The 136,154-nt window shown below is 33.9% G+C and overlaps 2 protein-coding genes, 6 long non-coding RNA genes and 4 pseudogenes across 21 annotated transcripts; 2 read left to right on the plus strand and 10 right to left on the minus strand.

Moving 5' to 3' along the window:
• Positions 1-5,328: 5,328 nt before the first annotated feature.
• Positions 5,329-11,404, minus strand: LOC146921583 (uncharacterized). 12 transcript variants are annotated; one of them, XR_015012183.1, is made up of 9 exons: positions 10,908-11,404; positions 9,311-9,653; positions 9,167-9,229; positions 8,571-8,653; positions 7,946-8,023; positions 7,713-7,808; positions 7,564-7,605; positions 6,929-7,096; positions 5,329-5,970 (listed from the first exon to the last, which is right to left on the minus strand). XR_015012183.1 is itself a non-coding variant. In XM_085714951.1 (8 exons), exons 5-8 carry the CDS (start codon positions 7,952-7,954, stop codon positions 5,749-5,751), a joined length of 441 nt encoding a protein of 146 aa, XP_085571077.1. In that variant the 5' UTR covers positions 7,955-8,023; positions 8,571-8,653; positions 9,167-9,229; positions 9,311-9,653; positions 10,908-11,404; the 3' UTR covers positions 5,329-5,748. The 12 variants fall into 12 exon arrangements, 3 of the variants coding, with proteins under 3 accessions (XP_085571077.1, XP_085571078.1, XP_085571079.1); XR_015012184.1 differs by lacking the exon at positions 8,571-8,653 and having other exon boundaries at positions 7,713-7,838; XR_015012179.1 differs by having other exon boundaries at positions 7,564-7,808.
• Positions 11,405-22,681: 11,277 nt separating this feature from the next.
• On the minus strand, positions 22,682-26,329 carry LOC146921584 (uncharacterized; annotated as a pseudogene).
• A 460-nt stretch (positions 26,330-26,789) lies between these two features.
• On the plus strand, positions 26,790-27,548 carry LOC146921585 (uncharacterized; annotated as a pseudogene).
• Positions 27,549-30,778: 3,230 nt separating this feature from the next.
• On the minus strand, positions 30,779-47,039 carry LOC146921586 (uncharacterized). 2 transcript variants are annotated; one of them, XR_015010781.1, is made up of 6 exons: positions 46,465-47,039; positions 46,224-46,284; positions 44,496-44,581; positions 44,231-44,291; positions 43,936-44,007; positions 30,779-30,955 (listed from the first exon to the last, which is right to left on the minus strand). It is a non-coding gene; the product is annotated as an uncharacterized LOC146921586 (long non-coding RNA). The 2 variants fall into 2 exon arrangements; XR_015010780.1 differs by lacking the exon at positions 44,496-44,581 and having other exon boundaries at positions 46,465-46,920.
• On the plus strand, positions 35,882-37,876 carry LOC146921587 (uncharacterized). Its single transcript, XR_015010779.1, has 2 exons — positions 35,882-36,060; positions 37,422-37,876. It is a non-coding gene; the product is annotated as an uncharacterized LOC146921587 (long non-coding RNA).
• Positions 47,040-60,150: 13,111 nt separating the features above from the next.
• On the minus strand, positions 60,151-74,946 carry LOC146921588 (uncharacterized). 2 transcript variants are annotated; one of them, XR_015010783.1, is made up of 6 exons: positions 74,511-74,946; positions 74,299-74,319; positions 73,948-74,042; positions 60,908-61,011; positions 60,569-60,823; positions 60,151-60,351 (listed from the first exon to the last, which is right to left on the minus strand). It is a non-coding gene; the product is annotated as an uncharacterized LOC146921588 (long non-coding RNA). The 2 variants fall into 2 exon arrangements; XR_015010782.1 differs by having other exon boundaries at positions 60,564-60,823.
• A 19,117-nt stretch (positions 74,947-94,063) lies between these two features.
• On the minus strand, positions 94,064-95,276 carry LOC146921589 (uncharacterized). Its single transcript, XR_015010784.1, has 3 exons — positions 94,841-95,276; positions 94,629-94,649; positions 94,064-94,351 (listed from the first exon to the last, which is right to left on the minus strand). It is a non-coding gene; the product is annotated as an uncharacterized LOC146921589 (long non-coding RNA).
• Positions 95,277-98,526: 3,250 nt separating this feature from the next.
• LOC146921590 (uncharacterized) lies at positions 98,527-101,091 on the minus strand (annotated as a pseudogene).
• A 4,991-nt stretch (positions 101,092-106,082) lies between these two features.
• LOC146921591 (uncharacterized) lies at positions 106,083-114,415 on the minus strand (annotated as a pseudogene).
• On the minus strand, positions 109,410-110,138 carry LOC146921592 (uncharacterized). The gene is made up of 2 exons (XR_015012187.1): positions 109,916-110,138; positions 109,410-109,613 (listed from the first exon to the last, which is right to left on the minus strand). It is a non-coding gene; the product is annotated as an uncharacterized LOC146921592 (long non-coding RNA).
• Positions 111,523-114,101, minus strand: LOC146921593 (uncharacterized). The gene is made up of 3 exons (XM_085710508.1): positions 114,012-114,101; positions 112,989-113,054; positions 111,523-112,397 (listed from the first exon to the last, which is right to left on the minus strand). Exons 1-3 carry the CDS (start codon positions 114,099-114,101, stop codon positions 111,897-111,899), a joined length of 657 nt encoding a protein of 218 aa, XP_085566634.1. The 3' UTR covers positions 111,523-111,896.
• Positions 114,416-122,219: 7,804 nt separating the features above from the next.
• LOC146921594 (uncharacterized) lies at positions 122,220-123,336 on the minus strand. Its single transcript, XR_015010785.1, has 3 exons — positions 122,842-123,336; positions 122,630-122,650; positions 122,220-122,352 (listed from the first exon to the last, which is right to left on the minus strand). It is a non-coding gene; the product is annotated as an uncharacterized LOC146921594 (long non-coding RNA).
• Between the last annotated feature and the right edge of the window lie 12,818 nt (positions 123,337-136,154).

A 136,154-nucleotide genomic window follows, 5' to 3' on the forward strand; every position in this document is an offset into this window, starting at 1 on the left:
AATAAATTGTTTAACCATGGCAAGACAGTACGAACTTAAGGAATCGACGACTTCGAGGTGGAAAAGACGGAGGGGAAAAAGGACGACGTCAAGATAAAGGATATGGAGATGAGAATTTGGGGATTATGGGGGAGAGTGGAAGCGTGAATTGAGAATGGCACGTGATTCATTTAATGTTGGATTTTAATCTCAACCACACATTTTAATCTAATGGATCATATTCATTCCTATCATTCTCACATAAATTAATCATTCTATATGCCCCCTATTTAACTAATAGTAATAACTTCTCAAGTATTTAAATTTTAGCAAACTTTGTCTACCATTTTGTCAAGCTCCAAAGATCCCATTACAGCCATAAAAGAGTAGACATATACTCCATCATTATGTTACTTCATAACAAAAAAAATTAAATCAAACCAATTTAACACGATTAAAAAATATAATTTTTTTAATTTAATTCTAACTAGTTTTCAAGAATGTGAAAGCTTTGCAACAACTTAATCAATCATCCAAAGATAAGGGATTGAATAGACGACGACTACAACAACAACAACAAGACAGATTCTCAGATCATAAATACATGGAAGAATTCTTTCAAGTAAATGCTTGTTTAATCCCAACACATCAGATGAATATGATGACTAATAAAGCCTACAACACTAATGGCTGATATCTGATAATTGTAAAAAGTTTATATACTCAAAATTGTAGATTTGTGCACTCAAAAATTTGTAATTAGATTTTCTGGTGAAGTTCTTAAGCAACTAATTACATTAGAAAATTATTGCTGCTAGGAGCCATAGAATGGTCATATGGCTATTTCAGATTCGTAACAACTACCTCAGCAATATAATTTGGGCAGATTGATGTTTCTTCAGAGGTAGCAAGAAATAACATTATGGGGAGGGTGGGAGGATCTTCCTACTTGTGTTTTAAAGTACTTTAATTTCCATAAATGATTTTTGCATCACCATTTGACTACTAACTAGACACATAACTGAAAATTGCTCCAATATTTCAAACAAAAGGAAGCTAAGACAAATAAAGAGAGTGTATTATTTTATGGAAGCAAAAGAGAGTACTTCAACATAAAACACATGGTTTCGTGCATGAAAACATGTAGAAGAAGAGCTCAGAAATAGTCCTAGTAAGGGTTAGAATGAAAGCTTTTGATTGTAATTTCGCTTCTGATTACAGATAATTTCTACAGTGATAGGAACAACACTTGTGGGGACTCTTTGCTCGTCCTAACAGTAGAATAGATAACAAAATGCATGAAATCAAGATTTGAGAGTTAAAAAACAAGAAGAATAACCTGCACCTAAATTAATAAGACCTTGTTTGCGTTTACGGTGGAACACCCACCCACCGTACAATTAGCCTACTAATTTTCATGCTTTGTTTGTATTGGGACACAAAAAGCATGTGCCAATGCCAAACAAAACATAGCCTAAACAATTTTAGTCTTTCGTGTATATGCATTACATTATTGATAGTTAAATTTCGTCTGATAAATCCTTGTCCGCAGTGAGTGCCCTAATAGATAATTAATTTGTCGGCTGTATTATTAAGACACACTCAAGCACACGAAGTGATTAAGTGGCTCCCTCTTGGACAAAACACTACAAAAACAACTGCTAAAACAGTTCCAACCCTCCTTCTAATGCACCCTACCCAATACAGGAGACTTCCCCCTACCCTTAGAAAGTCACTAGAACCCAGAGAAAGCACAGCAGTGAAGGAACACCAAAGAAAAAACAAGGATATATTAGAAAATCAGTAGAGCAGAAAAAACCACACCATAGCCAACACAAGAAAACCTGTCTGTTGAATCCGCAGCAGAACAGAAACAACAGTGCACATACCTCCGAAAGAAACCACTCGCAAAGCAGAATTACAATGATAGACACGACAAACCCATCAACATTGTTATATCTAGTTTAGTAACTCTCAGAATAATAACTTGCCGTGGTGACGTCCAACATATATTATACCCCCAACATATTTTCATTGATTGTTTTCAATTTCTTATTGTGTAGATTTGAAGCAATGGCCGGGTGGATCGACGTTCATGCATAATTCAACGGCGGAGAACCTCAGAGGTTGAAGGTTCGGTGCCTTGATGTAACGTTAAGAGGTCTCAAGGATCAACTGAATGAATTCAACCAAGGAGTCAATCCCAGAGACACAAGGAGGGTGGAATACGTCCGGTATAAACGTCCAACGCTCAACGAGGGGAGGGTATCATTCACTTGGGTGGAGTTAAAGAACGACGAAAACGTGACGAGCATGTTTTGGGAGCACAACATGTTCCAGTGGATCGATATGCGGTTGACGTTGCTGAGATCAACTGAAGATATCATCAAGAGTCTGATTCAGCCAGAAGATCGTCATTAGTTAGGGTAAGGTGCATTCCAACTACAACAATTGTCTTACCTCTGAAATAGGGTAGTTCAAACTTGCCAAACGGCGAGGACTCAAGCATTTCGCTCGGCATTCATGTTTTTACTTTGAAAAGATTAAATTTTTGTTAGGCTGGTTTAGATGAAGGTATTAAGTGTCAAGGAATGGACCTCATTTCGTTGGCACTTGAATACCATCATCTAAAGCAAGCCTAACAAAAATTTATTCTTTTCAAAGGAAAACATGAATGCCGGGTGAAATTTTTGAGTCCTGTTGTCTGGCGAGTTTGAATTTACCCCATTTCAGAGGTAAGACAATTGTTGTAGTTGGAATGCACATTCCAACTACAACAATTATCTTACTCTGGATGGGGCAATTCAAACTCGTCATTATATTACACCACTGGAATACAATAGAGTTTCAAAATGAAGTATCGAATTGCATTTCATTAATTAGTATTTAGTTATATTAATAAAATAACAAAATTCAATAGTTAAAAAATGGAAGAACTTGCTATAAAATAATTGAGACATTTTGATCCCTTAACTCAATTAGTAGTCCTCTTAGAGTCCACTTCTTCCCCATACTACAAGGGAAAGGGAAAATGTAAAAACTACCATTAAACCAGCCCAAGCAAGACTTACTATATCCATGTAAATTCTGTCTCCTATCTCTATCAATATGAAGAAATTTTTTTATTATTGTTTACTACTTTTTCTTGTATTATTTTCGTTTTTATTTTTCACTAAATTTTTTATAATATCTTATAATAATAGTGGAATCGCTGCCAGAAGATCGTCATTAGTTAGGGTAAGGTGCATTCCATCTACAACAATTGTCTTACCTCTGAAATGGGGTAATTCAAACTTGTCAAACGGCGAGGACTCAGGCATTCCGATCGACATTCATGTTTTTCCTTTGAAAAGATTAAATTTTTGTTAGGCTGGTTTAGATGAAGGTATTAAGTGTCAAGGAATGGACCTCATTTCGTTGGCACTTGAATACCATCATCTAAAGCAAGCCTAACAAAAATTTATTCTTTTCAAAGGAAAACTGAAGGTGAGAAAAACACAAGAAGGGGTGTTGAATTGTGTTTTGAAAAATTCTTCGTTTCTCCTAAAAACTGAACACACTGATCAGAAGCTAGGTGAGACAGCTTCTGAAGTGATAATCAGAATCTAAATGCAGCGGAATAAAACAGAGAGAGAAGAAGAACGACACAAAGCAATTATACTGGTTCCTTCCACAATCCGGAAGTAGTCCAGTCCCCCTTGCACTTCCAAGGAGATTTCACTATGAGTAATATCTGATTACAAATGCTCAAGCACACAAGCAAGAGACTTCCAATGCTCAAGCACACAAGCAAGAGACTTCCTTTGCTCAAGAACAGAATCAAGAGACTTCCTGCTCAAGCACAACTGCAAGAGACTTCCTAACTAAACAAAATTACACAGAAAATTGTTTAAGGTTGAACACTTGATATACAATCAGAGGTGCTCACAATACAAATCAGATACAGACTCAATGGACTTAAGAATTTCTAAGATATGACTTTGAGACACAGAAATTCTAAGTGAATGCAGAACAATTTCAGCAGAGGTTTGGTACTTGTGAAAATCTTGTGAGTCTTTCGTTCAGCGTTCTTGCATTACCAAATCTCTAGGTCTTCACTCCTTTATATAGAGGTGTGAAAGAGACGTTGTGAAATTGCCAGCACACCAAAGAGTCGTTAGTTGAAGCTTGATCTTTCACCAATGATCTTTTGCCTGATTTGGTTGTTGTCCTATGAAGAACCAATTTGAAATCCATTCCTTATCCAAAGGAACATATATGCAGGCGAGACCGTATTCTGGAGCTGTTTTCTTGTCTTGAAGCGTGGACACAAAACAGAGTAGTGGAGAACGTGGTTGTACAATTCGTACATAGTACAATGTCAACGCTTTCGTCCAAAATGCAAGCACAAGCCTTCAAACACCTTTGAAATGACCGTTGCAAAATTCCACTAATCCTTTGTTTGTGTTTTCGAATCCAATGGACAGCTTTTGCATTGATAATTCTTCAATTCTTGAATCTTTTGCAAATCCAGTTGAGATTCAGCTTCTGGTGAAATAGCTTCTGATGAGGCAGCTTCTGATGATGCAGCTTCTGATGATATGACTTCTGCAGCTTCTGATGACGCAGCTTCTGATGATGTGGCTTCTGGACCTCTTGTCTTCAGAAGCACTATTCTTCAGGAGCAGCTTACTTCAGGAGCGGTATTTCTTCAGGAGCAGCTTGACTTCAGGAGCGCTTTGCCTTCAGAATCATCTAAGCTTCATTTTCTTTTGCTCTTTATTTGCTCATTCAGAACCAATGATGATGTAACTTTATAATTATGGTCCTGTACACTTGAACAAATATTAGCTAGTCCAATTTACAATTTTTAATACCTTGTTATCATCAAAACTCTTTAAGGTTCATTGTTAAACACACACTACAAGAAAAACTGCATTTTGCGACGTTTAAAAACGCTGATTGCGACTGTTAGAAGGGTCGCAAATGTACATTTGCGACTGTTCCCCAACAGTCACATTTGTTGGGGTCGCAACAGTCATTTGCGACCCTTCCTAGAACAGCCACTCCAACTGCCGCAACAGGTGCTGCGACAGTTGCCAACCGTCGCAAAGGAGTGCTTTAATTTAATTTAAAAGGGCTTGCGACCCTTCAAAACAGTCGCAGATGTTAAGTTTTTTTTAAAAAAAAAAAATAAAGGCTTGCGACCCTTCAAAACAGTCGCAGATGTTAAGTTTTTTTAAAAAAAAAATAAAGGCTTGCGACCCTTCAAAACAGTCGCAAATGTTAAGATTTTTTAAAAAAAAATAAAAAATGAATGGGGCAGTTTTTGTTGCCAATTTAAATAAATATATTAATAAATACATAAAATACAAAAATATATAACTAAAAATAGCAAGACCATCACATAAAATGTGCCTTAACTAACATCCTTAATAATTGTTTTCCCATTCAACTAAATAAAAGTTTAAGTTTTAACACAAGGTAGGCTGAGCCTCTACATCATCCATGCTTCAATCCCAGAAGGCACTTGGGTGAGGAGAAGTGTTAGATTTAACAACTTAAGCTATAGAAATATTGGTTGATATTTGAATGCAGCAAACAGAAATCAATGTAACACTATTTTTATCAAGTTTTTATACCTTGATTTGACAAATTCACAGCACTCAGCCTATGTAAAACTAGGGAACCAATAAATAACCAAAATCCTTATGTCATTACCTGCCTCTTGAGAAGAAAGCTATCTATTTGGTCATCACAATCTTCTTGACCAATGACATTATTCACAGCTTAAGCATTAGATAGCAGCCACACACACACACTCACATGCAAACCTAACCTAGTGCCATCTGAATGTGACATGCCTCCTAAACGACTTTTAGATGTAGATCTTCTGACGCGACTTGAGCTGCTCGGATAAGGTGATGTTCTGCTACACTCATGTGACAAAGACCTATCTTTTCTCTCCTTAGGCATTTTAAATGTTCTGAACTGAATTGAGTGAAGTAGAAGCTGCATACAGATAGCATCAACATCAGAAATTTAGCGAAACTGAATTTGCTTTAAAACTGATGTTTCACACATCAAACATCAATGCCAAAACAAATCCTGTAATTAGACATCAAATGCAGACAAATGTATCTATCAATAAACAAATGTATCTATCAATAAACTATCCTTAAGATAACTCCATGATTCCTTAGTTTCTAAAAAATATTACAAACAAATGTTCTATCAATAAACAATACTCCCAAAAGCTGAAGCTTTTAATCTGAAGAACAATGAACGGTTTCATAGAACTGGTTAATTGCACGAGTTTATTAATAAAGGTTAACTTATTCCATTGAAGAACATAATTCAGCTCAACAGATTTTTGCATTACTATACACTATATAATATGCAAAGTATTGACAACTAATATTAAGTAAACCACAGAAAGTTCATTATGATCAGGCCAAATCAAGGATGAATTGTGTAAGTGCAGATTTGACGACTGACACATTTATGCATATAATGCGCATTTATACATAAGCATAGAAGGAGCATTTATGTTATAAACACCTGTTTAGCCAAACAGGGCCCAAAGCAAACAACATCAAAATTCAATTTTCATTATGCTCACCTCAAAACAGAGACTCAAATCAAAATCTGAAGAAAAAAAAATGATAGGAGTAAAAGATTTAATCCATTTTCATCAAACAATCCAAGAGATTCAATAGGTAATAGGCATTGAACTTCAAAAAGAATCCAGTAACATAATTCGCTGCACTAGGAAGATAACCACAACCCAATTCGCGGGTACCAAATTCAAGTGCTTTGGCATCTTAGTAAGAACATAAACTAAAGAGTTGAAAAAAAAAAGTGAAATAGCAAAAAATTAACCAAAATCAGAAAGTGGAGAAATTACACAAATGTCTTGTATAATGATGCAACTAATCAGATGCCAAAGTTATAGAGGCAATGTTTTTACCCTATGTAGAAGAATTAATGGCATCTGATGATGGTTCACTAACTGCATTATTTTCATCTGTAGATGGCTTACTGGCAGCTTGTCCGTCATCATCGGCAAACATATCAAAATCATCCGTGTTCCCAGATATTCCTTCTTCTCTTGCCCTGACCAATTTCTCATATCCATCTGAAAGAGAGAGATTGTTAAACGCATAAGCATTAGTAATTGGTGCTCCTACAAAAACATGTAGCATTCCTTGCTTTTCAGTCCTTGTAAATCTATACGTTGATATCATTATTCATGGAAGATGAGACAAGAAAAATATTGAGATTAACTAATGCCCAGGACCAACTTCCCTTAAGTTTAAAGCTTAATGTGATGGTCCAAAAAATAACTTTCTTATTATAACACTGATGGTACGGCAAAATATTTCATTTCACATCCCGACCATAATACCAACACAAGTGGAATAGAATTATGTCATTAAAATACATGGCTAAGTTATAAATTAACCAGCATATTCCATCGTGTTAATAAAGTAACTCATATCACAATGTTTTGTGAGTCACAAAACATAAAAGTAAAGGTGTGAATACTTATACAACAATTAAACATAATAAAAATAAAGCAAAGGCATGATGTAATACACTGACCTGCTTCACGCTCAAAAACCTCTTTATGTTCATGATAAACATCTGCGATAAACACAAACAGACAAACAGAAAGAAGCCAATATTAAGCATCATGTGGTAAAAACAAATTTAGAAGCACATCAAGCTGGACAACCCAAAGACAAAGGTACCATCAGGCTGTCATTCTTTAAAATCAATCTCTAAACCTGCAGAGACATGCATCGAACCGAGGAGGCAAGGAAATGGATCGTGCATTCGAAAGACATCTATTGGACAAAGCAGAGAAGCAGGTATCTCTTATGACAGCGGAAGAAAGAGTTCAGACTGGTTTTCCCATTATGTGATGAAAAGAAGAGGTAAGAAGTCTGAGAGCAAGAGAAAGAAGTGGAGTAAAAGTAGTTACCTTATGCATGCATGTTTTTTATTGTTAGGCGCAAGAAATTCGAAACTTTGTGATGCCATCCATATTTACCCCTATGATCTGCAACTATGTAGACAGACTTAAATATGTATTTGAATGTCATCAACTGTTCTCAACATTTTTGGCTAGGTTTGTTCATGGTTCAGTTCATAGTATAAACTGAACTGCAAAAAATTGAAAAATATTTTAGAAAAACCAAACTGAACTGAACTTTGTTAATTCCAAATTGAACCGAACTGCTTCAGCGCATTCATATTTCAACTTCTAAACCAAACATCTTTTGTAACCAAACTGATGCTTTGTTCCGAATTAGCTCAAGAGCTTTTTATTTTGTAAATTGAGATCAAATTTGGATTGCACAATTGGAAAATATGAGTGTTTCACAACAGTTTTTAACATACACTCAGAGTGCTTCTATTACATGCATGATTCCTAGACAGCACCTTTGTTAAGTCCCTCTACCATAATGAAACTTTGAGTGTTTCTACATCCATGATTTCGCTAAAAAGTTTGATCCCAAACAGAGAATAAAAAATATAGTAATCTCATAATAGATATAATTTTTTACCATAGTTTACTATGAAACACTATAGAAAAGAGTCCCTACCCTACAGCACAGCCTTGTATACAAAATAGAGATTATACATGGGATGAAAACAAATGGATAGGTGGATGTACCAACTAAGCACCCTGCACCAAAGACTAGTTAAGCTACTATCTAGGAAATGCCAAATTCTACTAAGCAGCTAAACTAAAACAAATAAAAGTTACATAATATATGAATTGACATTGATATGATGCAGCTATCTATCACTATAGCACATGTCAACAAATAATAAAACATTAACTAAAACTCATCAATCATTAAAACTTCGTTATTAATGAGTTCACGGCATTCCAGACAAATAATTAAGTACAATTAAATCAATCAAAATCATATACTGTACATCTCAGTTGGCTATAAAAAGATTCATTCAAGCTATTCAAAACATTGATAATCAAGATATCATTGGCCACTCACTCAATCTGTGACCCTGAGAACAACCAATTTATCGATATCCCATGCCCGTTTCACACATCATATATTCATTTCATTCACAGATAGGAAAAAAAAACTCATGTTTTGAAAGAAAAAAGGGGCAAATTCAAAGAGGAATATATTATATAACTAAACAAAAAGTAATTTTGTGTGAGTTGGCATACCTGATTATCATTACTACCAGAAGCAAGTTATCTGTCATCACAAGACCATTCCTATCCACATACCTATCAAGTTGAAGGATAAAAATTGCCATCAAACAGGAATTAGTGCTAGTTTAATGTGTATTCAGAAAATTATTTTTTTACCTCAAACTTATGGCTAACAGGCTTGCCAATAGGGTGACTTGAAACTCTCATGTCATGTTGAAGTATGTTCCTATCCATACTTCCTGAAGCCAAATATGCGAGAGTTCCATGTGCCATCTCTATTCACAATCACCAGAGTATATTTGTTCAGCAATCAGAATTGTTAATCCACATTCCAAATTAGCAGTTAGAACAATAGCAAGGATGTGTAACAAAGGGGTTCCATTCAAATGCATGCGAGGTATGTTAACTCTCAAGGGGAGATGCAGCAGGGGCTGGCTTAAGTGCAGAAGCATTTCGCACGATAGCTAGTGCTCTTCACTCCCTTATCAGATTCCTCAACCTATTTAGTAACATCCAATCACAAACTCTTCAATCTAACAACTCGGATATAACTATAAAATTAAATTACTACACCAACATAAAACAACAAAAATAAAACACATTCAATGGAGAGCCATATTGGGGTACTACATCAACACAAGACACACAAGCTAAAAACAGCACTAATAGGTAATGATAGACATATCATAGCAAAATTAAACACATTCATTAGAGGACCTTAAGGATTCTGTTCCATTTTCAATATTACCAATCTTCACCCTTGAGGTTTTCCAACAAGAGAGCAAACCTTTTAGAAAGAAAGAGTGTACATGGCTGAACGATTAGCAAGAAACTTAACATGCTTGTTATCTTCGTATGTTTAGGCCCATGCATTCATCACATAAGGATCATTCACTACAAAAGTTTAACTAATCCAATCTCATGAAACTACTCATCTAGCTTACATAATTAACCCGAGTGATCGTAGTGCATTTCATTTTCATTTCATTTCATTTCATGCTTCTATGGTTTTCGTCATAAATCAACAATTTAACCATTTCATTTTCTTCTTTTATAAACTAAAATGTGTGTGTTTCTTTAATTCATAACAAAATCCTTAGTGGGATATGGCAAAGCTAAAACTAAAATAATAAATAATTTAAGATTGTTATTGAAATAGGTTAATAGCAGGAAAAAAAGAAGTTGAAATAGTGAATGCAATATGACATTCATCGCCATTTCAACTTTTCATAACAACAAAATATATAAAAACACACAAACATTAATGCTGAAAATTAGGTTTTACAATTACTTGTTCATAGTTTGAGATTATTTTTTATGGATAAAAAAATAATAACATAAAAAGTGCAGTTAAGTTTTGTGTTTATACCCACAAGTTATTTACTAGACACACCCTAATAAGATAGCTAAATACGGAAGCGTAGTTTATTTTCCATTTCCATTAAACACTAAACTAGTTATATCAAGACCAACCTCAAATTTCAATTGAATTCAGGCCACTTTACTCCACCATGTTTCACACCAAAAACAAGTAGCAATGGTAGTAAAGTCTCTACTCACCCTTCAAATACAACCTGATTTCGACCAACAAAAGTTCCCTTGTTTGTTTCAACCCAATTGGAATTGAAAAACGATAAACATGTTTAGAGGTTCTTAATCGTAGCATAAAGGTGAAATGAACCTTATCAGCAAGTGTGGACGAGAGAGAGAGAGAGAGAGAGAGAGAGAGAGAGAGAGAGAGAGAGAGATGAACCTGAGTAGAAGATCCTCGATGCCGGAGGAGAGGAAGTGAGGGGTTCGTTGAAAGTTCAGATCCGTGATGGAGGAGACGTCAGAGGAGTAAAGCGGTGGAGATCGATGGAGTAGAATGACGGCGGAAACTGAACTCGGCGGAGACAGAAGCGATTGAGATGACGGCGGAGACGGACTCAATTGCGATTGAGAGGATTGAGTGTGAGAAGAAAAATTTAGGGTTAGGTTTAGACTGATTGGAGAAATTTTGAGTGTGAGATGAAAAAATTTAGGGGAGAAAGCGGGAGATGAGAGTTGTAAAATGAAAAATTTGGGAAAGTAGGAGAGAGAAAGCGGGAATTGAATAACCTACAATGCGCCTTAAAATAAATTTTACAAAGAAAACCTGCGACTGTTGACCAAACTGTCGCAACAACTGTTGCAAAGTTGCACTTTGAGGCAGTTAGAAGGCAAGGGTCGCAGTTGAGGTGTTGCAAAATGCTAATTTTCTTGTAGTGACATTTTGTTCCAACAATCTCCCCCTTTTTGATGATGACAAACAAAAGTATTTAAAATTGATCAATTGTTGTTAAACTAATTAACAAGTTGACTTTGGGGTTCTGAGGTTTGTAAGCTCAGAATCTGAGGTTTGTAAGCTCAAACTCCCCCTGAGTCTGATAGTCTTTAAGGTGAGGTTTGTAAGCTCCCCCTAAGTTCTATCCAGGTTAATTAAATTCATTTTTCGCACAAAAAAAATATCAGAGCTTAAAAACAAAATTGAATCATTGAAAGAATTAACTTATAGATAAGAAGAATGGTTCAATTAATTTTACTTGAATTTTGATACTCCTTCGTTCGTTCATAGCTTATACCAATAAGGTAAAAAAAATGATAGAAGTTTTTCAAAAAATTTCAAATGCCATTAATGGGGCTCAGAGCCTTTAAATACTTGTCACATATACTCCCCCTTTTGTCATTATCAAAAAAGATAAAAAAAATAAGCATAAAAGACAAAAAGATTTGAGAAAAACTCAAACAAAAGAGAGTATACAAGAAATTAATCAGATCAAAGATATATAAACATGAATATCTAAAATATCAGAAGCAGCTAAACAGTCAGAATCAGTAAGCATTCAGAAGCAAAGAGAATTAAAACAGAATGGTTTCAGAAGCAAGGACTAGGAATTTAAAACAAACAACAAACAAAAAGAAAAACACAAGGGTGTGCAACTAAGTGTTGGTTTGATGTTGTTTCTTCATCTCCTCCATTTCTTCAATCTTCTTCTGCAACAGTTCTTCAAGCTGTTGTTGCCTTTGGAGAAGAGCCTGTTCCCTTTCCTTAGCTTCTTGCTGCTGCTGTGCCATCTGTTTCTTCAGAAGCTTACACAACCTGGCTTCTCTGGTCAAGTAGTCCGTTTCTGAGAAGAAAGGCTGGTTTGCCAGGAGCAGTGTAGAACTTCTTACTTTGAGACTCTTATTCAGATGCTCCATTAATTTCCTGACAGAAGCTTCCTTGCTTCTGATGCACTTAGCCCTTATGCTTTCAATTAGCTCAGTTGCCCGGTTCTGAAGAGATGCCCAGGAGTCTTCATATGCACTTGTGAGATCAATTGTCCTTCGTTGATCCACAAGATTATGCAACTGACTCAGGATTGAGAGAAGCTCAGAATTAATATATCCAGATTCCAGGATGTTTGAGGGTGGTTGTTCAAGGATTTCAAGATCAGAATCACTGATTTCCAAATCTTGAACAGGGTTAGGAACTGGGATGGTAAAGTGTGTTTGTGTGTTTGAAGATGAAGGCTGGTCAGAGGCAATGTGTGTGGTAGAGGTTGAAACTTGAACATTGACTAGAGAGATGTCAACATCCATGGGAGTTGGTTCTGGGGAGTGTTCAGGTAAAGGTTGAAAGTCAGTTTCTGTTGATGGTTGTTGTGGTGAAGTTGATGTTTGAGTGTTGAGTTGGGGGTCAATGGTAGCTGTTGGTGATTGTGGGGGTGTTGTGGGTTTATGTGGTTCAGGTGTTTGTTGATGGGGGTTTTCTGAAACAACATTTTCAGAAGCAGCTGCTTCTGGAGTTGCTTCAGAGGCCTTTTCTGAAGTAGATTTGTCATTTTCTGGAGGAATCATGTTGAGAGGTTGAATGTTAAGGGGTTGAGGGTTAAGGCGAAAGATAGTCTCAATGACTTTTTCTCTCTGCACAGCCATTTCAGCCAACTTCTCATTAATTATGTGACCAACTGGCTCATAAGTAGTTGACTGAGAGGGCTTTTTGTTGGTTTTGGTTGATTTTGACTTGCTTTTTACTGGTTTTTGAAAGAGTTGGGCTAAGGGTATATCATCATCAGAATCATCAGAATCTGATAATGGTGTGGATGCGGAATCTGATGATATATTAATTACCTTTTCTGGTTCAGGATCAAAATCCTCTTTAACAGACTCACTGGTCATCAGCAACAGTTGCTTGGCTTCTGAAACTACAGACTCTTGTAGCTCAGCAGCAATCTCCATAGCTTTTCCAATAGCTTCTGACAAAATAGTAGCAGCTTCAGTCTTTTTAGAAACATGAGGGAAGTTCTTGGTCCTCCTTACTGCTTGCTTCCTTTTCTTCTTTGGTATTGCAGGTTGATCAAGAGTAATGCCAACATCCATGATCATCCTGGAATCCATGTCTTCAATGGCTTCTTCAATAGAAGGTACTGATGAACTACCAATTTTGAGCTTGTCAGTAGCAACTTTTGCCTTTTTAGCAGATTGTTCAACCTCTAGATATTGCTCTGCAGACATCTTCCTTTTTGACTTTCTGCCTCTGGCTCGTGGCAGAGCACCACCATACATTTCCTCTGGAATATCTTCCAATCTGATTCTCTCATTGGTTGCCTCAAAATGTTCCTTTATATAGTACATCTGCACTTCAATGGGATCCTTCTTGCAGATGGGTGGAAAGTCCTTCATAAGATCAGACTTAACAAGTGATTCACTCAAATCTGTATGAAGCTTGGTGACAGCAGGGATCAACTTCATATTCTTGAGGGTTTGTGCATTAATGAACTTTCCAGTTTTAGTATCAAGCAACTCATCTGTGAAGGCTTCAGCACTGCTTAGCTTGTCCAAGACTCCTCCTTGATAGAATATTTCTGACAAGAGTCTTCCATAAGGTACCCAGGTTCTATTCTGCAACTGACTCTGTTTCAGACACTCTATCAAGTATTTGAACATATATTTTGGCACGTTCACTTTCTCCTTCTTAATGAAGTGTTGAAGAAAGACTTTTTGTGCCAAATTGGGTTTCTCACTACCACCACATGGAAGTAAGTCCTCATTCTGAATCTTCAGAAGCAGCTTCTTATCCATGCTTAGATCAGCATACTTTCCTGCTTGCGTTGAGTTGTACAGTGCCAAGTTTGCTTTTTCCTTCCAGAGGCGTTCTTCAGCTGTATTTGAGAGATCAATTCCAGAGTATTTTCCAGAGGCCTCTCTACAGAGTACAACTTCTATCTGCCATTCCGCAATTCTCACTGGAATACCACAAATACTTGACCTGATTTCAATACCTGTAAATGGCTCAAGTCCCATTTCTTCTCTGGTCTTCCCTTCCAGTTCGGGATAAATCAACACCATTTGACTTTCTTCAGTTATAGACGCAGCTTTGTCATAAACCTTAGCCCTTACCCAGAAGTGTCTTACCAATGCTTCGTATGTTGGTCCATTCAACATCTTGAAGTAATGCATAAGTTCCTGCTCTTCATAGTAGCTTCTGATCCAACACTCATGGAAGGCGAGTGATTCAAAATCCACCGGATTTTCTATTTGAACCTGTAGTTCCCATTCTTCCAATTTCATGCTTCTTCCTTTGTAGTCAAATTCAGGGACCATCCGTGAAGTAGATTCTGAAACTTTTGAGCTTGATGATGCCATTTGATGATTGACGAAGATTTGAAGAAGATGAAGATTTTAGGGTTCTAAGGTTTGAGAGAATGCGCTTACTTCGCAAGAGGTTTGAGAGCAAATGTGTTTGTTGTGAGTGAGTAGTGTGTGAATTGTCAAAGTGTTAAAAGTAAAACGATTGCAATTCAAAAGAGACAAACAAACATAACATTAATGACAAAATTGGGGGCGCGTGAAAAGTACTTTCAAAGCTATTAAATCATCATTGCCCTTTTAGTTATACACCAACACATACAGGCCACGTAAGAAGTTCACAGAGTAACTACCAAATTAGTGGGCCAGAAGTTACTTTAAAAAGTAACTCCCAACGTTTCCACTAATTCAACTATTCAGAAGCAATAAATCCAGCTTCTGGACTTCAGATGCTGACGTCATCAGAAGCGAGTTTTCCTCAGAACCTCAATAAAGAGCTTCTGATGGACTACTGCTTCTGAACTAACTTCAGAACCTAAAATCCTATTCAGGAGCAAGCAAACATCTAATCAGACACGTAATGCATGTTCAAATTTTTCTTTATGAAATCAAATCTTTCAACAGTTAAAGGCTTAGTAAATATATCAGCCCATTGATTTTCAGTATCAATGAATTGTATATCTAAAATTCCTTTTTGAACATAATCTCTGATAAAATGGTGTTTGATTTCAATGTGCTTAGCTCTTGAATGCAAAATTGGATTTTTAGACAAACAAATAGCAGCAGTATTATCACAATAAATGGGAATACTGTTAGTAGTTATCTGATAATCTTCCAACTGATGTTTCATCCAAAGTAGTTGTGTACAACAACTTGCAACTGAAATGTATTCTGCTTCTGCTGTAGACATAGCAATAGTTGTTTGTCTTTTGCTAGCCCAGGATATAAGATTATCACCCAGAAATTGACAATTGCCACTGGTTGACTTTCTTTCAATCCTATCACCAGCATAATCAGCATCACAGAATCCAATTAGCTTATAATCTAAGGATTTCCTATAAAGGAGTCCAAGATTAGTTGTTCCTTTCAAATACCTGAAGATTCTCTTGACAGCAGTCATATGAGATTCTCTAGGATCTGATTGGAATCTTGCACACAAGCATACACTGAATAAAATATCTGGCCTAGATGCAGTGAGGTATAACAAAGAACCAATCATACCTCTATACAGCTTCTGATCTACTTTAGCTCCTTCATCTTCTTTGCTTAAGGTGCACGTAGGGTGCATTGGAGTGTTCATCACTTTACAATCTTCAAGTTTGAACTTCTTCAGAAGCTCCTTTGTGTACTTTGATTGATGAACATAGACTCCATCTTTGCATTGATTGATTTGAATGCCCAGGAAGAACTTCAGCTCTCCCATCATGCTCATTTCAAATTCATCCTGCATTAACTCAGAAAATTCCTTGCAAAGAGATGCATTAGTAGAACCAAATATTATATCATCAACATATATTTGCACAACAAGAATATCTTTCTCAAGGGTCCTTCTGAAGAGTGTAGTATCAACCTGTCCTCTTTTAAAATCATTTTTGATTAAGAAATTACTTAGTCTATCATACCAAGCTCTGGGAGCTTGTTTCAAGCCATATAGTGATTTCTTCAGTTTAAAAACATGGTCAGGATATTTAATATCCTCAAATCCAGGAGGTTGCTTGACATACACTTCTTCTTCTATGACACCATTTAGAAATGCACTCTTGACATCCATTTGATATAATATTATGCCATGATTAACTGCATAGGAAAGAAGTAACCTGATTGCTTCCAATCTTGCAACTGGAGCAAACGTTTCAGTGTAATCAATGCCTTCTTGTTGACTATACCCTTGTGTAACAAGCCTGGCTTTGTTTCTTGTTACTTCACCTTGCTCATTCAGCTTGTTTCTGAATACCCATTTTGTTCCAATAATGTTCTTGTGCTGAGGTTTGGGTACCAGATCCCACACATCATTTCTTTGAAATTGATTCAACTCTTCTTGCATAGCTAGGATCCATCCATCATCTGAAAGTGCTTCATCAACTGTTGTAGGTTCAGTCATTGAGATTAGTCCAATCATTGACTCTTCTTGTCTGAAATGTGATCTTGTTCTTCTTGGACTTTCTTTGTTTCCAATGATTAGCTCCTCAGGATGTGAAGACTTGTGTTTGAATGTGTTTCTGGGAGGATCTGCTTGATGTGAGCCATCTTGTGCTTCATCAGAAGCAGCTTCATCTTGTGCTTCTGATGTGGGTTCAGCTTCTGGACTATCTTCAGATTCAGCTATCTGATCAGGTTCTAGAGTAGCTTCAGGAACCTGTATCTCTGCAGAACTTTCACCTTGCTTTGAAGTTTTATCTTCAAGCTCCTTGTCATCAAATTTAACGTGCATAGATTCTTCAACACAAAGTGTTTCTGAATTATACACTCTGTATGCCTTTGACCTTTCAGAGTAACCTAAAAAGATTCCTCTTTGGGCCTTGGCATCAAATTTCTTTAGGTAGAGCTTGTTGTTCAGAATGTAACATGTACATCCAAATTGATGAAAGTAAGAGATATTGGGTTTTCTTCCTTTAAAGAGTTCATATGCTGTTTTCTCCAAAATAGGTCTAATATAGATCCTGTTTTGAACATAGCATGCTGTATTCACTGCTTCTGCCCAAAAATGTTTTGGTAAATTATTTTCATGAATCATGGTTCTGGCCATTTCTTGTAAAGTTCTATTCTTTCTCTCTACAACCCCATTTTGTTGTGGTGTTCTAGGAGAAGAGAACTCATGGAAAATTCCATGTTTTTCACAAAAAGCTTCAAATGGCTCATTTTCAAATTCTCCACCATGATCACTTCTGACTTTCAAAATTTTTGATTCTTTTTCAGATTGAATTTGAGTGCAAAAGCTACTGAATACATCACACGCAACATCTTTACTCTTTATGAATTTCACCCAAGTCCATCTGCTGTAATCATCAACAATGACTAATCCATATCTACTTCCATATAGGGATGCAGTACTCACTGGTCCAAATAAATCAATATGGAGTAATTCTAAAGGTCTTGAGGTTGAAACAATGTCTTTGGTTTTAAAAGAAGATTTCACAATTTTCCCTCTCTGACATGCACCACAGAGTGCATCTGAATGATAGTCAATGTCTGGTAGCCCTTTCACAAGTTGTAACTTACTAAGCTTAGAGATTAACCTCCAGTTAGCATGTCCCAACCTTCTGTGCCACATCCATTTCTTATCATTCACTGATAGTAGGCAAACCACCTTCTGATCAGCCAGTTCAGAAAAATTGATTTTATAGACATTGTCAACTCTCTTTCCCTTGAACACAATGGATTTGTCTTTCTTGTTGATTACTGTACAGTTGGGTTTTTCAAAAAGCACATCATAACCATTATCACAAAATTGACTAATGCTCAAAAGGTTATGTTCAAGACCATCTACCAACCATACATTATTAATTGAGGTAGAGGAATTACCAATAGTTCCTGTACCTATGATCTTGCCTGACTGGTTGCCTCCAAATTTCACATTTCCTCCCTCTTTCATTGTTAGGCTGAGGAACATGGACTTGTCTCCTGTCATGTGTCTTGAGCAACCGCTGTCTAGGTACCATGATCTTTGCTTTGGCACTGCTCTTAGACATACCTGCATCATTGACATTTTTAGATTTAGGTACCCATTGTTCTATGGGTCCTGGAAGGTTAGTACTTAAGGCTTTACTCTTCACTTCTTGTACCTTGTGCTGTGAGTTGGGTTGCTTCTGATTAACCATCACCTTAGGTTTTGGTACTTCAGAAGCAGTAACTATCTTCTTCTGAAACTTAGACTTCAGAACCCCAGATTTTGGTTTCACCAGACTCTGAGGAATAGGTTCTGATCTTTTCAGGATCCTGACCTTTGAAGTCTTGGAATCAGATTTGATCATAGCCTTTGACTTAGAGTTCTTTGGCTTTGAAGTAATTTTAGCCTTAGAACTAGAAGCTTCAGGTTCTGATTGAACAACAGTTTCCAACTCAGCCCCTTCTGGTACAAAGAATGTTTTCAGACCTTCCTTGATGCATTCACAACAAGATTTTAGATTGGTTTTCTCAAGTTTCACTTCTGGAAAACCAATTCCTCTACCGTTGTTCTTGTAAATGCTATAAATCATAGAAGCCACTCTGCTTCTGTCAATGCCAGATATAATAAAATCTTCAAGAGCAATTTCATGGTTACTTAAAGGTTTTTCATTACACTTTTCTTGTAGCTTCTGACATAAGAACCTGAGCTGATCTTCATATGTTTTACACATGAAGTCAAAGCCCCTCAACCCTTGTTCAGAAGCTTTCAGATCCAATAGAGTTGATTTTTGCTGTTGTACCAAATCAGCATATTTTTCTTTTAAATCCTTCAACTCATTGGTTCTTACTTCAAAATGTGTAAGAAGTTCTTTAAGTGACTCAACAAGTTCATCTCTGGGAATTTTGGAATATACCTCATTTTCATCTTCTGAGTCTGAATCTGATCCAGCTTCTGAAGTTGCTGTTGCTACCAACCCAACAGCTACCTTTGCATCTTCATCAGCTTCCTCTTTATCAGATCCAGATTCACTACCCAAATCATCCCAGGTTGCCATTAAACTCTGCTTAATCTGCTTCTTGAGTTTGCTTGGTTTGAATGTAGACCTCTTTAACTTGTCCTTTGACTTTTCTCTTTGAAGATCAGGGCATTCAGCAATGAAGTGTCCAGGCTTCTTACAGTTGAAGCATCCCTTCTGATCTTCTTTCTTTGAGCTTCTGGAGTTACCCCTTCTGGAGAGAAACTTTCTGTTCTTCTTGGCCAGATATTGAAGTCTGTTTGAGAGCATGGCCATTTCAGCAGCATCTGGTTCAGAATCTGAACTTGACTGTTCTTCCTCTTCAGATTCAACCACTTTGAGAGCTTTTGATGACTTGCCTTTGGATGGAAGAGCTATTGATTTACTCTTCTTAGTAGACTCATGTTCATTAAGACTTAACTCATGAACTTTGAGAGAACTAACAAGATCTTCGACACTTAAAGTGTTTAAATCTTTAGTTTCCTCAATGGCAGTCACTTTTGGTCTCCATCTGGCAGGTAAGCTTCTGAGTATCTTGCTTACATGATCAGAAACAACATAGCTCTTCTTTAGAATCTGTAGCCCAGAAACTAAGGTTTGAAACCTTGAGTACATCTCCTCAATAGTTTCATCATCCTTCATCTTGAATAACTCATACTGATGTACAAGCAGGAGAGCCTTTGCTTCTTTGACCTTCTTGCTCCCTTCATAATTTGAACAGAGAGAAGCAAACATAGCTTTAGCAGTGGATTTGTCACTCATCTTCATATACTCTGCTTTGGGTATGGCAGTGACAAGGGCTCCTCTGATAATATGATGCTTCTTGTAAAGTTTCCTCAGTTCTGGAGTATGTTTCTTTCTATCCACAACAGCTCCTTCTTCATCAAGGACTAAATCACCAACACCATCTTCCAGAATATCCCATAATTCTTCATCCAGGCTCATGATGTAACTGTAAAAGTTGGTCTTCCACCAAGAGAACTCTTCAGCATCTCCATTGAACTTTGGAACTTTTCCAACACTGGTTTTCTTACTATCACTATAATCATGTGAGACATGTTTATAGCTAGTATCACTAGGACCAGTAGGAGGAGGAGTAGACATGTTTTTCTCAGATCTTTGACTGTTGCACGGTTAAGTGATACACAACAGACCAAGGCTCTAGATACCAATTGAAGGTGAGAAAAACACAAGAAGGGGGGTTGAATTGTGTTTTGAAAAATTCTTCGTTTCTCCTAAAAACTGAACACACTGATCAGAAGCTAGGTGAGACAGCTTCTGAAGTGATAATCAGAATCTAAATGCAGCGGAATAAAACAGAGAGAGAAGAAGAACGACACAAAGCAATTATACTGGTTCCTTCCACAATCCGGAAGTAGTCCAGTCCCCCTTGCACTTCCAAGGAGATTTCACTATGAGTAATATCTGATTACAAATGCTCAAGCACACAAGCAAGAGACTTCCAATGCTCAAGCACACAAGCAAGAGACTTCCTTTGCTCAAGAACAGAATCAAGAGACTTCCTGCTCAAGCACAACTACAAGAGACTTCCTAACTAAACAAAATTACACAGAAAATTGTTTAAGGTTGAACACTTGATATACAATCAGAGGTGCTCACAATACAAATCAGATACAGACTCAATGGACTTAAGAATTTCTAAGATATGACTTTGAGACACAGAAATTCTAAGTGAATGCAGAACAATTTCAGCAGAGGTTTGGTACTTGTGAAAATCTTGTGAGTCTTTCGTTCAGCGTTCTTGCATTACCAAATCTCTAGGTCTTCACTCCTTTATATAGAGGTGTGAAAGAGACGTTGTGAAATTGCCAGCACACCAAAGAGTCGTTAGTTGAAGCTTGATCTTTCACCAATGATCTTTTGCCTGATTTGGTTGTTGTCCTATGAAGAACCAATTTGAAATCCATTCCTTATCCAAAGGAACATATATGCAGGCGAGACCGTATTCTGGAGCTGTTTTCTTGTCTTGAAGCGTGGACACAAAACAGAGTAGTGGAGAACGTGGTTGTACAATTCGTACATAGTACAATGTCAACGCTTTCGTCCAAAATGCAAGCACAAGCCTTCAAACACCTTTGAAATGACCGTTGCAAAATTCCACTAATCCTTTGTTTGTGTTTTCGAATCCAATGGACAGCTTTTGCATTGATAATTCTTCAATTCTTGAATCTTTTGCAAATCCAGTTGAGATTCAGCTTCTGGTGAAATAGCTTCTGATGAGGCAGCTTCTGATGATGCAGCTTCTGATGATATGACTTCTGCAGCTTCTGATGACGCAGCTTCTGATGATGTGGCTTCTGGACCTCTTGTCTTCAGAAGCACTATTCTTCAGGAGCAGCTTACTTCAGGAGCGGTATTTCTTCAGGAGCAGCTTGACTTCAGGAGCGCTTTGCCTTCAGAATCATCTAAGCTTCATTTTCTTTTGCTCTTTATTTGCTCATTCAGAACCAATGATGATGTAACTTTATAATTATGGTCCTGTACACTTGAACAAATATTAGCTAGTCCAATTTACAATTTTTAATACCTTGTTATCATCAAAACTCTTTAAGGTTCATTGTTAAACACATTTTGTTCCAACAAAAACATGAATGCCGGGTGAATTGTTTGAGTCCTGTTGTTTGGCTAGTTTGAATTTATCCCATTTCAGAGGTAAGACAATTGTTGTAGTTGGAATGCACATTCCAACTACAACAATTGTCTTACTCTGGATGGGGCAATTCAAACTTGTTAATCGGCATGACTCCAACATACGATAAGCCTCTTGAATGCTGATATTCAAGTGTCAAGGAATGGACCTCATTCTTTTGGCACTTGGATACCATCATTCAAGATGTTGATCGTATGCTGGAGTCCTGCTGCTTAGCAAGTTTGAATTTTCCCCATTCAAGGTAAGATAATTGTTGCAGTTGAAAGGTACATTCCGGAATGTAATGTGATAATTATTTTATTTATTCACTTTTCGAATTTATTTATTCATTACGCAATTTTAATTATTTGAATTCACGTTAGATTTAATTAGTTTTTATTCTAATACGCAATTATTCAAAACGCGACTTTAATCAAAATTATTCAAAACACGATTTTTATCCAAAGCACCACGAAAATGTAGTCTAATGTACCAAAATGAGCACGACATATAAAAAAACATAAAAAAAAAACCCAACACAAGTAGGCATTACAAGCCACTACACATCTTCCTCGTCACACAAGTTAATCGGGTTGCCCGCTACAGTCCCTGGGGCACCTTCTTTTGGTTGAGGACTTAAATAGCATGTCCTCCCGCTCCTCCTCAACCTCGAGTGATTGTACACCGGCACCTTCGAACCCTTCTTTTTTGGGAACCATCACAAACAATTCTGTGCCATGCCATAGGCGATTTTTCTTTGTTCTTCTCATCACCCTGAACATTACCCTGATTCTGATTCTGAGACATATCTACATTAAAAAAAATGGAGATCAAAACCTAAACTAAACAACAATGCCATAAAATCGTAAAATCAAAAACTAAACCTAAACCTAAACTATCATCAAAACCTACACCTAAACCTAAACAATTCTAACAATTCTACAACAATTCATCAAAACCTAAACCTAACAATTCTAACAATTCTAACTTAAACAGTCCTAAAATCATAAACCTAACAATTCTAACAATTTTAACAATTCTACAACAAATATTCAAAACAATAAAACCTAAACATAAATCTAACATATCATAAAATCATAAAATCAATAAAACCTATATAATCGAAATTGAACAAAAGAAAACAAACAATTCATCAACAAAACATCAATGCAATAAGATTTAAACAACATACTTGTTTTTGTGATTGAAATTGGCTTGCAATGGCTGAAAATCGCACCTTGGAGAATCAAAAACGTAACAATGGAGGTTTGGAAACTCCTATGCTAGTTCTGTTCTTATAACAAAACTTCGGTAGTTAACTACCGAGGTTTTCCTCGGCAGTTAATTGCAGTCGGATCCAGTAAACTTCAACAGTTAACTGCTGAGGGGCATTTGGGTAAATTACTCGTGTTTCTCTACCAAACCAAATGTGTCAACAATTTTCCTGGTATTTTTGCGGTACCTTTTGTTGTTGTGGTTATGCACTCTATAAATGAGGTTTGTTGGGTGTAGTCAAGTTTCCATATTAAGGTTTTATCCCTTTCATATTGCTTATGTAGCTTTAATCTACTTTTAAAAGGGGACTGCACAACAACTATTCGATGAAAGGCCACTCAAAACATGTTTGAGTTTGGAAAGATTATCTTTGCACTTAACCAAGATGATGACAATTCTTTTGTAACCAGACACCATTACAACCCTCAAAACACCAAAGTGATTCATGCTTTAATGCTTTCAAACTGATATGCTTATATGAATGCCTGATTTGATCTAAGGGTTAGCATAATTGTCGGATGTGAATTCAAGTCCACATATGTTCTTCATTTTCATAATTTACTTATAAAGAAGTGTGTTAGGTGATTCAATATTAACTTGTTATTCACTTGGAATGTGTGAAATCAAATTTGTGTTTTGGACATAGTTCACATTCATGGTTTTATTCCAGATTAGTGGTAAACATAAGACTTGCCCCGTACAATTCACTATTTAACATTGCATTATCAATCTTCTATTTCAAAAATGATTGATTCACTATAAACCTTCTGAGTCCATTCTCGCATTCAATCAATTTTTAAAGGGTGAAAATATCTTTTTGAGGACAAACAAAGCTCTAAGTTGGGGAGAGTTGATAAGTGTGGAATTATTGTTATTTCCCATAGCACTTATCGACTTGTTTAACAAGTAAATACCCCCCAATTATATATAAATATCATTTATATATAAAATATGTCAGGAAGCTATTACGTCCGTTTCCAAAACCTTTTTGTAGGTTTTGGTCGTGACTACATCAATATAGAATAAAGTGAGGTAAACACATGCACATGAGGTCAAGCCAGAGCATTACAAAGACATCTTGGGATAAGCCCAATTTTCTAGGAGAGCTTAGCGACGTGAAAGCGAGCCAAAACATAGAGTTCCATAAGGGGAAGAATGCATAATGGCCTTGAAGATGCCTGAAGTAAGCATATTGGACAGTAGAATCCATAATTAATAAAATCCCCAACCTGAGTCAGAAATAACAAACCAATTTCCGTGAACAAATTTTAAATATAGGAAGAGATCTTTCAAAAAAAATTCTAAGGAAAATATAAAGAACAAAATAAATTTCAGAAATAGAAAAAGATAAGAGATTGAAATTATATATACTCGGTGATGGAGTATGGCTGATAAGCAGTGATAGCGGCAGGAAAGACGCTTGGATCGACGAATAGAGAAAGAGGTGAAGTTTTGAGAAATATACAGGGAGGGTTTGTGAGTGTGTGAGTGAAGAGGTTGAGGGTTTGTTCAGATCAAGGGTTGGTCTGTGTGTGTGTGTGTGGGGGGGGGGGGGGGGGTAAATTGCAAATTTTGAGGGTTTGTGAAAAATTTAGGAAAAAATATACAAGTTAAGGACTAAATTGGTCTATTAAATTTCAGTCCATGTGTCCTTTATAGAAGATTACGTTTTGACTCTAAAAGCATCAGTTGGGCTCAATACACTAGTTGATGGAGTAAAAATTAGTAAAGGGAAACATTTCTATGAGATTTCCAAGTCCACAATAATGAAATGAAAGACTGCATGGTTTGAGATTTCTAAGGCCCAAACATACTAATATTTTTTTGGTAACCTGTAACCATGGTGCCAGAGATATTAAAACACAGCATATATAAATATATATATATATATATATATATATATATATATATATATATATATATATATATATATATATATATATATATATATATATATATATTGAAAGATAGTAGCACGAAATCAAAATAAGCCAATAAAAACATAAAGTGATTAATTTCATTATCGTTGTATTTCCTTTTTGGATTCGAGAAAAAGAAGTGAAGGAATGAAGGTTGTTAGACACATTTGTCTCATCAGCAAATCTACATTGTCCAATCCTTGATAAACTCATCCGAGAACATAGGAGTCTGCTCAGAACAAGGTGGTAATAGCTCATTGAAATAAGAATTTAATATATGTGAGAAATCTGAGTTCAAAAATTCAGATAAGTAGACATCATGATCCCCCATGTTAATATCAAATAACAAATTAGTGAATAGTTCCCTTTCAGCATCCGAAAATGACAAAAATTCATTAACATGCTCTATTTTGTTGTTACTCAAGGAATCATTATACCCACCATTAACATGCATTGTTGGTTTTGCTTTTGTCTTTGTCTCAACTCTGTTTTGCAAATTATGCCTTATTCATGAGTTATGGCGTGAGTTCATGAATAGTACCTTAGAGCACTTTTTAGCTTTTGGACGGACAACATATGAGTTTGGCAGTATTGGCTTAGGATTGTTCTCAATGATATTTGCATTATTTGGATAAGAATTGTTGGTATTTTGCTGTTGAAAATATGTGTTTGACAGTACTGGCTTATGGTTGTTGTTTTCATTTTTTTGAGAAGAATTGTTGGTATCTTGCTGTTGAAGATCTGTGTTTTGCAATACTGACTTAAGATTGTTGTTTGCATTTTTTGAAGAAGAATCGTTGGTATTTTGTTGTTGAAGATCTGTGTTTGGTAGTACTGGCTTATGATTGTTGTTTGCATTTTTTGGAGAAGAATTGTTGGTATTTTGATGTTGAAGATATGTGTTTGGCAATACTGGCTTAGGATTGTTGGTATTTTACTATTGAAGATCTTTGTTTGACAGTACTAGCTTAAGATTGTTGTTTGTATTTTTTGGAGAAGCACTGTTAGTATTTAGCTGTTGAAAATTTGTGTTTAGCAGTACTGACTTAGGATTGTTGTTTGCATTTATTAGAGAAAAATTGTTGGTATTTTGCTGTTGAAGACCAGTGTTTGGCATTACTGGCTTAGGATTGTTGTGTGCATTTTTTGGAGAAGAATGGTTAGTATTTTGTTGTTGAAAGTTTGTGTTTGGCGGTACTGACTTAGGATTGTTGTTTGCATTTTTTGGAAAAGAATTGTTGTTATTTTGTTGTTGAAGATCTTTAACCTATTTTTTTTTTAATCTGTGTATGACAATAATTCTTGATTTCTTTGTCTTTCGCCCTGGTAGTCTTCCTGCTATTAGAGACCATCTACCATAAATCAAAGGCGGAGCAGTTAGCATAAATTGTTAAATATTAAATAAACTAGTAATATAGTTATCACATTTATTTTTAAAATAAGCAAATGTTAGTATGTTAGTGATTATGTCAGTATGTTACCTGTTTCCTAGTAGTTTTTGAAATTGGATGATGAGATCTTCTTCATCTAAAGATATGTTGCCTCTCTTATTATATGGACTTAGATAATTAAGCCAAATGGTTCTACAACCTTTTCGACATCTTAAACCTGCTTGGGATACACATGTTTACAAAAATATGACTATAATAATATATTAATTTTCTTTTCTCTTGGAAAATGAAATAAAACAAGAATATGAAAAAATATTAGCAACCAAACATAGATATTCAACAACGAAATACCAACAATTCTTCAAAAAATACACATAACAATCTTAAGTCAGCACTGCCAAACATAGATTTTCAACAGCAAAATACTAACAATTCTTCTCCAAAAAGTGCAAACAACAATCCTAAGCCAAAACTGCAAAACTCATGTTGTCCGTCCAAAAGCTAAAAAGTGCTTTAAGGTAACATTCATGAACTAACTCCCTAACTCAGCAACAATGCATAATTTGCAGAACAAAGTTGAGACAGAGACAAAAGCAAAGCCATAAATGCATGTTGATAGTGGGAATAATGATTCAATGAGTAACAACCAAATGGAGCATGATAATGAATTTTTGTCATTATCAGATGCGAAAAGGGAACTATCCTCTAATTTGCTGTTTGATTTTAACATGGGGGATCATGATGTCTGCTTATCTGAATTTCTGAACTCAGACTTCTCACCTATATTCAATCCTTATTTCAATGAGTTATTACCACCTTGTTCTCAGAAGACTCCTATGTTATCAGATGAGTTTCTTAAGAGCTGCTGGACAATGTATATTTGCTGATGAGATAAATGTGTCTAATAACCTTCATTCCTTCGCTTCTTATTCTCAAATCCTTTGAGGAAGAACTAGGATAATGTAATTAGCCACTTTATGTTTTTATTAGCTTATTTTGATGTTTTTAGAGTCAAAACGTAATCTTCTATAAGGGACACATGGACTGATATTTAATAGGCCAATTTAATCTTTAACTTTTATATTTTTTTCCTAAATTTTTCACAAACCCTCCAAATTTGCAATTCCCCCCCCCCCCCCCTCTCTCTCTCTCTCTCTCTCTCTCTCTCTCTCACACACACACACACACGCACACACGCACACACGCACAAACCTTTGATTTGAACAATTCCTCGACCTCTTCACTCACACGCAGAAACCCTTTCTATAGATTTATCAAACCTTCACCTCTTTCTCTATTCGCGGATCCAAGCACCTATGCCTTATGATGTCTCTGCTTGTCAGCCATCCTCCATCACCGAGTATATATAATTTCCATCTCTTATCTTTTTCTATTTCTGAAATTTATCCTGTTTTTTTTTTATATTTTCCTTATAATTTTTTGAAAGATCTCTTCCTTATGAAAGATCTCTTCCTTATATTTGAAATTTGTTCTTGGAAATTGGTTTGTTCAATTTCTGAATCAGGTTGGGGCTTTAATTTGTTCTGCACTCTACCGTCTAATATTCTTACTTCAATCATATTCAAGGCCATGCATTCTACTTCTTAGGGAACTCTACGTTTTTAGCTAGCCTTGCGCATGTGCATGTGCTAGCCTCACTTATTTGACCTCTTGCGTATGTGCTAGCCTCACTTTATTCCATATTGATGTAGTCACAACCAAAACCTACAAAAAAGGTTTGGAAACAGACGTAATAGCTTCCTGGCATAGTTTTAATATATAAATTATATTTATATATAATTAGGGGGTATTTATATCGAGTTAACTTGTAAAACAAGTAGATAAGTGTTAAGGGAAATAACAATAATTTGACACTTATCAACTCTACCCAACTTAGAACTTTGTATGTCCTAAAACAAAAGTCCTTAAAAAAATATTTTCACCCTTTAGAAATTGATTGAACGCGAGAATGGATTTAAAAGGTTTATAGTGCATCAATCATTTTTGAAAGAGACGATTGATAATGTAATATTACATAGTGAATTGTACGGGGCAAGTCTTACGTTTACCACTAATCTGGAATCAAACCTTGAATGTGAACTATGTCCAAAACACAAATTTGATTTCACACATTGCAAGTCAATAACATAGTTAATATTGAATCACCTGACACACTTCTTTATAAGTAAATTATGAAAATGAAGAACATATGTGGATTTGAACTCACATCCGACAATTATGCTAACATTTAGATCAAGTCAGACATTCATTATATCACTTTGAAAGCATTAAAGCATATATCACTTTGTTCTTTTGAGGGTTGTAATGGTGTCTGGTTACAAAAGAGTTGTCATCTGTATAGGCATTTTAATCAAAGTGGCCTTCGTATAGAGGGTGATATATATTTGATATTTACAAGAAACGTATTACTTACAATCATAAATCTCCTCTTTTACAAACCCTTGGTGCCGTATCATAGGTTTTCACCTCTACACCCCACAATTCATTTAACTCTTATATTAAAGGTTCTAAAAAAAATTAATGTTCGTTCCTGGCCTTTAGGTGCAAGTTAGCAACTCATATTCCATAATGATCAATGAAGCTAATTTTGTCAATAAAGAAAAAAAAAATTAATGGCTCAAGCAAATTCAATTTCCTAATTATTTGTAAATGATACAAATAAATTCAAATTCTAAAGTTTTTTTTAAGAACAAATTCTAAAGTTATTAGTGTCCATCAGTTAATATATATATTAAATAATAAATATATGGTGGTATCATATTGTCACGTATATGAAATCCCATAAAATCTCTATGCTAATATACTACTCTATATGTCTCATAATAGGTGTTCTATTTGAGTTTTACACGGTTATTAAGGAAATGATTAAAAATCTTGATTTTAATGGTGAAATATGTATCATCTACTAAAACACCCTTATTAATAATGGTTAGTAAAATATTTATAGACGATTGAAATGCAATAAACAAGGGTATATTAGTGGAAAAAAGTAATAAATATTGTATTGATATTGTAAAATTAACAAATAATTTGAGACAAAAAAGTTAAAAAGAGGACACCTATTGTGAAACAGAGGGAGTATTTAAGTAAAAGCAATATACTAATCATATACACGTTTGTATTAGAGAAATGATATTTGTATAACAACTTTATGACAACTCTCTCTCATACTCTTTGTATTATTGACAAGAGGAGGTATGTTATATGAACAACCATTTGTGGGACAAATTATTTGACAACCAAAATATACAAAGAAAAGTAGGTATTGACACAAATATCAAAGCAAAAGAGAGAGAAAGTAAAAACACAATGTGAGTATGAGAGAGAAAGTTGTTACAAAAGTTATAACAAAATGGTTGTACAAATATCATTTCTCTGTTAACAAAGATCCACTATAAAACAACACTTCCAAGAAACAACTCCTTGTCAGTTTATCCACTGTTAAATAATCAACCTTGTCAGTTTGCATTTTTCAGTGATCAAAGCCAATAATTATGCGCGCGTTTTCAGTTTGCATTATTTCAGGGAAGTTGAGTATGATCATCTTGAGAGTGTTGAGCATATGATGTCGTAGAATTAGCCGAAGTTAAGTTAAAGTGTATATGATTGGTATTTGCTATCATTGGTTAAATTTCTGTCTTTTTTAACTGTTTTCTAGTTTCCTATGACGTTCAGATTCTAAAATAAAAAACACAATAAATAGCTCTGGATTTTAAAATTCAAGCATCGGTATTTCGGAAAACCTGAGGGGTGCGTGAGAGGTGTTAGGGAGGAGGGTAAGATTTCAGCTAAGTATTGGGAAGAAGTCACATCCATTGTAGCAAGCAAAAAACATGGCAGATAGTTGTATAAACCAATATTTCAAACACATCAATCAAAATAAATCTCTTTTACAGCAATTTATTTTAATTTTGTTTTCCTTAGCTTAGTTAACTTATAGTGTAACTCATTTAACACACTTTAAAGTACTAAAGAAATCCTTAGTTGAAGAACAAAGTTCAATCCGATGCAATCAGCAGAAGAAAAAGGAATTATTATTGATAAACACTAGTCTATTATCCTACTTAATTGAATTCACTACAAAATTATAAGCTAATCAAATCATTTATAATTTTGCCCCTAAAAAAAATTCATTTATAATTTTAAACTTCAAATTTTTTAGATTATACACCGTTCAATTTATTTTAGAAACCAATTTAATTGGTCTGTAATAGTCAACTGTACTACATGAGCGTAAAAAAAATTAATAGATTTCCCCAACATTGTTCATAATCATATCCACCAAGAAACGAAATATCAAATGAAATTGTCAAGTGCTCCCTTTGTCTCATCTGCATATTAAAATTAAATCAGAAAGTAAGTTTAAGTAAATTAAAATTCTATTTGATGCTAAATCAATCAAACTTTGAAACATGTTCTACATATTTCTGTGTAGATGAACGTGATTTAAAGGAGGATATAACATAGACCAACAAGTCAGTAACCACAAGCAGCGAAATGGCTAATCATTAGACTAATGTGAGTTATTGAATACTGAAAACTTGTGCATGGTATTAAGTATGTATCTCTACGCAATCAATCAACAAAACTCATGATAGCTTTGGTTAAGAGGAGGTGTATTTAGAGATACCGGACCCGCAATCATGACGATGCTAAAGTGAAGGGATACCATTACTATCCGTTAACAATAAGATTAACAAAATTGTTACTATATATTAATAACAGGAGATTAGTTTTAAATTCGTTTGTTATGCTAGGAGTAATAATAGGGAAATTAGTTTCATATCCTTGTATATAAATAACTCTTTGAGACTTTCAAAGGTATCAAGAAATAATAAGAATTTAGTGAGTAAAATTTGGAGTTTGGCATTGACTCGAATAGTGCACTTTACTTTATCGTATCGACTGGTGCGTTCATCAAATTCATCATGCGTAACGAAGATATTGTTGAAGCACTTCGAGCCATGGAAGAAAGCTTAAAACAACACTATCGACACACGCCTCATCAAGTTATCTGAAAACAATAACAGACGACCACTACCACCAGCTGACATCACCGTTGTCATGAAGACACTTCGCCTCAATGTTCCCCGTTTCGATGGGAAAGGAGTCGAAAATTGGATTTACAAAATCAACAAGCTTTTCACCCTCCACCAGTTAGCACCTGACACTCGCCTCACCATGGTGTCGTTCCATCTAGACGGCGAAGCTTCTTCATGGTTCCAATGGATGGAATAAAGAGGAGGAATCAACAGTTGGGATGATTTCCTCCACGAAGTGCATAAACGTTTTGGCTATTCCGTGGATGAAGATCCATTAGGGCGTGTTTCTAAGTTGATCCAACGAGACATGGTAGCATGATTCCGATCAGAATTTGAAGAGTTGATGACGCGTACCAGCGACATTAATGACGACATGTTCCTGAATTTCTTTATTTGGGGATTGAAACTTGAGATCCGTCGTGAGCTGCTCCTCTCCCTGCTTGCGAATTTAGCTAATGCCATGGACCGTACACAATTGTACGAGGATAGAAACTAGGACCTTCGTGGAAGATTCTGCCGCGAGAGCCCCACGCCTTCCTAACACGTCCCAACAACCACCTTATAAATCCCCGAAAAGTATGGTGTCAATTCCGGTAACCAATAACCATGTTCTGCTGCAATCGGTACCAGCAGGGAAATCACAACAACCAATCAAGTGGTTCTCACCAACTGAATGGCGTGAAAAGCGTGACCAAGGTCTGTGCTTCAGCTGTGATGAAAAATTTCATTCTAATCACCACTGAAAAATAGAATGATGGTGATGTGCAATCACGAAGAGGAACAAGAAGCAACAGAACTCAAAATCTGTCAGATAATATCGAAGAGGAAGAATTGGAGGTAAGCTTGAATATTTTCTCTAATTCTGTTAATCCACACATTTTTCGCAATCTCAGCTAAAATGGAAAAGAAATTGTTAGAAGTTCTCATTGAAAGCAATAACAATTTTATTCGAGAGGAATTGGTTGAGAGAAGTTGGGTCTATCTTGGGTGGATGATCAGAGCTTCAAAGTGTATATGGGAAATGGACAATATCTATTATATAACATGAAGTGTACTGATGTGAGGTTGGGGCTCCAAGGTCATGTGTTTATTGTAGATTTGTATCTCCTTCCAATATGGGGGTTTGACATAATACTGGGCATGCAGTGGCTGAGAAATTTGGGCCCCTGTATTCATGATCATGATGCTTTAACAATGGAATTCCAATGGGAGGGAAGGAATGTTAAGCATGCAGGAAATGCTGATATGGCCACCATTAAACAAGCAATGTTTACACATTCTAAGTTTATGATTGAGGAAAGAGTTGTTAGTTGCCTCAACAAGATGTTATCTATACCAATTGAAGATTTCTCTGACGTTAAGGACAAAGTCAATTTTGAGGAGCGGAGTAGTGATAGCTTTGGTCAAGAGGAGGTGTTGTTAGATACCAGAACCGTGATCGTGATGATGCTAAAGTGAAGGGATTACATTACTATCCGGTAACAATAAGATTAGCGAAATTGTTACTATCCATTAATAATTAGAGATTGGTTTTAAATTCATTTGTTATGCTAGGAGTAATAATAGGTAATTTAGTTTCATATCCTTGTATATAAATAACTCCTTAAGACTTTGAAAGGTATCAAGAAATAATAAGAATTTAGTGAGTAAAATTTAGACTTTGACATCGACTAGAAGAGTGCACTTTACTTTATCGTATCAACTCAGCTCAAGATTCAAGTGGATCCATGAGTCAAGTGCAAAAATAAGCACAAACTTTGTAAACATATCGGCAGCACCACAAGGCAGCTGATGATAATATCGTTATACGTTTCTGCGTATCATCGACATCCATAAATAAAAAAAGCTAACTAATGATAAAATCTGCAGTCATGTCATCAAGTTGCTCAACCAATGAAATTCACATAGTATCAAATATTGTTTCTTCAGTTGCAATGCCGTTTCCTTTTACCCACCTCTTCAAAATGAAGCCAAAATATGTGTATTTAGATGTCTTAAGTGTTTCCCCAGTAAGAAAAGAGAAAATATCCAAGTTGCAATCGAAAAGGTGAAAGCAAAATAAATGAAATATGATTCTCAAATATTAAAGGCTAGTAAAAAAGAAAGAAAGAAAGTTTATATCCAGTAAATAAGAGGTAGAAGTGTTGACCCCATTACCTCTTTGTTGAGCCGTGAGCTTGGTATGAGCCTACTTGTATTGTAACCAGGGCCGGACCTTGGGGCTGCAAAGAGCTCAATGAAGTTGGGCCTCCCTAAGCTATGGGCCTAAAAAAATGTATATCTCAGTAGTACTACTAAGTACCAGTCCACTAACAAAAAATTCTTATGAGAACTCTGATACATATCACCCGTGTTTCTTTCCTTGTTCTCTTTCTCTCTTCTGATACTCATACGACGTGTTACATCACCACCACTCCTCCATTGGACTTCCCTTTTCTTCTTCCCCAATTCGATATCCGACCAGGCTACCACATATTCACAACACAGATTCAATGGATAACAGAGATTCTCTGGCTCTCTTCAATAGATAACACATATTCTTCGACTTTCCTCATGTATACGGTAGGGATTTTCACCTTCGGGTGTACCGCATATATACGACATTTTGTATTTATCTTTAAAAAAATTTAAATAGAACATTGTTCTTTAAAAAAATACGTTTTTATTTTATTACAGGCCTCTTTTCACTTACAGAGCCAAAGCCTCCGGATTCGTAGGTACGACCCTGATTGTAACTGCCCCATTTTCCTTTATTTCCACCATCTAATTATGATGATAACTAAAAAGAAACAAACTACACTTGAAATTCACATAAACAACATGCACTACACCATTTGTTGTCTTTGGCAACACTTTTTTAGGGGACATGTAAAAATTGTCCCCTAAAAGTCTCTAAGGGAACGATTTATGACTGTTGTCAAAAATATTTTTGCAACCCCTGATAAACGTCCCCTAAAATACTTTTGGGGACGATTTTGGAGCGTTACATTATTATTTCTTTGCTGGCAACCATTAATTGTCCCCTTAGATACTTTTGGGGACGATTTTGGAGCGTCACACTATTATTTATTTGGTGACAACCAATAGTTGTCCCCTTAGATACTTTTGGGGACAATTTTAGATTGTTGCATAAAAATTTCACCAACATCAAATTGCATAAAAAAAAAAAATTTCCCTTCAATCTGGCCTGGTCAACACACCTTTGACCGCGTTTTAACCAATGACCCAATGGTTGAATCATTGACTCCGTGACCTAGTGTCCTTACCAAGTTGACATCTGGTCCAATTTTTAAAATTATGTATCTAACACATAATAATAACAATAATAATAATAATAATAATAATAATATTAATAATAATAATATAATATAATATTATATTATATAAGAGTATTCTTTCAAAAATATATATAATATAGAGGTATATTTTATGGGTAGAATTAATAAAATTTGATAAAAAAAATTAATAAAACAAATTTTTTTGGTAGACAGAAATTGACGTTGGTGTCAGTGCCGGTGACGGAGAAGGAAAGTGTTTTGGTAGAGACACGGTTGGTGTTTGAACCGGTGAAGGTGTTGATTAAATTTGAACCAGTTGAACCAGTGGTGATGATGAGGAGGAGTGAACCGGGGCATGTCTGAACCAGGTAGTCGTGAGAGACGTAGCGGCGGTGAATTAAAAGAGTAGGAGAAGAAAAATCAGAAGATGAAGAAACAATGGAATGTTGATTTTATTTTTTAAAATCTCAACTGTTGATTTTTAAGTCGCCACGTGTCACGCAAATGTGAAGGGACCCGCAAAACTGGAGCAAATTTGCACTGGAGCGGATCTGAACTCCATGATATCATCCCATATTTTCCAACTTTTGATACCCCATTTTCCTAAATTAATTTTTCCGTCTCCTATTTTCCTAAAAACTAATAACACGATAAAAAGAGCGGACAAACGTAGACGAATAGTATAACAATAATTAATATTATTAATAAACATTCCTTCAAAAAAAAATATTATTAATAAACATAGACATTAGACTATTGTAAAAAAAACCTTAGACATTATCATTATATTTTTGACGCAAAACATAAACATTATATAGTTTTTTTTTAAGGAACATTATATAGTTTTTTGATAGTTATCTATAATATAATATTATAATATTATAATACATATTGGTACAATTATTAAAAGATAAGAAAATCACTTCAGATCTATCAAAATGAAAATCACGTACAGAACACAAGAAACTCAGTTCCATGTCTTTCTATGAAGCGAGGCTCAATCCCCTTCAGGTTCACGCCCAACTGCCTTCAATTTCTCTCTTTGCGCCTCATATCCCTTCAATTTCACGTCCGCCTTAAATCCATTCTGATTTCCTAATTCCTTCGAATATCAGGGTATGCTCAACATCTCACAATCTTTTTGATTCTTAGTGTCTTAGATTTATAAATTGGTGTTATGTTTTAAATGGGTTGTACGTTTGAATCGTTTTTTCACTCTTAGCCTCTTAGATTAGCAAGCTGATGTTATGTTTTTAATAGTAATTGGTGAAGTAATCTTAGCCTCTTAGATCTGTAAAAAGGTGTATTTAGAGTTTCAGACCTTAATTAACATTCTATTCATAAGGGTTATGGTGATTTCTTGAAACCTCTTTTAGCTTTTAAGTGGATTTTCTGCTTTGGTGTAATGTAGTCCATGTTTGGTTTCACGGCCACCAACAACAAACACACGTTTGCAGCCATCTACCGTGATTTGACTGAGATTGAGGTTGTTTGGATCTCAGCTATGGAATTGATTCTGAATCTTGAAATCGATTCTAACTAAAGCAGCATTTTGTAGCTTTTATGTTTCCTTGAAATCAATTATTGGATGTTGTTGTTATATGTTGAATGGATTTCATTTACTAATTTGATGCTGCCCTTATTTCATCTAATTCATGTTATATAGAGACACTCATCTTAAACACCCTTGAACTTGTTTTCTAAATGGATAATGTAATTTATTTGTCCATTGGTTGATGTAATTTATTTGTCCACACATGCTCTTAAACAAAGTACTTTCGAGTAGCAACACTACTTTCCACAAAGCATTTAGCTTCAAGTTAATTAGCTTCTTTCAACAAACAGTAGCAACTCTGTTTTCAACATGCTCTATGTTTGCGGTATTTGCATCGTTTTTGCATTTTTGCTTCTTTGAGTTGGTATGTTCTTTCGACGTATCGAGAGTTGATGCTTTCTTGCTTCTCTGCATTGTTGAGTTCAGGTATTGCTTTTTCACTAATTCTTTTAATAGAGATTTTGGTTCCTACTAAATTCATGTCCATTTCAATAAGATTATCTAGGCATTAAATTGTTGAAAGTGCAGGATTTTTTATTAATTATGTCTTAATGAAATTATTTGACAGTGTTTTGTTTTCTACCTCTGTTTATATATGTACTTTTTAAGGATAAAAAATCCAAGGAGTAGAATATAAGTGTGCTTAGTCTACTGAGATGTTGGATGACATGATTTTGCATAAAACGGTAGCTCAATTTCTTAACAAGGCATTGAAATAAAGTTTCTTAAGAATTAGTTAGTTTTATCATGAAATGACTTGACTCTAATTCTATAATTTAATAGTTTTGGCATATTGAATAACTAGGCTCCATGACAGGTACATACCGACAGGGTGACATAAGTATATGTCAAATTTTGATTCATTTGATTCCACTAAACATATGTACGCGAATTTTTCTTATCTGATTCCTTTGTTGTGCAGGAAGTAAGTAAGGCAAGATTTGTTGACGTGTTTGTGTTGCAAACTTCAGTGCAGTTGGTGTGTTGCTTGTTGATGGCAGCTATGGTTTTCCTTGTACTAAGTTGTTGGTTTCGGTTGGTAGCTTAATTGTTATGATGCTGATGTGTGGCTGGTGTGTCCGTTTAACTTGCTCTGGTGCCTCCAAGTCCTACTGATGTGTTATTGTTCTTTGATCTATTTTATCCAAGCCTGAAAGTTTTAGTATATAGAAGTGTTAGGTTTTTGCTTTTGGAGTTTTAGTCTTTTTTTTAGAAGTTTAATTTGTATATGGTATAATGGTTTCTCAGTTGTACTTAGCATGTGTTGGGTTTGTAACTTTTGTACTAATTTTTGTCCGTCTTGAGCTTGGATTAATATCAATCAAATTTATTTGCCGACAAAAAAAAGTCTATAAATTGGTATTTGTATGGTATAAATTATAGAAATGAGAATGATCCAATTTTTTTATCAAATTTTATCAATTTTAACGTATGACCTACAGTGTAATTTTTATTTTATTTATATTAGTTAAGGCAACGTTTATGAACTGTTGTCAAGTATGGCAACAGCCGAGAATCGTTGCCTTAGGTGACATTGAAAATCGTCCCCTTTTCCTAGGGCTTAGGCGACGTTTTGAAATAGTGTGCTCAAAGATCATGAAAAAACGTCCCCATAGACTATAGGCGACGCTCGTATAGGAGACCCCTGGAAAACGTCCCCTATACCTTTAGGCAACGTTTTTCATAGTTCTGGCAACATTTTTCGATTGTTGTTATAAAGGATAAATGGTGTAGTGATGGAGGCATGAAGAAGTCTTGGAAACCTTGTATGAGATTGGTGTTAAGTATTTCAACTAGGAAATAAGAAAAGCATAAAACTTCAACTTCACATGTTGTTAAGTGGGAATATGAAGTTCTTGAAGCAAAGATTGTATCCAGAGAATTTCTGCAGAGGCTTGAGCGAGACTTCTATATTCTACTTCAGCACTTGACCTTACAACTAATGTTTATTTCTTGGCCCATCATGAAATAAGATTGGGTCCCAGATATATACAAGAACCTGAGGTGCTTCTTCTATCATCTAGAGCCAAACTTTGACAGTTTAGAGTTGGATGCCATAAGAGAGGCCAAACGAGAAGATCTTTGATATATTTTGTTTGAGAGAGATGAAGAAATCCATTGGGAAAAACCTAGTTCAAGTGAAATGATTTGACGGTAAAAAGAAATACTTTGGTCCAGTGAAAATTCTTTGACCATAAGTGCATTTCCTACTTTAATTTTTCCAAAGCCAGTCCATCTTTGGTATTTGTCAAACTTAGTAAATTTCTCATAATAGAAAAGCAGTATATGCTACATCTTCTTATTGCGGATAAATCTTTTCACTCGAACGAGGTTCTTCCTAAATATATACAAGTTCAGGCTTCAATTATAGAATATTATATTTTGACTTGAAAAACTTTAGTTGGGAACATAGCACTTGTTGAGGTATTAGGAATTGCTAAAGGGAAACAATATCTTACAATCCTCTCAGTTGATTGGGTAAAGTTCACTCAAGCCGTTCTGGTTCGCATAGAAATACTTGTGGGAAAATCGTATACAATATACACACCTTCAGAAATAATAAGCTTTCTAACATATGACTTCATATTAAGTAAAATTGAAGCTGGTGATCTCTTTTGGGAAGCCGCTTGGCCTTGTTTACTTGAAACCCAAATTGATTAGGTGCTCAAGTTTTACTTGATATGAAGTCACCTGATAGAGCGCCTATGATTTCTGAAGGTGTAAGCATTATACATGTTTTTCCCACCGGTATTTCTAGGCTAATTGGAAAGACTCGAGTAGATTTTACAAAATCAACAGAGAGGATTGTAAGATCTCTTTGTACTTTACCAATCATACTCCCTCAACAAGTGCTTTGAGCCCAAGCGCTTTTAGAGTCAAAACATTATCTTCTAGAAGTGACACCTAGATTGAAATTGAATAGGTTGTTTAGTCCTTGATGTTAATACATTTGGTGAAACCTCGTTTAAGTGAAAAAATTATCCGCAATAAGAAGATGGAGGATATACTGTCATTCTATTATGAGAAATTTCATAAGTCTGACAAATACCAAAGATGGGTTGGCTGTAGGAAAATGATAGTAGAAAATGACTTTTCTGGCAAAGAATTTTCCCTGGGTCAAGATTTTTCTAATTGGCGAATTATTTTTACACTTGAACGAGGTTCTTCACAAATATATACAAACCAAGGACTAAACCCTTCAATTTCAGTTCAGGCTTCTCTTATAGAAGATTAGGTTCTGACTCTGAAAACTTTAAATGGGCTCAAAGCACTTGTTAAGGGATTGAGAATTGGTAAAGGGAAACAATATCTTAAAGGTCTATCTGTTCATTCTGTAAAATCCACTAAAGCCCTTGAAAATCGCATAGAAATACTTGTGGGAAAATTGTAAACAATCCTGACACCTTCAGGAATAATAAGATGTCCACCATGTCACTTCAGATTAGTAAAACTAAAGCTAGTGATATCTTTTGGGACGCCGCTTGGCCTCGTATACTTGAAACTAAAAACAGATCACTAACTCAAGTTTTACTTTATTTGAAGTCACCTGATAGAGTGCTTATAATTTATGAAGGTGTAAGCATTGCACACACTTTTCCCACCGGTATTTCTGGACGAAGAACAACTTGAGTAAATTTTTCAAAATCAACAGAGAAACTATGATATTTTTTCCTTTACCAATTCCTACTCCCTTAACAAGTGCGTCAGGACGAACTAAAGTTGTTAAAGTCATAAGTGAAGCCTGAACTGAACATGAATATGAAGGTATAGTCCTTGGCTTGTTTAGTTCAAGTGAAATGATTTGTCGGCAAAATGAAAAACCTTGGTCCAGTGAAAATTCTTTTCCATAAATGCATTTCCTGCTTTCATTTTTCTAAAGCCAGTCCATCTCTGGTATTGGTCAGACTTAGTAAATTTCCCATAATAGAATGACAATATATCCTATATCTTCTTATTGCTGATAAATCTTTTTTCTTGAACGAGGTTCTTTCCAAATATATACAAACCAAGAACTAAACTGTCCTCTTCAATGTCAGTTCAGGCTTCACTTATAGAAATTATGTTTTGACTCTAAAAACTTTAGTCGGGCTCTAAGCACTTGTTGAGGGATTAGGAATTGGTAAAGGGAAACAATATCTTACAAACCTCTCAGTTGATTCTGTAAAATCCACTCAAGCCGTTCTGGCTCACATAGAAATACATGTGGATAAATCGTATACAATGCATACACCTTCATAAATAATAAGCTTTCTAGTAGGTGACATCAGATTAAGTAAAATTGAAGCTAGCAATCTCTTTTGGGAAGCCACTTGGCCTCATTTACTTGGAACCCAAAATAGATCAGTAGCTTAAGTTTTACTTGTTTTGAAGTCATCAGATAAAGTGCATATGATTTCTTAAGGTGTAAGCATTGTACACGCTTACCCACTAGTATTTATGTGCAAACAGGAACAACTTGAGTAGATTTTACAAAATCAACATAGAGGCTAGTAAGATCTTGTTTCGCTTTACAGATTCCTACTCCCTCAACGAGTGCTTTGAGCCCAGTTGAAACTTTTAGGGTTAAAACACAATATTTAGAAGTGACACCTAGACTGAAGTTGAAAAGGTTGTTTATTCCTTGGCTTATATATATTTGGGAAGAACCTCGTTCAAGTAAAAAGATTTGTCCGCAATAAGAAGACGGAGGATATATTGTCATTCTATTATGGGAAATATTATAAGTCCGACAAATATCAGAGAAAGGCTGGTTGTAGGAAAATGAAAGTAGAAAATGTATATCCAGGCAAAGAATTTTCACGGGATCTTAGGTGCAAGTTAGCAACTCATTCCATAATGAACAATGAAGATAATTTCGTCAATAGAAGAAATATACTGATAAATCCAAATTCTAAAGTTTTTTTTAAGAACAAATTCTAAAGTTATTGGTGTCCATCGGTTAATATTAATTATGGTAGTATCATATTGTCATGTATATGAAATCCCATACAATATCTACATTTATGTCTATGCTACTATTTAAGTAAAGGAAAATGCTATTTATCTAGAAAAATAGCATCAAGAATTTTTCAAGACACATGTGGCAAGTTTTAATTGCATGATTTATTTGTCAACTTCCTATTTTTCAGCCACACCTCCTTGAATTGTGGCAAATAGTGCATTGTGATTGGTTGCTTTTTATTCTTGAAGAATTCTTGATGTTTTTTTTCTAGAGATATAGCATTGCTCGTAAAGTAAAAGCAATATACTCATCATATGCTCGTTTGTATTATTACCAAAGATTCACTCTAAAATAACATATCCTAGAAACAACCTTGGTCATCCTCATTGGTTGATCCACCGTCAAATCATAATCAACGGTTTGTTTTAACATGTACTCTCAGATTAAGAATCATGACACTTTTCGTTTAGTATGTGTCTTCACCAATGCTCCTTGATCATCACTTATCAACTCGATTATATTTTACCTTTTAATTGTCTTAACCACCTTCATGTTATTTGACTCTGATAAAACGTAAACTAAACACTTGTTACATTGCTTCACGTTGTTATAGAAAGATTTCAGCAGAGCTATCTTTCTTATAACGGATTCCAATTTTTTTTATGGTTATTGGCCATTATAGTGATATCGAACTATGACAAGATCGCCACAATGGATGACAACAATGTTATGTTATTTCGCTGATGTTGATGTGTTCTATGGAGTATTGTTGTGCCTTTAGCCAGAAAATGAGGTAGATAATGACGGCGGTGATACTAAGGAACACGATGAGGACGAAGATTAATCTGATGAGCCAGAATTTGCAGGCGACTAATGCTCGTAGGAATTGTCAGAGAATGCTCGCCGCTACGAACAATACACATCAGATTAATCTTCATCTACGTTACATTCCTTCGCATCGCTTCGGGAATTCTCTACTTTGTTTTACATCCAAAGGTGTTGAAATACTCCATAGAAGACATCAACATCAAATGAATAAACATAACATTGTTGTCATCCAAGGTGGTGATCTCGCTGGAGTTCGACGTCTTTTTTGGGTCAATAACCCAAACGACAAGGTATGGATCTGTTATATATGAGAAAGATAGTTGTCTTCTGAAATCTTCTATAGTAACATGAGCTATGTAACGGTGATGCCGACGTTTTATCACCCATAAATAACGTGAAGGTGATTAAGACAATGTTAAAAGGTGACCGAGTAAAATTGATAAACGAGGATTGAATAGTGTTGGTGAAGACACAGAGTAAACAGAAGGTGTGTTGATAGTAAGTTTGTGAGAAAAAAAATGAGTCCATTATAACTTGGAAGATTACCGTTAAGGTTGACTGTAATTTGACAGTGGATAAACTAAAGACGAAGGCTAAGGTTGTTTCTAGAAAGTGTTATTTTAAGACAGAACTTTGGTAATAATAGAAATGAAATCCTTTTGAGATTTCATAACTACGAAGGATATGATGAATACATTGCTATTATTTAAAAAGAATAGAATATTAGCATAGTGTATGAAATGATATGCGATTTCATATCCATGACAGTAAATGATACAATCATATTTATTATTAACATTTATTGATGGACACTATCAATTTTAGAATTTTGTTTGACTATATTAAATATTAATAAAACAAAAAAGAGTTTGAGCCATTAATTTTTTCTACTGAGGGGATTAGTTTCATTGTTCATTATGGAATGTGAATTTGCTTATGAATGGCTAATTCAGTTGTCGTTGTGTATGAATGAGAAGTGATATCCACAAAGTAGAGCGAACCATTGTGACTTTAGCAAGAGCTACACTTTGTATAACATGTTTGTGTAAGTGATTAATTTATCACTTCAACGGCAAATAGGAGAAGCTAGCTTTTCAAGCTTCTTTAAATCACGGTGAGAAGTGCCTAGGGAAGCGCAAAAGGTCTTCCAGCCGTGATTCCAAACACACCAGTAGTATCATCAAATCACAGTAGTTCACCGTGATTTTTCAATCCCACCGTTCACCTAAACACTCACATTGGTATTTTAAGTTTTTTTTTTTTCTTTCTTTTTTGAATGAACATTTAAGTATATCAATTTACTAGGACTAGTTTGTGTTATTGTGTTATCGCCTCAAATTATGCATCATATTTTTTATTGTGGTCACCTAGAGATTCCCATCCAGGATTCCTAAATTCTACTTCCACTAATAAAAAGGGAAGATAATCCTTATTTTTTTAATGTTAAAACATATGTTGAAACTTTACCAAAGGTAATGGTTAGTAGTGCTGAAGATGGCACTACAAAACTTAGTACTAAAACAAGAGCTATGATACCATGCAAGTTTCCATCCAACAGTTAATGACCACCCACATACATAAAAAAAAATACACCAGAACCCAAATATGAAAAGCTTGCGAAAAAACAATAAATAAGCTAAGAAAAAACACAAGAGCAGTGTCTAACCTCAGGTCCTTCATATTTATATACTGAGAACTTAAGCTTGCTAAAATTTTTGCAGTTAACTGTCTTGGTAACCTGTTTACAAGGAATTTATATAAATTGGTAACCTATTTAGAAGGAATTTATATAAATTGTGAAATTAAGAGTTGTTGAATGTGAAAATGATATTTTATCCATACATCAAATCCATCACGCTATTAACAAAAGTCATTTTCCGTGATCGGACAATTTGGACTCCTGGTATAACAATATTTCAAAATAACCCATGTGAAAAACAAGCATTGAAAATGAAACTCACCATGATTCAACCTACAGTCCTCAAATCCTTTTGCTCAAAGACAAATCTGAATGCGCACTTTCTGCAAATATTCAAATCAGACAAAGATGAGTTAGTAGGAGAACAATTATTTTGTCATAAAAACATACGAAATAAAGAATTACACATGATGTAAGTTCAACATTTAATACCTTTAATTAATTGATTTAAGATCAAAAGCAAACAAATTTTTTAAAAAAAAAGAGAGTGCATGCAACAAATAAAATTGGTTGGTTACGTGAGATACCTAGTGAAGTTGTGGACTACTTTCAAGGAAGAAAATTCAATGAGAAGCTTCTCAAGAAACTCAACATCATGCTTCTATCCATCAATCTTGGTATCGACGATGCAGAACAAAAGCAGATTAGAAATCAATACGTGAAAGTGTGCCTTGATGCCGTTAAAGATGCTGTGTTATAAGATGCCGAGGATCTCTTAGAAATCATCGACATTGAAGTCTCTAGATAATCTTTGTAACGAAACCATTAATAATAAACGAGTTCAGATGCATTACAAATTAAAGGGACTTATACAACCCTACTCAAGACACTATTCAAGTTTGACTACATACAAAGGAAAATAACAGAAGCAAATAACGAAAAAGAAAGTAAAATACAACGAAAATAGAGAATGTTTGGGCTAGACAAGATTTGAGGGTTATTTCCGTTGGCTTGGTTTGATGAGGGTTATGGGTTTGATGAGGGCTTGGTTATGGGCACATTGTCTAGCCCGAACATTCTCTATTTCCGTTGTATTTTACTTTTTGTTTTTTGATTGTGTTATATCCCTTTGTATTGAGCCGGACTTGAAGAGTGTCTTAAGTAGCGTTGCATAAGTCCCTTTATTTTGTAATGCATCTGAACTTGTTTATTATTAATGAACTTATTTTTCTTGAATTTTACCAGTTTAGTAACAAAGATTTAACCAATGGTTCGTCAAAAGTTCAAAGGAGGTGGTTGCTTGCACGGATACTAACAAGGAAGTGTGCGGCAGGAAAGAATGCTTAGGTAGCCACAACAACCTAAGTTTGGGGTAGGGGTACTAGAGAAGAAAAATATCACTTTGTGTTATGTCTTATAAAAAAAAAGCATGATAAAATAAGCCGAATTGTCAATTTTCAGCTAAAAAAAAATGCTTAAAGACAGAAGTTGATCAGTTGTTTCATTAAGTAACAAAATTCTATAGTCCCCTCATATGAATTTGTGATGAATATTGTTTCTATAAACCAGTAGAATGATGCTTAACTCAATTGTTTTTCCAAACCTACTTTCCAAATGATCCAACCTGTGACCTAAGCTTCATTATAACCCAAAAAGTCTTTAAAAGTGTGTGCATATATAATACTGACTTTGATTGATGCTCAGAAATTTTTCAAGTTTTGGTAACATAGTAGTTCTGCATGTCGACTGTGTAATTTTCAATACTGTTGCAAGAAGTTGTGGAATGCATGTGTTGCCAAGCAAGTTAGTTCATCAATTGCGAGAAGCAAGTGTTATTTCATTGTTATTTTTCATATTAAGTTGGTTCCTTAAGGATAATAACAATGCAAGTTTGGAGTTGTGATGACAACCTGCCATCTCTCTTTTGTTAGTAATTTTTATTCATTTTTATGTTGAAACTCATAATCGGGGCCGGATTTATGCTTCCTCATGCTTCATGCTTCCTTTTCCTTTTAGCTTCTGACTCTCATAATTACAACGAGTTTCAACATAAAAATGCATAAAAATGACTAACAAAAAGAGATGACAAAGTGTCATCAATATAGTTAAGAAGTTAACTGTCTTGGTAACCTATTTACAAGGAATATATATAAATTGTGAATTCAATCAACCAACCGTGTTAGATTCCTAAATATGAAAATGATATTTTTCTTCCATACATCGATCCTTCACGCTATTAACCAATGTCATTTTCAAAATTACTAACTATATCATAAGAACCCACGTGAAAAACAAGCATTGAAAATTAAACTCACAATGATTCAACCTACGGTCCTCACATCCTTTTGCTCAAAGCCAAATCTGAATGTGCACTTTCTACAAATTAATGTCAAACAAATATGAGTTAGCAGGAGAACAATTATTTTGTCAGAAAAAATATACAAAATAAAGAATTACACATGATGTAATTGATTTCAGATCAAAAGCAAACAGATTTTATGAAGAAAAAAAAAAGAGTGCATGCCAAAAATAAAATTGGTTGGTTACACGAGATACCTCTAGTTGTTGTGAAGTTGTGGGCTACTTTCACGGAAGAAAATTCAATGAGAAGCTTCTCAAGAAACTCAACATCATGCTTCTATCCATCAATGTTGTTATCGACGATGCAGAAAAAAGCAGATCAGAAATCAACACGTTAAAGATGCTGTGTTAGATGCCGAGGATCTCTTAGAAACCATTCACATTGAAATCTCTAGATGCGATCTTGAAGCTGGATCTCAATATAGTCCTGGCAAGGTATGAAATTTCTTTCATGCTTCTTTCAGTTCATTTGACAAAGAAATTGAATCAAAGATGCTAGAAGTACTTGAAAGTCTAGAATATTTTGCTAGCAAAAAGAGTTTATTCCTCATCACTCGAACTTGAAATCAGACAGAAGAAGGAAGGGGAGCGGCGCTAAGAAAAAGGAGCATTGAGCAAGGGAGGAAGGGGAGCGGCGCTAATGGAGGAGGATTATTATAACATGTTTTCAAATATATAGGGTTAGGTTAATAGATACTCCATCAAACAGGTTCGTTTGTTGGGCCCAACAACAAAATTTGTAGTGTGACTAGGATGGATCTTTTATGTATCAAGCCTTATTTTTATATTATTACAATTTTATTTTGAATTATGAATTTTACAATATTAAACTATGCAAAATAATGGCTTAACAAATTGTAAATAAGTTTTTTGTTGATATCATGAAAAAAAGTGCGCTCTCTTTAGTGATCCGTCACCAAAGAGGAGTAATTTAAGGTAAATTGACCTGATATCACAACTTTGAATTGTTTTTCTCTTTACCTTTTATTTAAATAAGTGATTTTCACATCTATTTAGAATGTTCTTTCTTGAATCGTCTGTCGTCTTAGTGTGACGTTGTTTTGTCCGCCGTCTTTGTGTGACATTGTTTGTCTTTCCCATCGTGTTCGGGTGTTTGTTCGGTTTATATTGTCAAATTAGCTTCGATCTAGTGCAGATCTAATCAATAAATTTGATGTTGTTAACATTTCATATAGGGAGGCATGAGTATTCGAAGGACTTGAATATAATCATATTTGTCGACTTATGTATTTTGTCGTTTTATGTTATTATCATGGATGTTGTGTGTTTGTTTGTAGATTCATCATTTTTGTTTTTAGCGAATTTGTATTGTATCGAAGTATGATTTATCAATCTGAATGAAAGAATATTATTTATTTTTAGTAAAAGAAGTTTCTTTTTTCTAATTTTTAAATTTTGCTTTTAATCGCAATAAATAAAACTTGAAAATATATCTTTCAAAAAAAAAAAAAAACCTGAAAATAAAAAATTTCATAATTATCCTCACTTAAACTCATAATGTTCTTAATATTATATGCCTAATGGTCATTTTGCAAAATAAAAAACTAATTTGCTCAATTTTTGAAGAACAAATTTTTGGGTTTATGACTTCCAAGCCTAACAAATTCCCTGTATTTTAAAAAAAAAAAGCATACAATTTGTTACTGAGGAGTTTCTTTCCAAATTTACTAATTCTTTGAATTTTTTTTTTTATGGTTTATCACTTCCAACCAAGCCTAAATATTTCCTCTTTCTTCTCCTTTTTATCTGATTCCCTTTATTTTAGTTTAATTATTTGTTTGGTTTATCACTTCCAAACCAAGCATAAAATTAATTCCCTATATTTTACAAATAAAAAAGTCAATTTGTTTCCTCTTTCTTCCCATTCTTAATCGATTCCTTTTATTTTAGTTTAACTAGTGTAGTGACCCGTGCTTAGGATTGGATGTCCCTTGTCTCGAGATAGAAGAACCCTCGTTTAAATTATATGGTTTTGTTCAATTTTGGAAGAAAAATGAGGCTTACTTGAATGTCAAGTAACATTGTGATTTTCAAATACTAGCTTGACAACTATAAGAAAAATGAAAAGAAAAAGAAAAAAAAAAACATTGAAAAAGAAAAAAAAAAACAGAGAAAAAAAAGAAAAAGTTGTCAAGGATAGTTTATAACAATGTTTATATCACCAAGGGTTTGTAAAAAAGAAGATTTGTGATTATAAGTAGTATGTTTCTTGTAAATATCAAATGTGTGTATGCTACTCTATAACAAGGCCACTTTGAATTAAATGCTCGTACAAATGACAATTTTTTGTAACTAGGTCCCATTGCAACCCTCAAAAGACCTTAGTGATATATGCTTTAATGCTTTTAAATTGATATGCTTAAATGAATGCCTAAATTAATCCGAATGTTATTGTCAAATTTGAGTTCAAGTCCACACATGTTCTTCATTTTCATCATTTACTCATAAAGAAGTGTGTTAGGTGTGATTCAATATTAACTACGTTATTAAATTGGAATGTGTGAAATGAAATTTGTGGACATAGTTCACATTCATGGTCTGATTCAAGATTAGTGCTAAACATAAGATTTGCATGTACAATTCACTATTGAATAATGCAATATCCTTTGTCTCTTTCAAAAATGTTTAATTCACTATAAACCTTGTGAATCCATTCTCGCATTCAATCAATTTCTAAAGGGTGAAAATATCTTTTTGAGAACTTTTGTTTAAGGACAAACAAATTTCTAAGTTGGGGAGAGTTGATAGGTGTCAAATTACTATTATTTTCATTAGCCCTTATCGACTTGTTTTAAAAGTAACTTGATATAAAACCCCCCAATTATATATAAATATCGTTTATATATTAAAACCATGTCAGGAAGCTATTTCTTCTGCTTTTTGTAGGTTTTGATTGTGACTATATCAATACAGAATAAAGCGAAGCAAACACATACACCAGAGGCCAAGCCAGGGCATTACAGAGACATATAGGGAAAAGCACGGTTTTCTAGGCAAGCTCAGCGACGTGAAAGCGACTCAAAACTGGGAGTTCCATACGAAAATTCCATATCCAGTTCATATGCGAGTTTTGGCTTGCGTAGCGAACTAAGGCGGTTCAAGAAATATATGAAAACAATTGGCTTTTTCCTCCAAGGAAGAGAGCTTGATTCACTAGACAATCCTTGCTTCATCTAGCAAATTTAAAAATACGGAACCTCTATAAATATAGGTGTAGCTCATTTCCTCATAAGCTAATAACTGTTCGCTGAGACAAATAGAGAGAGAATGGAGGGCAAAAGGCATGAAAGACCATTGGAAGGCTAGGAGCTTGAATTCTATGTAGTACTATTAATTTTACAAGTTGTTATGCATTCAATATAATCATTAGTTTAAATATGTTCTTAATGCTTTGTCGTCGATGTAGTGTATCATCTAAGGGACATGATTTAGATTATGTATAATCTTGTTAGAGATAGTGGGTAGGTCTATATTTATGTATAACTATCCATGTGTATGTCATTGAAACAACTAGTTTTCCATCGACAGTTGGTTCAATGAATCTCGCATCTTTAACCGGAGATGGAGATGTATGTTGAGGGAAAGTGGAGTTATATTTTAGGCATAAAAATTATATGATCGATTAAGGGGGAAAATACAGGGAATAGCTTTTGATTAAGGGAAAGCGGACCATTGTGATTTTAGCAAAAGCTACACATTGTAGTTTCATCAAATCATAGTAGCTCACCATGATTTTTCAATCCCATTGCTCACCCAAACACACACATTGTTATTTTACATTTTTTTTTTGAATGAGCTTTTAAGTATATCATATTACTAAAACATACTTAGAAAAATATACACCAGAATCCTAATATGAGAGGCCTGAGAAAAAGAAACAACATAAGATATGCTTTCTAACGTCTCTGATCATTGCAATTAGAGCAGTGCCTAACCTCAGGTCTTCATGTTTATGTACTAAGAACTTAACGTCAATGACTTTTGCCTCCTTAAGCTTGGGAGAAATTCTGCAGTTCACGATGATATAGTTAGCTCCTTTTGAAAAATTATTTCTAGGTAACTTAGAAAATATGTGTGTGAATTAGACAAATATAGTTAAGTAGTTAATGTCTTGGTAATCTATTTACAACGTCATGAGAATGCCTAAAGGGAATGTTGAGGAGTAATAGTACTAAACAACGTCAGATTCAGTGACTGAGTTTGCATTTTTCAGTGATCAAAGCCAGTAATTATGCGCGTTTTCAGTTTGTATTTTTCAGGGAAGTTGAGTATGATCATCTTGAGAGTGTTGAGGATGTGATTGGTATTTGCTATCATTGGTTAAATTTCTGTCTTTTTTTAACTGTTTTTCTTGTTTCCCATGACGTTCAGATTCTAAAATAATTGTTTCCCATGACGTTCAGATTCTAAAATAAAAAACACAATAAGAAGCTCTGGATTTTAACTGGTCTGTAATAGTCAACCATACTACATGACCGTAAAAAAAAAATAGACTTACCCAACATTGTTCATATCCAACAAGAAACGAAATATCAATCGGAGTAGTTGCTGAATGTCGCGTCATTTTTCGGAGATCAAGGCTATTTAATTAGCTTTTGGCTCACTTTTTATTTCACGACTGAAATTTTAAATTTTTTAAGAAATGGGAAAAAAAGTTCAAATTACTCATTTTGAAAAGTTTAGGGTTCGGGGGTTGGTTACATAAAGGGAAGGTATTAGCACCCTTTATGTTCGTAGTACTCTACGAGAACCTTTTGGTTTTATTCAACGTTTTGTGCTTTAAGCTTATTTAAAAGAAATAAAAAATGAATATAAATAGTGATTGAAAAAAAAGAAAAGAAAAGGTTGATTTTAATTTGATTTGAGAGGACCAAGTCCTTTGCCTACGTACCCGTTTAAGGGATCAAAACCTCGTAGTTCGGCTAGAAATTGATTTTTTGTTGGTTTTGTGTTTTTTTATTAATTTTGAAATGATTTTAAAAGGAAAAGCCAAATGGCAAGTAAGCTGGTATGTGTTTTTTTGATTGAAGAAAAAAGTAGACTCGAAGTATGATTAGATTGATTTAGAATTTGATTAAGAAAATAAAAAGAAAAAGATCACTTAGTTTTGGAACCAAGGTTTATTGTGAAAAAGTTTTGATGTTTGATTAATTTGAGTTAAAGCATGAAAATAAACTAACGGAGCGATAAAAGATAAATGCGCATGGATCTTATGGTGACGTTGGATAACCATAAAGTCCCTAATAATAATATATAAAGCAATAAATAAAACACACGCGCGCGCGCACATACACACACTATTTTTTCATTTTTTTTTTTTATGTTTACATTGGACCTAATTACATTCTAATCCATGCAATAAAATAAATAACGAAAATTAAACAAATATGCATGAGTAATACTAAGGTTGCAAAATAATAAACCTAAACTAATAAAATGTATGAGAAAAGAAAAATAATAAAATGCTAAAGTAGAGTAAAAATGCATGAAGAAATTAAAAAAAAATGCAAAAGGGCCAACAATTCTCTTTACGATGGAATCTCTTTAACCTTGTGGAGCAGCCACGGCAACTGGGCTATGAAAAGTGGTTTCACGAATTCATCGCCTGGAACAAACTAAACACATGGTAGAAGCAATAATCATCATATATGTATATAAATAAAAGAAGAATAATGGAACAGCAACATGAAAGAATTGGAAATTGAATAACACGTAGTAATATATTCACGACACTTGAATGAATTGATGCGACACAGTAAAACAATTAGCAAATTCAATGAAATAAAACCAACTAGCCACGCAACAATTCATAAGGACTCAGGCACCGGTTGCCACAGTATTATTCAGAATTGGAATTTAAAGCAAGATGACGCAGCAATATATAAAATAAAGAAAAGGGAATAACATTGCAATGAAAACTAACGGGAATTGGAATTGATTAAAAAAAATGTAAAAAAAAAGTTCTCAAGGTTGTGTGCTAGCGTGAATTCCAAAGAAATAACTAAAGCAAATTGAAATAGAAAATCAATAGAAAAAAATATGGGTTCATGAATTTATCATATAATATGGTAGCAAAAGGTTTGGAACAGCAATGAATCGTGAAAGCAACGATATGTCAAAGTATTGCAGGCACAAAATATTGTATGGTGGCTATGGTTCTAAAGAAATAAAACTGAAATTGAAAAAGAAAACTAGGGTTCTGAAAATTGTGTTGTTGGGTCAAATTGTTTGTGCTTTAATTAGGTTTGATGTAGAAATGGAAATAACTTAGTGAAGAAGAGAACGCGTTTCTGGATTTGGCAACAAAGTGTCTTGCTCCTAAAGTTGTGGCACAGAGTAGAGAAAGATTTATTTAGACCTTGACATATATTTTTTGGACTCATTGAATTTTTGGACACGTTTGGACATTGGACAAATAAAAAAAAACGAATAAAAATGACTTAAAATAAAAGAAAAAAATGACTAATTAAAACAAAAATTAAAAATGGAAATTAAAATTAAAATTTCAAATTAAAAAAAAAAAGAATAAAAGATGGAAATTAAAGAGTAAATAACAAATAATAAAAATTAAAGAAAACTAAAAAAAATATAAAGGGATAAGAGGAAATTTTGGTTAATGGCTTTGATGGTAATTGAATGATACGCGTCTGACAATTTGGAAAGAAATATTTGACCCTAAGATTATTGCTAGAAACATGGCACGGTTGAGATGAAACAAAAGGACCTTGGACAACAAATTTTTGGACTTATTAAAAAAGGTTAAATAAATAATAAAAAATCTAAAAATGTAATTAAACTAAAAAATGGGAAAAGTTTGAAAATAAAAATAAAATATATAAAAAAAAATGGAAACTAAAAATAAGAATAAAAGACTAATAAATAATAAAAAAAAAAGTGTGAAGTGGGCCCGAACTCGGAACAAAAATGAGGTATTTTAAAATATCTCTCTGCCGAATTTTTCAATGAAAAGTCAACGACTAATCAGGGTCAAATGGCGTATGAATGTAGGACCTTAGGTCAAAAATTGGGGTATGACACTGAACCATACCACATAGTTCCAGGAACAACAAAAGCTGCAAAAAAATACAGCATTTTAGAGGAATTAGAAGGCATTGGATGCTTATCTACTGAAGAGCGCAGGAAAAAGGACATAGTACAACTGTAAAACCACTACCTCCACTACTCCACTCCTCATGTCTGCAGTACAGGACAACGTGCTGTGAATACGCTGGTGAGTCTCTATTCAGGGAATGAATTTGAAATTGTTCCTTCATAAGACAATAACCAAATTAGGCAATAGATCATTGGTGATTATCAAGCTTCAACAAAGGCTCTTTTGATTTGCTGGAAATCTACAACGTCTCTTTCACACCTCTATATAAAGGAGTGAAGACTTGAAGATTGTAAGAGACTCACAACAATTTTACAAGTGCCAAAACTCTGCTGAAATTGCTTCACATCAAAGTTCATTTAGAATTTCTTAACAACTTTCATATCTTAGAAATTCTAGAGTCTTATCTGATTTGTATTGTGAACACGACTTATTGTATATCAAGTATTCAACCTAAAACATATTTTTATGTAATTCTGTTTGATTAGAAGTCTTTTGCTTTTGTGCTTGAGCATAGGAAGTCTCTTGCGTTTATGCTAGAGCATAGGAAACCTCTTGCTTTTGTGCTTGAGTAGTTTGAAGTCTCTTGCTTTTATGCTTGAGCAATTGTAATAAGATATTGATTTTAGTGAACTCTCTTTGAAAGTGCAATGGGGACAAGACTACTTCCGGATTGTGGAAGGAACCTGTATAATTGCTTTGTGTCTTTCTTCTCTCTCTCTCTCTCTCTCTCTCTCTCTCTCTCTCTCTCTCTACTTAACCGCTTCATTTAAACTCCGAACATTGAATCAAACTCTGATGTCTATTAGATTCTTATTGGTGAATTCAGTTTTAGGAGAAGAAAAAGAAAACACAATTCAACCCCCCTTCTTGTGTTTTTCTCACCTTCATATCCTCCATCTTCTTATTGCCGAAAAATATTTTCACTTGAACTAGGTTCTTCCCATTTAAATACAATCCAAGGACTAAATCGGCCTCTTCAAATTTATGTTAAGGCTTCACTTACAGAAGAATATGTTTTGACTCTAAAAACTTTAGTTCAGCTCAAGGCACTTGTTGAGGTATTAGGAATTGGTAAAGGGAAATGAAATAGGCCTCTCTGTTGATTGTGTAGAATACACTCAACTCGTTCCGGTTCACATTGAAATACATGTGGAAAAATCATTTAAAAATAATAAGCTTTCTAACACATGACTTCAGATTAAGTTAAAGTGGAGCCAATGATCTCTTTTGGGAAGCCGATTGGCCTTGATTACTTGCAAGCCATAACAGATCAATAGTTCAAGTTTTACTTGATCTGAAGGCACATGATAGAGTGCTTATGATTTTGAAGGTGCAAGCATTGTACAAGTTTTTCCCACAACGTATATATGGGCGAATTGGAACGACTTGAGTATATTTTACAAAATCAACAGAGAAGCTTGTAAGATCTTGTTTCCCCTTTACCAATTCCCACTCCCTTAACAAGTACTTTGAGCCCAAGTGAAGTGTTTAGAGACAAAACATATTCTTCTAGAAGTGACACCAGGGCTAAAATTGAGGAGGCTAGTTAGTCCTTGATTTGTATATATTTGGGAAAACCTGGTTCAAATGAAAATATTTATCCTCAATAAGAAGATGAAGGATATACTATCATTCTATTATGGAAAATTTTATAAGTCTAACAAATATCAGGGATGGGTTGGTTGTAGGAAAATGAAATTAGAGAATGCATTTCCGAGCAAAGAATTTTTCCCGAAACGAGGTTTTTCTTATTGCCAAAAAATGTTTTCACTTGATCGAAGTTCTTCCCAGAAATATACAATCCAAGGACTAAACTGGCCTCTTTAATTTCAGTTTAGGCTTTTCTTATATAAGGTTATGTTTTGACTCTAAAAACTTTAGTTGGGCTCAAAACACTTTTTGAGGTATTAGGAATCGGTAAAGGGAAACAATATCTTATAGGACACCTTGTTGATTCAGAAGGTGAGAAAAACACAAGAAGGGGGATTAAATTGTGTTAGCTTTTTCTTTGTTTTCTCCTAAGCTGAAACTACTGATCAGAAGCAGATAGAATTCCACTTATGATGTAATGTTCAGGATCTAAATGCAGCGGATAAAAACAGAGAGAGAGCGAGAGAAGAAAGACACAAAGCAATTATACAGGTTCCTTCCACAAACCGGAAGTAGTCCTGTCCCCCTTGCACTTCCAAGGAGAGTTCACTAAAATGTAATATCTGATTACAAATTCTCGCTGCTAAAACTAGCAAGAGACTTGAAACTACTTAAGCACAACTGCAAGAGATTTCCTATGCTCCTGAACACAATCAAGAGACTTCCTATGCTCAAGCACAACTGCAAGAGACTTTTATTCAAACAAAATTACAAAGAAAATTGTTTGAGGTTGAACACTTGATATACAATCAGTGGTGTTCACAATACAAATCAGATACAGACTCTTAAAACTCTAGAATGTCTAAGATATGAACTTTTGGTAAGAAATTCTAAGTGAACTTTTGATGCAGAACAATTTCAGCAGAGTTTTGGCGCTTGTAAATTGTTGTTGAGTCTCTTACAATTCTCTAAGTCTTCACTCCTTTATATAGAGGTGTGAAAGAGGCATTGTGAATTGCCAGCTCATCAAAATAGAGTCGTTTGAAGCTTTGATCAATCACCAATGATCTTTTGCCTGATATGGTTATTGTCCTATGAAGGATCAATTTCAAACCCATTCCAAGTATGAAGGAACATCATTGCAGGCATAGCTGTTTTTCTTGTCCTGTCGCAGAGACCTAAACAGAGTAGTGGAGGTAGTGGTTGTACACTTCGTAGAATTGTACTTTGTCAACGTTCTTCAAAGAACAAGCATCCAATGCCTTTAAATCCTTTCAAAATAGTCGTTGATACACTCTTCTGGTCTTCTGCAATGCTTAGACGAGATTAAATTCTTTGAACAACCTTTGAAGCTTTAAGTCTCTCATCTTCTGATGAACATCAGCTTCTGGTGATATTCAGCTTCTGATGAGGTGCTTCTGATGAACTTGCTTCTGATGATGTCATCACATCACTTCAGGAGCACTTTGACTTCAGATGCACTTTGACTTCAGATGCTTCAAGCTTCATTTTGTTGATTCCATTGCTCTCTTTTGTTCTTCCAGAACCTCATGAAGATATCAAATTTTTGTCTATGGTCCTGTACACTTGAACAAATATTAGCATATCCAATTGACAATTTTTAATACCTTGTTATGATCAAAACCCTAAAGGGTAGTGTTAAACATATTTTGTTCCAACAGATTCAGTAAAATCCACTCGAGTCATTCCAATTTGCATAGTAATACTTGTGTGAAAAAAGTAAACAATGCTTACACATTCAGAAATAACAAGTTTGAAGTGGAAGAAATAGTCACAAGAAAGAGGGGTTTGAATTGCGACCCTTTTAAAATTATTCCTAAAACTTAAATTAAGTTTATACACTCAAGAAATTTTTTGGTTACTATCCGTCAAACAAATAAATAACAATTAATACATGTAGGACCAGAATGTTCTGGAGAATGATTATAGAAGTAGAATGAGAAAAATGATATTAAGCTGAAATGTAAATGTATGTAGGACTAGAATGTTCTGGAGAATGATTATATAAGCAGAATGAGAAAAATGATATTAAGCTGAAATGTAAAGTTATATTAAACAAAGACCAGAATGTTCTGGAGAAATATAAAGGCAGAATGATAAAAACAATAATATGAATTTAAACTTTAGTTAAATATTTAGACAGTTGTTTTATCTTGGACCAGAATGTTCTGGAGTCAGTTAATAAAGTAAAGATTAATTTACGACCATAGAACTCTGGATTAATATGGTTATGATTAATTAGGACCAGAATATTCTGGAGATAAATAAATATTAATGTGTGTGATCGTGTGTGCATATTGTGTAAAAAGTAAAAGAGAGAGAGAGAGAGAGAGAGAGAGAGAGAGAGAGAGAGAGAGAGAGAGAGAGAGAGAAGAATAACACACGAGAGTTATCCCGGTTCACCAAACCTAGCTACTTCCAGTCCCCACACTTCGAGTGAGATTATCCACTACAGTATTCAGCTAGTAGAAACTTAAAACTAGCACTATAAGGTCTTGATCACACCAGATCAGCCCGAAACACCTGTATTATCAACTTCAGTAGGCTTCTACAATTATTTTCTTTCACACAAGAAAGGTTGGAACTTTTCTATCTCAAACTATTAAGCCCAATAGACTTGAGATCTACATTAAACTTTGTATGATGATGGGTTTTGGTAGAAAATGATATCTCAAACAAAAGAGATTTTTACAAATACAAACTCAAGAGATTATGATACACAAAATATAGTGTGAGAGATTATGGAGTTTGCTTATGTTTGTTGAAGAGAATGATTTCTTTAGCTTTGAGAGAGAGAGAGAGATATCAAAGATTTTTTTATTTCAAACTCTTGCTTTACTCCTTCAAAGACCTCTTATATTTATAGAGCAGCCAAACCTTGGAGAACAAGCCAAAAAAGAGATGTTCTGCTTCTAATTCAAATTCAAATTTGTGCTCAAAAGAAGCTTGGAGATAAAGCATATAGAGAATGTTCTCGTCACTGCCCCGAACGTTCTCTTAGTTCCAGCCTTAACTTGGGCCCAAAGCAACACGTTTTGCAAGATGTCATTAGCTCTACTCTTGATGTAGAAGCTTGCTGGTCACATGTTATGACATGTTAATGTCATATGATGATGTCATATGCTTTTATCACAAGGAACAACTTTTCAGATCTTTCTTTGGTGGTTTTGCTTACCCAAAACATTCTCCAGAACGTTCTCTCTGTACAAGCAAACTTGAGGAAAGAAGGAACACATTTTGCAAGTTGTTATGAGCTGTTATCTTCCTTGTAGAAACTTGATATGTCACCTTGATGTCATAAGATGATGTCACTCAAGGATGTCACTTGCTTTATTTCCAAGGAACAGTTGTGATTAATTCTTTGAAGATATTTTCCACTTTATTCCTTAATGGATCGAAAAAATGCATAGGGCTTCTGCTAATTTTATTCCATAAAAAGTTCTAAGGTCCATGTGCAAATACACTCTAGATTTGCCTTGATTTCTTGCCTTTTAATGCCTTAAAGGATCTTGATTCTTATTATCATTGATCATTCTTTTGGTGAGACAAAGAGAATACCAATTTTTCTTGATCTTTGATTCTGTACATTCTTGACATTTATCAAAAGATCATATTTGTCATTTGCTTTGATGAAGATGCTTTGTTATCTTTGCGAGGTCAGAACATTCTCACTGAAACATTCTCACAAAACATATTAGTAGATAACAAGATAATAAATATAAATATGTGTTATTAAAAATGGCTTAGTAGCAGTTTTATCCCCCTAACTTTTCCAAAGTTGCGATTTTGAGACCCTAAAAAAAAACTACAAAATCACCCCCTAAGTTTTGCACCTGTGGCAGTTTTGGCCCCCAAGACTAATTTTGATTCAGTCTACGCTGACGTGGCACCCTAAGTGACGTGCCACGTGTTATTTTTTTATTTTAAATTCATGCAGGTGCAAAAAAAATTGGCCTTGGGGGGCCAAAACTGCTACAGTTGCAAAACTTATGGGGCGATTTTGTAGTTTTTTTTCTTAGGGGGCCAAAATCGCAACTTCGTAAAAGTTAGGGGGCGAAAACTGCTATTAAGCCTAAAAAAAACATAAAGTGATGATGTTCTCTTCACTTTGTATGACCAGAATGTTCTTTGTAAGAACATGAGAAACCTTTCTCAAAGTAAATATTCCTTTGATTGATTTCTATTCTCCCAAATCATATCTTGAAAAATGATGGAAGATTGTTGGATTATCCTTATAATGATAGAATTTTCATGCATATGATCATGAATTTTCTTCCTTGATAATTCTCGAATTAATGAATAATTCATTCATCGGTTGGTTTCTCTTCAAAGTTGATTCTAATTATTTCGAGGAAGTAATGAGAATAATTTCGAGTATAATAATAATCTTCATCATGAGAACCTTCTTTTCATCAAAGTTGATAATGTTCTCTTCTATATAAGAAGACAGTATCTTCTTGGTCAATCAACCTTGAATTGTTTAATGATGTTATTCTTCTCATAATCCATCTCAATGATTCCACACAATGTTTCTTGTTCATTGAGTGTCTTTCAAATACATCTTCTAAGGCTTTATTCCTCGAATCTTTTACATCTTCTCATAACCTTTTATTCCTCGAATCTTTTAAGGCTTTGTTGAAAACCACACTATTGCAGAAAAGATTTTTCACATCAGTTGGAAATGATTTTTCACATCAGTTGGCACCCGATGTAAGGTGACATGATGTGGTAAGTCTACATCCTTTCACATCAGGATTCGACTGATGTGAAATCTTGATTTCTACATCAGGTCCGCTTCCACTATTGTAATAGGCATACTTTAAAATTTGACAATGGAGTTTTCACATCAGTTATACGATAGACACTGAAATTAAATATGTATATTTCACATCAGATCTTAAAACCACTAAAGTGAATTATTTTTATTTTAATGGCTTATGAAATAAGCTTGACACCTGCTCTTTTCTTTTATATTAATAATTTATATTAATAAAATGAAAACAAATTATGAATTATTTTAATGCCAAAAAAAAAGTTATATTATCTAATTGGATATTACATAATCAATCCTCAACTTAACTTTCCAAGTCAATATTCCAATATATATATATATATATATATATATATATATATATATATATATATATATAAAAGGCATATGAATACAATATAGCTAGGAATATTCAAATAAAACATCTTTGGGCAAAAATTTCAAAAAAAAAAAAAATCAACAGCAGAATCATCATTGTAAATATGCCGCCAGCATAGCCTCAACATCTCGATGATAAGCACAGGCAATACCATCTCATCTCAGTCACATCATAATCAATTTTCAGCTGCAAAAAACAAAGTCAATTGAAAAAGTTATCTCAACTGCAGAAACTAATAGCCACAACAAAATCACCAATCTAAGTAGTATAAATAACTTCGTATTGCTTAGCCTTAATCATTGTATTTTATTATGAATAACTTGGACAATGAAAAAAATCAGTGAGCAGTTAATTGTATAATCATGCTAACACAGTCCAGATGCCCAGCACAGCATCACCTTACAATTTTCTCAGCAACAACTTTTGTAGCCTCTGATGTATACTCTCCCCCTTTCTTTTGTCTTGCTCTCTTCCATGTATCATGACGTGACAGAGGAGATAGACTTAGATCATCACTTAATGTATCATCTCCTGATGCTTCTAGCACTTTTCTCTTTTCATTCGTCATTTTATCCTCAAGCAGTTCATATCCTCCATGAGATAATGTATGTCTATAAATATTGTTAGCCACATAGTCCCTACCCTTTTGACTTTTTGCCTATTATAAATAAAAATCATTACTAAATTGATTTGATTAAATAAAAAAAATGTACATTAAAAATCAAATATAATTACTACAAACCTTAAATTCATCGGTATTTTGGGACTCAAGGAACCTCTTCCATATATGTTCTTTAACATAAGCATACCTAATATGCGGAGGAGGGCGTTTGGGTCTTGCTGAAACTACAAAACTTCAATCAAATATTGCACTAGTAGTCAATATTCATATAAAGACTTATGGCAAACACATATAAATGAGTCGGCCACATTTTTTCAATAAGTTAGTTGAAATGGTGTATATGGATCTTCTAAGATTATTCATAAAAAAAATCCAGAAAGTAGTTTTCATGATCTAATTTATCAGCTACGTGCAAGTAGCTCACAAAATACTCCTTGTTTATATCTCCATGATCAATAAGTTAGTTTTGGAATAAAAGAATGAATGAAACGGATACGCGGTGATATCTAAAATTTAATATTTAAATTATATAAACCTCAAACTTCCAACATATAAATCACTTTTTCTAAAAATTACTTCATTCAATAATCCACAAAGAATTACCTTAACACCAAAACAAACAATTGTAGAAAACAACAAAACAATTTCTGTTGTTGAATCAAAACCTAGAAAAGCATAACAATGGGTACCACTTTTACTTAAGATTAAAGGCGTCTCCGGTGTGAAGCATGTGTTGGCAAGTCAGTATGCACAACACCAACCCCGACACCACGCCGACACATATGACCATATTCAACTATTTAATTTTCTCACTATTACTCATCGGTATCGATATTGTGTGTGCGAGTATCATTCGCCATGAAACAAATCAACGCAAAGTTTTGAAGTGTCCTTCCTTAATCATAAGGAATCGGAATTTCATAAGCAGAACCAGAAATTTTGAGTACATCTTATGGAACTTTGGTAGCAGTGAATTTATACCACAAAACATGTATATGACTTAATCTGAACCTTTAGAGAAATGAGATAGTGAAAGTTTATTATACTTCACTCACAAAGGTAAATTGATTCTATCAAACCATATACAAAATTCAGATATAGCAAGCTGGCTTTAAAATTCAGGTAAAGCCAAAAGATCCAAACCAATATTACTAAACAGCATGCCAAACATGTACTGCAGTGACAAATAAGGAAGGAAAAAAAAGCTGAAAGGATTTATATTATCACAAATCCAGAATTCCAAACTAAGGCCTACCAACCAAGTTCCACTGAATTTATTTTTATTTTTTCTTAATTCTTCAATTTGTTTTAGTCATTTAAACTCGATGAATTTAGTCTCTGTTGGCAAACGTTAGCAAACAGCCAAACGCTCCGACTAATTGATATCCTAATTGATTTGAAACCAAAATTTCAAGGTTCAGATATATAAATAGAAAATTAAGATTTAAAGCCTTTGCATCACAAAGCCAAAAAACATAATGATTTCTTAATAGTCCCTTTTGGTGTGACATAAAGAACATAATGATTTCTTAATAGTCCCTTTTGGTGTGACATAACAACAATATGATAGTAATCTGCAGACTAATTATATGAACATTAAAAAAACCTCTTCGCCTTTAAAGCATAGCCGTATATGATCTATATTTCAATAAGTACTCCCAATAAAACATAATTACTTTATCAACCATATATAAACTTCATAAAACAAGCAGATACTTACAACAACTAGCTTATGTTCAATTTTTTTCATAAGCCTAACGTTCTTGGCTTCAGCAGCCTCTTTCAATTTCCCTTCTCCAGGCTAATTTAGCCTCGGTGAAATCAGCCAACAATCCTGCTTGTGCTTTTTTACTTTTATAGTGCAACTTTAATTGGACAAAATAAATTATGTATGTCCTGTTTGTTAGCTTAATTTAGACATGGTCAAAGCACTTTGAATCTAATTCTACATTAAGGTCCATTATATCACTTACATTGAGGTTCCACGCTATGTTTATGTTTTAACATTATGGCCATGTAGTGACGAGGATGAGTCAATTGATCATAAAATACATCTTCTTGTTGAATCTTCAATAAACACTCATTTGATTCAAACAATATTCTTTCTATATCTTCTTTGAGCTTGTGATGCTACTGTTTTGGTATTCTTTCAATGAATATATATATGTATATGCACTTGTAAGTGATTTATTTCTTGTCTACTTCTCTGAAAAGACTTAAGTGCAAATATCAGTAGATAACCATTCATAAAACCTAGCGTTTATTCCATAAGGTTTGTTATCATTAGAATATTCATCAAAAAAAAATTCGGTTCAACCAAAGTTTTCTAACATTAGTAAAACTGAATCTAGTGATCTCTTTTGGGAACTTGTTTGGCCTCGTATACGAGCAACCCAAAACAAACAAGTAGCTCAAGTTTTACTTTATTTCAAGTCACCGGATAGATTGCTTATGACTTATGAATGTGTAAGCATTGTACACGCTCTTCCCACTAGAATTTATCGAAGAACTAGAACGACTTAAGTAGATTTTACAGAATCAACAGAGGCCAGTAAGATCTTGTTTTCATTACCAATTCCTACTCCCTCAACAAGTGCTTCGAGCCGAACTAAGGTTGTTGAGTCAAAACATAATCTTCTATAATAAGTAAAGCCAGGACTGGACATGAAGAGGCTAGTTAAGTATGTGGCTTGTATATATTTACGAAGAACTTAGTTCAAGTGAAAAGATTTGTCGGCAATAAGAAAAACCTTGGCCCACTGAAAGTTCTTTATCCATAAATGCATTTCTTGCTTTCATTTTTCTAAAGTCAGTCCATCTCTGGTATTTTCCCATAATAAAATGACAGTATATCCTCCATCTTCTTATTACCGAAAAATATTTTCACTTGAACGATGTTTTTCCAAATTAAATACAATGCATGGACTAAACTGGCCTCTTCAAATTTCTGTTCAGGCTTCCCTTATAGAATGTTTTGACTCTAAAAACTTTAGTTCGGCTGAAAGCACTTGTTGAGGGATTAGGAATCGGTAAAGAGAAACAAAATTGGACTCGTTGTTGATTCTGTAAAATCCACTCAAGTCGTTCTGGTTCACATGTAAATACTTGAAGGAAAATCGTTTAAAATGCATACACCTTCCTAAATAATAAGCTTTCTAACACGTGACTTCAGATTAAGTAAAAGTGGAGTCAATAATCTCTTTTGGGAAACCGATTGGCCTTTATTACTTGCAAGCCATAATAGATCAATATTTCAAGTTTTACCTGATCTGAAATGACTTGCAAAGGTGTAAGCATTAATAGATTCATGTGCTTATGATTTTTAAAGGTGTAAGCATTGTACACGCTTTTCCCACTGGAATATCTAGGAGAACTGGAACGACTTAACTTGATTTTACAAAATCAACAAAGAAGCTTGAAAGATCTTGTTCCCTCTTTACCAATTCCCATTCCCTCAACAAGTACTTTGAGCCCAAGTAAAGAGTTTAGAGATAAAACATAATCTTCTAGAAGTGACACCTGGACTAAAATTGAGAAGGCTATTTAGTCCTTGGATTGTATATATTTGGGAAAACCTCTTTAAGTGAAAATATTTATCCACAATAAGAAGATGAAGGATATACTGTCATTCTATATATTATGGGAAATTTCATAAGTCTAACAAATATCTGGGATGGGTAGGTTGTAGGACAATGAAAGTATAAAATGTATTTTCGAGCAAAATTTTTTCCCTGGAACGAGGTTTTTCTTATTGCCGAAAAATCATTCCACTTGGACGAAGTTCTTCCCATAAATATACAATCCAAGGACTAAACCGGCCTCTTCAATTTCAGTTTAGGATTCTCTGATATAAGATTGTGCTTTGACTCAAAAATCATTTGTTGGGCTCAAAGCACTTTTTGAGGGATTAGGAATCGGTAAAGGGAAACAATATCTTATAGGACAACCTGTTGATTCTGTAAAATCCACTCAAGTCGTTCCAATTCGTAGTGTAATACTTGTGGGAAAAATGTAAACAATGCATAAAAATAATAAGTTTTCTAACTTGTAGCTTTAGATTAGTAAAGTTGAATCTAGTGATCTCTTTTGGGAAGTCGTTTGGCCTCATATACGAGCAACCCAAAATAGACCAGTAGCTAAAGTTTTACTTTACTTGAAGTCACCGGATAGAGTGCTTTTAACTTATCAATGTGTAAGCATTGTACAAGCTTATCCCACTGGTATATTTGGACGGAACTAGAACGACTTGGGTAGATTTTAAAAAATCAACAGAGAGGCCAGTAAGATCTTGTTTTCCTTTACCAATTCCTACTCCCTCAACAAGTGCTTCGAGCCGAACTAAGGTTGTTCGAGTCAAAACATAATCTTCTATAAGTAAAACCTGGACTGAACATGAAGAGGCTGGTTAAGTTAGTGGCTTGTATATATATAGGAAGAACTTAGTTCAAGTGAAAAGATTTCTCAGCAATATGAAAAACCTTGGCCCATTGAAAATTCTTTATCCATAAATGCATTTCCTGCTTTCATTTTTCTAAAGCCAGTCCATCTCTGGTATTAGTCAGACTTAGTAAATTTCCCATTATAAAATGACAGTATATCCCCCCTCTTCTTATTGCCAAAAAAAAATATTTTCACTTGAACGAGGTTCTTCCCAAATAAACACAATGCATATGGACTAAACTGGCCTCTTCAAATTTCTGTTCAGTCTTCCCTTATAGAAGATTATGCTTTGACTCTAAAAACTTTAGTTCGGCTGAAAGCACTTGTTGAGGGATTGGGAATCGATAAAGGGAAAAAGAATAGGTCTCTCTGTTGATTATGTAAAATCCACTTAAGTCGTTCCGGTTCACATTGAAATACTTGTGGGAAAATCGTTGAAATGCATACACGTTCATAAATAATAAGCTTTCTAACATGGGACTTCAGATTAAGTAAGAGTGGAGTCAATAATCTCTATTGTGAAACCACTTGGCCATTATTACTTGCAAGCCATAACAGATCAATGGTTCAAGATTTACTTGATCTGAAGTCACCTGATAGTGTGCTTATGATTTTTAAAGGTGTAAGCATTGTACAGGCTTTTCCCACCGGTATATCTAAGCGAACTGGAACGACTTAAGTTGAATTTACAAAATCAACAAAGAAGCATCAAAGAACTTGTTTCCCCTTTACCAATTCCCACTCCCTCAACAAGTACTTTGAGCCCAAGTGAAGCGTTTAGAGACAAAGCATAATCTCCTAGAAGTGACACCTGGACTAAAATAGAGAAGGCTATTTAGTCCTTGGATTGTATATATTTGGGAAAACCTCGTTCAAGTGAAAATATTTATCCGCAATAAGAAGATGAAGGATATACTATCATTCTATTATGGAAAATTTCATAATTCTAACAAATATCAGGGATGGGTTGGTTGTAGGAAAATGAAAGTATAAAATGTATTTTTGGGCAAAGAATTTTCCCAGGAACAATGTTTTTCTTTTTGACGAAAAATCTTTCCACTTGAATGAAGTTCTTCCCATAAATATACAATCCAAGGACTAAACCAGCCTCTTCAATTTTAGTTAAGGTTTCTCTTATATAAGATTATGTTTTGACTCTAAAATCTCTAGTTGGGCTAAAAGCATATCTTATAGGACACCCTGTTGATTCTGTAAAATCCACTCAAGTCATTCCAATTCGCATAGTAATACTTGTGGGAAAATTGTAAACAATGCTTACACATTCAGAGATAATAATTTTTCTAACATGTAACCTTAGATTAATAAAATTGAAGCTAGTGTTCTCTTTTGGGAAGCCGGTTGGCCTCGTATATGTGCAACTCAAAACAGACTAGTAGCTCAAGTTTTACTTTATTTGAAGTCACCGGATAGAGTGCATATGACTTCTGAATGTGTAAGCATTGTACACACTCTTTCCTTTGGAATCTTTGGACGAACTAGAATCACTTGAGTAGATTTTAAAAAATCAACAGAGAGGCCAGTAATATCTTGTTTTCCTTTACCAATTCCTACTCTCTCAACAAGTGTTTCGAGCCGAACTAAGGCTGTTCCAGTCAAAACATAATCTTCTATAAGTAAAGCCTGTATTGAACATGAAGAGGCTGGTTTAGTCCTTAACTTGTATATATTTAGGAAGAACTTGGTTCAAGTGAAAAGATTTGTCGACAATAAGAAAAACCTTGGCTAATTGAATGTTCTTTATCCATAAATGCATTTCCAGCTTTCATTTTTCTAAAACCAGTCCAACTCTGGTATTTGTCAAACTTAATAAATTTCCCATAATAAAATGAAAGTATATCCCCCCCTCTTCTTATTGCCAAAAAAAAAAAATATTTTCACTTGAACGAAGTTCTTCCCAATTAAATACAATGCATGGACTAATCTAGCCTCTTCAAATTTTTGTTCAGTCTTCCTTTATAGAAGATTATGTTTTGACTCTAAAAACTTTAGTTCGGCTGAAAGCACTTGTTGAGGGATTAGGAATCTGTAAAGGGAAAAAAACAGGCTTCTCTGTTGATTATGTAAAATCCACTCAAGTCGTTCCGGTTCACATTGAAATACTTGTGGGAAAATCGTTGAAATGCATACACCTTCATAAATAATAAGCTTTCTTACATGTGACTTCAGATTAAGTAAAAGTGGAGTCAATGACCTCTTTAGGGAAACCGCTTGGCCATTAGTACTTACAAGCCATAACAGATCAATGGTTTAGGTTTTACTTGATCTGAAGTCACCTGATATTGTGCTTATGATTTTTAAAGGTGTAAGAATTGTACACGCTTTTCCCACCGGCATAACTACTCAAACTGGAACGACTTAAGTTGAATTTACAAAATCAACAAAGAAGTTTCAAAGATCTTGTTTCCCCTTTACCAATTCCCACTCCCTCAACAAGTACTTTGAGCCCAAGTGAAGCGATTAGAGACAAAGTATGATCTCCTAGAAGTGACACCTGGACTAAAATAGAGAAGGCTATTTAGTCCTTGGATTGTATATATTTGGGAAAACCTCGTTCAAGTGAAAATATTTATCCGCAATAAGAAGATGAAGGATATACTATCATTCTATTATGGAAAATTTCATAAGTCTAACAAACATCAGGGATGGGTTGTTTGTAGGAAAATGAAAGTATAAAATGTATTTCCGGGCAAAGAATTTTCCCTGGAACGATGTTTTTTTTTTTGACAAAAAATCTTTCCACTTGAATGAAGTTCTTCCCATAAATATACAATCCAAGGACTAAACCGGCCTCTTCAATTTCAGTTCAGGCTTAAACCGGCCTCTTCAATTTCAGTTCAGGCTTCTCTTATATAAGATTATGTTTTGACTCTAAAATCTTTAGTTGGGCTAAAATCACTTGTTGAGGGATTAGGAATCGGTATAGGGAAACAATATCTTATAGGACACCCTGTTGATTCTGTAAAATCCACTCAAGTCATTCTAATTCGCATAGTAATACTTGTGGGAAAATTGTAAACAATGCTTACACATTCAGAAATAATAATTTTCCTAACATGTAACCTCAGATTAATAAAATTGAAGCTAGTGTTCTCTTTTGGGAAGCCGGTTGGCCTCATATACGTGCAACTCAAAACAGACCAGTAGCTAAAGTTTTACTTTATTTGAAGTCATCGGATAGAGTGCATATGACTTCTGAATGTGTAAGCAATGTACACACTCCCCTTTGGAATCTTTGGACGAATTGGAATGACTTGAGTAGATTTTAAAAAATCAACAGAGAGGCCAGTAAGATCTTGTTTTCCTTTACCAATTCCTACTCCCTCAACAAGTGTTTCGAGCTGAACTAAGGTTGTTCCAGTCAAAACATAATCTTCTATAAGTAAAGCCTGTACTGAACATGAAGAGGCTGATTTTGTCCTTAACTTGTATACATTTAGGAAGAACTTAGTTCAAGTGAAAAAATTTGTCGGCAATAAGAAAAACCTTGGCCCATTGAATGTTCTTTATGCATAAATGCATTTCCTGCTTTCATTTTTCTAAAGTCAGTCCATCTCTGGTATTTGTCAAACTTAGTAAATTTCCCATAATAAATTGAAAGTATACCCCCCCTCTTCTTATTGCCAATTTTTTTTTTCACTTGAACGAGGTTCTTCCCAATTAAATACAATGCATGGACTATTCTGCCCTCTTCAAATTTCTGTTCCGTCTTCCCTTATAGAAGATTATGTTTTGACTCTATAAACTTTAGTTCGGATGAAAGCACTTGTTGAGGGATTAGGAATCGGTAAAGGGAAAAACAGGCCTCTCTGTTGATTATGTAAAATCCACTCAAGTCGTTCCGGTTCACATTGAAATACTTGTGGGAAAATCGTTGAAATGCATACACCTTCATAAATAATAAGCTTTCTAACATGTGACTTCATATTAAGTAAAAGTGGAGTCAATGATCTCTTTAGGGAAACCGCGTGGCCATTAGTACTTACAAGCCATAACAGATCAATGGTTCAAGTTTTACTTAATCTGAACTCACCTGATATTGTGCTTATGATTTTTAAAGGTGTAAGAATTTTACACTCTTTTCCCACCGACATAACTAGGCAAACTGGAACGACTTAAGTTGAATTTACAAAATCAACAAAGAAGCTTCAAAGATCTTGTTTCCCCTTTACTAATTCCCACTCCTTTAACACGTACTTTGAGCCCAAGTGAAGCGATTAGAGACAAAGTATAATCTCCTAGAAGTGACACCTGAACTAAAATAGAGAAGGCTATTTAGTCCATGGATTGTATATATTTGGGAAAATCTCGTTCAAGTGAAAATATTTATCCGCAATATGAAGATGAAGGATATACTATCATTCTATTATGGAAAATTTCATAAGTCTAACAAATATCAGGGATGGGTTGTTTGTAGGAAAATGAAAGTATAAAATGTATTTCCGGGCAAAGAAATTTCCCTGGAACGATTTTTTTTTTTTGACAAAAAATCTTTCCACTTGAATGAAGTTCTTCCCATAAATATACAATCCAAGGACTAAATCGGCCTCTTCAATTTCAGTTCAGGCTTCTCTTATATAAGATTATGTTTTGACTCTAAAATCTTTAGTTGGGCTAAAATCACTTGTTGAGGGATTAGGAATTGGTAAAGGGAAACAATATCTTATAGGACACCCTGTTGATTCTGTAAAATCCACTCAAGTCATTCCAATTCGCATAGTAATACTTGTGGGAAAATTGTAAACAATGCTTACACATTCAGAAATAATAATTTTTCTAAAATGTAACCTCAGATTAATAAAATTGAAGCTAGTGTTCTCTTTTGGGAAGCCGGTTGGCCTCGTATACGTGCAACTCAAAACAGACCAGTAGCTCAAGTTTTACTTTATTTGAAGTCACCAGATAGAGTGCATATGACATCTGAATGTGTAAGCATTGTACACACCCTCCCCTTTGGAATCTTTGGACGAACTGGAATGACTTGAGTAGATTTTAAAAAATCAACAGAGAGGCCAGTAAGATCTTGTTTTCCTTTACCAATTCCTACTCCCTCAACAAGTGTTTCGAGCCGAACTAAGGTTGTTCCAGTCAAAACATAATCTTCTATAAGTAAAGCCTGTACTGAACATGAAGAGGCTGGTTTAGTCCTTAACTTGTATACATTTAGGAAGAACTTAGTTCAAGTGAAAAAAAATTTCGGCAATAAGAAAAACCTCGGCCCATTGAATGTTCTTTATCCATAAATGCATTTCCTGCTTTCATTTTTCTAAAGCCAGTCCATCTCTAGTATTTGTCAAAATTAGTAAATTTCCCATAATAAAATGAAAGTATACCCCCCTCTTCTTATTGCCAAATTTTTTTTTCTCACTTAAACGATGTTCTTCCCAATTAAATTCAATCCATGGACTATTCTGGCCTCTTCAAATTTCTGTTCAGTCTTCCCTTATAGACAATTATGTTTTGACTCTAAAAACTTTAGTTCGGCTGAAAGCACTTGTTGAGGGAGTAGAAATCGGTAAAGGGAAAAAAAACAGGCCTCTCTGTTGATTATGTAAAATCCACTCAAGTCGTTCCGGTCCACATTGAAATACTTGTGGGAAAATCGTTGAAATGCATACACCTTCATAAATAATAAGCTTTCTAACATGTGAATTCAGATTAAGTAAAAGTGGAGTCAATGATCTCTTTAGGGAAACCGCTTGGCCATTAGTACTTACATGCCATAACAGATCAATGGTTCAAGTTTTACTTGATCTGAAGTCACCTGATAGTATGCTTATGATTTTTAAAGGTGTAAGCATTGTAGACACTTTTCCCACCGGTATATCTAGGCAAACTGGAACGACTTAAGTTGAATTTACAAAATCAACAAAGAAGCTTCAAAGATTTTGTTTCCCCTTTACCAATTCCCACTCCCTCAACAGGTACTTTGAGCCCAAGTGGAGCATTTAGAGACAAAGCATAATCTCCTAGAAGTGACACCTGGACTAAAACAGAAAAGGCTATTTAGTCCTTGGATTGTATATATTTGGGAAAACCTCGTTCAAGTGAAAATACTTATCCGCAATAATAAGATGAAGGATATATTATCATTCTATTATGGAAAATTTTATAAGTCTAACAAATATCAGGGATGGGTTGGTTGTAGGAAAATGAAAGTATAAAATGTATTTCCGGGCAAAGAATTTTCCCTGGAACGATGTTTTTCATTTTGACGAAAAATCTTTCCACTTGAATGAAGTTCTTCCCATAAATATATAATCCAAGGACTAAACCGGCCTCTTCAATTTCAGTTCAGGCTTCTCTTATATAAGATTATGTTTTGACTCTAAAATCTTTAGTTGGGCTAAAATCACTTGTTGAGGGATTAGGAATCGGTAAAGGGAAAGAATATCTTATAGGACACCCTGTTGATTCTGTAAAATCCACTCAAGTCATTCCAATTCGCATAGTAATACTTGTGGGAAAATTGTAAACAATGCTTACACATTCAGAAATAATAATTTTTCTAACATGTAACCTCAGATTAATAAAATTGAAGCTAGTGTTCTCTTTTGGGAAGCCGGTTGGCCTCGTATACGTGCAACTCAAAACAGACCAGTAGCTAAAGTTTTACTTTATTTGAAGTCACCGGATAGAGTGCATATGATTTCTGAATGTGTAAGCATTGTACACACTATTCCCTTTGGAATCGTTGGACGAATTGGAATGACTTGAGTAGATTTTAAAAAATCAACAGAGAGCCCAGTAAGATCTTGTTTTCCTTTACCAATTCCTACTCCCTCAACAAGTGTTTCAAGCCGAACTAAGGTTGTTCCAGTCAATAAAATGAAAGTATATCCCCCCTCTTCTTATTGCCAAAAAAAAATATTTACACTTGAACGAGGTTCTTCCCAATTAAATACAATGCAAGGACTAATCTGCCCTCTTCAAATTTATGTTCCGTCTTCCCTTATAGAAGATTATGTTTTGACTCTATAAACTTTAGTTCGGATGAAAGCACTTGTTGAGGGATTAGGAATCGGTAAAGGGAAAAAACAGGCCTCTCTGTTGATTATGTAAAATCCACTCAAGTCGTTCCGGTTCACATTTAAATACTTGTGGGAAAATCGTTGAAATGCATACACCTTCATAAATAATAAGCTTTCTAACATGTGACTTCAGATTAAGTAAAATTGGAGTCAATAATCTCTTTAGGGAAATCGCATGGCCATTAGTACTTCCAAGCCATAACAGATCAATGGTTCAAGTTTTACTTGATCTGAAGTCACCTGATAATGTGCTTTTGATTTTTAAAGGTGTAAGCATTGTACACGCTTTTCCCACCGGTATATCTAGGCGAACTGGAACGACTTAAGTTGAATTTACAAAATCAACAAAGAAGCTTGAACGATCTTGTTTCCCCTTTACCAATTCCCACTCCCTCAACAAGTACTTTTAGCCCAAGTGACGCGTTTAGAGACAAAGCATAATCTTCTAGAAGTGACACCTGGACTAATATAGAGAAGGCTATTTAGTCCTTGGATTGTATATATTTGGGAAAACCTCGTTCAAGTGAAAATATTTATCCTCAATAAGAAGATGAAGGATATACTATCATTCTATTATGGAAAATTTCATAAGTCTAACAAATATTAGGGATGGGTTGGTTGTAGGAAAATGAAAGTAGAAAATGTATTTCCTGGTAAAAATTAGAGTCTGTTATAACTTGGAAGATTACCGTTAAGGTTGGCTGTTATTTGACAGTGGATAAACTAAAGACGAATGCCAAGGTTGTTTCTAGAAAGTGTTATTTTAAGGTGGAACTTTGGTAATAATAGAAATGAAATCCTTTTGAGATTTCATATTTAATAAGGATATGACGAATGCATTGCTTTTATTTAACTATAATAGAATATTAGTATAGTGTTTGAGAATTGAGATGATATGCGATTTTATATCTATGACCCTTAATGATACTGTCATATTTATTATTAACATTAATTGATGGAATCTATCAATTTTAGAATTTTATTTCACTATTAAATATTAATAAAACAAAAAGGAGTTCGAGCCATTAAGTTTTTCTACTGAGGAGATTAGTTTCATCGTTCATTATGGAATGTGAATTTGCTTCTGAAAGGCTAATTCAGTTGTCATTGTGTATGGATGAGAAGTGATATCAAAGAAAATTACAGACTTTAGCAAGAGCTGCACTTTGTAGTTTCATCAAATCACAATAGCTCACCGTGATTTTTCAATCTCACCGTTCACCTAAACACACACGTTGGTATTTTATTTTTTTTTTCTCTATTTTTTGAATGAGCTTTTAAGTATATCAATTTACTAGGACTAGTTTGTGTTATTGTGTCATCACCTCAAATATGCATTATATTTTCTATTGTGGTCACCTAGAGATTCACGTCCAGGATTCCTAAATTCTACTTCCACTAATAAAAAGGGAAGATAATCCTTATATTTTTAATGTTAAAACATATGTTGAAACTTTACCAAAGGTAATGGTTAGTGCTGAAGATAGCACTCCAAAACTTAGTACTAAAACTAGACTTTAACTTTAGAGCTATGATACCATGCAAGTTTTCCTCCAAAAGTTAATGACCCAACACATACATAGAAAAATATACACCAGAACCCAAATATGAAAAGCTTGAGAAAAAAGAATAAATAAGCTATGCTGAAAAAACACAAGAGCAGTGTCTAACCTCAGGTCCTTCATGTTTATATACTAAGAACTTAAGTCACTGACTGTTGCCTCCTTAAGCTTGGTAGAAATTTTGCAGTTCACTGTCTTGGTAACCTGTTTACAAGGAATTTATATAAATTGGTAACCTATTTAGAAGGAATTTATATAAATTGTGAAATTAAGAGTGTTGTTGAATTCAATCAACCTACTATGTTAGATTCTTAAATGTGAAAATGATTTTTTTTTTCTTCCATACATCGATCCATCACGCAATTAATGAAAGGCATTACAGCGATATTTGGACTCATGCTATAACAATATTTCAAGATAAGAACCCATGTGAAAAACAAGCATTGAAAATGAAACTCACCATGATCTGAATGTGCACTTTCTGCAAATATTCAAATCAAACAAAAATGAGTTAGTAGGAGAACAATTATTTTGTCAGAAAAACATACAAAATAGAGAATTACACATGATGTAAGTTCATCTTTTAATACCTGTAGTTATTTGATTTCATATCAAAAGAAAACAAATTATTAAAAAAATAAAAAATAAGAATAAAATAAAATTGTGAGATACCCCTCTTGTTGTTGTGAAGTTGTGGACTACTTTCAACGAAGAAACTTAATTCACCGAGAAGCTGCTGGAGAAACTCAGCATCATGCTTCTATCCATCAATCTTGTTATCGACGATGCAGAACAAAAGCAGATCAGAAATTAACACGTGAAAGCGTGGCTTGATGCCGTTAAAGATGCTGTGTCAGATGCTGAGGATCTCTTAGAAACCATCGATATTGAAGTCTCTAGATGCGATCTTGAAGTTTGGATCTCAATCTAGTCCTAGCAAGATATGGAATTTCTTCAATGCTTCTTTCAGTTCATTTGACAAAGAAATTGAATCAAAGATGCTAGAAGTACTTGAACGTCTTGAATATCTTGCTAGCATAAAGAGTTCATTCCTCATCATTTGAACTTGAAATTAGACAGAAGAAGGAGGATTGAACAAGGGAGGAAGACGAACGGCGCTAATTGAGCAAGGGATTATTATAAACAGGTTTTCAAATATATAGGGTTAGGTTTATTCAAAAAAAAAAAGGGTTAGGTTAATAGATAGATACTCCATCAAACAGGTTCGATCGTTGGGCCCAACAACAAAATTTGTAGTGGACTGGGATGGATCTTTTATGTATTAAGCCTTATTTTTATATTATTACAATTTTTATTTTGAGTTATAAATTTTACAATATTATTAAACTACTCAAAATAATGGTTAAAAAAAATTTAAATAAGTTTTTTGTTGAGATCGTTAAAATAAAAAACCGCGCTCTCTCTAGTAAGCCGTTACTTAAAACCCTATATTTTTTCTTTTCATCCATCAAATAGGAGTGATTTAGGGTCAATTTTTGACCTGATATCACACCTCTAAATTGTTTTTCTCTTTCCCTTTAAATTAAATAAGTGATTTTTACGTCTATTTAGATTTTTCTTTCTTGATTTCGTCGGTCGTCTTAGTGCGACGTTTTGTCACCGTTTTCGTGCGACATTGTTTGTCTTTCCCGTCTTGTTCAGGTGTTTGTTCAGTTTAGATTGTCAGATGAGCTTTGATCCAGTGCAAATCTAATCAATGACTTTGTCGTTGTTAACGCTTCAGATACAAAGGCATGAGTATTTCAAAGATTTGAATATAATCATATTTGTAGGCTTATGTATTTTTCTGTTTTATGTTATTATTATGGATGTTGTAAATTTGTTCATAGATTCACCCCTTTTGTTTGTAGTGAATTTATATTATATTATGATCTATCACTTTTTGAATGAATCGAAATCATTTATTTTTAGTAAATAATTTGTTCGTAGAAGAACAAAAATATGTGTATTGAGATGTCTTAAGTGAAAGCAAAAATATGTGTATTGTTGATTCACCCCTTTGAGCAAATATCCAAGCTGCAATCGAAAACGTGAAAGAATATGATTCTCAAATATCAAGGACTAGTAGGGGTAGACACTATAAGAAAACAGTCAAATTAAGACGGAACGTCGTGACAAAATTTTATTTCCGTACTAAATAAATTAAATCGGGACGGAACTTGAGACACTTTTGAGTTAAATTTTTTTTATTTTAATTTATATATATTTTTCCAACGGATTAACGTTTCTGTCGCAAATTTGGGACAGAACTTGTATTTTTGTCACAAATTTAGGACGGAATTTTTATTTCCGTCACAACTTGGTATATTCCATAAATTTAGTGGGAATTGTTGGTGGGGTTTTTTTTTTTGGTGAAAAGGGTGAGCGGGAATATTGGGGCCACTATTATATTTTTTTATCATTTTTATTTTTAATATTATTATTTATTATGATTTTCCTTAAAAATAATAATATATTGTGAGATAATTAAAAAACCCAATCCCAGTAACAAAAACATAAAACAAAAACCCAATCCCTAAACTAACGCTCTCTCCATCTCTCTCTTTCAATCTGAAGATGGAATTCATACTTCTGAAATTGATCCCTCCCTCCATCTCTCTCTTTTCTCTGAGTCCGGATACTGCTTGCTCTTTGTTGTTCTATTTTATTTTTGTTAACTTGTTGCTTTTGTTTAATTTTATGGCTTTTAATGAAATGGGTTTGTTGAAATTTTGATTTTTGGTAAAAGAGTTTGTTGAAAATTTGAGTCTGGTTAGTGGGTTTGTTATCTTATGTAACCTTTTACAAATATATAAGACAAGTTACTTGGATTCTAAAATTATAGTTTATAACCACTGTAAAATTTTGTGTGAGCACAACTACAAACTTAAGCAAAAATACCCATATTAGGTAGTGGAATTTTTATTTTTGGATACAAAATGGGATCAAAGAGGGATTCACCAATGAATGTTATGTTTGAATGGTTGGGGAAGAGATCAATGAAAGTGAAGATCTTTTTGGGAATAATGCTTGCTTTTTGTGCTTTGGTGGCTCTAACGTTTACTATCAGAGAATCAAATTTTTTCTTCAAAGCCTCTGAAACGGTCCAATTGTTGGCCTTATTTTCCTCATATACAAGCTCTATGTTCACAAGAGTTGTTATGGTAAATTTCTTAATTTTTCTTCATCAATTCCACATTGTCTAGCTTTTCTTTTTCTTCCCTTGAGGATCATTGGGTCCTTAGAGACTTAGAGTAATCTATGTTTCATTGAAAGATAAATAAACTTCTTTCTCTTTAGATGAAACACATTAACTAAACCATTTGCGTCTACTTTTGTAAAAAAAAAAAAAAAATGTTTCCAACATTGCCTTGATTAAATTGTTTTATGTACCAAAAAAATTGATATATATTTAGATTGGGAATTATTGTAAAATATTTTGGTGAAACTTATATTTTTAGGTTTGGTCTTGTCTTTTGTGTGGTTCTGCTAGAATTTATTTGATGATACACGCATTTTATTTTCTCATAGACTCATACAATGTTTTATATTGAAAGCTTTATCATTAATTAATTATCTTAAGTAGTGTAAGTGTTTGGTGTTTAGGCAATGGATGTGTCTGCACATAGAGAATGGATGTACAATAGGGTTCTCCCTGATGAAGTGGGACTGAAAATACCTTTTATGAGGGTGTGGAAATTTTTATTTTACATGCTTGTCAATTAGATCAATTTAAGAACGAAGGAACAATTAGATGCCCGTGCTTGACAGTGATTGTCTAAACAGTGAAACTCCAGATGAAGTGTGAGATCACTTATATAAGAAAGGGTTTAGGACAAATTATTTTTATTGGAAATCACATGGGGAAGAAAGACCTGCATCGGTTCCTTTAACACAACCTCCACCATCTGTTTTTGGGCAAAATGACTGTAGAGAAAACTTAAGATCATATGAGCAGATGGTAATGGATGTGGCAAGTCCAAGTTTTTCCCCCAATGATGAATAAAGTATGGATGTGAGAGGTCCAAGTTTTCCCCCTTATGGGGCTGGTAATGATGAGAGTGACACTCAACCCAAGCCTATTGATTATGATACACTAATGATTGAAGCTGTTTGAGGAAGAAATGCAAAGGGTAGAGTATATGGGCTTGGTTTGGATGGAAGCATGCACACTCGTGGCTCAACATCTAAATCCAATAAATATTCAAATTATATTGATATTGCTCGTGGTATAAGTGGAGAGGTTGAGGCTGGATTAAGGTAAACAATTGCAGAGCAACAACAAACAATCAATTCCATTATGGCTCGTCAAAACAAAATGATTGCCACATTTGCTAAACATGCAAATATAGATTTGGATTTAATGGATTTAGATGAAGATGATCACTCTGTTGATAATGCTACTCGTGGAAGTAATGCAAATATTGGTGCTGATGTGGAAGAGTAATATTGATGGTTTAGGAATGAAGGAAATTTTTTGATATTTTGTAGGCACTTCCTAGTTATTAAAACTTAAACTATTTTGGGTGTTGAGAAAAAAGTTTGATATTTGTTGATTTTTGGATGGTTATGTGCTAAATTAATGATGAAACAATTTATGTTTACTAATGATTTGAAGTATCAAATTTGGAACTTGATGATAGACACAAGTTAATATGCATAATATAAATATATATTAAATTTTTGGGAGAATATTAAAAATTGCATATAATTTATTTGTGGCAGAATATTTTATATAATTCTGTCTCAAAAGATATTTTAAAAAATAAATCAAATTTACATTAATTCCATATTGTCCCAAACTAGGAAATGGTAGAGGATATACATTCTGTAACTGATGTGTTTTAGAAGAGAGCAGTTATATCACTATCTCTTTTAGAAAACTACACTGATAATAAACTGCCATGATTGGGTTATATTGGCTTGCCGGTTTGATAAGTAGTTAACATGGATTAAAAACACTGAATCAGGAGAGTATTTTAGGAAGTAAAAATAGGCTACACCAAAAAGCAAGTATTGCCTTTATTAATAGGTATAGATATTGTCCCAAACTCCGTCACAACATTGGGACAGAAACAAATATGTGTTAAAAAACAAATAATTACATTCCGTCCCAAATATGTTACGGACGAAATAATTCTGTCACCAACTAATCGCGACAACACTATTTGCGATGAAAGAAAATTGTCGCAATTTCAGTCTTTTTACACTATTGTGCGACGGAAAATTCTGTCCCTGATCAATGTTTTTCTTGTAGTGGGAAGTGTTCACCCGAAAACTTTGAAATGCTTTCCCTGTGAAAGAATGGCTGAGTTGGAAAACCTGTTCAGGAGTTATATACTCCCGAGGTGGAATTACCCTTGAATGAACACTGCACTAGATTTTGATTTGGACGGCTACACACAATTCTTTTTTTTTTTTTGGTAGTAGGGACTGGTTCAATTATGTTATCAGATATCATTCTTTTTAGCGATTGAGACTACGGTTGTCAAAATCGGGACTTTACTTCAGGTCGAAAGGGAATAGCAAAATCGAGACTCATAAAATCGCAATCAAAGTCGAAGGATTTTACTCAAGGACTTTTGTAGAATCGATATAGGAAATAATATTAAATATATGTTATAAATGGTACAGTCATAAATGACTTAGTTTATAAGAAATCGTAAAATCGCAATCAAAATCGATCGACTTTGTCTATTTTGGGATTCTACTATGGACCTAAGTCGTTGAAAGTGAAGAAAGTCACAAAATCCTGGATTTTAGGATTTAATTCAGGATTTTCACAACAATGATTGAGACTTCATACCTTCGGCGTTTGTTATCAAAGAAGTTCGTTTTCTGGTCTAACAAGAGAGATAATAAAGTAGTACATACAATGTTACTCCTTGGAAACTCCTTTTTAAAGGCTTGCTCTCCAAACCATTCCAGTCTCAAGAGGCTCTCACAAATTATTCCTTGATGCTTTGTCATTGTTATTTCTGTGTATATATAGAGGTTACAAGACTATATGGGAAATTATAGTCAATTATTACATTTAATGAGAACAAATAAATTTCTAATTTGTGTCCTTATTTCTTAGAACAGACTAATAAATATAATAAAGAGAGCAAATAAACTTCTTATTGATGTAAGATTTTTTTCCTACATATCATTTAACTATGTACACGTGAGTATATATAGGATCGTTTCCACAGGGAGTTACGTTTAATCATAAGCATTTACACAATCGTTCACATTAAGGGTTTGGATATAATTTGTTTGTTTGTAACACTATATCCATATTTGACACTAAAGTAAAAACGAGAGGGGATCGAACTATTTCGCTTGCGGTATAAGATAACGAGCAAGCATAACAGCAGCAATCTCTCGATCGATTAACAGACTCTAGCTTTATAACCAATATTATTACAATCATTTCTACAATATCCTTCGTGTCCAAAGCGACATCGTTATTTCCAAGTTAGCGTTTAAACATTCGTGTCCAAATTCCTTAAACGATAACAAAGTCGATCGGATAACTTAATTGACCGTGTCCAGCCTGATTAAGTATCCGAAAGCATTAAAATCTTGATTAAAAGTAATTATCAAAGGTTTACAAACTTGTCAAGAGTACGTGATATAACATAAGATAGATTGTTATTCTAGTTCTAGATTCAAGAGTTTGTGTCCAAATCATCTTGAATCTCTTTGAAAGCATTAAAAGCAAGAATAACAACAATATTGAATCATTAAGCTAGAACCTTATATATTAAAAGATCAAAAGATTACATAATAGCTTGATAGTTACCTCAATACTACAAAGAAGGTGATAGTTACATATAGACATGTAAACTAATGCAAGGAATGAAGGAAAGATGAAGATTCCATGCCAAGATCCTTGATGTCTCAATGAATCTAGGGTTGAATCTACTCCTTAATCACTTGCTTTGTGTTTCTCTCTATGAAATAGCTCTAACCTCTCTCTAGAAATGTATAAAATGTTTCAATGGAATAGTGAATATCTTAGAGAGAGGGAAGAATGCTATTTAAATGGGCCTGCATTTATGCACCTGCGCTAATAGCGCAACTCACGCTAATAGCGTGGTAAGGCGGCCTATTTTCTGGCCAATAGGAGTGTGCCACGTTGGCCCTGCCCTGATGCTACGCTCCAGCCACGCCATTAGCGTAGCTCTCTGGAGTATTTACGCTAATAGCGTAGGTTACGCCAATAGCGTAGTTCTTCATGGTTGCTACGCTCCAGGTACGCATATGGCGTAGCTCTCTGGACAATGTACGCTAATAGCGCAGTATACGCTAATAGCGTAGCCTTCAAGAGTGCTCCAGATCCTACGCCCCAGGTACGCTAATGGCGTATCTCTCTGACCTTGGCCATTTCTTCATCACGCTAATAGCGTAGGACACGCTAATAGCGTGGGATCTTGAACTTTGACGTTTCTTGCTCCTTGCTTGTATTTTCCTGCACAAAAAGGGTAGAATAAGGTTTAAAAGCATAAATGACATATTTACACAATAATTGGAGTTTTCCATAGAGAATCTTGCAAAACAAGTCACTAAAATGCCTAAACTCCTATATGAAATATATCACTTTTAAACACTTATCACTTATTCATAGGGCCACCCTTAATAATTTTGAATTTATCGGCTTCAGAAATACCATTCTTCCCACTATCAAAGCATGTGCCAATTGCAGACGTTGATTCATTTGTTTCCACCTCCTCTTAAGTACTCTTGTCATCAGAATCAATTTCCAAAGTATAAGATGTTAAAACTCCAAATGGTAAGATTCTGAATACTATTTTTCGTCTTTTCACTTGCCAGACTTAGGTCCGCAACGGTAAATTTCATTACGTCAGTACAACAATTTGGAGTTTTTACCTTGAGATAGCAATGGCACGGCTGATCGGCAGAGGAATTGTCACCGTCCAATTTTGTATCTTTTTGTCCATCTGTTTTCTTCCTTGTTAGTGCAATGTTATAGGACAATATCTTATAGGACAACCTATTGATTCTGTAAATCCACTCAAGTCATTCCAATTTGCATAGTAATACTTGTGTGAAAAATGTAAACAATGCTTACACATTCAGAAATAATAAGTTTGAAGTTATTTTCCAAGGAACACTTGTGATCAATTCTTTGAAGATATTTTCCACTTTATTCCTTAATCTACTAACAATATATAAAAATCGAAGTACAACAAAATTTCATAATCGTCCTTATTAAAACTCATGATCTACTTAATTTTATGTGCATGATGGTCATTTTGCAAAATTTAATTTATTTCTTTTCTAAAAAATTAATTATGGATAATGCTCATCACAAGTGTAATCAATTTCCCCGGATAACTATGAAACTAATTTATATGCTTTTTAAAAATTTAATCTACTAACAATATATAAAAATCGAAGTACAGCAAAATTACATAATCGTCCTTATTAAAACTCATGATCTACTTAATTTTATGTGCATAATGGTCATTTTGGAAAATTTAATTTATTTCTTTTTTAAAAAAATAATTACTGATAATGCTCACCACAAGTGTAATCAATTTCCCCGGATAAAAATTAATCTACTAACAATATATAAAAATCGAAGTAGAACAAAATTTCATAATCTTCCTTATTAAAACATCTACTTAATTTCATGTGCATAATGGTTATTTTACAAAATTTAATTTATTACTTTTTTTAAAAATTAATTATAGATAATGCTCTCACAACTATAACCAATTTTAAAGGATAACTATGAAAATAATTTATTTATTTTTTAAAAAATTAATTGCGGCTCATAGTCATATCTACTAACAATATATAAAAAATTGATGTAATGTTCATCACAAGACATAAACATTTGGTGCAAATATTGAACAATGTTTTCCATATAAAATAAAAATTTAACTGATAGAAACATTACATTAATGGTTATAAAATCTACAACGGGAGCATTGCAACCATTGAATGGTTATATTTTGAAAATAGATTTGAGTTTTCAAAATATTATCATATCGAATTTTTTCCTATGCATATATAAGCATATAAAATCTTCAATGAGTGCGGTTTAAATATTAAAAAAAATATTTAATAGACACACTACATTAATGTTGATATAAATAAGTACATAAAATTTTATCATATCGACTTTCTCAAATATGTATATAAATTTTTTTTTATTCATATAATTTTATCATATCGACTTTCTCATAAATGTATATAAAAATTTGTTTATGCAAATACAAGTAAATAAAATCTGCAACGGATGCGGTGCAAACATTGATTAGCCTTTTGCATATAAAAGAAAAATTTATTTAATAGAAACACTACATTAATTTTGATTTTGAAAATAGTGAGTTTTTAAAATTGTATCATATCAACTTTCTCATATATCTACATGAAAAGTTGTTTTCACATACATAAGCAAATAAAATCCATAATTGGTGTGACGCAACTATTTAGCAATTTTTTGTCTATATAAGAGAATAATAGTTAACAGAAACATTACATCAATACTCCTAATTTTCCTTTAATATCTATAAATATTATACAATATTAACGATCTAATTATTATTTATATAATTATCGCAATGTTACATGACCCGTGCGAATACACGAGTCTTTTACTAATGGATCGAAAAAATGCATAGGGTTTCTGCTGATTTTATTCCTTAAAAAGTTCTAAGGTTCATGTGGAAATACACTTTAGATTTGCCTTGATTTCTTGCCTTTTAATGCCTTAAAGGATCTTGATTCTTATGATCATTGATCCTTCTTTTGGTGAGACAAAGAGAATAACAATATTTCTTGATCTTTGATTCTGCACATTCTTGACATTTATCAAAAGATCATATTTGTCATTTGCTTTGATGAAGATGCTTTGTTATCTTTGCTAGCGAGGTCAGAACGTTCTCGAGAACATTCTCACTGAAACATTCTCACAAAACATATTAGTAGATAACAAGATAATAAATGTAAATATGTGTTATAAAAAATGGCTTAATAGTAGTTTTCGACCCCTAACTTTCCGAAAGTTGCAATTTTGGTCTCTAAGAAAAAAACTACAAAACTGCCCCCTAAGTTTTGCACGTGTGGCAGTTTTGGCCCCCAAGACCAATTTTGACTCGGTCTACGCTGACGTGGCACCGTAAGTGAGGTGCCACGTGTTATTTTTTCATTTTATTTTATTTTAAATTCATGCAGGTGCAAAAAAATTTCATAAGTCAATGATAAGCTTGCAAGCACCTTCATAAATAATAAGCTTTCTAACATGGGACTTCAGATTAAGTAAGAGTGGAGTCAATGATCTCTATTGGGAAACCACTTGGCCATTATTACTTGCAAGCCATAACAGATCAATGGTTCAAGATTTACTTGATCTGAAGTCACCTGATAGTGCGCTTATGATTTTTAAAGGTGTAAGCATTGTATAGGCTTTTCCCACCGGTATATCTAGGCGAACTGGAACGACTTAAGTTGAATTTACAAAATCAACAAAGAAGCTTCAAAGATCTTGTTTCCCCTTTAACAATTCCCACTCCCTCAACAAGTACTTTCAGCCCAAGTGAAGCATTTAGAGACAAAGCATAATCTCCTAGAAGTGACACCTGGACTAAAATAGAGAAGGCTATTTAGTCCTTGGATTGTATATATTTGGGAAAACCTCGTTCAAGTGAAAATATTTATCCGCAATAAGAAGGTGAAGGATATACTATCATTCTATTATGGAAAATTTCATAAGTCTAACAAATATCAGGGATGGGTTGGTTGTAGGAAAATGAAAGTATAAAATGTATTTCCGGGCAAAGAATTTTCCCAGGAACAATGTTTTTCTTTTTGACGAAAAATCTTTCCACTTGAATGAAGTTCTTCCCATAAATATACAATCCAAGGACTAAACCAGCCACTTCAATTTTAGTTCAGGTTTCTCTTATATAAGATTATGTTTTGACTCTAAAATGTTTAGTTGGGCTAAAAGCATATCTTATAGGACACCCTGTTGATTCTGTAAAATCCACTCAAGTCATTCCAATTCGCATAGTAATACTTGTGGGAAAATTGTAAACAATGCTTACACATTCAGAGATAATAATTTTTCTAACATGTAACCTTAGATTAATAAAATTGAAGCTAGTGTTCTCTTTTGGGAAGCCGGTTGGCCTCGTATATGTGCAACTCAAAACAGACTAGTAGCTCAAGTTTTACTTTATTTGAAGTCACCGGATAGAGTGCATATGACTTCTGAATGTGTAAGCATTGTACACACTCTTCCCTTTGGAATCTTTGGACGAACTGGAATCACTTGAGTAGATTTTAAAAAATCAACAGAGAGGCCAGTAATATCTTGTTTTCCTTTACCAATTCCTACTCTCTCAACAAGTGTTTCGAGCCGAACAAAGGCTGTTCCAGTCAAAACATAATCTTCTATAAGTAAAGCCTATATTGAACACGAAGAGGTTGGTTTAGTCCTTAACTTGTATATATTTAGGAAGAACTTGGTTCAAGTGAAAAGATTTGTCGACAATAAGAAACACCTTGGCTAATTGAATGTTCTTTATCCATAAATGCATTTCCAGCTTTCATTTTTCTAAAACCAGTCCATCTCTGGTATTTGTCAAACTTAGTAAATTTAATATAGTAAAATGAAAGTATATCCCCCCTCTTCTTATTGCCAAAAAAAAAAATATTTTCACTTGAACGAGGTTCTTCCTAATTAAATACAATGCATGGACTAATCTGGCCTCTTCAAATTTTTGTTCAGTCTTCCCTTATAGAAGATTATGTTTTGACTCTAAAAACTTTAGTTCGGCTGAAAGCACTTGTTGAGGGATTAGGAATCTGTAAAGGGAAAAAAACAGGCCTCTCTGTTGATTATGTAAAATCCACTCAAGTCGTTCCGGTTCACATTGAAATACTTGTGGGAAAATCGTTGAAATGCATACACCTTCATAAATAATAAGCTTTCTAACATGTGACTTCAGATTAAGTAAAAGTGGAATCCATGACCTCTTTAGGGAAACCGCGTGGCCATTAGTACTTACAAGCCATAACAGATCAATGGTTCAAGTTTTACTTGATCTGAAGTCACCTGATATTGTGCTTATGATTTTTAAAGGTGTAAGAATTGTACACGCTTTTCCCATCGGCATAACTAGGCAAACTGGAACGACATAAGTTGAATTTACAAAATCAACAAAGAAGCTTCAAAGATCTTGTTTCCCCTTTACCAATTCCCACTCCCTCAACAAGTACTTTGAGCCCAAGTGAAGCGATTAGAGACAAAGTATAATCTCCTAGAAGTGACACCTGGACTAAAATAGAGAAGGCTACTTAGTCCTTGGATTGTATATATTTGGGAAAACCTCGTTCAAGTGAAAATATTTATCCGCAATAAGAAGATGAAGGATATACTATCATTCTATTATGGAAAAGTTCATAATTATGGAAAATTTCATAAGTCTAACAAATATCAGGGATGGGTTGTTTGTAGGAAAATGAAAGTATAAAATGTATTTCCGGGCAAAGAATTTTCCCTGGAACGATGTTTTTTTTTTTGACAAAAAATCTTTCCACTTGAATGAAGTTTTTCCCATAAATATACAATCCAAGGACTAAACCGGCCTCTTCAATTTCAGTTCAGGCTTCTCTTATATAAGATTATGTTTTGACTCTAAAATCTTTAGTTGGGCCAAAATCACTTGTTGATGGATTAGGAATCGGTAAAGGGAAACAATATCTTATAGGACACCCTATTGATTCTGTAAAATCCACTCAAGTCATTCCAATTCGCATAGTAATACTTGTGGGAAAATTGTAAACAATTCTTACACATTCAGAAATAATAATTTTTCTAACATGTAACCTCAGATTAATAAAATTGAAGCTAGTGTTCTCTTTTGGGAAGACGGTTGGCCTCGTATACGTGCAACTCAAAACAGACCAGTAGCTCAAGTTTTACTTTATTTGAAGTCACCAGATAGAGTGCATATGACTTCTGGATGTGTAAGCAATGTACACACTCCCCTTTGGAATCTTTGGACGAACTGGAATGACTTGAGTAGATTTTAAAAAATCAACAGAGAGGCCTGTAAGATCTTGTTTTCCTTTACCAATTCCTACTCCCTCAACAAGTGTTTCGAGCCGAACTAAGGTTGTTCCAGTCAAAACATAATCTTCTATAAGTAAAGCCTGTACTGAACATGAAGAGGCTGATTTAGTCCTTAACTTGTATACATTTAGGAAGAACTTAGTTCAAGTGAAAAAATTTGTCGGCAATAAGAAAAAACTTGGCCCATTGAATGTTCGTTATCCATAAATGCATTTCCTGCTTTCATTTTTCTAAAGCCAGTCCATCTCTGGTATTTGTCAAACTTAGTAAATTTCCCATAATAAAATGAAAGTATACCCCCCCTCTTCTTATTGACAATTTTTTTTTCACTTGAACGAGGTTCTTCCCAATTAAATACAATGCATGGACTATTCTGGCCTCTTCAAATTTCTGTTCAGTCTTCCCTTATAGACGATTATGTTTTGACTCTAAAAACTTTAGTTCGACTGAAAGCACTTGTTGAGGGATTAGGAATCGGTAAATGGGAAAAACAGGCCTCTCTGTTGATTATGTAAAATCCACCCAATTCGTTCCGGTTCACATTGAAATACTTGTGGGAAAATCGTTGAAATGCATACACCTTCATAAATAATAAGCTTTCTAACATGTGACTTCAGATTAAGTAAAAGTGGAGTCAATGATCTCTTTAGGGAAACCGCGTGGCCATTAGTACTTACAAGCCATAACAGATCAATGGTTCAAGTTTTACTTGATCTGAAGTCACCTGATATTATGCTTATGATTTTTAAAGGTGTAAGAATTGTACACGCTTTTCCCACCGGCAAAACTTGGCAAACTGGAACGACTTAAGTTGAATTTACAAAATCAACAAAGAAGCTTCAAAGATCTTGTTTCCCCTTTACCAATTCCCACTCCCTCAACAAGTACTTTGAGCCCAAGTGAAGCGTTTAGAGACAAAGCATAATCTCCTAGAAGTGACACCTGGACTAAAATAGAGAAGGCTATTTAGTCCTTGGATTGTATATATTTGGGAAAACCTCGTTCAAGTGAAAATATTTATCCGCAATAAGAAGATGAAGGATATACTATCATTCTATTATGGAAAATTTCATAAGTCTAACAAATATCAGGGATGGGTTGGTTGTAGGAAAATGAAAGTATAAAATGTATTTCCGGGCAAAGAATTTTCCCAGGAACAATGTTTTTCTTTTTGACGAAAAATCTTTCCACTTGAATGAAGTTCTTCCCATAAATATACAATCCAAGGACTAAACCGGCGTCTTCAATTTTAGTTCAGGTTTCTCTTATATAAGATTATGTTTTGACTCTAAAATCTTTAGTTGGGCTAAAAGCATATCTTATAGGACACCCTGTTGATTCTGTAAAATCCACTCAAGTCATTCCAATTCGCATAGTAATACTTGTGGGAAAATTGAAAACAATGCTTACACATTCAGAGATAATAATTTTTCTAACATGTAACCTTAGATTAATAAAATTGAAGCTAGTGTTCTCTTTTGGGAAGCCGGTTGGCCTCGTATATGTGCAACTCAAAACAGACTAGTAGCTCAAGTTTTACTTTATTTGAAGTCACCGGATAGAGTGCATATGACTTCTGAATGTGTAAGCATTGTATACACTCTTCCCTTTGGAATCTTTGGACGAACTGGAATCACTTGAGTAGATTTTAAAAAATCAACAGAGAGGCCAGTAAAATCTAGTTTTCCTTTACCAATTCCTACTCTCTCAACAAGTGTTTCGAGCCGAACTAAGGCTGTTCCAGTCAAAACATAATCTTCTATAAGTAAAGCCTGTATTGAACATGAAGAGGCTGTTTTAGTCCTTAACTTGTATATATTTAGGAAGAACTTGGTTCAAGTGAAAAGATTTGTCGACATTAAGACAAACCTTGGCTAATTGAATGTTCTTTATCCATAAATGCATTTCCAGCTTTCATTTTTCTAAAACCAGTCCATCTCTGGTATTTGTCAAACTTTGTAAATTTCCCATAATAAAATGAAAGTATATCCCCCTCTTCTTATTGGCAAAAAAAAAATATTTTCACTTGAACGAGGTTCTTCCCAATTAAATACAATGCATGGACTAATCTGGCCTCTTCAAATTTTTGTTCAGTCTTCCCTTATAGAAGATTATGTTTTGACTCTAAAAACTTTAGTTCGGCTGAAAGCACTTGTTGAGGGATTAGGAATCTGTAAAGAGAAAAAAACAGGCCTCTCTGTTGATTATGTAAAATCCACTCAAGTCGTTCCGGTTCACATTGAAATACTTGTGGGAAAATCGTTGAAATGCATACACCTTCATAAATAATAAACTTTCTTACATGTGACTTCAGATTAAGTAAAAGTGGAGTCAATGACCTCTTTAGGGAAACCGCTTGGCCATTAGTACTTATAAGCCATAACAGATCAATGGTTCAAGTTTTACTTGATCTGAAGTCACCTGATATTGTGCTTATGATTTTTAAAGGTGTAAGAATTGTACACGCTTTTCCCACCGGCATAACTAGGCAAACTGGAACGACTTAAGTTGAATTTACAAAATCAACAAAGAAGCTTCAAAGATCTTGTTTCCCCTTTACTAATTCCCACTCCCTTAACACGTACTTTGAGCCCAAGTGAAGCGATTAGAGACAAAGTATAATCTCCTAGAAGTGACACCTGGACTAAAATAGAGAATGCTATTTAGTCCTTGGATTGTATATATTTGGGAAAACCTCGTTCAAGTGAAAATATTTATCCGCAATATGAAGATGAAGGATATACTATCATTCTATTATGGAAAATTTCATAAGTCTAACAAATATCAGGGATGGGTTGTTTGTAGGAAAATGAAAGTATAAAATGTATTTCCGGGCAAAGAATTTTCCCTGGAACGATGTTTTTTTTTTTTGACAAAAAATCTTTCCACTTGAATGAAGTTCTTCCCATAAATATACAATCCAAGGACTAAACCGGCCTCTTCAATTTCAGTTCAGGCTTCTCTTATATAAGATTATGTTTTGACTCTAAAATCTTTAGTAGGGCTAAAATCACTTGTTGAGGGATTAGGAATCGGTAAAGGGAAACAATATCTTATAGGACACCCTGTTGATTCTGTAAAATCCACTCAAGTCATTCCAATTCGCATAGTAATACTTGTGGGAAAATTGTAAACAATGCTTACACATTCAGAAATAATAATTTTTCTAACATGTAACCTCAGATTAATAAAATTGAAGCTAGTGTTCTCTTTTGGGAAGCCGGTTGGCCTCGTATACGTGCAACTCAAAACAGACCAGTAGCTCAAGTTTTACTTTATTTGAAGTCACTAGATAGAGTGCATATGACTTCTGAATGTGTAAGCATTGTACACACTCTCCCCTTTGGAATCTTTGGACGAACTGGAATGACTTGAGTAGATTTTAAAAAATCAACAGAGAGGCCAGTAAGATCTTGTTTTCCTTTACAAATTCCTACTCCCTCAACAAGTGTTTCGAGCCGAACTAAGGTTGTTCCAGTCAAAACATAATCTTCTATAAGTAAAGCCTGTACTGTACTGAACATGAAGAGGCTGGTTTAGTCCTTAACTTGTATACATTTAGAAAACTTAGTTCAAGTGAAAAAATTTGTCGGCAATAAGAAAAACCTTGGCCCATTGAATGTTCTTTATCCATAAATGCATTTCCTGCTTTCATTTTTCTAAAGCCAGTCCATCTCTGGTATTTGTCAAACTTAGTAAATTTCCCATAATAAAATGAAAGTATACCCCCCTCTTCTTATTGCCAAATTTTTTTTTTCACTTGAACGAGGTTCTTCCCAATTAAATACAATGCATGGACTATTCTGGCCTCTTCAAATTTCTGTTCAGTCTTCCCTTATAGACGATTATTTTTTGACTCTAAAAACTTTAGTTCGGCTGAAAGCACTTGTTGAGGGATTAGGAATCGGTAAAGGGAAAAAAAACAGGCCTCTCTGTTGATTATGTAAAATCCACTCAAGTCGTTCCGGTTCACATTGAAATACTTGTGGGAAAATCGTTGAAATGCATACACCTTCATAAATAATAAGCTTTCTAACATGTGAATTCAGATTAAGTAAAAGTGGAGTCAACGATCTCTTTAGGGAAACCGCTTGGCCATTAGTACTTACATGCCATAACAGATCAATGGTTCAAGTTTTACTTGATCTGAAGTCACCTGATAGGATGCTTATGATTTTTAAAGGTGTATGCATTGTAGACACTTTTCCCACCGATATATCTAGGCAAACTGGAACGACTTAAGTTGAATTTACAAAATCAATAAAGAAGCTTCAAAGATCTTGTTTCCCCTTTACCAACTCCCACGCCCTCAACAGGTACTTTGAGCCCAAGTGAAGCATTTAGAGACAAAGCATAATCTCCTAGAAGTGACACCTGGACTTAAATAGAGAAGGCTATTTTGTCCTTGCATTGTATATATTTGGGAAAACCTCGTTCAAGTGAAAATATTTTTCCGCAATAAGAAGATGAAGGATATATTATCATTCTATTATGGAAAATTTCATAAGTCTAACAAATATCAGGGATGGGTTGGTTGTAGGAAAATGAAAGTATAAAATGTATTTCCGGGCAAAGAATTTTCCCTGGAACGATGTTTTTCTTTTTGACGAAAAATCTTTCCACTTGAATGAAGTTCTTCCCATAAATATACAATCCAAGGACTAAACCGGCCTCTTCAATTTCAGTTCAGGCTTCTCTTATATAAGATTATGTTTTGACTCTAAAATCTTTAGTTGGGCTAAAATCACTTGTTGAGGTATTAGGAATCGGTAAAGGGAAACAATATCTTATAGGACACCCTGTTGATTCTGTAAAATCCACTCAAGTCATTCCAATTCGCATAGTAATACTTGTGGGAAAATTGTAAACAATGCTTACACATTCAGAAATAATAATTTTTCTCACATGTAACCTCAGATTAATAAAATTGAAGCTAGTGTTCTCTTTTGGGAAGCCGGTTGGCCTCGTATACGTGCAACTCAAAACAGACCAGTAGCTAAAGTTTTACTTTATTTGAAGTCACCGGATAGAGTGCATATGACTTCTGAATGTGTAGGCATTGTACACACTATTCCCTTTCTAATAGTTGGACGAACTGGAATGACTTGAGTAGATTTTAAAAAATCAACAGAGAGGCCAGTAAGATCTTGTTTTCCTTTACCAATTCCTACTCCCTCAACAAGTGTTTCAAGCCGAACTAAGGTTGTTCGAGTCAAAACATAATCTTCTATAAGTAAATCTTGTACTTAATGTGAAGAGGCTGGTTTAGTCCTTAACTTGTATATATTTCGAAAGAACTTAGTTCAAGTGAAAAGATTTGTCGGCAATAAGAAAATCCTTGGCCCATTGAATGTTTTTTTATCCATAAATGCATTTCCAGCTTTCATTTTTCTAAAGTCAGTCCATCTCTGGTATTTGTCAAACTTGGTAAATTGCCCATAATAAAATGAAAGTATATCCCCCCTCTTCTTATTGCCAAAAAAAAATATTTACACTTGAACGAGGTTCTTCCCAATTAAATACAATGCAAGGACTAATCTGCCCTCTTCAAATTTATATTCCGTCTTCCCTTATAGAAGATTATGTTTTGACTCTAAAAACTTTAGTTCGGATGAAAGCACTTGTTGAGGGATTAGGAATCAGTAAAGGGAAAAAAAACAGGCCTCTCTGTTGATTATGTAAAATCCACTCAAGTCGTTCCGGTTCACATTGAAATACTTGTGGGAAAATCGTTGAAATGCATACACCTTCATAAATAATAAGCTTTCTAACATGTGACTTCAGATTAAGTAAATTTGGAGTCAATGATCTCTTTAGGGAAACAGCATGGCCATTAGTACTTCCAAGCCATAACAGATCAATGGTTCAAGTTTTACTTGATCTGAAGTCACCTGATAGTGTGCTTATGATTTTTAAAGGTGTAAGCATTGTACACGCTTTTCCCACCGGTATATCTAGGCGAACTGGAACGACTTAAGTTGAATTTACAAAATCAACAAAGAAGCTTGAAAGATCTTGTTTCCCCTTTACCAATTCCCACTCCCTCAACAAGTACTTTGAGCCCAAGTGACGCGTTTAGAGACAAAGCATAATCTTCTAGAAGTGACACCTGGACTAATATAGAGAAGGCTATTTAGTCCTTGGATTGTATATATTTGGGAAAACCTCGTTCAAGTGAAAATATTTATCCTCAATAAGAAGATGAAGGATATACTATCATTCTATTATGGAAAATTTCATAAGTCTAACAAATATCAGGGATGGGTTGGTTGTAGGAAAATGAAAGTAGAAAATGTATTTCCTAGTAAAAATTAGAGTCTGTTATAACTTGGAAGATTACCGTTAAGGTTGGCTGTTATTTGACAGTGGATAAACTAAAGACGAATGCCAAGGTTGTTTCTAGAAAGTGTTATTTTAAGGTGGAACTTTGGTAATAATAGAAATGAAATCCTTTTGATATTTCATATTTACGAAGGATATGATGAATGCATTGCTTTTATTTAACTATAATAGAATATTAGTATAGTGTTTGAGAATTGAGATGATATGCGATTTTATATCTATGACCCTTAATGATACTGTCATATTTATTATTAACATTAATTGATGGAATCTATCAATTTTAGAATTTTATTTCACTATTAAATATTAATTAAACAAAAAGGAGTTCGAGCCATTAAGTTTTTCTACTGAGGAGATTAGTTTCATCGTTCATTATGGAATGTGAATTTGCTTCTGAAAGGCTAATTCAGTTGTAATTGTGTATGGATGAGAAGTGATATCAAAGAAAATTACAGAATTTAGCAAGAGCTGCACTTTGTAGTTTCATCAAATCACAATAGCTCACCGTGATTTTTCAATCTCACCGTTCACCTAAACACACACGTTGGTATTTTAATTTTTTTTCTCTATTTTTTGAATGAGCTTTTAAGTATATCAATTTACTAGGACTAGTTTGTGTTATTGTGTCATCACCTCAAATTATGCATTATATTTTCTATTGTGGTCACCTAGAGATTCACGTCCAGGATTCCTAAATTCTACTTCCACTAATAAAAAGGGAAGATAATCCTTATATTTTTAATGTTAAAACATATGTTGAAACTTTACCAAAGGTAATGGTTAGTGCTGAAGATGGCACTCCAAAACTTAGTACTAAAACTAGACTTTAACTTTAGAGCTATGATACCATGCAAGTTTTCCTCCAAAAGTTAATGACCCAACACATACATAGAAAAATATACACCAGAACCCAAATATGAAAAGCTTGAGAAAAAAGAATAAATAAGCTATGCTGAAAAAACACAAGAGCAGTGTCTTACCTCAGGTCCTTCATGTTTATATACTAAGAACTTAAGTCACTGACTGTTGCCTCCTTAAGCTTGGTAGAAATTTTGCAGTTCACTGTCTTGGTAACCTGTTTACAAGGAATTTATATAAATTGGTAACCTATTTAGAAGGAATTTATATAAATTGTGAAATTAAGAGTGTTGTTGAATTCAATCAACCTACTATGTTAGATTCTTAAATGTGAAAATGATTTTTTTTTCTTCCATACATCGATCCATCACGCAATTAATGAAAGGCATTACAGCGATCGGACAATTTGGACTCATGCTATAACAATATTTCAAGATAATCTAACTATATCATAAGAACCCATGTGAAAAACAAGCATTGAAAATGAAACTCACCATGATCTGAATGTGCGCTTTCTGCAAATATTCAAATCAAACAAAAATGAGTTAGTAGGAGAACAATTATTTTGTCAGAAAAACATACAAAATAGAGAATTACACATGATGTAAGTTCATCTTTTAATACCTGTAGTTATTTGATTTCATATCAAAAGAAAACAAATTATTAAAAAAATAAAAAATAAGAATAAAATAAAATTGTGAGATACCCCTCTTGTTGTTGTGAAGTTGTGGACTACTTTCAACGAAGAAACTTAATTCACCGAGAAGCTGCTGGAGAAACTCAGCATCATGCTTCTATCCATCAATCTTGTTATCGACGATGCAGAACAAAAGCAGATCAGAAATTAACACGTGAAAGCGTGGCTTGATGCCGTTAAAGATGCTGTGTCAGATGCTGAGGATCTCTTAGAAACCATCGATATTGAAGTCTCTAGATGCGATCTTGAAGTTTGGATCTCAATCTAGTCCTAGCAAGATATGGAATTTCTTCAATGCTTCTTTCAGTTCATTTGACAAAGAAATTGAATCAAAGATGCTAGAAGTACTTGAACGTCTTGAATATCTTGCTAGCATAAAGAGTTCATTCCTCATCATTTGAACTTGAAATTAGACAGAAGAAGGAGGATTGAACAAGGGAGGAAGACGAACGGCGCTAATTGAGCAAGGGATTATTATAAACAGGTTTTCAAATATATAGGGTTAGGTTTATTCAAAAAAAAAAAAAGGGTTAGGTTAATAGATAGATACTCCATCAAACAGGTTCGATCGTTGGGCCCAACAACAAAATTTGTAGTGGACTGGGATGGATCTTTTATGTATTAAGCCACTATTATATTTTTTTATCATTTTTATTTTTAATATTATTATTTATTATGATTTTCCTTAAAAATAATAATATATTGTGAGATAATTAAAAAACCCAATCCCAGTAACAAAAACATAAAACAAAAACCCAATCCCTAAACTAACGCTCTCTCCATCTCTCTCTTTCAATCTGAAGATGGAATTCATACTTCTGAAATTGATCCCTCCCTAAACTAATTTTTTAATTTGATGAAAACAAACTACAGTTAACTAGTTCTTTTCTTTGAGTCCGGATACTGCTTGCTCTTTGTTGTTCTATTTTATTTTTGTTAACTTGTTGCTTTTGTTTAATTTTATGGCTTTTAATGAAATGGGTTTGTTGAAATTTTGATTTTTGGTAAAAGAGTTTGTTGAAAATTTGAGTCTGGTTAGTGGGTTTGTTATCTTATGTAACCTTTTACAAATACATAAGATAAGTTACTTGGATTCTCTTGACCAAAAAAAAAAAAAAAAGTTACTTGGATTCTAAAATTATAGTTTATAACCACTGTAAAATTTTGTGTGAGCACAACTACAAACTTAAGCAAAAATACCCATATTAGGTAGTGGAATTTTTATTTTTGGATACAAAATGGGATCAAAGAGGGATTCACCAATGAATGTTATGTTTGAATGGTTGGGGAAGAGATCAATGAAAGTGAAGATCTTTTTGGGAATAATGCTTGCTTTTTGTGCTTTGGTGGCTCTAACGTTTACTATCAGAGAATCAAATTTTTTCTTCAAAGCCTCTGAAACGGTCCAATTGTTGGCCTTATTTTCCTCATATACAAGCTCTATGTTCACAAGAGTTGTTATGGTAAATTTCTTAATTTTTCTTCATCAATTCCACATTGTCTAGCTTTTCTTTTTCTTCCCTTGAGGATCATTGGGTCCTTAGAGACTTAGAGTAATCTATGTTTCATTGAAAGATAAATAAACTTCTTTCTCTTTAGATGAAACACATTAACTAAACCATTTGCGTCTACTTTTGTAAAAAAAAAAAAAAATGTTTCCAACATTGCCTTGATTAAATTGTTTTATGTACCAAAAAAAATTGATATATATTTAGATTGGGAATTATTGTAAAATATTTTGGTGAAACTTATATTTTTAGGTTTGGTCTTGTCTTTTGTGTGGTTCTGCTAGAATTTATTTGATGATACACGCATTTTATTTTCTCATAGACTCATACAATGTTTTATATTGAAAGCTTTATCATTAATTAATTATCTTAAGTAGTGTAAGTGTTTGGTGTTTAGGCAATGGATGTGTCTGCACATAGAGAATGGATGTACAATAGGGTTCTCCCTGATGAAGTGGGACTGAAAATACCTTTTATGAGGGTGTGGAAATTTTTATTTTACATGCTTGTCAATTAGATCAATTTAAGAACGAAGGAACAATTAGATGCCCGTGCTTGACAGTGATTGTCTAAACAGTGAAACTCCAGATGAAGTGTGAGATCACTTATATAAGAAAGGGTTTAGGACAAATTATTTTTATTGGAAATCACATGGGGAAGAAAGACCTGCATCGGTTCCTTTAACACAACCTCCACCATCTGTTTTTGGGCAAAATGACTGTAGAGAAAACTTAAGATCATATGAGCAGATGGTAATGGATGTGGCAAGTCCAAGTTTTTCCCCAATTGATGAATAAAGTATGGATGTGAGAGGTCCAAGTTTTCCCCCTTATGGGGCTGGTAATGATGAGAGTGACACTCAACCCAAGCCTATTGATTATGATACACTAATGATTGAAGCTGTTTGAGGAAGAAATGCAAAGGGTAGAGTATATGGGCTTGGTTTGGATGGAAGCATGCACACTCGTGGCTCAACATCTAAATCCAATAAATATTCAAATTATATTGATATTGCTCGTGGTATAAGTGGAGAGGTTGAGGCTGGATTAAGGTAAACAATTGCAGAGCAACAACAAACAATCAATTCCATTATGGCTCGTCAAAACAAAATGATTGCCACATTTGCTAAACATGCAAATATAGATTTGGATTTAATGGATTTAGATGAAGATGATCACTCTGTTGATAATGCTACTCGTGGAAGTAATGCAAATATTGGTGCTGATGTGGAAGAGTAATATTGATGGTTTAGGAATGAAGGAAATTTTTTGATATTTTGTAGGCACTTCCTAGTTATTAAAACTTAAACTATTTTGGGTGTTGAGAAAAAAGTTTGATATTTGTTGATTTTTGGATGGTTATGTGCTAAATTAATGATGAAACAATTTATGTTTACTAATGATTTGAAGTATCAAATTTGGAACTTGATGATAGACACAAGTTAATATGCATAATATAAATATATATTAAATTTTTGGGAGAATATTAAAAATTGCATATAATTTATTTGTGGCAGAATATTTTATATAATTCTGTCTCAAAAGATATTTTAAAAAATAAATCAAATTTACATTAATTCCATATTGTCCCAAACTAGGAAATGGTAGAGGATATACATTCTGTAACTGATGTGTTTTAGAAGAGAGCAGTTATATCACTATCTCTTTTAGAAAACTACACTGATAATAAACTGCCATGATTGGGTTATATTGGCTTGCCGGTTTGATAAGTACTTAACATGGATTAAAAACACTGAATCAGGAGGGTATTTTAGGAAGTAAAAATAGGCTACACCAAAAAGCAAGTATTGCCTTTATTAATAGGTATAGATATTGTCCCAAACTCCGTCACAACATTGGGACAGAAACAAATATGTGTTAAAAAACAAATAATTACATTCCGTCCCAAATATGTTACGGACGAAATAATTCTGTCCCCAACTAATCGCGACAACACTATTTGCGATGAAAGAAAATTGTCGCAATTTCAGTCTTTTTACACTATTGTGCGACGGAAAATTCTGTCCCTGATCAATGTTTTTCTTGTAGTGGGAAGTGTTCACCCGAAAACTTTGAAATGCTTTCCCTGTGAAAGAATGGCTGAGTTGGAAAACCTGTTCAGGAGTTATATACTCCCGAGGTGGAATTACCCTTGAATGAACACTGCACTAGATTTTGATTTGGACGGCTACACACAATTCTTTTTTTTTTTGGTAGTAGGGACTGGTTCAATTATGTTATCAGATATCATTCTTTTTAGCGATTGAGACTACGGTTGTCAAAATCGGGACTTTACTTCAGGTCGAAAGGGAATAGCAAAATCGAGACTCATAAAATCGCAATCAAAGTCGAAGGATTTTACTCAAGGACTTTTGTAGAATCGATATAGGAAATAATATTAAATATATGTTATAAATGGTACAGTCATAAATGACTTAGTTTATAAGAAATCGTAAAATCGCAATCAAAATCGATCGACTTTGTCTATTTTGGGATTCTACTATGGACCTAAGTCGTTGAAAGTGAAGAAAGTCACAAAATCCTGGATTTTAGGATTTAATTCAGGATTTTCACAACAATGATTGAGACTTCATACCTTCGGCGTTTGTTATCAAAGAAGTTCGTTTTCTGGTCTAACAAGAGAGATAATAAAGTAGTACATACAATGTTACTCCTTGGAAACTCCTTTTTAAAGGCTTGCTCTCCAAACCATTCCAGTCTCAAGAGGCTCTCACAAATTATTCCTTGATGCTTTGTCATTGTTATTTCTGTGTATATATAGAGGTTACAAGACTATATGGGAAATTATAGTCAATTATTACATTTAATGAGAACAAATAAATTTCTAATTTGTGTCCTTATTTCTTAGAACAGACTAATAAATATAATAAAGAGAGCAAATAAACTTCTTATTGATGTAAGATTTTTTTCCTACATATCATTTAACTATGTACACGTGAGTATATATAGGATCGTTTCCACAGGGAGTTACGTTTAATCATAAGCATTTACACAATCGTTCACATTAAGGGTTTGGATATAATTTGTTTGTTTGTAACACTATATCCATATTTGACACTAAAGTAAAAACGAGAGGGGATCGAACTATTTCGCTTGCGGTATAAGATAACGAGCAAGCATAACAGCAGCAATCTCTCGATCGATTAACAGACTCTAGCTTTATAACCAATATTATTACAATCATTTCTACAATATCCTTCGTGTCCAAAGCGACATCGTTATTTCCAAGTTAGCGTTTAAACATTCGTGTCCAAATTCCTTAAACGATAACAAAGTCGATCGGATAACTTAATTGACCGTGTCCAGCCTGATTAAGTATCCGAAAGCATTAAAATCTTGATTAAAAGTAATTATCAAAGGTTTACAAACTTGTCAAGAGTACGTGATATAACATAAGATAGATTGTTATTCTAGTTCTAGATTCAAGAGTTTGTGTCCAAATCATCTTGAATCTCTTTGAAAGCATTAAAAGCAAGAATAACAACAATATTGAATCATTAAGCTAGAACCTTATATATTAAAAGATCAAAAGATTACATAATAGCTTGATAGTTACCTCAATACTACAAAGAAGGTGATAGTTACATATAGACATGTAAACTAATGCAAGGAATGAAGGAAAGATGAAGATTCCATGCCAAGATCCTTGATGTCTCAATGAATCTAGGGTTGAATCTACTCCTTAATCACTTGCTTTGTGTTTCTCTCTATGAAATAGCTCTAACCTCTCTCTAGAAATGTATAAAATGTTTCAATGGAATAGTGAATATCTTAGAGAGACGGAAGAATGCTATTTAAATGGGCCTGCATTTATGCACCTGCGCTAATAGCGCAACTCACGCTAATAGCGTGGTAAGGCGGCCTATTTTCTGGCCAATAGGAGTGTGCCACGTTGGCCCTGCCCTGATGCTACGCTCCAGCCACGCCATTAGCGTAGCTCTCTGGAGTATTTACGCTAATAGCGTAGGTTACGCCAATAGCGTAGTTCTTCATGGTTGCTACGCTCCAGGTACGCATATGGCGTAGCTCTCTGGACAATGTACGCTAATAGCGCAGTATACGCTAATAGCGTAGCCTTCAAGAGTGCTCCAGATCCTACGCCCCAGGTACGCTAATGGCGTATCTCTCTGACCTTGGCCATTTCTTCATCACGCTAATAGCGTAGGACACGCTAATAGCGTGGGATCTTGAACTTTGACGTTTCTTGCTCCTTGCTTGTATTTTCCTGCACAAAAAGGGTAGAATAAGGTTTAAAAGCATAAATGACATATTTACACAATAATTGGAGTTTTCCATAGAGAATCTTGCAAAACAAGTCACTAAAATGCCTAAACTCCTATATGAAATATATCACTTTTAAACACTTATCACTTATTCATAGGGCCACCCTTAATAATTTTGAATTTATCGGCTTCAGAAATACCATTCTTCCCACTATCAAAGCATGTGCCAATTGCAGACGTTGATTCATTTGTTTCCACCTCCTCTTAAGTACTCTTGTCATCAGAATCAATTTCCAAAGTATAAGATGTTAAAACTCCAAATGGTAAGATTCTGAATACTATTTTTCGTCTTTTCACTTGCCAGACTTAGGTCCGCAACGGTAAATTTCATTACGTCAGTACAACAATTTGGAGTTTTTACCTTGAGATAGCAATGGCACGGCTGATCGGCAGAGGAATTGTCACCGTCCAATTTTGTATCTTTTTGTCCATCTGTTTTCTTCCTTGTTAGTGCAATGTTATAGGACAATATCTTATAGGACAACCTATTGATTCTGTAAATCCACTCAAGTCATTCCAATTTGCATAGTAATACTTGTGTGAAAAATGTAAACAATGCTTACACATTCAGAAATAATAAGTTTGAAGTTATTTTCCAAGGAACACTTGTGATCAATTCTTTGAAGATATTTTCCACTTTATTCCTTAATCTACTAACAATATATAAAAATCGAAGTACAACAAAATTTCATAATCGTCCTTATTAAAACTCATGATCTACTTAATTTTATGTGCATGATGGTCATTTTGCAAAATTTAATTTATTTCTTTTCTAAAAAATTAATTATGGATAATGCTCATCACAAGTGTAATCAATTTCCCCGGATAACTTGAAACTAATTTATATGCTTTTTAAAAATTTAATCTACTAACAATATATAAAAATCGAAGTACAGCAAAATTACATAATCGTCCTTATTAAAACTCATGATCTACTTAATTTTATGTGCATAATGGTCATTTTGGAAAATTTAATTTATTTCTTTTTTAAAAAATTAATTACTGATAATGCTCACCACAAGTGTAATCAATTTCCCCGGATAAAAATTAATCTACTAACAATATATAAAAATCGAAGTAGAACAAAATTTCATAATCTTCCTTATTAAAACATCTACTTAATTTCATGTGCATAATGGTTATTTTACAAAATTTAATTTATTACTTTTTTTAAAAATTAATTATAGATAATGCTCTCACAACTATAACCAATTTTAAAGGATAACTATGAAAATAATTTATTTATTTTTTAAAAAATTAATTGCGGCTCATAGTCATATCTACTAACAATATATAAAAAATTGATGTAATGTTCATCACAAGACATAAACATTTGGTGCAAATATTGAACAATGTTTTCCATATAAAATAAAAATTTAACTGATAGAAACATTACATTAATGGTTATAAAATCTACAACGGGAGCATTGCAACCATTGAATGGTTATATTTTGAAAATAGATTTGAGTTTTCAAAATATTATCATATCGAATTTTTTCCTATGCATATATAAGCATATAAAATCTTCAATGAGTGCGGTTTAAATATTAAAAAAAATATTTAATAGACACACTACATTAATGTTGATATAAATAAGTACATAAAATTTTATCATATCGACTTTCTCAAATATGTATATAAAATTTTTTTTATTCATATAATTTTATCATATCGACTTTCTCATAAATGTATATAAAAATTTGTTTATGCAAATACAAGTAAATAAAATCTGCAACGGATGCGGTGCAAACATTGATTAGCCTTTTGCATATAAAAGAAAAATTTATTTAATAGAAACACTACATTAATTTTGATTTTGAAAATAGTGAGTTTTTAAAATTGTATCATATCAACTTTCTCATATATCTACATGAAAAGTTGTTTTCACATACATAAGCAAATAAAATCCATAATTGGTGTGACGCAACTATTTAGCAATTTTTTGTCTATATAAGAGAATAATAGTTAACAGAAACATTACATCAATACTCCTAATTTTCCTTTAATATCTATAAATATTATACAATATTAACGATCTAATTATTATTTATATAATTATCGCAATGTTACATGACCCGTGCGAATACACGAGTCTTTTACTAATGGATCGAAAAAATGCATAGGGTTTCTGCTGATTTTATTCCTTAAAAAGTTCTAAGGTTCATGTGGAAATACACTTTAGATTTGCCTTGATTTCTTGCCTTTTAATGCCTTAAAGGATCTTGATTCTTATGATCATTGATCCTTCTTTTGGTGAGACAAAGAGAATAACAATATTTCTTGATCTTTGATTCTGCACATTCTTGACATTTATCAAAAGATCATATTTGTCATTTGCTTTGATGAAGATGCTTTGTTATCTTTGCTAGCGAGGTCAGAACGTTCTCGAGAACATTCTCACTGAAACATTCTCACAAAACATATTAGTAGATAACAAGATAATAAATGTAAATATGTGTTATAAAAAATGGCTTAATAGTAGTTTTCGACCCCTAACTTTCCGAAAGTTGCAATTTTGGTCTCTAAGAAAAAAACTACAAAACTGCCCCCTAAGTTTTGCACGTGTGGCAGTTTTGGCCCCCAAGACCAATTTTGACTCGGTCTACGCTGACGTGGCACCGTAAGTGAGGTGCCACGTGTTATTTTTTCATTTTATTTTATTTTAAATTCATGCAGGTGCAAAAAAATTTCATAAGTCAATGATAAGCTTGCAAGCACCTTCATAAATAATAAGCTTTCTAACATGGGACTTCAGATTAAGTAAGAGTGGAGTCAATGATCTCTATTGGGAAACCACTTGGCCATTATTACTTGCAAGCCATAATAGATCAATGGTTCAAGATTTACTTGATCTGAAGTCACCTGATAGTGTGCTTATGATTTTTAAAGGTGTAAGCATTGTATAGGCTTTTCCCACCGGTATATCTAGGCGAACTGGAACGACTTAAGTTGAATTTACAAAATCAACAAAGAAGCTTCAAAGATCCTGTTTCCCCTTTAACAATTCCCACTCCCTCAACAAGTACTTTCAGCCCAAGTGAAGCATTTAGAGACAAAGCATAATCTCCTAGAAGTGACACCTGGACTAAAATAGAGAAGGCTATTTAGTCCTTGGATTGTATATATTTGGGAAAACCTCGTTCAAGTGAAAATATTTATCCGCAATAAGAAGATGAAGGATATACTATCATTCTATTATGGAAAATTTCATAAGTCTAACAAATATCAGGGATGGGTTGGTTGTAGGAAAATGAAAGTATAAAATGTATTTCCGGGCAAAGAATTTTCCCAGGAACAATGTTTTTCTTTTTGACGAAAAATCTTTCCACTTGAATGAAGTTCTTCCCATAAATATACAATCCAAGGACTAAACCAGCCACTTCAATTTTAGTTCAGGTTTCTCTTATATAAGATTATGTTTTGACTCTAAAATGTTTAGTTGGGCTAAAAGCATATCTTATAGGACACCCTGTTGATTCTGTAAAATCCACTCAAGTCATTCCAATTCGCATAGTAATACTTGTGGGAAAATTGTAAACAATGCTTACACATTCAGAGATAATAATTTTTCTAACATGTAACCTTAGATTAATAAAATTGAAGCTAGTGTTCTCTTTTGGGAAGCCGGTTGGCCTCGTATATGTGCAACTCAAAACAGACTAGTAGCTCAAGTTTTACTTTATTTGAAGTCACCGGATAGAGTGCATATGACTTCTGAATGTGTAAGCATTGTACACACTCTTCCCTTTGGAATCTTTGGACGAACTGGAATCACTTGAGTAGATTTTAAAAAATCAACAGAGAGGCCAGTAATATCTTGTTTTCCTTTACCAATTCCTACTCTCTCAACAAGTGTTTCGAGCCGAACAAAGGCTGTTCCAGTCAAAACATAATCTTCTATAAGTAAAGCCTATATTGAACACGAAGAGGCTGGTTTAGTCCTTAACTTGTATATATTTAGGAAGAACTTGGTTCAAGTGAAAAGATTTGTCGACAATAAGAAACACCTTGGCTAATTGAATGTTCTTTATCCATAAATGCATTTCCAGCTTTCATTTTTCTAAAACCAGTCCATCTCTGGTATTTGTCAAACTTAGTAAATTTACCATAGTAAAATGAAAGTATATCCCCCCTCTTCTTATTGCCAAAAAAAAAATATTTTCACTTGAACGAGGTTCTTCCCAATTAAATACAATGCATGGACTAATCTGGCCTCTTCAAATTTTTGTTCAGTCTTCCCTTATAGAAGATTATGTTTTGACTCTAAAAACTTTAGTTCGGCTGAAAGCACTTGTTGAGGGATTAGGAATCTGTAAAGGGAAAAAAACAGGCCTCTCTGTTGATTATGTAAAATCCACTCAAGTCGTTCCGGTTCACATTGAAATACTTGTGGGAAAATCGTTGAAATGCATACACCTTCATAAATAATAAGCTTTCTAACATGTGACTTCAGATTAAGTAAAAGTGGAATCAATGACCTCTTTAGGGAAACCGTGTGGCCATTAGTACTTACAAGCCATAACAGATCAATGGTTCAAGTTTTACTTGATCTGAAGTCACCTGATATTGTGCTTATGATTTTTAAAGGTGTAAGAATTGTACACGCTTTTCCCATCGGCATAACTAGGCAAACTGGAACGACATAAGTTGAATTTACAAAATCAACAAAGAAGCTTCAAAGATCTTGTTTCCCCTTTACCAATTCCCACTCCCTCAACAAGTACTTTGAGCCCAAGTGAAGCGATTAGAGACAAAGTATAATCTCCTAGAAGTGACACCTGGACTAAAATAGAGAAGGCTACTTAGTCCTTGGATTGTATATATTTGGGAAAACCTCGTTCAAGTGAAAATATTTATCCGCAATAAGAAGATGAAGGATATACTATCATTCTATTATGGAAAAGTTCATAATTATGGAAAATTTCATAAGTCTAACAAATATCAAGGATGGGTTGTTTGTAGGAAAATGAAAGTATAAAATGTATTTCCGGGCAAAGAATTTTCCCTGGAACGATGTTTTTTTTTTGACAAAAAATCTTTCCACTTGAATGAAGTTTTTCCCATAAATATACAATCCAAGGACTAAACCGGCCTCTTCAATTTCAGTTCAGGCTTCTCTTATATAAGATTATGTTTTGACTCTACAATCTTTAGTTGGGCCAAAATCACTTGTTGATGGATTAGGAATCGGTAAAGGGAAACAATATCTTATAGGACACCCTGTTGATTCTGTAAAATCCACTCAAGTCATTCCAATTCGCATAGTAATACTTGTGGGAAAATTGTAAACAATTCTTACACATTCAGAAATAATAATTTTTCTAACATGTAACCTCAGATTAATAAAATTGAAGCTAGTGTTCTCTTTTGGGAAGACGGTTGGCCTCGTATACGTGCAACTCAAAACAGACCAGTAGCTCAAGTTTTACTTTATTTGAAGTCACCAGATAGAGTGCATATGACTTCTGGATGTGTAAGCAATGTACACACTCCCCTTTGGAATCTTTGGACGAACTGGAATGACTTGAGTAGATTTTAAAAAATCAACAGAGAGGCCTGTAAGATCTTGTTTTCCTTTACCAATTCCTACTCCCTCAACAAGTGTTTCGAGCCGAACTAAGGTTGTTCCAGTCAAAACATAATCTTCTATAAGTAAAGCCTGTACTGAACATGAAGAGGCTGATTTAGTCCTTAACTTGTATACATTTAGGAAGAACTTAGTTCAAGTGAAAAAATTTGTCGGCAATAAGAAAAAACTTGGCCCATTGAATGTTCGTTATCCATAAATGCATTTCCTGCTTTCATTTTTCTAAAGCCAGTCCATCTCTGGTATTTGTCAAACTTAGTAAATTTCCCATAATAAAATGAAAGTATACCCCCCCTCTTCTTATTGCCAATTTTTTTTTCACTTGAACGAGGTTCTTCCCAATTAAATACAATGCATGGACTATTCTGGCCTCTTCAAATTTCTGTTCAGTCTTCCCTTATAGACGATTATGTTTTGACTCTAAAAATTTTAGTTCGGCTGAAAGCACTTGTTGAGGGATTAGGAATCGGTAAATGGAAAAAACAGGCCTCTCTGTTGATTATGTAAAATCCACCCAATTCGTTCCGGTTCACATTGAAATACTTGTGGGAAAATCGTTGAAATGCATACACCTTCATAAATAATAAGCTTTCTAACATGTGACTTCAGATTAAGTAAAAGTGGAGTCAATGATCTCTTTAGGGAAACCGCGTGGCCATTAGTTCTTACAAGCCATAACAGATCAATGGTTCAAGTTTTACTTGATCTGAAGTCACCTGATATTATGCTTATGATTTTTAAAGGTGCAAGAATTGTACACGCTTTTCCCACCGGCATAACTTGGCAAACTGGAACGACTTAAGTTGAATTTACAAAATCAACAAAGAAGCTTCAAAGATCTTGTTTCCCCTTTACCAATTCCCACTCCCTCAACAAGTACTTTGAGCCCAAGTGAAGCGTTTAGAGACAAAGCATAATCTCCTAGAAGTGACACCTGGACTAAAATAGAGAAGGCTATTTAGTCCTTGGATTGTATATATTTGGGAAAACCTCGTTCAAGTGAAAATATTTATCCGCAATAAGAAGATGAAGGATATACTATCATTCTATTATGGAAAATTTCATAAGTCTAACAAATATCAGGGATGGGTTGGTTGTAGGAAAATGAAAGTATAAAATGTATTTCCGGGCAAAGAATTTTCCCAGGAACAATGTTTTTCTTTTTGACGAAAAATCTTTCCACTTGAATGAAGTTCTTCCCATAAATATACAATCCAAGGACTAAACCGGCGTCTTCAATTTTAGTTCAGGTTTCTCTTATATAAGATTATGTTTTGACTCTAAAATCTTTAGTTGGGCTAAAAGCATATCTTATAGGACACCCTGTTGATTCTGTAAAATCCACTCAAGTCATTCCAATTCGCATAGTAATACTTGTGGGAAAATTGAAAACAATGCTTACACATTCAGAGATAATAATTTTTCTAACATGTAACCTTAGATTAATAAAATTGAAGCTAGTGTTCTCTTTTGGGAAGCCGGTTGGCCTCGTATATGTGCAACTCAAAACAGACTAGTAGCTCAAGTTTTACTTTATTTGAAGTCACCGGATAGAGTGCATATGACTTCTGAATGTGTAAGCATTGTATACACTCTTCCCTTTGGAATCTTTGGACGAACTGGAATCACTTGAGTAGATTTTAAAAAATCAACAGAGAGGCCAGTAATATCTAGTTTTCCTTTACCAATTCCTACTCTCTCAACAAGTGTTTCGAGCCGAACTAAGGCTGTTCCAGTCAAAACATAATCTTCTATAAGTAAAGCCTGTATTGAACATGAAGAGGCTGTTTTAGTCCTTAACTTGTATATATTTAGGAAGAACTTGGTTCAAGTGAAAAGATTTGTCGACATTAAGACAAACCTTGGCTAATTGAATGTTCTTTATCCATAAATGCATTTCCAGCTTTCATTTTTCTAAAACCAGTCCATCTCTGGTATTTGTCAAACTTTGTAAATTTCCCATAATAAAATGAAAGTATATCCCCCTCTTCTTATTGGCAAAAAAAAAAATATTTTCACTTGAACGAGGTTCTTCCCAATTAAATACAATGCATGGACTAATCTGGCCTCTTCAAATTTTTGTTCAGTCTTCCCTTATAGAAGATTATGTTTTGACTCTAAAAACTTTAGTTCGGCTGAAAGCACTTGTTGAGGGATTAGGAATCTGTAAAGGGAAAAAAACAGGCCTCTCTGTTGATTATGTAAAATCCACTCAAGTCGTTCCGGTTCACATTGAAATACTTGTGGGAAAATCGTTGAAATGCATACACCTTCATAAATAATAAGCTTTCTTACATGTGACTTCAGATTAAGTAAAAGTGGAGTCAATGACCTCTTTAGGGAAACCGCTTGGCCATTAGTACTTATAAGCCATAACAGATCAATGGTTCAAGTTTTACTTGATCTGAAGTCACCTGATATTGTGCTTATGATTTTTAAAGGTGTAAGAATTGTACACGCTTTTCCCACCGGCATAACTAGGCAAACTGGAACGACTTAAGTTGAATTTACAAAATCAACAAAGAAGCTTCAAAGATCTTGTTTCCCCTTTACTAATTCCCACTCCCTTAACACGTACTTTGAGCCCAAGTGAAGCGATTAGAGACAAAGTATAATCTCCTAGAAGTGACACCTGGACTAAAATAGAGAATGCTATTTAGTCCTTGGATTGTATATATTTGGGAAAACCTCGTTCAAGTGAAAATATTTATCCGCAATAAGAAGATGAAGGATATACTATCATTCTATTATGGAAAAGTTCATAATCACTACTACAGAAATTAGTTTTTACATCAGTTGGAAACTACTTTTCACATCAGGTGGCAACCGATGTAAAGTGATATGATGTGGAATGTGCACGTCATTTCACATCAGGTACGAACTGATGTAATAGCGAAATTTCCACATCAGGCTTTTTTCCCACTGATGTGATACGTTCATTTTAAAATTTAAGATCAGGGTTTTCACATCAGTTTTATGTTAGACACTGAAGGTAAATAATTATATTTATCATCAGTCTTCTATCCCACCGATGTGAAATCTACACTTTTTTTAAAAAAAAATTATGCTTTATTAATACTGCTTACAAAATCAGCTTGAGACCATGTTCTTTTCTTTTATTTATATTAGAAATATGAAGAAAAAAATGATATTTTAATGCCAAAAAGGAAGCTAAAGAGGTAACAGATACAAAATTTAATTTATAACCCTCACAACTATACTTTCAAAAGAAGATAGCGTAAACACACAAGTGAAAACAGAAGAGGCATGATTCAATAGCCTAAGTCTTGGGCAACTAATCATCAGGATGGATCTCTGACAACAAATTTAGTTTATAAGAGAATGGCGATTAATCACCCAACAATTGACGTCCGATGCTTCCTGCTGCATTGTGAGAGGGTAAAACAAATTAATAACAAAAATTCGAATTAATTCAACATTTTTACAAATTATTGTTGTGATTTCAAAATTTCGCTAGTAATCTAGTATTGATATGCTAAACGAAGAATAGCTACTAACAAACACAATCATGGACATGTTGAATATCTCATAAGCCACCCGAAATTCACAATCCAAAACGAATTTTTAAATGAAGTAGAGAAGGCAACGGTATGGGAATTGAATAATCATGTTGAAAATAAAAACAAACTTATGCAAATTACATACAAATGGATGATTAAACTTACTATTTGAGCACTTCATATTCCTGCAGAATTTACTACCACATACATTGGCAACTAATACTTCAGAAACCCCATATATTTTCATTTTCAAGTATGACCAAAACAACACTTTCTAATATTACATAAATTGATTAACTATGGCAGTTATTAATTAACTTCAACTAATCAATCTTGCATGAAAACTGATGGTATAATAAATAACACTAATTAATCTTGCATGGAGAAACAGTCTTACCTTATATAGAGGCTTCTTGCTAGCAAACTGAACAAGTGCAGCTGATCCTACAAGTTTGAGAATTGTTTCTATCTACAATTTGAGGAACATCAATAAACAAGAAGTCGGTTCAGTCAAACAAAACAATTTGAGGAACATCAATAAGCAAGAAGTCAGTTCTATCTACAATTTGAAAATATACATTGAATCATCCATAAAAAACAAACATATTTTTGAAAATATAGCATGGATCATAACAGTATGTTAAGCACACGGAATGACATAACTGGATCCACCAATATCAACAATGAGCAAGTAAAAAAAAAAAAGGAAAAAGGGACAGTTGAAATATGCTTAAACAATGAATGTAAATCTTGGTAATATTCACCTTTGAATTGTTGGCTCAAGTTTAAATACTAATCACTAGTCTCTGTGCTTATAATACTAGCCCCCTGTAATGGATGATCAAAAGATAAAAGAATAAGGGTTGAGAATAGAAATGGAACATATGAATAAAGTGATAAAACACAAACACAAGCAATCAAATTAATCATATTCCGATGTTGGGAATATTCATCATATATTTGTTTGAGTATGCTTACTTTCAATTTCATAATACTATGAATTATATCAATAATGCAAAGTTTATTTGCTAAATAATAAGATCTGAAGCATTTGATAGTGTTAAGATCTATAACAGTAACATACTATTAAGAGTCAAGTTATATTATAAGGGTTTTCATTGTAATTCATAACTTACATAAATTATGAAATTCTATACAAGCTACTGTTAGAGCAATCAAACACCAATTAATTATAGCAGGTCACAAATTAAACATTGATAGTAATTCATAACTTCCATCCTCTAAGTTAACTTCAATGATACTATGCACGTCCATCCTCTAAGTTTGACATGGTACACATAAAATATGAGAATTGAATAGCCATTTTCCAAGCTTTAACCCTCTAAATTACCAAAACTATCAAATAATAATCTTTGTAGCAGGGGAACTTGAGCATTTGTTATCCCATATTTTGGACTAGATTTACATACAAGCATATTAATTGATACTTCAAATCTAACTTAATTAAGAGACAACAAAGAGAAATAATACTGCCCATTACAAGATTGGAGTAAAAAATATAATGTTTGATTAGTGCTTACCTTTCATACTCAGAACCAATATCCAGCACTTTATCCTTACTAACTTGAGAGAGAGAACTTATGAGAAAGTCCACAAACAGGGTTTTGAATGCACGACACGTCTATACGAGATCCTTAAGAAACTCCATAAAAATGGCTTCCTTTGATTTGATTTATGCAGATCTCCTACTGTACTGATGAGATACCTGATCATAATCATAAAATTAACATCTCATAAGCAACAAATCAAGCTGTCAAAGAGTCATCACATGGAGAATAACATTGAAAAATGCAAAGAAAAAGAGCTTTAATCAGTTTAAGAAAACTATAACAAGCAAATCATATTGCTGCTATTCCCAAGACTACAATGAAGTTTACAACAATGATCATTGTTGGTATTACCTTTGATTTAAATCATAACAGATCTTTCTAAATCATTGGTATTTATTAATATTAAATCAATGACCATTGTTAAATTGACCTAAGATGGGGAAATATGTCAATTTCCCCATGCTAAACGCTGCCACACGTGCCATTTGAAGCCATTCCAAACACAAAATCCATAAATTGATTTAACAAGAAAAATATACAAGAATATACAAATCTTTGTAGCATATATAATATTCTCAGTTCTGTATAACATGTCCATGTCTACTCTCTTCTTCATTTTCCAACATCTGAACATTATAATCACAAGGAAGATTAACTATATTGTCACCACTAACATATACCACTCGAAAAATATCATACTTCATCATGTTAATGGAGAACCGTTCAAGATAAGGAATCATCCAATTTCTATAATCTGGATTTAGAATCCATGAGTAACAAAACTGTAGTGACTTCCACACATGAATGCATACAACATTAGGTAACTTTTGGCCTTTTAAGCAAAGGCCTGAATTTTTGCCCTCTATTTGGGAAAAACGTGACCTAAATATTGCAAGGATTGCATAGCACAAATCATTAAGGTCTTTGATATTTGTGACTATTGAGTTCATGGAGATCATATCACCTGTACTAAAATTTATAGTTGAAGAACCATCTCTTGATTCTCCAGCATATGCATTGAGGAAATAGTGTTCAACCAAGACAGCCATTCTTGTTACATGCATTAGCATTGATAGCTGTAAGAGGAAAATTGAAGAAAAAAAGAGATAAAAAATGTGATCAACTAATTCATCAAATCATATCATATAACAGATAAATTATTCCATTGCTCTAGTCTATCATAAAACATTGACTCATACCAGTTAATGTGTCAAATTTAGATATTCTGTCATATTAGGAAAGTAGAAATGCAAAACAGGTTTCTTTGATCATGAATGTTAAATAAGATCACTCTTTAGAAAGAATATTAAATTTCCTTGGCATGACTTTATACATGGGAAAATGTCCATAAAGAGATGTGGATCAAAGTCCCTCCTATTAAGATGTTAAGGGCTATATTGACAGATTTTTATAATACTTTAGAGACTAAATTGATAGATTATATATACTTTATGGACTATTTATTATATATACATAGTTCCAGAACACTAAATTGAAGAGAGAGTGAAATTCTATGCTTTATAAATTCTTAATGTTTTAGACTACCCTCATGACCAAAAATAAGTAACATTCCTCATCACTGTTGTAGAAGTACTTAAAAAGTTTACTTTAGTACTAAACAAGATGGGAAAAGCAATAAATGTGAAGTAGTCAGGGGTCATACTTACAAGGTCAGCTGTCAACTTATCCTTTTCATCATAAGACCGTTTTTGCCATGCTCCAAACCATATGATCTAGTATCATTATATATTTTTTTTAATACTATGAACCAAAATGTAAGAAAACTATACCAAACACCATTATTAACCAAATAAATCAATAAATCTCCACGTTGTGGCAAAGTCTAGTTCAGCTTCATTTGGTTCAGTCAATTCAACAAACACAACAAATGCATTACACATTAACTAATTAAAACAACAAAACCATAGATTACTCTATCAAAAAACTAATAACTGGTTTGAATTTTCACATCCAAGGTATCAAAGGCATTCAAAATATAAAAAATAACATAGAAAATAAACATTGCGCAAAAACTATATCATAAGAAAATGCGAGTAAGAAGTAGAAAGATCACAAAGACAAGTACCTAAGGTAACAAAGACTTCGCAGTTCGTGTATCTGCCTGAAACACAAAGACTGTAGAAAACAGGGGAAACAAAAAAACAACGCACAACACAGCCTAGTACATACCGCGTGTTTGGCTTAATCTTAAAGATGTCAGGTAGAGATTCTGCTGGATCTGAAACAAAAACATGCACAGAAGAAGCATAAAAGAAAGAACGGTGATCTAGGGTTCAAACATTGAAGTGAGAACCCTAAAAACGAAGTAGCAGTTGATAGAATGAAAAATATAACCTTATAATGATGAAAATAAAGCTGAAGATTCATCAATCTTGAATTTTAGGTTAGGTGAAGACCGATTTAGCTTCTCGGATCGATTGAACAAGGAATTTCTGCGAAGTGCGGCGACGAAGATCTCATAGGAGGTTAGAGTGTGAGATCTGAATCGAACGGCGACGATAGGTGATTATTTTGGAAGCGATGATGATTTTAGATGATGATGAGGATAGATCTCTGAAGAGTTGAGCCATGAGAGAGAGAGAGAGAGAGATTGAGCTTGGAAAACTTGTTTTACGATTGAGTGGATCTGTTTCACGATAGAGAAAGGGGGATAAGGTAAAAGTTTTTACCCAAATTACGAAAATGCCACCGCGTTTTTTTCCCTTCATTCCAATTATCCACTGATGTAAATGATACATGCTATTAAGAATTCCCCTCATGTGCATATGTCAACTGATGTAAAAACTCACAGTCTGTATGTTTCCCTTCAGTTATTTTGCGACTGATGTGAAAACTAAAACCCTCATGATGTAAAATATATATTTTGTAGTAGTGAATTATGGAAAATTTCATAAGTCTAACAAATATCAGGGATGGGTTGTTTGTAGGAAAATGAAAGTATAAAATGTATTTCCGGGCAAAGAATTTTCCCTGGAACGATGTTTTTTTTTTTGACAAAAAATCTTTCCACTTGAATGAAGTTCTTCCCATAAATATACAATCCAAGGACTAAACCGGCCTCTTCAATTTCAGTTCAGGCTTCTCTTATATAAGATTATGTTTTGACTCTAAAATCTTTAGTAGGGCTAAAATCACTTGTTGAGGGATTAGGAATCGGTAAAGGGAAACAATATCTTATAGGACACCCTGTTGATTCTGTAAAATCCACTCAAGTCATTCCAATTCGCATAGTAATACTTGTGGGAAAATTGTAAACAATGCTTACACATTCAGAAATAATAATTTTTCTAACATGTAACCTCAGATTAATAAAATTGAAGCTAGTGTTCTCTTTTGGGAAGCCGGTTGGCCTCGTATACGTGCAACTCAAAACAGACCAGTAGCTCAAGTTTTACTTTATTTGAAGTCACTAGATAGAGTGCATATGACTTCTGAATGTGTAAGCATTGTACACACTCTCCCCTTTGGAATCTTTGGACGAACTGGAATGACTTGAGTAGATTTTAAAAAATCAACAGAGAGGCCAGTAAGATCTTGTTTTCCTTTACAAATTCCTACTCCCTCAACAAGTGTTTCGAGCCGAACTAAGGTTGTTCCAGTCAAAACATAATCTTCTATAAGTAAAGCCTGTACTGTACTGAACATGAAGAGGCTGGTTTAGTCCTTAACTTGTATACATTTAGGAAAACTTAGTTCAAGTGAAAAAATTTGTCGGCAATAAGAAAAACCTTGGCCCATTGAATGTTCTTTATCCATAAATGCATTTCCTGCTTTCTTTTTTCTAAAGCCAGTCCATCTCTGGTATTTGTCAAACTTAGTAAATTTCCCATAATAAAATGAAAGTATACCCCCCTCTTCTTATTGCCAAATTTTTTTTTTCACTTGAACGAGGTTCTTCCCAATTAAATACAATGCATGGACTATTCTGGCCTCTTCAAATTTCTGTTCAGTCTTCCCTTATAGACGATTATTTTTTGACTCTAAAAACTTTAGTTCGGCTGAAAGCACTTGTTGAGGGATTAGGAATCGGTAAAGGGAAAAAAAACAGGCCTCTCTGTTGATTATGTAAAATCCACTCAAGTCGTTCCGGTTCACATTGAAATACTTGTGGGAAAATCGTTGAAATGCATACACCTTCATAAATAATAAGCTTTCTAACATGTGACTTCAGATTAAGTAAAAGTGGAGTCAACGATCTCTTTAGGGAAACCGCTTGGCCATTAGTACTTACATGGCATAACAGATCAATGGTTCAAGTTTTACTTGATCTGAAGTCACCTGATAGGATGCTTATGATTTTTAAAGGTGTATGCATTGTAGACACTTTTCCCACCGATATATCTAGGCAAACTGGTACGACTTAAGTTGAATTTACAAAATCAATAAAGAAGCTTCAAAGATCTTGTTTCCCCTTTACCAACTCCCACGCCCTCAACAGGTACTTTGAGCCCAAGTGAAGCATTTAGAGACAAAGCATAATCTCCTAGAAGTGACACCTGGACTTAAATAGAGAAGGCTATTTTGACCTTGGATTGTATATATTTGGGAAAACCTCGTTCAAGTGAAAATATTTTTCCGCAATAAGAAGATGAAGGATATATTATCATTCTATTATGGAAAATTTCATAAGTCTAACAAATATCAGGGATGGGTTGGTTGTAGGAAAATGAAAGTATAAAATGTATTTCCGGGCAAAGAATTTTCCCTGGAACGATGTTTTTCTTTTTGACGAAAAATCTTTCCACTTGAATGAAGTTCTTCCCATAAATATACAATCCAAGGACTAAACCGGCCTCTTCAATTTCAGTTCAGGCTTCTCTTATATAAGATTATGTTTTGACTCTAAAATCTTTAGTAGGGCTAAAATCACTTGTTGAGGGATTAGGAATCGGTAAAGGGAAACAATATCTTATAGGACACCCTGTTGATTCTGTAAAATCCACTCAAGTCATTCCAATTCGCATAGTAATACTTGTGGGAAAATTGTAAACAATGCTTACACATTCAGAAATAATAATTTTTCTAACATGTAACCTCAGATTAATAAAATTGAAGCTAGTGTTCTCTTTTGGGAAGCCGGTTGGCCTCGTATACGTGCAACTCAAAACAGACCAGTAGCTCAAGTTTTACTTTATTTGAAGTCACTAGATAGAGTGCATATGACTTCTGAATGTGTAAGCATTGTACACACTCTCCCCTTTGGAATCTTTGGACGAACTGGAATGACTTGAGTAGATTTTAAAAAATCAACAGAGAGGCCAGTAAGATCTTGTTTTCCTTTACAAATTCCTACTCCCTCAACAAGTGTTTCGAGCCGAACTAAGGTTGTTCCAGTCAAAACATAATCTTCTATAAGTAAAGCCTGTACTGTACTGAACATGAAGAGGCTGGTTTAGTCCTTAACTTGTATACATTTAGGAAAACTTAGTTCAAGTGAAAAAATTTGTCGGCAATAAGAAAAACCTTGGCCCATTGAATGTTCTTTATCCATAAATGCATTTCCTGCTTTCTTTTTTCTAAAGCCAGTCCATCTCTGGTATTTGTCAAACTTAGTAAATTTCCCATAATAAAATGAAAGTATACCCCCCTCTTCTTATTGCCAAATTTTTTTTTTCACTTGAACGAGGTTCTTCCCAATTAAATACAATGCATGGACTATTCTGGCCTCTTCAAATTTCTGTTCAGTCTTCCCTTATAGACGATTATTTTTTGACTCTAAAAACTTTAGTTCGGCTGAAAGCACTTGTTGAGGGATTAGGAATCGGTAAAGGGAAAAAAAACAGGCCTCTCTGTTGATTATGTAAAATCCACTCAAGTCGTTCCGGTTCACATTGAAATACTTGTGGGAAAATCGTTGAAATGCATACACCTTCATAAATAATAAGCTTTCTAACATGTGACTTCAGATTAAGTAAAAGTGGAGTCAACGATCTCTTTAGGGAAACCGCTTGGCCATTAGTACTTACATGGCATAACAGATCAATGGTTCAAGTTTTACTTGATCTGAAGTCACCTGATAGGATGCTTATGATTTTTAAAGGTGTATGCATTGTAGACACTTTTCCCACCGATATATCTAGGCAAACTGGTACGACTTAAGTTGAATTTACAAAATCAATAAAGAAGCTTCAAAGATCTTGTTTCCCCTTTACCAACTCCCACGCCCTCAACAGGTACTTTGAGCCCAAGTGAAGCATTTAGAGACAAAGCATAATCTCCTAGAAGTGACACCTGGACTTAAATAGAGAAGGCTATTTTGTCCTTGGATTGTATATATTTGGGAAAACCTCGTTCAAGTGAAAATATTTTTCCGCAATAAGAAGATGAAGGATATATTATCATTCTATTATGGAAAATTTCATAAGTCTAACAAATATCAGGGATGGGTTGGTTGTAGGAAAATGAAAGTATAAAATGTATTTCCGGGCAAAGAATTTTCCCTGGAACGATGTTTTTCTTTTTGACGAAAAATCTTTCCACTTGAATGAAGTTCTTCCCATAAATATACAATCCAAGGACTAAACCGGCCTCTTCAATTTCAGTTCAGGCTTCTCTTATATAAGATTATGTTTTGACTCTAAAATCTTTAGTTGGGCTAAAATCACTTGTTGAGGGATTAGGAATCGGTAAAGGGAAACAATATCTTATAGGACACCCTGTTGATTCTGTAAAATCCACTCAAGTCATTCCAATTCGCATAGTAATACTTGTGGGAAAATTGTAAACAATGCTTACACATTCAGAAATAATAATTTTTCTCACATGTAACCTCAGATTAATAAAATTGAAGCTAGTGTTCTCTTTTGGGAAGCCGGTTGGCCTCGTATACGTGCAACTCAAAACAGACCAGTAGCTCAAGTTTTACTTTATTTGAAGTCACTAGATAGAGTGCATATGACTTCTGAATGTGTAAGCATTGTACACACTCTCCCCTTTGGAATCTTTGGACGAACTGGAATGACTTGAGTAGATTTTAAAAAATCAACAGAGAGGCCAGTAAGATCTTGTTTTCCTTTACAAATTCCTACTCCCTCAACAAGTGTTTCGAGCCGAACTAAGGTTGTTCCAGTCAAAACATAATCTTCTATAAGTAAAGCCTGTACTGTACTGAACATGAAGAGGCTGGTTTAGTCCTTAACTTGTATACATTTAGGAAAACTTAGTTCAAGTGAAAAAATTTGTCGGCAATAAGAAAAACCTTGGCCCATTGAATGTTCTTTATCCATAAATGCATTTCCTGCTTTCTTTTTTCTAAAGCCAGTCCATCTCTGGTATTTGTCAAACTTAGTAAATTTCCCATAATAAAATGAAAGTATACCCCCCTCTTCTTATTGCCAAATTTTTTTTTTCACTTGAACGAGGTTCTTCCCAATTAAATACAATGCATGGACTATTCTGGCCTCTTCAAATTTCTGTTCAGTCTTCCCTTATAGACGATTATTTTTTGACTCTAAAAACTTTAGTTCGGCTGAAAGCACTTGTTGAGGGATTAGGAATCGGTAAAGGGAAAAAAAACAGGCCTCTCTGTTGATTATGTAAAATCCACTCAAGTCGTTCCGGTTCACATTGAAATACTTGTGGGAAAATCGTTGAAATGCATACACCTTCATAAATAATAAGCTTTCTAACATGTGACTTCAGATTAAGTAAAAGTGGAGTCAACGATCTCTTTAGGGAAACCGCTTGGCCATTAGTACTTACATGGCATAACAGATCAATGGTTCAAGTTTTACTTGATCTGAAGTCACCTGATAGGATGCTTATGATTTTTAAAGGTGTATGCATTGTAGACACTTTTCCCACCGATATATCTAGGCAAACTGGTACGACTTAAGTTGAATTTACAAAATCAATAAAGAAGCTTCAAAGATCTTGTTTCCCCTTTACCAACTCCCACGCCCTCAACAGGTACTTTGAGCCCAAGTGAAGCATTTAGAGACAAAGCATAATCTCCTAGAAGTGACACCTGGACTTAAATAGAGAAGGCTATTTTGTCCTTGGATTGTATATATTTGGGAAAACCTCGTTCAAGTGAAAATATTTTTCCGCAATAAGAAGATGAAGGATATATTATCATTCTATTATGGAAAATTTCATAAGTCTAACAAATATCAGGGATGGGTTGGTTGTAGGAAAATGAAAGTATAAAATGTATTTCCGGGCAAAGAATTTTCCCTGGAACGATGTTTTTCTTTTTGACGAAAAATCTTTCCACTTGAATGAAGTTCTTCCCATAAATATACAATCCAAGGACTAAACCGGCCTCTTCAATTTCAGTTCAGGCTTCTCTTATATAAGATTATGTTTTGACTCTAAAATCTTTAGTTGGGCTAAAATCACTTGTTGAGGGATTAGGAATCGGTAAAGGGAAACAATATCTTATAGGACACCCTGTTGATTCTGTAAAATCCACTCAAGTCATTCCAATTCGCATAGTAATACTTGTGGGAAAATTGTAAACAATGCTTACACATTCAGAAATAATAATTTTTCTCACATGTAACCTCAGATTAATAAAATTGAAGCTAGTGTTCTCTTTTGGGAAGCCGGTTGGCCTCGTATACGTGCAACTCAAAACAGACCAGTAGCTAAAGTTTTACTTTATTTGAAGTCACCGGATAGAGTGCATATGACTTCTGAATGTGTAAGCATTGTACACACTATTCCCTTTCTAATAGTTGGACGAACTGGAATGACTTGAGTAGATTTTAAAAAATCAACAGAGAGGCCAGTAAGATCTTGTTTTCCTTTACCAATTCCTACTCCCTCAACAAGTGTTTCAAGCCGAACTAAGGTTGTTCGAGTCAAAACATAATCTTCTATAAGTAAATCTTGTACTTAATGTGAAGAGGCTGGTTTAGTCCTTAACTTGTATATATTTAGGAAGAACTTAGTTCAAGTGAAAAGATTTGTCGGCAATAAGAAAATCCTTGGCCCATTGAATGTTTTTTTATCCATAAATGCATTTCCAGCTTTCATTTTTCTAAAGTCAGTCCATCTCTGGTATTTGTCAAACTTAGTAAATTGCCCATAATAAAATGAAAGTATATCCCCCCTCTTCTTATTGCCAAAAAAAAATATTTACACTTGAACGAGGTTCTTCCCAATTAAATACAATGCAAGGACTAATCTGCCCTCTTCAAATTTATATTCCGTCTTCCCTTATAGAAGATTATGTTTTGACTCTAAAAACTTTAGTTCGGATGAAAGCACTTGTTGAGGGATTAGGAATCAGTAAAGGGAAAAAAAAACAGGCCTCTCTGTTGATTATGTAAAATCCACTCAAGTCGTTCCGGTTCACATTGAAATACTTGTGGGAAAATCGTTGAAATGCATACACCTTCATAAATAATAAGCTTTCTAACATGTGACTTCAGATTAAGTAAATTTGGAGTCAATGATCTCTTTAGGGAAACAGCATGGCCATTAGTACTTCCAAGCCATAACAGATCAATGGTTCAAGTTTTACTTGATCTGAAGTCACCTGATAGTGTGCTTATGATTTTTAAAGGTGTAAGCATTGTACACGCTTTTCCCACCGGTATATCTAGGCGAACTGGAACGACTTAAGTTGAATTTACAAAATCAACAAAGAAGCTTGAAAGATCTTGTTTCCCCTTTACCAATTCCCACTCCCTCAACAAGTACTTTGAGCCCAAGTGACGCGTTTAGAGACAAAGCATAATCTTCTAGAAGTGACACCTGGACTAATATAGAGAAGGCTATTTAGTCCTTGGATTGTATATATTTGGGAAAACCTCGTTCAAGTGAAAATATTTATCCTCAATAAGAAGATGAAGGATATACTATCATTCTATTATGGAAAATTTCATAAGTCTAACAAATATCAGGGATGGGTTGGTTGTAGGAAAATGAAAGTAGAAAATGTATTTCCTAGTAAAAATTAGAGTCTGTTATAACTTGGAAGATTACCGTTAAGGTTGGCTGTTATTTGACAGTGGATAAACTAAAGACGAATGCCAAGGTTGTTTCTAGAAAGTGTTATTTTAAGGTGGAACTTTGGTAATAATAGAAATGAAATCCTTTTGATATTTCATATTTACGAAGGATATGATGAATGCATTGCTTTTATTTAACTATAATAGAATATTAGTATAGTGTTTGAGAATTGAGATGATATGCGATTTTATATCTATGACCCTTAATGATACTGTCATATTTATTATTAACATTAATTGATGGAATCTATCAATTTTAGAATTTTATTTCACTATTAAATATTAATTAAACAAAAAGGAGTTCGAGCCATTAAGTTTTTCTACTGAGGAGATTAGTTTCATCGTTCATTATGGAATGTGAATTTGCTTCTGAAAGGCTAATTCAGTTGTAATTGTGTATGGATGAGAAGTGATATCAAAGAAAATTACAGAATTTAGCAAGAGCTGCACTTTGTAGTTTCATCAAATCACAATAGCTCACCGTGATTTTTCAATCTCACCGTTCACCTAAACACACACGTTGGTATTTTAATTTTTTTTCTCTATTTTTTGAATGAGCTTTTAAGTATATCAATTTACTAGGACTAGTTTGTGTTATTGTGTCATCACCTCAAATTATGCATTATATTTTCTATTGTGGTCACCTAGAGATTCACGTCCAGGATTCCTAAATTCTACTTCCACTAATAAAAAGGGAAGATAATCCTTATATTTTTAATGTTAAAACATATGTTGAAACTTTACCAAAGGTAATGGTTAGTGCTGAAGATGGCACTCCAAAACTTAGTACTAAAACTAGACTTTAACTTTAGAGCTATGATACCATGCAAGTTTTCCTCCAAAAGTTAATGACCCAACACATACATAGAAAAATATACACTAGAACCCAAATATGAAAAGCTTGAGAAAAAAGAATAAATAAGCTATGCTGAAAAAACACAAGAGCAGTGTCTTACCTCAGGTCCTTCATGTTTATATACTAAGAACTTAAGTCACTGACTGTTGCCTCCTTAAGCTTGGTAGAAATTTTGCAGTTCACTGTCTTGGTAACCTGTTTACAAGGAATTTATATAAATTGGTAACCTATTTAGAAGGAATTTATATAAATTGTGAAATTAAGAGTGTTGTTGAATTCAATCAACCTACTATGTTAGATTCTTAAATGTGAAAATGATTTTTTTTTCTTCCATACATCGATCCATCACGCAATTAATGAAAGGCATTACAGCGATCGGACAATTTGGACTCATGCTATAACAATATTTCAAGATAATCTAACTATATCATAAGAACCCATGTGAAAAACAAGCATTGAAAATGAAACTCACCATGATCTGAATGTGCGCTTTCTGCAAATATTCAAATCAAACAAAAATGAGTTAGTAGGAGAACAATTATTTTGTCAGAAAAACATACAAAATAGAGAATTACACATGATGTAAGTTCATCTTTTAATACCTGTAGTTATTTGATTTCATATCAAAAGAAAACAAATTATTAAAAAAATAAAAAATAAGAATAAAATAAAATTGTGAGATACCCCTCTTGTTGTTGTGAAGTTGTGGACTACTTTCAACGAAGAAACTTAATTCACCGAGAAGCTGCTGGAGAAACTCAGCATCATGCTTCTATCCATCAATCTTGTTATCGACGATGCAGAACAAAAGCAGATCAGAAATTAACACGTGAAAGCGTGGCTTGATGCCGTTAAAGATGCTGTGTCAGATGCTGAGGATCTCTTAGAAACCATCGATATTGAAGTCTCTAGATGCGATCTTGAAGTTTGGATCTCAATCTAGTCCTAGCAAGATATGGAATTTCTTCAATGCTTCTTTCAGTTCATTTGACAAAGAAATTGAATCAAAGATGCTAGAAGTACTTGAACGTCTTGAATATCTTGCTAGCATAAAGAGTTCATTCCTCATCATTTGAACTTGAAATTAGACAGAAGAAGGAGGATTGAACAAGGGAGGAAGACGAACGGCGCTAATTGAGCAAGGGATTATTATAAACAGGTTTTCAAATATATAGGGTTAGGTTTATTCAAAAAAAAAAAAAGGGTTAGGTTAATAGATAGATACTCCATCAAACAGGTTCGATCGTTGGGCCCAACAACAAAATTTGTAGTGGACTGGGATGGATCTTTTATGTATTAAGCCTTATTTTTATATTATTACAATTTTTATTTTGAGTTATAAATTTTACAATATTATTAAACTACTCAAAATAATGGTTAAAAAAATTTAAATAAGTTTTTTGTTGAGATCATTAAAATAAAAAACCGCGCTCTCTCTAGTAAGCCGTTACTTAAAACCCTATATTTTTCTTTTCATCCATCAAATAGGAGTGATTTAGGGTCCATTTTTGACCTGATATCACACCTCTAAATTGTTTTTCTCTTTCCCTTTGAATTAAATAAGTGATTTTTACGTCTATTTAGATTTTTCTTTCTTGATTTCGTCGGTCGTCTTAGTGCGACGTTGTTTTGTCCACCGTTTTCGTGCGACATTGTTTGTCTTTCCCGTCTTGTTCAGGTGTTTGTTCAGTTTAGATTGTCAGATGAGCTTTGATCCAGTGCAAATCTAATCAATGACTTTGTCGTTGTTAACGCTTCAGATACAAAGGCATGAGTATTTCAAAGATTTGAATATAATCATATTTGTAGGCTTATGTATTTTTCTATTTTATGTTATTATTATGGATGTTGTAAATTTGTTCATAGATTCACCCCTTTTGTTTGTAGTGAATTTATATTGTATTATGATCTATCACTTTTTGAATGAATCGAAATCATTTATTTTTAGTAAATAATTTGTTCGTAGAAGAACAGAAATATGTGTATTGAGATGTCTTAAGTGAAAGCAAAAATATGTGTATTGTTGATTCACCCCTTTGAGCAAATATCCAAGCTGCAATCGAAAACGTGAAATAATATGATTCTCAAATATCAAGGACTAGTAATTAAGGGGTAGACACTATAAGAAAACAGTCAAATTAAGACGGAACGTCGTGACAAAATTTTATTTCCGTACTAAATAAATTAAATCGGGACGGAACTTGAGACACTTTTGAGTTAAATTTTTTTTATTTTAATTTATATATATTTTTCCAACGGATTAACGTTTCTGTCGCAAATTTGGGACAGAACTTGTATTTTTGTCACAAATTTAGGACGGAATTTTTATTTCCGTCACAACTTGGTATATTCCATAAATTTAGTGGGAATTGTTGGTGGGGTTTTTTTTTTTTTTGGTGAAAAGGGTGAGCGGGAATATTGGCGCCACTATTATATTTTTTTATCATTTTTATTTTTAATATTATTATTTATTATGATTTTCCTTAAAAATAATAATATATTGTGAGATAATTAAAAAACCCAATCCCAGTAACAAAAACATAAAACAAAAACCCAATCCCTAAACTAACGCTCTCTCCATCTCTCTCTTTCAATCTGAAGATGGAATTCATACTTCTGAAATTGATCCCTCCCTAAACTAATTTTTTAATTTGATGAAAACAAACTACAGTTAACTAGTTCTTTTCTTTGAGTCCGGATACTGCTTGCTCTTTGTTGTTCTATTTTATTTTTGTTAACTTGTTGCTTTTGTTTAATTTTATGGCTTTTAATGAAATGGGTTTGTTGAAATTTTGATTTTTGGTAAAAGAGTTTGTTGAAAATTTGAGTCTGGTTAGTGGGTTTGTTATCTTATGTAACCTTTTACAAATACATAAGATAAGTTACTTGGATTCTCTTGACCAAAAAAAAAAAAAAAAGTTACTTGGATTCTAAAATTATAGTTTATAACCACTGTAAAATTTTGTGTGAGCACAACTACAAACTCAAGCAAAAATACCCATATTAGGTAGTGGAATTTTTATTTTTGGATACAAAATGGGATCAAAGAGGGATTCACCAATGAATGTTATGTTTGAATGGTTGGGGAAGAGATCAATGAAAGTGAAGATCTTTTTGGGAATAATGCTTGCTTTTTGTGCTTTGGTGGCTCTAACGTTTACTATCAGAGAATCAAATTTTTTCTTCAAAGCCTCTGAAACGGTCCATATTGTTGGCCTTATTTTCCTCATATACAAGCTCTATGTTCACAAGAGTTGTTATGGTAAATTTCTTAATTTCTCTTCATCAATTCCACATTGTCTAGCTTTTCTTTTTCTTCCCTTGAGGATCATTGGGTCCTTAGAGACTTAGAGTAATCTATGTTTCATTGAAAGATAAATAAACTTCTTTCTCTTTAGATGAAACACATTAACAAAACCATTTGCGTCTACTTTTGTAAACAAAAAATAAAAAATGTTTCCAACATGCCTTGATTAAATTGTTTTATGTACCAAAAAAAATTGATATATATTTAAATTGGGAATTATTGTAAAATATTTTGGTGAAACTTTTATTTTTAGGTTTGGTCTTGTCTTTTGTGTGGTTCTGCTAGAATTTATTTGATGATACATGCATTTTATTTTCTCATAGACTCATACAATGTTTTATATTGAAAGCTTTATCATTAATTAATTATCTTAAGTAGTGTAAGTGTTTGGTGTTTAGGCAATGGATGTGTTTGCACATAGAGAATGGATGTACAATAGGGTTCTACCTGATGAAGTGGGACTGAAAATACCTTTTATGAGGGTGTGGAAATTTTTATTTTGCATGCTTGTCAATTAGATCAATTTAAGAACGAAGGAACAATTAGATGCCCGTGCTTGACAGTGATTGTCTAAACAGTGAAACTCCAGATGAAGTGTGAGATCACTTATATAAGAAAGGGTTTAGGACAAATTATTTTTATTGGAAATCACATGGGGAAGAAAGACCTGCATCGGTTCCTTTAACACAACCTACACCATCTGTTTTTGGGCAAAATGACTGTAGAGAAAACTTAAGATCATATGAGCAGATGGTAATGGATGTGGCAAGTCCAAGTTTTTCCCCCAATGATGAATAAAGTATGGATGTGAGAGGTCCAAGTTTTCCCCCTTATGGGGCTGGTAATGATGAGAGTGACACTCAACCCAAGCCTATTGATTATGATACACTAATGATTGAAGCTGTTTGAGGAAGAAATGCAAAGGGTAGAGTATATGGGCTTGGTTTGGATGGAAGCATGCACACTCGTGGCTCAACATCTAAATCCAATAAATATTCAAATTATATTGCTCGTGGTATAAGTGGAGAGGTTGAGGCGGGATTAAGGCAAACAATTGCAGAGCAACAACAGACAATCAATTCCATTATGGCTCGTCAAAACAAAATGATTGCCACATTTGCTAAACATGCAAATATAGATTTGGATTTAATGGATTTAGATGAAGATGATCACTCTGTTGATAATGCTACTCGTGGAAGTAATGCAAATATTGGTGTTGATGTGGAAGAGTAATATTGATGGTTTAGGAATGAAGGAAATTTTTTGATATTTTGTAGGCACTTCCTAGTTATTAAAACTTAAACTATTCTGGGTGTTGAGAAAAAAGTTTGATATTTGTTGATTTTTGGATGGTTATGTGCTAAATTAATGATGAAACAATTTATGTTTACTAATGATTTGAAGTATCAAATTTGGAACTTGATGATAGACACAAGTTAATATGCATAATATAAATATATATCAAATTTTTGGGAGAATATTAAAAATTGCATATAATTTATTTGTGACAGAATATTTTATATAATTTTGTCTCAAAAGATATTTTAAAAAATAAATCAAATTTACATTAATTCCATATTGTCCCAAACTAGGAAATGGTAGAGGATATACATTCTGTAACTGATGTGTTTTAGAAGAGAGCAGTTATATCACTATCTCTTTTAGAAAACTACACTGATAATAAACTGCCATGATTGGGTTATATTGACTTGCCGGTTTGATAAGTAGTTAACATGGATTAAAAAAACTGAATCAGGAGGGTATTTTAGGAAGTAAAAATAGGCTACACCAAAAAGCAAGTATTGCCTTTATTAATAGGTATAGATATTGTCCCAAACTCCGTCACAACATTGGGACAGAAACAAATATGTGTTAAAAAACAAATAATTACATTCCGTCCCAAATATGATACGGACGAAATAATTCTGTCCCCAACTAATCGCGACAACACTATTTGCGATGAAAGAATATTGTCGCAATTTCAGTCTTTTTACACTATTGTGCGACGGAAAATTCTCTCCCAGATCAATGTTTTTCTTGTAGTGGGAAGTGTTCTCCCGAAAAATTTGAAATGCTTTCCCTGTGAAAGAATGGCTGAGTTGGAAAACCTGTTAAGGAGTTATATACTTCCGAGGTGGAATTACCCTTGAATGAACACTGCACTAGATTTTGAGTTGGACGGCTACACACATCTCTTCTTTTTTTTTTGGGTAGTAGGGACTGGTTCAATTATGTTATCGGATATCATTCTTTTTAGCGATTGAGACTACGGTTGTCAAAATCGGGACTTTACTTCAGGTCGAAAGGGAATAGCAAAATCGAGACTCATAAAATCACAATCAAAATCGAAGGATTTTACTCAAGGACTTTTGTAGAATCGATATAGGAAATTGTAAAATCGCAATCAAAATCGATGAGTTTTACCCAAAAAATAATATTAAATATATGTTATAAATGGTATAGTCATAAATGACTTAGTTTATAAGAAATCGTAAAATCGCAATCAAAATCGATCGACTTTGTCTATTTTAGGATTCTACTACGGACCTAAGTCGTTGAAAGTGAAGAAAGTCACAAAATCCTGGATTTTAGGATTTAATTCAGGATTTTCACAACAATGATTGAGACTTCATACCTTCGGCGTTTATTATCAAAGAAGTTCGTTTTCTGGTCTAACAAGAGAGATAATAAACTAGTACATACAATGTTGCTCCTTGGAAACTCCTTTTTAAAGGCTTGCTCTCCAAACAATTCCGAGGCTGTCACAAATTATTCCTTGATGCTTTGTCATTGTTATTTCTGTGTATATATAGAGGTTACAAGACTATATGGGAAATTATAGTCAATTATTACATTTAATGAGAACAAATAAATTTCTAATTTGTGTCCTTATTTCTTAGAACAGACTAATAAATATAATAAAGAGAGCAAATAAACTTCTTATTCATAGGGCCACCCTTAATAATTTTGAATTTATCGGCTTCAGAAATACCATTCTCCCCACTATCAAAGCATGTGCCAATTGCAGTCTCAGATTCATTTTTTTCCACCTCCTCTCAAGTACTCTTGTCATTAGAATCAATTTCCAAAGTAGAAGTTGTTAAAATTCCAAATGGTAAGTTTCTGAGTACTCTCACATTTTTTCGTCTTTTCACTTGCCAGACTTGTGTCCGCAACGGTAAATTTCATTACATCAGTACAACAATTTGGATTTTTTACCTTGAGATAGCAATGGCACGGCTGATCGGCAGAGGAATTGTCACCGTCCAATTTTGTATCTTTTGTCCATCTGTTTTCTTCCTTGTTAGTGCAATGTTATCGACATCTGTCTTGAGATCAATAGGATAGGACCCAACTTTACTGAGGACATTAGATATAGAATCAAAATAGTCATTCCCTTTCGCTGGCTTCGTTGAAAACTGTTTAACTCCAAGGACAAGGAAGACCCGTTGATTCTTAGAAGCAACATCATAAGTGCACTTAAAGGGAAACACGATCTTACATACCTTTTTGTTGATTCTGGAAACTCCACTCATGCCATTCTGCTTCGCATAAAAATACCTATCGGTCGAAAGAGAGTGTACAATGCTTACAACTTTAAAAATAATAAGGTTTCTAACAGATGACTTCAAATTAAGTAAAACTCGAACTAGTGATCTTTTTTTGGAAGTCGTTTGGCCTCGTCTGCTTGCAAGAGCTTGGCACTCGGAGCAACCTATAAATTATAAATATGTTGTTCCTTCTAAGAATCGACTGGTCTTCCTTGTCACTTGAGTTAAAAAGTTTTCTTAGAATTGTGGTTAGTCCTAACACACCCCATAAAACCGGTTTGTGAGGTGAGTATTACCCTAACTTATAAACACTTGTTTAGGCTATATCACTTCCATATGAGACTTTTTAACAATTACCAAGACCCAACAATGTATTAATTAAGCACATTATCACACACATTCTTCTCTATTTCTATCTCACCAAGTTTATGACACACTAAACTATGTTCCCAATAAGGCCAATTGAAGAAAATGCTTCTCCTTTTCCATGTGTTTTTTTTACCACCCTAGTAAACTTTTAACTCAACTTACCAAGAGTGATTATTGATATAGTACAATTCACCCACTTGTTAGAGAATGTCTAAGTCTTGATTCTTTAGTCCCATCAAACGACTTTGCAACATTTTAGTATTTATGCCCTTGGTTCAAGAAACATTTATGGCCACTGTAACTAAGGTTGTCAAAATCGAGATTTTACTTCAGGTCGAAAGGGATTAGCAAAATCACAAATCGTAAAATCGCAATCAAAATCAAGGATTCTACCAAAACACAAAGTTGAAAGTCCACAAATTACATGTACATAAATTACTCAAATTCTACATGTCAAATATTCTTTAGTAGTCATAATCATGTTAAACAACCTAAACAAAATACTTAGCAAATCCTAGATGCCTGACAAAATACTTGATCATAAGTGAGTAAGTGGCTATTAAGTTTCAAGGCAAAGACTGTAACATCTCGCTCTTCAGCAATAAGAATTTTACCCACCGAATGTATCAGAGGTTAAGTGATGAAGAATGTTAAGTACGACGAAAGATATTTATAAGTAATGTCAGACGAATACGAGTTGAGCCATTAGTGATGGACAATGTTTATCAAACGATATTAGTTAAGCATGAGTTTATGTATCAGTGTCAAGCTAAACACGATTAAGACCAAGGGCATTTTGGGTATTCACACGCAAAGAGTATATAAGCATGTTTGGACCCAAAATATTCATTTTTCCTTGCTCTTTCTCTCTCTAGGTTTTTGAGAAGAGAATTCTCTCCTCCTTCTCTCTAGAACAGCCCCCAATCTCTTCCTCTAATCCACTAATCTTCCAAGTTTTATGCAATTGGTGGCTTAGCAAGCAAGAAAGCAACAAGAATTGGAATGGTAACTCATTGAGATATCACAAGCAATATCATCAAGAGCTAGGGTTTGGTGATTGAAGCTTGGAGATTGTTGCAATCACTAGGTGAGTTCTTAGATAGCTTATCCTACCTTTGGGTTGTGTGATTCTTGTGAGAAAACATGAATTATGTTAGTTTTTGTGTTAGGAGAATTAGTACCCCTTTTGCCATTAATCATTGAAATTATGTTGTTTGTTGTCATGTAATTGTTCTAAGCTGTTTTCTATGTGTTCTGGGTGTCTTGTGTGCATTGGAAACTCAATTTTGAGGTTTAAAGGTCAAAAATACGAATTCTGCAGGTTTTTTTGCCGAACCATCTCGCTTGGAGCTGGCTTAAGCCAGATTTCACAGCACATCACTTTTTCTTAAAATTTCACGTAGTGCAGTGGTTTCGACAAAGCTTTTCCTTGCAGTCTTGTATAACTTTAAAAAGCCCTCAAAGTCAAGTATTCATTGCACATTACACCTAAAGATATTGGTAATGAAATGCATGAACAACATTAATAATTTCAATGACGAATAGCACATGAGATGTTATTATATGATCCTTGATACGGGTAGGAAATAACAGTAAGTATGGAGAAAAGCATAGAGCCTCGACATAGATGGTCGAGAACTAGAATGTTAAGCAAGAATCCTATGTAGGCTAAGACGCGAAGTATATTCTCTTCGCACATGATCAAGAAAGATTATGTACACACGATAGGCTATGGATTGTTAAGTTAAACTCTCCACTGAAAATAAGTATACGCATGAATGAACACGTATGTAGTTTACCATTAATCGGATCGATTAAGGATCCGAGGTAAAAGAGAAAGCATGTATAGGTTTAACCTTTCATGAAAGTTAAAGACCAAGACTTTAATGAAAGACATAGGTGTCATGTCTCTTGTGATCCACACTAGGTTGGATCTCGAGGGGTTTCCGCTAGGTGAAACGGGATAGGCTCCGCAAGGGGGGCCAACACGTCACTGAGGCAGTTCCAATGTACCTTAGATAGGTTTTCATCGGTTAGATAGGGATTGTGCTCGGGTTTACTCCACCCGGGGGCTCTCCGTAAAATGAACTCAGATAATGTTGTTCTTCAACGCTAACCTCTAACTTAATGAATGAACTTGATTATGATTTGACGTTAGACACGTACAAGTTATGAATAGAGCAAGTTATGAAGTTTATGCCGAAGACGATCTTAGGTTTCCCTAATCGTCCGGTTTAGGATCGTGCATGATTATGCTATGTTAAGTCTTGATGCGTTTAACGTATCTTGAGTTAGCGGTCTTAGGATCCTTTAAGCCGCCATGACACGTATGATGTTAGTAGAGACCTACGACAAGTAAGATGAAACCTATGACGGATCTAGTATGCACGACCGTCTAGGAAAGCATGACCACACACGTATAATCAACTGTCAGGTTGTATTGTAGACACGTGGTGACCGTAGGTTTTCCCCGAGGTTACCTATAGCCTAGGATTAGGTAGAACTCACTGAGACATTATGTCTCATCCCAATCCTTATTTGTGTCAGATAAACAGGATGGTATTGCAAGCTTTTAGCCGGATGGATATTTCAGCAAGTGCTCGTTCGTACCCGCTGCAGGATGTTATGGAATCCAAGGATGTATTCTTATTGTATGGACGAGACGTGATATATTGTTATTTGTACGAACGTGATTTGTTGTATATGATATTCATTCGAAGATTTATTGTTGTAAATTTTTAATGTATCCAGTACTAAAGATAACGCTCATGCTAAACTTTCTAGATACGTTTAGTATGGGTGTTACAAAGACTAGATGCCTAACAAAATACTTAAAGGCAAAGCCAAAGCAATCATGAATCACAAAAAATCACCAATTATATGGATAATTATCCCTCATCATATCAACACTTTCATCAATCTCATCATTTCCTCCATTACAGAACCGAGTCATGGGTACAAATCGGATCATTTGATGAATGAGGTCAAAAATTGACCCGTATCAAAAAAATGAACAAAATCCTTCAAAATCATTTAAAATCCTGCGATTTTGAACGGATTTCACGATTTTGTGCGATTTTGATAGGATTTTGCCTGTTTTTTTGGGATTCTGCTATGGATTTGAGTCGTTAAAGCTAAGTAAAATTGCAAAATCCTAAATTTTGAGACTCAAGTCGCAATTTTAACAACAATAATTGTAACAACTTTTAGCCATGTTTGAGTCATATAGATTGAGTGTGTATGCTGCAAGGGCATGGAAATTGGCCATAAACACATTATCTAGATAAAGTACCGTATGTTGGAAAATCATTAATAGTCAACATAAGAGCTTATCTTATTTGAAATGTCTTCTTAGCAAAGGTTCTAAAAAAAAAATCAATGTTAGTTCCTGGCCCTTTTGGTCAAGGAATGAGTAAGGATAAAATCAAATACAAAAGTATCTAGCATCATGCACAATCATGGTGGAAGTTGTCATGTCATTAAATAATTGGCCACGTACTATAATTGTCATGCATAAGTAACTTGCACTTTTTAGTGCAAGTTAGCAACTCGTTTCATAATGAACAATAAAACTAATTTTATCAATAAAATAAATTTAATGGCTCAAGCAAATTCAATTTCCTAATTAAGAAATTTTTGAAGAAAAGACAATCCAACTTCAGATTCTGGACCCCAAGAGAGTTAAACTCACTAGTAGAGCCTATGAATTTGTATTCATTGGGTATGCTGTAATTAGGGAAGCTTATAGGTTTTATGACCTAAATGCTAAAGTGATCATAAAGTCAAACGACGTTGATTTTTATGAAGCAAGTACCCCTGTAAATTAAAGAATAGAGGGGGAACTAGTGGGGGTAAACTAAATTCCCGTTGTATATTAAGAACTAGTGGGGGCACTTTATCTGATCACATTCTAGTAATCAGAAATAGTTATGAAAACATCATATGAGATGTTATAGAACCTTGAGGAGGTAAGAAAGCAAAAATTGCTAAAGAGTATGGACCTTGTGGTTTATACATTGGAAGAAGATCCATTAAGCCTCATTGGATGTTGACTTGCCTCATGGTTGCAAACTAATCAGTTGTATTTGGATTTTGGAAGAAAAAAAAGAACTAAAACCTGATGGTATGGTTGATGAATACAAGGCTCTCCTTGTAATCAAAGGTTTTAGACAAAGAAAAATATAGACTTCTTCGAAATTTATTCACCTGTCACTAGAATCATATCCATAAGAGTATTAGTCCCTTTAGCCGCCGTTCATAACTCGATAGTACTCCAAATGGATGTGAAAGTTGCCTTTTTTATGGTGAACTAAAAGAAGAAATCTATATGGAACAACCAGAAGGTTTTGTGATTCATGGACAAGAAAACGAAGTTTGTAAGTTAGATAATTCTTTGTGAGGTCTAAAATAAACTCCTAAGGAATGACATGATAAATTTGACATTCTAACGTTATCGAATGAGTATGATGTGAATGAAAGTGACAAATGTATTTACAACAAATATCTAAATAATATTTGCATGATCACATGCTCATATTTCGTTTAGAGATTTATGTTATGAATTATGTGAAATCATTGTTTATCAACAACAATTTTGATAAGAAAGACCTAGATAAAGTTGAAGTAATTCTTTCTTTCAAGATTACCAGATCAGAAAAGAGAACTTTTTCGATGAATGTCACAAGGTTGAGAATATCTTATGGAAATGTAATTATTTGACTGTAAACTTGCTAGCACACTTTATGATCCAAGTGTAAAAATTTTCAAGAACACTTGAGATGGTGTTAGACAAACAGAATATGTGAGCATCATTGACAGTCTTTAAGTATGCCATTAAATGTATTAGACTCGACGTTGGCCACGTCGTGAAACCTTTGTTCAAGTTTACTAGTAGACGGATGAGAAGCATTGCCATGCTATTGAAAAAGCCATAAGATGCCTTAAGAATCTTATGACTCTAGGATTACATTATGAGAAGTATCCTATTGTACTTGAATGGTACAAGATACTTATGAGAAGTGTCGTATTGTACGTGAATAGTACAAGATATAAATGAGAAGTATATTATCGTACTTGAATGGTACAAGATACAAAATAGAACATCCTTCATATGAGTCGTAAGCGACAGTGGCTGCCCATTGAGCATCACTGGAGGAGTTGTTTGTTGATACAAATAATATTGACTCAGTCCACTATAGAGCAAATTTGAAATGAGAACACTAGAGAAAACTAGTGAAGAAGCAAGTCGAGAAGATGCTTGTTAGTTGAAAACCCTTAGTGGGTGAAACTGTTTCCAGAAGTGTTAATTCATTGTTGCAGCATATTACAAAATTGAGAATCGAAACTAAAATGGCAAGAGACGATTATTAAGGCACGAACCCAAAGGATTAGAGAGCTAGCTACTCTCAAAAGGAACAGTTAAAGTATATCATGTACGTACTGATAAAGAATTAGTTAATCCTTTGACGAAAGGAATTACTAGAAAGAAAGTCCTAAACATATCCAATAGGATGGGACTAATGCTTATAGATCACTGAGTGATGGGAACCCGACCTACATGACTGGAGATCCCAAGAATTAGGTTCAATGGGTAATAACAAGTCATTAAGTGATAGAACATGCTATGATAAGGATTAAGAAAGTATGATCCTGCAGCGAAAGAAGGATGAGGTAATAGAAACTCTTAATGAGATCTATACTCTATATTGAGTGGGGTACCTAGTTACAGGAGTACCCTTGATAGACTCACCTAAACGAATGTGGAATTGAGGCCGGTCCTATGGAATTTCGAGGCAGAATTCCTAGAGCGTTCGTTAAAACTGGGATACACGTGGAAGGCCATAAACGCACGGGCTTATAGAATACACCTTAAGGAAAATGTTTGTGTGTGGGTTCTATGTCTGAGATAGAGTTCAATGTTGTAGGCAACTCTTGACAAGTCAGAGTATTATCCGCTATGCAAAGGTTCAATTTGTTTACAACACCTTTGTTTATTAGCAACCTTATGGAAACGTGTTTGACGTTATTACTGAAATCATTTTTTAAATTCAAGTGGGGGATTGTTGGAACATATGTGGAAATTGAGCAATTAACTAAACACAAATTCCCACAATGGGTAGAACTAGTGTAGTGTGAATTGAAAAAAGTGGAAGTCCCACATCGGATGGATCACACATTAGTAGTGTTTATATAGTGGGGGTGTACCTGTAATTAATGGGGGTACATAATTAAGTGAACGAAGTAAGCACTAGAAAAAATATATATTGATATATATTTTATTATTTGGAAATGATAAATTAAATGATTAATTTAATCATTATTAGAAAGTGTTTTCTCAGTCCTCAAGTTTTGCTAAAAATATTTTTGAACGCAATCTAAAATATTTTAAAACACAATTTGAAATATTTTGGTGGGCAATCTAATATATTTTAGTGCATGATCTGAAATATATTTTGATACTCAATATTATATTTATGTACTGAATAATATATTTTTGTACTCAATATGATATATTTTGAGACTCAATTTGAGATATTTTTGTACTAGATCTAATATGAGAATTACTTTCTCCCAAAGTTTCTCACTTATTAGTTGTGAACTTTCTCTATAAATAGAGAGCTCACATAGTGCATTCCATACACCGAAATTCACAGTTGATGCTTCCTGTGCTTTTCCTCTCTTCTCCCTCCTTCGACTTGTGTTGACAAGTCCTTCTCCTTTTTCTACTCCTTTCTGTCCCTTCTTAATTAAGAGTGTTCTTAAGACCATAG

The sequence above is a fragment of the Medicago sativa genome, chromosome 5, assembly GCF_051527215.1.
Source record: "Medicago sativa cultivar Bolivia chromosome 5, Bolivia_mono, whole genome shotgun sequence".
NCBI classification, from domain to species: domain Eukaryota; kingdom Viridiplantae; phylum Streptophyta; class Magnoliopsida; order Fabales; family Fabaceae; genus Medicago; species Medicago sativa.

What these genes read in the sequence shown, in the direction of transcription:
- LOC146921583 (XM_085714952.1), bottom strand. An exon ending in GGTTTTTGAGCGTGAAGCAG is followed by an intron (nt 7,097 to 7,563) that starts GTCAGTGTATTA and finishes TCTCTCTTTCAG; the next exon opens with ATGGATATGAGAAATTGGTC. An exon ending in CATTAATTCTTCTACATAGG is followed by an intron (nt 5,971 to 6,928) that starts GTAAAAACATTG and finishes ATCTGTATGCAG; the next exon opens with CTTCTACTTCACTCAATTCA.
- LOC146921593 (XM_085710508.1), bottom strand. Translation starts at nt 114,101, where the DNA reads ATGAGGGGAATTCTTAATAGCATGTATCATTTACATCAGTGGATAATT. An exon ending in GTGGCATTTTCGTAATTTGG is followed by an intron (nt 113,055 to 114,011) that starts GTAAAAACTTTT and finishes TAATGATACTAG; the next exon opens with ATCATATGGTTTGGAGCATG. An exon ending in ATAAGTTGACAGCTGACCTT is followed by an intron (nt 112,398 to 112,988) that starts GTAAGTATGACC and finishes TTCCTCTTACAG; the next exon opens with CTATCAATGCTAATGCATGT.